The sequence below is a fragment of the Ornithorhynchus anatinus genome, chromosome 21 (genome assembly GCF_004115215.2).
Source record: "Ornithorhynchus anatinus isolate Pmale09 chromosome 21, mOrnAna1.pri.v4, whole genome shotgun sequence".
Classification (NCBI taxonomy): domain Eukaryota; kingdom Metazoa; phylum Chordata; class Mammalia; order Monotremata; family Ornithorhynchidae; genus Ornithorhynchus; species Ornithorhynchus anatinus.
Genome location: NC_041748.1, coordinates 23,267,723 through 23,377,451, shown reverse-complemented (window position 1 = coordinate 23,377,451; position 109,729 = coordinate 23,267,723). Strand labels below are relative to the sequence as shown.

General features: G+C 61.3%; 5 protein-coding genes and 1 non-coding gene across 17 annotated transcripts; 2 read left to right on the top strand and 4 right to left on the bottom strand.

Moving 5' to 3' along the window:
• Positions 1-4,676: 4,676 nt before the first annotated feature.
• Positions 4,677-12,477, bottom strand: TOP3B (DNA topoisomerase III beta). Its single transcript, XM_029049046.2, has 18 exons — positions 12,190-12,477; positions 11,081-11,306; positions 10,742-10,873; positions 10,556-10,662; positions 10,201-10,275; positions 9,837-10,033; positions 9,565-9,721; positions 9,156-9,269; positions 8,852-8,942; positions 8,556-8,710; positions 8,002-8,107; positions 7,712-7,858; positions 7,456-7,629; positions 7,143-7,271; positions 6,443-6,592; positions 6,233-6,333; positions 5,928-6,129; positions 4,677-5,252 (listed from the first exon to the last, which is right to left on the bottom strand). The coding sequence occupies exons 2-18, from the start codon at positions 11,148-11,150 to the stop codon at positions 4,774-4,776; spliced, it is 2,586 nt and encodes an 861-aa protein (XP_028904879.1). The 5' UTR covers positions 11,151-11,306; positions 12,190-12,477; the 3' UTR covers positions 4,677-4,773.
• A 4,563-nt stretch (positions 12,478-17,040) lies between these two features.
• On the bottom strand, positions 17,041-23,076 carry LOC114806078. Of its 7 annotated transcripts, none has more exons than XM_039915044.1 (8): positions 23,004-23,076; positions 21,603-21,834; positions 21,387-21,510; positions 21,004-21,158; positions 20,443-20,518; positions 19,959-20,023; positions 19,663-19,767; positions 17,041-17,244 (listed from the first exon to the last, which is right to left on the bottom strand). In XM_039915044.1, exons 2-8 carry the CDS (start codon positions 21,822-21,824, stop codon positions 17,170-17,172), a joined length of 822 nt encoding a protein of 273 aa, XP_039770978.1. In that variant the 5' UTR covers positions 21,825-21,834; positions 23,004-23,076; the 3' UTR covers positions 17,041-17,169. The 7 variants fall into 7 exon arrangements, with proteins under 7 accessions (XP_039770978.1, XP_028904902.1, XP_028904896.1 ...); XM_029049069.2 differs by having other exon boundaries at positions 20,443-20,478; XM_029049063.2 differs by lacking the exon at positions 17,041-17,244 and adding an exon at positions 19,347-19,518.
• Positions 23,077-36,443: 13,367 nt separating this feature from the next.
• MIR130C (microRNA mir-130c) lies at positions 36,444-36,532 on the top strand. The gene has a single exon (NR_034685.1). It is a non-coding gene; the product is annotated as a microRNA mir-130c (primary transcript).
• An 11,868-nt stretch (positions 36,533-48,400) lies between these two features.
• SDF2L1 (stromal cell derived factor 2 like 1) lies at positions 48,401-53,529 on the bottom strand. The gene is made up of 3 exons (XM_029049078.2): positions 53,313-53,529; positions 49,968-50,164; positions 48,401-48,988 (listed from the first exon to the last, which is right to left on the bottom strand). Exons 1-3 carry the CDS (start codon positions 53,497-53,499, stop codon positions 48,710-48,712), a joined length of 663 nt encoding a protein of 220 aa, XP_028904911.1. The 5' UTR covers positions 53,500-53,529; the 3' UTR covers positions 48,401-48,709.
• Positions 53,530-53,924: 395 nt separating this feature from the next.
• YDJC (YdjC chitooligosaccharide deacetylase homolog) lies at positions 53,925-77,380 on the top strand. 6 transcript variants are annotated; one of them, XM_029049055.2, is made up of 8 exons: positions 53,925-54,120; positions 54,838-54,960; positions 69,422-69,540; positions 70,780-70,962; positions 71,892-72,051; positions 72,153-72,252; positions 74,446-74,623; positions 76,802-77,380. In XM_029049055.2, the coding sequence occupies exons 4-8, from the start codon at positions 70,799-70,801 to the stop codon at positions 77,106-77,108; spliced, it is 909 nt and encodes a 302-aa protein (XP_028904888.1). In that variant the 5' UTR covers positions 53,925-54,120; positions 54,838-54,960; positions 69,422-69,540; positions 70,780-70,798; the 3' UTR covers positions 77,109-77,380. The 6 variants fall into 6 exon arrangements, with proteins under 6 accessions (XP_028904888.1, XP_028904889.1, XP_028904892.1 ...); XM_029049056.2 differs by lacking the exon at positions 69,422-69,540; XM_029049059.2 differs by lacking the exons at positions 54,838-54,960; positions 69,422-69,540.
• A 6,014-nt stretch (positions 77,381-83,394) lies between these two features.
• UBE2L3 (ubiquitin conjugating enzyme E2 L3) lies at positions 83,395-99,756 on the bottom strand. The gene is made up of 4 exons (XM_029049079.2): positions 99,662-99,756; positions 91,347-91,442; positions 86,423-86,609; positions 83,395-84,391 (listed from the first exon to the last, which is right to left on the bottom strand). The coding sequence occupies exons 1-4, from the start codon at positions 99,686-99,688 to the stop codon at positions 84,237-84,239; spliced, it is 465 nt and encodes a 154-aa protein (XP_028904912.1). The 5' UTR covers positions 99,689-99,756; the 3' UTR covers positions 83,395-84,236.
• Between the last annotated feature and the right edge of the window lie 9,973 nt (positions 99,757-109,729).

The following is a 109,729-nucleotide window of genomic DNA, read 5'->3' as shown; positions in this document are numbered from 1 at the left end:
TTATTTTGTTAATGAATTGTACATCGCCTCGATTCTATTTAGTTGCCATCGGTTTTTACGAGATGTTCTTCCCCTTGACGCTGTTTAGTGCCATTGTTCTTGTCTGTCCGTCTCCCCCGATTAGACTGTAAGCCCGTCAAACGGCAGGGACTGTCTCTATCTGTTGCCGACTTGTTCATCCCAAGCGCTTAGTACAGTGCTCTGCACATAGTAAGCGCTCAATAAATACTATTGAATGAATGAATTACTGTGTGCAGAGTACTGGACTAAGCGCTTGGAGTGTACTTCTTTCTCTCTCTCCTCTTTCTGTCTCTCCCCCTTTCTTTCTCTTCCTCTGTCTGTCTTTTTCTCTCCCCCCCACGTCTCTCCCTCTCTTTCTCTCTCTCCTTCTGTCTGTTCCCCTCTTTATCTCTCCTCTCCCTCTCTCTCTCTCTCCCCCTTTATCTCTCTCCCTCCTTCTTGATCTCTCCCTATCTCTCCCCCTCATCTCTCCCCCCTCCCTCTCTTGATCTCTCCCTCCCTCTCTCTCCCCCCCTCTTTATCTCTCCCTCCCTCTGGATGTCTCCCTCTCTCTCTCCCTCTCTCTGTCTCCCTCCTGCTTGATCTCTCCCTCTCCCCCTTTCTCTCCCTCTTCTTGATCTCTCCCTCTTTATCTCCCCGCTCCTTATCTTCCCCCCCTTGATGTCTCCCTCTCTCTCCCCCCTTTCTCTCTCTCACCCTCTTGATCTCTCCCTCCCTCTCTTGATCTCTCCCCCTCTTTATCTCTCCCTCTCTTTCTCCCACCTTTATCTATCTCACCCTCTTAATCTCTCCCTCTCTCTCCCCCTTTATTTCTCTCCCTCCCTCTCCATCTCTTCCTCTTTCTCTCCCTCCTTCTTGATTTCTCCCTCTCTCCCCCTTTATTTCTCTCCCTCTCTTTCTCTCTCCCCCCCCCTTCTCTCTCCCTCTGTCTTTCTTTCTCTCGCTCTCCAAGCCGAAGACATAGGCCCTGCACATGCTTCCACACCCCACACTGCAACTCCTGACTTCTGGCTTCACTACACACTTTCCCCTCCTCTGGGCCTCAGTCTCCTCATCTGTAAAATAGGGATGAAATACCCGTGCTCCCTCTTCCTTAGACCGTGAGCCCCTTGGGGGGCAGGGATGATCTGATTAACCTGGGTCTCTAACGCTTAGCAAATACCGTAATGATCATCCTAAGGCGCGTGGCCTAGTGGCAAGGGGACCTGCGTTTTAATTCCAACTCTGCCGCTCGTCTGCTGGGTGACCTTGGACGAGTGACTCTCTTCTCTGCGCCTCAGTTCCCTCATCTGTAAAATGGGGATCAGGACTGTGAGCCCCATGTGGGATCTGGGCCGTGTCCCACCCGATTACGTGGTATCTACCCCGTAGCTTAGAACGGTGCCTGGCACATAGTAAGCGCCTAACACATACCACTGAAAAAACGTCACATCATCTTCGTGGTCGGTGCCTCATTCTGGGGGGTCCCAGCCCCAACCGCTCGCTCGCGTCCTTCCCCCAGCTCCCGCTGCCTCCCCCAAGCCCACTCACACACACAAATGAGAAGCCGCGTGGCTTCATGGGAAGAGCCGGGGCTTGGGAGTCAGAGGTCGTGGGTTCTAATCCCCGCTCCGCCACTTGCCAGCCGTGTGACTGGGGGGCGAGTCGCTTAACTTCTCTGTACCTCAGTGACCTCGTCTGTAAAATGGAGATGGAGATTGTGAGCCCCACCTGGGACAACCTGATCACCTTGTATCCCCCCCCAGCGCTTAGAACAGTGCTTTGAGCATAGTTGACCCTACTTCTCCCTCCAGTCACCTTCCCCACCTCCCTCCTACCTTTCCTCTCCAAACTCCTCGAGCGAGTCGCCTTCACCCCCTCCTAAATACCCGGCCTCCGGTTTTCTCCTTGACGCCCCTCCGGTCTGGCTTCCAGCCCCTTCGTACGTAGGACCCGCCCTCTCGGGAGGTCACCGATGATCTCCTCGTTGCCAAATCCAACGGCCTCTACCCCATCCTAACCTTCCTCGGCCGCTCAGCTGCCCTCGGTGTGGTCGACCACCGCCCCACCCGCCCCGAAACACTATCCAACCTCGGCTTGGCCGTCGCCGTCCTCTCGCGGTTCCCCTCCCGTCTCTCGGGCCGCCCCTTCTCAGTCTCTTTGGAGGGCTCCTCCTCCGCCTCCCGTCCCGACCGCGGGTGTCCGCCAAGGTTCGGCTCTGGTTCCCCTTCTATTCTCCATCTACACCCGCTCCCTCGGAAAACTCATTCGCTCCCGTGGCTTCAACCGCCACCTCTTTGCGGACGATTCCCAAACCCGCATCTCGGGCCCCGATCTCGCTCCCCCTCTGCGGTCTCGCATTTCCGCCTGCCTTCCAGACATCTCTACTTGGTAGTCCCACCATCACCTCCAACTTATCCCGGTCAAAACCGAACTCCGTATCTTCCCACCCTCAGCCCGTCCTCCCTTTGATTTGCCCATTACTGTAGACGGCATCACCATCCCTCCTGCCTCACAAGCCCACGACCTTAATTAATTTGGACTCCTTTCTCTCATTCAACCCGCCTTTTCCATCGCTAAACCCGATGGGTTCGACCCTCTCGACGTCGTGAAAATCCATCCCGTCCTCTCCATGCACGTGCTACGCCAGTCGTCCAACATTTTATTCTGTCCCACCTTACCCCATCAGCCTCCTCGCTGACCTCCCAGCCTCCTGTCTCTCCCCACTCCAGTCCATATTTCCTTCTGCAGGTGGATCGTTTTTCTACAAAAAAAGGTCCAGGACACATTTCCCCACTCGAGAAATTCCAGCGGTTGCCCATCCACCTCCGCGTTACACAGGAACTCCTCACCGTCGGCTTTAAAGCACTCAATCCCTCGCCCCCACCTCACCTCGCTGCTCTCTTACTACATTCCAGCCCCCACACTGCGTTCTTCTAATGCCGACCTCCTCACCGCACCTCGTTTTCGCCCATCGGGCCACCGACCTCTCTCCCAAGTCCCGCCTCTGGCCTGGAACAAGGACGGACGACGACTCTCCCCACCTTCAGAGACTTAAGGCACATCTTTTCCGAAAGACCTTCCCTAAGGCCTCGTTTCCTCTTTCCCCGCTCCCTTCCGCATCACTCTTAGTCCCTTTATTCACCACCCACCCCAGCCCCACAAGCATTTTTGTACATCTCCGTAATTTATTTATTCACATTAATGTCTGTCGCCCCCCTCTTCCGTACCCTAGGTTTGCTGTGGGCAGGGAATGTGTCTGTTATACTGTTTGTTGTACGCTCCCAAACGCTTAGTACAGGGCCCTGCCCTCAGTGGGCACGCGATAAAATACGATCGACTCGTCAGGATAAATTAGGAGTACCTACACGGGTGCCGTGGGGCTGACGGAGGGGTGAATAAAGAGCGCGAATTCAAGTACAAGGGGGGACAGGGAAGGGAGGGAGAGAAGAGGAAATGAGGGCTCCGTCGGGGAAGGTCTCTCGGGGTGACCTGAGTAAAGTTTCGACGGTGGGGAGAGCGATCGTCTGTCAGATACGACGAGGGAGGCCGTTCCAGGACCGAGGCGGGACGCGGGGGAGAGGTCGGGAGCGAGATGAATGAGATCGAGGCACAGTGAGAAGGCTGGCATCAAGAGGAATGAGATGTGCGGGCCGGGCTGTAGCAGAAGAGTAGCGAGGTGAGGTAGGAGGGGGGCGAGGTGGTCGAGAACCTTAAAGCCGACGGTGAGGGGTTTCCGTTTGTCGCGGAGGGGGATGGACGACCGCTGGAGGTTCTCGAGGAGACGGGGACTGAACGTTTTCGTACAACGGTAAACCGGGCGGCAAAGTATGGACCGGGGCGGTGAAGAGACAGGAGGCGGGGAGGTCAGCCAGGAGGCCGATACTGTAATCAAGGCAGGGAAGGATAAACGCTTGGATTAACCTGGTAGCAGTTGGGATGGAGAGGAAAGGGTGGATGCGAAGGGCCAACGAAGATGACCCGGTGACATATTGAATACGTGGGTCGAATGAGAGAGGGGAATGAAGGCTAAAACCAGAGTTATGGGCTTGCCCACAGGGAGGGGGGGTGATGTTTCCTACAGGGATGAGAAAGTCAGGGGGAGGACAGGGCTTGGGTGGGAAAAGCAGGAGTTCAGTTTCGGACACGATAAGTCTGAGGTGACGGGAGGACGTCCACGGTGAGATAACTCGAAGGCGAGAGGAAACGCGGAGACTGCGGAGAGGAAGAGCGATCGGGGCGGGAGAGGGGGATTTGGGAATCATCTGCAGAGAGGTGGGAGTTGAAGCCGTGGGAGCGGATGAGTCCTCCAAGGGAGTGGGTGGGCGCAGACGGGGAACAGAAAGGGACCTGGAACCGAGTCTTTGAACTACTGATTACTCAGATTAGAGAGAGAGAAGGCGGGCTCTGAAAAAGTCACACGGAACCTAGGGCACAGGCCTGGGAGTCAGAAGGACCCGAGTTCTAATCCCAGCTTCACCCATCTGCCGAGCGACCCGGGGAAAAGTCACTTCACTTCTCCGGGCTTCGGTTCCCTCATTCCGTAAAGAGGGGAGAAGAGCGTGAGCCCCACGGGGGACAGAGCCTGCGACCCACCTCGTTAACCTGCATCTCCCCCAGGGCTTCGAACAGGGCTGGGCACGTGGCGAGCGTTTAAACAAGAACCACCACCGTTCTCCTTAAGAACCATCACCATTATTTAATGGCAGGCCAAGCCCGCGCTCCCGGGCGGCTCCCGGAGGGAGACGGGGGAGGGCGGGCAGCGAGCGGGCGCTACACGAAGTAGGCGGCCAGGGCGGCCATCTTATCCTTGGGCCTGCGGGGGTTGGGCCTGGGTCCGGGGCGGCGCCCCCGGCCCCGGCCCTGGCCCTGGCGCCTCCCGGGCCCGCGGTGGGCGGGGTGGCGGGCGGCGGCGTGCCGCAGCTCCACCAGGTCCTGGAAGACCGGGTCGCAGAAGACGCAGCCGCAGTGCTGGGTCCGGCCGGCCGGCAGCGGGGAGCGGGCCTTGTTGAAGTCGACGAGCACCAGGGCGGCCTCGCAGGCGTCGCAGGCCTCGGGGGCCACCCGCACGCGGTGGGCGTTCTCGAAGAAGTGGACCACCACGTTGCAGCGGTTGCAGGCCATCTTCCACTTGGGGCCCGACGTGGGCTCCAGCACCAGCACGCCGCTCTCGCACTCCACGCACTGGCCGATGCCCAGCATGCCCAGCGAGTGCTGGCACGTCGGGTGCGTGCACTCGTTGCATCCCCCGCCTGCGGAGGGAGGAGACGTGGGGGGTCGGAGGCCAGCGGGTCTGCGCCGGGTGGCCGGGGAGGTCGGGGACGGGCTGGGGGGGGGGGGGGGGGGCGGGGGAGCCGGACGGTCCGTCCCGGATCACCGGGGGGAGAGTCCGGGACGGAGTGGGGAGGGTCCGGGGTGGGGGGCCGGTTCACAGGCGGGGAGGGTCCGGGACGGAGATGGCGAACGGTCCGCGCCGCGTCACCGGGAAGAGTCCCGGGTGGGGGCCGGCCCGGGCCGGGTCGCCGGGAGAGAGTCCTCGCCCCTTCCTGCCTCGCCTCGCTGCCCTCCTACCGCAACCCAGCCCACCGCTCCTCTCGCGGCGGACTCCTCCCCGGACCTCCGCCTCTTCTATCTCACCGCCTTCCTCCCGCCCAATTCCTCCCTCTGACCGGCAACTCCCTCCATACGTGCCGGAGCATCCCTCTGCCCCCATTCCGAGCCCTATTCAAAACCCCATCTCTTCCGAGAGGCCTTCCGAGCGAAGCCGCGTTTCCTGCGAAACCCTCTCTTTTCCGCGTCGCCCTCGCACCCCTCCCTCGGCCCCGCGGCGCCTCCGTCCACATCGCTAACCGACGCTATCGTCCCCCGACCGTCAGCTCCTCGGGGGCGGGGAACGCGTCCAACCGGCTCCGTTCTACCCCCCTCACCTTTCTTCATGTCCCGGAAGGGCGGGTGGTTGTAACAGTAGGGGCAGAGGGGGTAACTCTTGCCGCGGGAGCCCGAGGTCCAGAGCACCAGCTCGAACTCGTCCAGGGGGCAGCGCAGCTCCTTGTACAGTTTGACGGGGCCGTTGGGCGGCAGCGAGTACGTGTCGTCGCAGTGGGAGCAGTGCAGGCGGCTGGGCCGGGCCTGGGGACGACCGGGGGGAGGACGGCCCGGGTCAGGACGGACCCGAGGCCCGCGGAGGTCGAGGAGCCCGGACCCCGGGGCCGGCCCGGCCCGCGGCGCCCACCTGGATGTACTTCATGAAGCGGCGACATCTCCCGCAGCGGGACAGCGGCTTGCCGGTGGCCGCCAGCGGGGAAAACGACACTTCCATCAGCTCGTCCATTCCTGGCGGGAGGGCGGGCCGGTGAGCGAGCGGCTCCCCGACGACCCCTCCCCGGGTGCCGCCGCGGGCCGCCGCGGGCCCCGGGGGGCCGGCGAGGGCCCCGGGCCTCACCCGCAATGGAGTCGACGAAGTAGTGGAACTTGCGCTTGAAGATGTCCAGCGCGTGGTCCAGCACCTGGCGGAAGTCGGCCTGGCCCCGGGCGATGAGGCCGAGCTGCTTCTCCACGGCGCTGCGGATCGTCGGCAGCACCAGCTCCGCGTCTGCGGGGACCACGCGCCGGCACCCCCGGCTGGGACCCGCCGCCTCCCCCGGGACGCCGCTCGCCCGCCCGCCGGCGTGGGGACGCCCGGCCCCGGGAGGGACACGCCGACGCCCCGCCCCCGCCCCGGGACCCCGACCCGTCCGGGACTCGCTCGGCCCAGATGCGGGAAGCGGCGGGGCCTAGTGGACGGATGCCCCCCCCGCCCGGACCCGGGATCTAATCCCGGCTCCGCCACTAGTCACCTAACTTCTCTGGGCCTCGGTTCCCTCATCTGAAAACCGGGGATTAAGAGCGTCGGCCCCGCGTGGGTCGGGGATTACGTCCAACCCCGATCGACCCCGGATCTTAGAACGGTGCTTGGCACACAGGAAGCGCTCAACGAGTACCGTCGTATTAACGGTGACGGTAACAACAACAGTAAGGGCAGGCACCCCTCCCTCCCCGAGCAGGGACACGCACAATGACCGGCAGCCCCTTCCCGTGAGGGCGTCCCCGTTCCGGGGTCCGGCTCCCGCTCCGGGAGGGGGCGCGGGCCGGGGGTCACCGACCGATCTTGTAGTAGCCGTGCACCAGGACGATGCCGAGGTTGGTGGGCTTGAGCCTACGGCCGCTCTCCACCGTGACGTAGTTCCGCTGGCAGATGTTGTTGATGTGAACGGGGATGCTGGCGTCCGTCCCTGAAACCGCACCGCCCCGGCCCGCTGAGGGGTCGGCGGCGGCCGTCCCCGAACCCCGACCCCAGCTCCCCTCCCGCCGGGATGCGGGCGCTCATCCCCGACCGACCCTGCCCGTCCCCCCGCCTCGTCCGAGAACGGCGGCGGCAGGGCCCACCCCGGCCCCGGGCAGGGAGCCGGCCCCCACCGATGCCGTGCTTCTCCATGAGGGTGATGAGCTCGGCCTCGGTCAGGTAGTCGGGGGGGCCGGTCTGCTTCTCCAGCAGCTTGACCTCGCCCACCGTGGCCACGTCCCCGCGCTCGCAGGGCGGCAGGCTGTCCTCGGGGGGCACGCTCTGCCAGGGCATGATCTCCGTGAACCCTGCGGGGAGACACGGAGTTGCCGCGGGCGCCCCGAGGCGGGGGGGGGGGGGGGGACCGGGGCCCGGGGAGCGGGGCACCACCTGCGGACAGCACGGTCTTCCCGGTGCAGGTGAAGCGCTCGGGGCCGAGGCTGAAGGAGATGGTGGTCTGCAGGAAGCGGCAGTCGGGCGCGAGGGTGGCGATGAAGTGCCGGGCGATGTACTCGTACAGACGCCACGCGTCCCCGCCTGCAACGCGTACGCACCGCCCCGCGCGCCGGTCGGCCGAGGGCGGGGGGACCGACCCCCCCCCAACCGGCCCGCCCTCCCCTCGGCCGCGACCCCCGTGTCGGGAAAGAGCGGGGGGCGGGGGGGGACCCTCGGGCACGGACCCAACTCCGCCTCCGTGGCCGCCCGCATGGGCGTGATGGGGGGGTGGTCCCCGGCGTCGTGCCCTTTCCGGGGACGATTGATGCCCTCCGCCAGGAGCGCCTTCACCTGGGGGGGGGGGGGGGGGGGGGGCGGCGGTGAGCGGGAGCCCCGCCGGACCTCGCCCGTCCACCCCCCTGCACCAGGCCGCCGTGCCACGCGCGGAGCCTTCTGCTCAGGGCCACGGGGGCCGGTCGCCGTCACCGGTCGCCCACGGGATGTGGGCATCCCGCCGCTTTTCGTCCGTCTCCGTCAGGGCACGGCCCGAGTCAGCTAACTCTACCGTACTCTCCCACGTGCTCAGTGCTCCGCACACAGTGAGCGCTCCCGGCAGTGCTCTGCACCTCCTGAGCATCCCGTGCAGCCATCCGCACCCGGTGAGCTCTGCTCCCCGCGAGCGCTCCACGGGGAGGACGGGGCCGGCGATGGGACGGCGGAGGGCTCCGTGGCCCCTCCGGGACGGGAGCGGCCTAGGAGGTCGCGGGTCGGGCCCGCCCCCGCCCCCGGCCGGACTGACCGTGTCGGCCCAGTAGGGGTGGTTGGCCTGCAGGCGCAGGGCTCCCTTGAGGTCGAAGTTTTCGGGGTAGTGGGTGGTCTCGGTGCGAGGGTAGCTGATGTACCCCTGGGTGTAGAGCCGCTCGGCGATCTGCATGGCGTGCTGAGGCCCCAGCCCTGCCGCCCGGCGGACCCCACCGCGGGGAGGGGCCGTCAGCGACCGCCACGGGGAACCCCCGCGGGGCCGGGGCCGCCGGCCTCCGCCCTCCCCCCTTCCCTCGGCCTTCCGCCCCCCGCCGCCCCGGGCCCGCGGCTCACCCAGGGAGGCACTGGCCACTCTGAGCATCTCCACCGTGTTGAGGGCCAGGGGCCTCTGCTTGGCCTTTTCCTTCCTGCTGACCGACTCCACCTGCCGCCCCGGGAGCAGAACCCCGTCGCCTCACAGCCCCGGGTCGTCCCCGGGCTCCTCTCCGCCCCCGCCGCCCCCCGGGGCTCACCTCTGCCCCCCGCCGGGGCCGGTCCGGAGCCGTGCCCTCTCCCCGGGCGCGGACGGGCGGCTCCACGGGCCACGGAGACCGCGTCCCCCGCCTCCCCACCGTGTGTCCCCCGCGGCCACGGGCACCTGGGCTTTGGTCTCCGGCTTGGTGATGTTCAGGAACATCTGGGCGATCTCGCGGTCAAATACCCGCACGCGGTCCCAGTCCAGCGTGAGGACGTAATCGCCCTTGGTGGTCACCTGCCGCGGGGGCGTGGGACGGGCCGACGGTCAACCCCGAGGCCGAGATGCCCCTCCGGCGCGCACGCGCGCGCACACACGCACACCGTCCTTCGACCCCGCTGCTGACCTCTCCTGTCCTCCGTCCTCCAGCCCCGAGCGGACCCCTCCTCCCCGCAAAGAGAACCCCCGGCCCCAAGGGGTGGGCAAGATCCCAGGGTCGGGGCAGGCTAAGCCACACGCCAACAAGCGCGGGGGGGGGAGGGGGGGGTCCAAGGTGGGCGCTGCCAGCTGCGGGGGCGGGGCCGGACCCGACCTTGGCCTGCAGCACCCAGTAGGTCTCGGGCTTGAAGGACTGGATCCTGTCGTGGCGTTCGACGCAGAAGCCCAGGGTGGGGGTCTGGCAGGGCCCGAAGGAGATGAGGGAGCTGTCCAGGTCCCCGTATTTCCCCTGGAAGTATTTGGTCTGGAACCTGGGCCGGGATCGGTAAGGAGGAGACGGGGGAGGGCCCGGAGGGTTGGCGGGGGGACGCGCGGGCTCCCCTCCCTCCGCCCCCAGGTCCCGGGCAAAGCAAGCGTCCCGCCCACCTGGTGAAGGCACAGCCGATGCGCAGGTCCAGCTCCTGGCGGGCGTCCACGGACAGGGCCTCGTTCTGGTTGGGCTCCCCGAGCCGGGCCATGGCGCCGCAGATGTCCGCGTCGGTGATGGAGCTGAACTTGGCCCGGAACACGGTGCGCTCGGGGCCCCGCGCCTTGGTCACGACGGGCAGGACGGCGTCCAGCACCTGCGCCCGACGCACCGGGACACTGAGACCCCTCCCCGGCCTCGGGGGCTGAGAATGCCCTCCCGGCAGGGGTCCCGGGGGGGGAGGTGCCGGCGGGCGGGACCTCCGGGGGGACGAGACGGGCGGCCGGCGGCCGGCTCGAAGCGGACGGAGGAAGAAAACCTCACCTCGAAGCAGATGTTCTCCCCTTCCTTGTCGCAGTCGAGCCACAGGACGACGTAGTCGCAGCCGCGGCCCTCCGCCTCGGTGACCCGACCGGAGGGGAAGAGATGGGATCCCGGCCCCGTCCTCGCCACCCCGAGCCCTCCGCGTCGGCCTGCGGGCCGGGAAACGCTTCCCGACGACCTCGCCGCACCCGGTGGGCCCCGCGGCCCTCCGCTTCCCCGGGCCCCCGCGCCTCCCCCGGGAGACCGCGAGCGCCTCGAAGCCGAGGCCCGGGTCCCGCCGCACGCGGCCCACGGCAGTCGCCCCGACCCGGTCCCCCCGGCGCGCACGTCCGCGCTCTCTCTCTCTGACGGCTACCTGCAGGAACTTGACCATATTCAGTTTGGGATTGGCTTCCTTCTTCTCCGTCTGGGCCTTGCTGAACAGCTCGGCAGGATCCACCTTGTCCCAGCTGTTGTACTTGCCTGCGGGGCGCCCGGGGCCGTCAGCCCCCGGCGAACCCGGGAGGGGAACCCGCCGCCCCCGGCTCAAGCGGGCACCCACCGATGAAATCCAGGGCCATGACGTGGCCGCAGACCGAGGTCATCTTGAAGCGGACGGGCTGCCCGGCGAAGGAGCCGTTGTACTCGTGCACCGAGCAGGCCCCGTTCAGCCCCTTGCGAGACGTCGCGCTGCCTGGCCGGGGGGGGGGAGAGGGCCGCGGTGAAGGGAGGGCGGAGCCACAGACGGTGGGTCGGCGTCGGGGCGGGGGGAGTCTTCGGCCCCCGGCCCGGACGGGCCCCCGACGGACCGGCCCCCGGTCGGACCGACCCCGGGACCCCTGGCCGCGACCGGACTCTTTCCCCCGGGCAGGCCGGCGACGGAAAGCCCGGCCGCTCTTACCCCTGGACAGGATCTTGGCTATGGACTGAGCCAGCGACGGCTTCTCGGCCACCATGAGCACGGTCTTCATCCTCGCGGCCGGGCCCCGGGCACTCCGCCGCCGGGCGATCGATCAGATGGGCGCCGCCTCGGCCTCCGCCGCCGGCAGAGAGGGGACGGGCCGAGGTGGGAAACCGAGGCAGAGCTTCTGCCCGACCTCCTGGCGGAGAGCAGGGTCACTTGGAATCTGGGGGGGACAGGAGACGGTAACGTCACGGGTACTTCTACGTCCGCAGCTCTGTAGAGAAGCAGCGTGGCTCAGTGGAAACAGCCCGGGCTTTGGAGTCCGAGGTCATGGGTTCGAATCCCCGCTCGGCCACTTGTCAGCTGGGTGACATTGGGCAAGTCACTTAACTTCTCTGTGCCTCAGTGACCCCATCTGTCAAATGGGGATGAAGACTGTGAGCCCCACGTGGGACAACCTGAACACCTTGTATCCCCCCCAGCGCTTACAACAGTGCTTGGCACATAGTAAGCGCTTAACAAATGCCATCATTCTTCTTCTTCTTCTTCTTATTATTAATACCTCCTCTGTCAAATGGGGATGAAACCTGTGAGCCCCACTTGCGACAGCCTCATTACCTTGTATCCACCCCAGCGCTTAGCACAGGGCTTGGCACATAGTAAGCACTTAACAAATGCTATTATTATTATTACCTCCTCTATAAAAAGGGGATGAAAACGGGGAGCCTTAACAAATGCTGCTATTATTATTATTATTACCTCCTCTATAAAAAGGGGATGAAAACGGGGAGCCTTAACAAATGCTGCTATTATTATTATTATTACCTCCTCTATAAAAAGGGGATGAAAACGGGGAGCCCCCCCCCCCGCAGCGGCCTCATTCCCTTGCCTCCCCCCCAGCGCTTAGCACAGGGCTTGGCACAAAGTCAGTGCTTAAAAGATACCATCGTCATCACCATTATTATTCTTCTATCTATCAAATGGGGGGGAGTGGGAGCCCCGCCCCCCGCCCCCCGCGCCAGGCTCCCTCCCCGGCCTCCGCCTCAGCGCTTAGCACAGGGTTTGGCACCGAGTCAGCGCCTCCCAAACCCCCTCATTCTTCTCACGCGGGGGCGAAGGCGGGATTGGAACTCGCGACCCCCGGCGCTAGGCCTCGCCTCCCGCTGGCTGGGGCGTCCTCGGCACAGCGCTCCGCGCACAGTGATGAGGCAAGGGGCGGGAGGCCTCGTCGTCCCGCAGAGGCCCGAGGCGGCCGGCCAGGCCTCGGGCAACCACTTCCGGGTCAGAGGTCATCCCCTCAGGACGGCGCCCCCGCTACCAGGCTCCGGCCCGGCGCCCTCACCCGGACAACGCCGTTCCGCCCGCGGGGATGGACGCCCCGACGGGACCCTCCCGCGCCCCCCGAGCCCCCCCGTGCCCGCCGCTGGGCCCCGGCCGGGCCGTGAAGGCCGCTCTGCGGGGCCCCGGGGACCCGTTTTGGGGCAGGAGGCCCCAGCGCGCATGCGCACGGGGCTGGGGGGAGGGAGGGCGGCCATCCGAGGTCACGTGGGCGCGCGGGAAGGGGTCGCCTCACTCGATGGGCGCCGACTGCGCAGGCGCGCGGCGCAGGCGCGCGGCTGCCGGCGTCGGGCGCGCTGCGCAGGCGCGCGGCTGCCGGCGACGGGCGCGCTGCGCAGGCGCGCTGCGGCACCGCCCCCCGGGCCTCGACGCCCGACCCTCCTTTAGTTCATTCGCTCCTCCTGATTTGAGCTTTTACTGCGCGCGAAACTCTCCGTTAAACGGCCGGGAGAGTACAGAATAACAATAAACGGACACATTTATTTATTTGTTTACTCATTTACCCATTATTTATTTAGTGAGCACGTGGCTCTGTGCAAGAACACTGTGCTAAGCGCTTGGGAGAGTACAGTCTGACAGACCTGTTCCCTGTCCATAACGAGCTCACGATCGAAAGTACTTATTGAGCACCTCTGTGCAAGCACACTGTACTAAGCGCTTGGGAGAATTCAGTCTGACAGACACGTTCCCTGCCCACAACGAGCTCACCATCAAAAGTATTTATTGAGCCCCTCTGTGCAAGAACACTGTGCTAAGCGCTTGGGAGAATTCAGTCTGACAGACACGTTCCCTGCCCACAAGGAGCTCACCATCAAAAGTATTTATTGAGCCCCTCTGTGCAAGAACACTGTGCTAAGCGCTTGGGAGAATTCAGTCTGACAGACACGTTCCCTGCCCACAACGAGCTCACCATCAAAAGTATTTATTGAGCCCCTCTGTGCAAGAACACTGTGCTAAGCGCTTGGGAGAATTCAGTCTGACAGACACGTTCCCTGCCCACAACGAGCTCACCATCAAAAGTATTTATTGAGCCCCTCTGTGCAAGAACACTGTGCTAAGCGCTTGGGAGAATTCAGTCTGACAGACTCATTCCCTGCCCACAACGAGCTCACCATCAAAAGTGTTTATTGAGCACGTGGCTCTGTGCGAGAACACTGTGCTAAGCGCCTGGGAGAGTACAGTCTGACAGACACGTTCCCTGCCCACAACGAGCTCACCATCAAAAGTATTTATTGAGCCCCTCTGTGCAAGAACACTGTGCTAAGCGCTTGGGAGAATTCAGTAATAATAATAATAATGTTGGTATTTGTTAAGCGCTTACTATGTGCCGAGCACTGTTCTAAGCGCTGGGGTAGACATAGGGGAATCAGGTTGTCCCACGTGGGGCTCACAGTCTTAATCCCCATTTTACAGATGAGGGAACTGAGGCACGGAGAAGTTAAGTGACTTGCCCACAGTCACACAGCCGACAAGTGGCAGAGCTGGGATTCGAACTCATGAGCCCTGACTCCAAAGCCCGTGCTCTTTCCACTGAGCCACGCTGCATTCCCTGCCCACAACGAGCTCACCATCAAAAGTGTTTATTGAGCACGTGGCTCTGTGCGAGAACACTGTGCTAAGCGCCTGGGAGAGTACAGTCTGACAGACACGTTCCCTGCCCACAACGAGCTCACCATCAAAAGTATTTATTGAGCCCCTCTGTGCAAGAACACTGTGCTAAGCGCTTGGGAGAATTCAGTAATAATAATAATAATAATGTTGGTATTTGTTAAGCGCTTACTATGTGCCGAGCACTGTTCTAAGCGCTGGGGTAGACATAGGGGAATCAGGTTGTCCCACGTGGGGCTCACAGTCTTAATCCCCATTTTACAGATGAGGGAACTGAGGCACGGAGAAGTTAAGTGACTTGCCCACAGTCACCCAGCCGACAAGTGGCAGAGCTGGGATTCGAACTCATGAGCCCTGACTCCAAAGCCCGTGCTCTTTCCACTGAGCCACGCTGCATTCCCTGCCCACAACGAGCACACCAGCAAAAGTATTTTTTGAGCCCCTCTGTGCAAGAACACTGTGCTAAGCGCTTGGGAGAATTCAGTCTGACAGACTCATCCCCTGCCCACAACGAGCTCACCATCAAAAGTGTTTATTGAGCACGTGGCTCTGTGCGAGAGCACTGTGCTAAGCGCTTGGGAGAGTACCGTCTAAAACAGACACATTCCCTGCCTACAGTGAGCCTACGTTCATTCATTCAACCGTATTTATTGAGCGCTTACTATGTGCAGAGCACTGTACTAAGTGCTTAGAATGAGGGGGAGACAGACATTAAGGGTAATCAATAAATGACAGGTATGAATATAAGTGCTGTGGGGCCGAGGCGGGGGATGACGAATAAAGGGAGCAGATGAGTGTGAGGCAGAAGGGAGTGGGAGAATGGAGGTCCAGCCAAGGGAAAGCTTAGTTCCTTTATTTGATGGTATTTGTTAAGCGCTTACTACGTGCCGGGCACTTTACTGAGCACTGCGATAGATACAAGTTCACCAGGTTGGACACAGTCCACGGCCCCCGTGGGGCTCACGGTCTTAATCCCCATTTTACGGATAAGGTAACTGAGGCGCTGAGAAATGATTTGCCCAAAGTCACCCAGCAGACACGTGGCATAGCAGGATTAGAACTCAGATCCTTCGGACTCCCAGCCCCGAGCTGTGCACCTAAGACTACCCTGCTTCTCCGGGTCCTTCCCCCGAGGTTGTCGTAGTTTATCTTCTCAGTAGCCCAGGAAAATTTTCAGACCACAGTAGCACTGATGTCAAGATCGTATACTTTATTACTCCCTCTTACCTGTGATTTACAATATATTAATAGCTGTCTCCTACTCGACTGTAAGCTCGTTCAGAGCAGGGAATGTGTCTGTTGTCACATTGGACTCTCCCAAGTGCTTAGTACAGTTCTTTGCACACAGTAAGCGCTCACTAAATACGATGGAATGAATGAATAATGACTACTGCCATTTTTTAATGGTATTTGTTAAACACTTACTCTCTGCCAGGCACAGGACTATGGGCCGGGTAGAAACAAGCCGATCGGGTTAGACGCAGCCTAGTTCCCACATGGTGCTCACACACTAAATCCCCATTTTACAGATGAGGAAACCGAGGCCAAGAGAAATGAAGTGACTTGCCCGAATTCACACAGCGGACGAGGGCATTTATTCAGCGTGATGTACTAAACGTTGAGATAGGGCCACTGTAATCGGATCAGACATAGTTTTTGCCCCGCGTGGAGCTCACAGTCTTACGCAGCGCGGCTCAGGGGAGAGAGCCTGGGCTTCGGAGTCAGAGGTCATGGGTTCGACTCCCGGCTCTGCCACTTGTCAGCCGTGTGACTGTGGGCGAGTCGCTTCACTTCTCTGTGCCTGAGTTCCCTCATCTGTAAAATGGGGCTTAACTGTGAGCCTCACGTGGGACAACCTGATTTCCCTGTATCTATCCCAGCGCTTAGGACAGTGCTCTGCACGTAGTAAGCGCTTAACCAATACCAACATTATTATTAAAGGGGAGATATTGGTTCCCTCGATCGCCGACGAGGAAACTGAGCTTCCCTTCATTACCGCCCCATTCCTGACCCAATCACGGCTCCTCCTTGCCATCGCTTTAGAGGCAGAGCCCGGATTAGAACTCGGGTTGCCCGTCGCCGTGTCCCATGCTCTTCCCACTAGGTCTTGCTGCTTCTTTATTTATTATGCAAGGTCTGTATCTCCCACTAGACTGTAAACTCACTGAAGGCAGGGATTGTAGCTATTCCATCGATCCTCTCCCGCATACTTAGCGGGAGGTGGTGATCCGGGAAGGAGAGAACAGGGTGGATTAAAGGACGGAAGACCCTAGTCAAGTCTAAAGAAAAGAAAAGGTTTTCCTCCAAGTGGTCTTCCCCGACTAGACCCTCATTTCCCCTACTCCCGCCTCCTTTCTGCATCATGCATGTACTTGGCGTGGTCTTGTGGATAGAGCATGGGCCTGAAAGTCAGCAGGACCCGGGTTCTAATCCTCACTCTGCCACTTACCTGCTTAGTGACCTTGGACCAGTCACATCGCTTCTCCGGGCCTCAGTGACCTCATCTTTAAAATGGGGATTGAGACCGTGAGCCCCATACGGGAGAGGGACTGTGTCCAACCTGATTAGCTTGTATCTCCCCCAGGGCTTAGTCCAGTGTCTGGCACATAGTAAGTGCTTAACATATGCCTTTAAAACTAAAAGCCTCCAAGTGGACCCAGCGTTCGGTAGTCGAAGGCAACCAGTAACTGTCGCGGGTGGTAAAAGTTGACGGTTTGCATTTCCAAGAAAGAGAGATCGACCAATCGACAGTATCGACTGAGCAGTCACCCTGTGCAGAGCGCCGGACTCGGGTGGGGGTGAGTGGAAGCTGTGAGAGCAGCACTGGAGGGCGAGAAGAAATCGATCCATCCATCAATCAGTAGTATCTGTCGAATGTTTGAAAAAATACAACAGATTGGTAGATGCCATTCACTCGATCGTATTTATTGAGCGCTTACCGTGTACAAAGCATAGCCCACGGTGAATTTACAGTCTACGGCAGACATTAAAATCAACTACAGAGAGGGGAATGGGAGAGCAGAAGGAGCTGGAGTCATTCGGTCGTATTTATTGAGCGCTTACCGTATGCAGAACACTGTACGAAGCGCTTGGAGAGTACAACGTCAAGTGCTGTGGGACTGGGGTGACCAGCAAATGCTTCAGGGGCAGCCAGGCAACACCAGAGTTGACACCGAAGAGGGAATGTGGAACGAGGTCGCAGTCAGGGAAGACTTCTGGGAGGAGATGCGATTTTAAGGCCGACTCTGCTTAACCCATCCGGCGGAGGGCACGGGAGGGGAGCCCCCACCTTGGGAGAGAGCTGGAGGGGACCCCGCGACCCCGGGGTCGTCTGGAGAGAGAGCGGGTCTTGGGGGCGTCGAGGAGGAGGGGTGACTGGGTCGGGAACTGGTCGAGGATGAAGGCGGGCGGGAGCGGAAGCCCCCCAGGCTGCACTGAGATGGGGAAATGGGGCGGGGGTGAGAATAAGCAGGTGAAAGGGGGGATTTAGGGTAGCTGCAAAGGATGAGACTGACGGGGTGCGGCGAAGGAGGGAGGACAAGCCCAGGCCTCAGAATCCAGTGACCACCGCTTCTAGCTCCTAGTCACATCTCCACCCTCTAATGTTAATGTTGGTATCTGTTCAGCGCTTACTATGTGCAGAGCACTGTTCTAAGCGCTGGGAGAGATGCGGGGTCATCAGGGTGCCCCACGTGAGGCTCACGGTCTTCATCCCCATTTTACAAATGAGGTCACTGAGGCACAGAGAAGTGAATAATAATAATAATGTTGGCATTTGTTAAGCGCTTACTATGTGCAGAGCACCGTTCTAAGCGCTGGGGTAGACACAGGGTCATCAGCTTTGTCCCACGCGGGGCTCACAGTCTTCAGCCCCAAGTTACAGATGAGGTAACTGAGACACCGAGAAGTGACGTGACCCGCCCACAGTCACACAGCTGACAGGTGGCGGAGCCGGGATCCGAACCCCTGACCTCTGACTCCTAGCCCGTGCTCTTTCCACTGAGCCACGCTGCTTATCCACCCACCCTCCCTTCGGCATTCACTACGCGACTTGGGTCTACTCTCTGGCATCATCCTCTCCCAAGCCCTCAGCCCAATGCTCTGCACGTGGTAAGCGCTCAATAAATACCCCTGATTGATTGGGATCGAATACTTCCTTCCTCCTTCTCCTCCCATCTCTAAATTATCCATCAGTGAGTACTTGGGCGCAGAACACGTTATTGAGAGCTCAGGTGACCCTAACACAGTAGAGTTGGTAGAAACGATCCTGGCGCTCGAGGAGTTTATCTCCCCCTAGACTGTAAGCTCGTTGTGGGCAGGGAATGTGTCTATCGTAGTGTCCTCTCCTAAGCGCTTAATACAGTGCTCTGCACAAAAGAAGTCTCAAGAAATATGATCGCACGCATGAATGATTGAATCTGTCTTCCTAGCCGGGTAAGCTTTTGGAGGGTAGGGATGGCATCCACTAACTCCATCGGCCCAAGCGCTCAGCGCAGTGTTCTGCATCCAGTTAGGAGTGCAACCAATAGCCAGGGTTGACCGGCCGAGGCACTGACCCGATGGGAGACTCGCCCGAGGGCTCAAAGGGAGGACCGCTGACCGGGCCGGGATTAGAAGTCGGGCCGCTCTCCGCGCTCCTTCCCGCTCCGGGGACGCCAGCGGACCTCCCTGGGGCTCCGGTCCGTGCCGTGGTGGGGAGGTCGGGGGGGCAGAGTGGCAGAGGGCAGTCGGGTGGCCCTCCTGTGGGACTCTGGGTGGGTGGGGGCAGTGGGGGTGTGGATGAAGTCTCCAACCAGGCCCCGGTTCCGGCCCTCACGCGCACACGGACGCCTGGGGGTCAGAAGGACCTGGGTTCTAATCCCGGCTCCGCCACCCGTCTGCCGTGTGACCTAAGGCAAGTCGCTTCCCTTCTCTGGGCCTCAGTTCCCTCATCTGTAAAAATGGGGATCGGGTATGAGCCCCGTGTGGGACAGGGAGTGGGTCCAGCCTGATCAACTTGCATCCGCCCCAGCGCGTCGAACAGTGTGGAGGCGGCAGGCGGAGGCAGGGGGGGTCGCGGGGAACTCCCGGGGGCCGCCCTGACCCCGGCAAACCCCGGCAGCGTCAGGGTGGGGCCAGAACCCCGGCTCGCAGCCCTGCTTGGCCCCCCGCGAGGCGCTGGCCGTCCCGAGCCTCGCCCAAGTCCAGCCTGGCCCCCATAGATCAGGGACAAAGGGGGAGGGGACCAAGAGAGAGACCCCCAACGCCCGGGCCCGCGGGTGCAGCCCTGGTCCCCGGCCCTGCTTCCCGCCCGCAGGCACACGCCGGAGTCCCCAGGGCCAGCATCTGAAGATTTAATGATCTCTGATCCTCAGCGCCAGGGTCCGGGCTCCCGGGGTGTCGGGGTCCGGGGGTCCGGAGGTCCGGGCCTGTTCAGTCACTGTCCGCGTCATCCTTGGGGCGGGAGCCAGCGCTGGGGCCGGGGCTGGGACATGTGGGCACACACCAGCCTGCCCGGTTTGGCAGGGCGCAAAATTCCCTGCGGGACCCCACGCTTCTCCCCTTCCAAACCCTCCGCTCGCCCCTGCCCACCCCCCAGCCCCTCTCCCACCCGCCTTGGGGTCCCGGGGGTCCGGGGGCGCGGGGGAGCCTACCGTGGGTAGGTGCAGGGCCCGCGGGGCTTGTTCGGGCCGCCGGGCAGCCGAGAGGAGCGGAAGCCTCCGGGATAGAGAACCAGCGGGGTCAGGTTCAGCAGGCCACTGTGGGGCGAGGGGGGAAATCAGGGGCTCGATGCAAGTCGGGGCTGGGGCCAGGGGACTGCGATCAGGGCCCGGAGAACCGGGGACGGGATCTAGGGGCCGGGGACAGTGGGCACTGGACCGGCCCCCGGCCCAAGCCCACCCCAGGACAGCGGGTGCCACCTCCAAGCCCCCTCCCCACCCTGCCCAACCTCTTGGGGTGAGCTGAGGAGTTGGTGCCGGCCTGTTTCGGCTCTGGGACGGAGGCCTTCTCGCCCTGCGAGGTGGGAGAGGGAGAGAGGGACGGGAGGGAGAGCGGGGCAGAGAAGAGAAGGGGGGAGACTCCGAAGGAGCGGCAGGGGCGAAGTGGTGGGCGGCGAGGAAGAGGACAGAGAGACGAGGCAAGAAGAGAGGAGGAGAAAGGGAGAGAGCGCCCAATTAATTCACTTAGTCTGTGAGCCCCAGGAGGGGCAGGGCCTGTACCCCACCCGCTATTCCTACCTCGTCCCCACGGCGCTCACTACATAGAAAATACTTAACAAATGCCCCCATTATCATTATTATTATCATTAAATCCAATAAAGCCATCTCTAGCCCTTTCTGATACCCTTCCTCGGCACGAACGGCTTTTTTTAATAGATATATATTCATCTATTCGATTGTACATTGATTTTTGAATACTCAGCGTATAAATACCTCTAGATCTGTCTTTTCCATTAGAGGATTGGCTTCCTGGGGACAGGGAAAGTGTCGCTTGCTTGTTTGGTAGTTTCTAAGCAGTCGAAGAGTTTCCCAGGGGGAATCTCAATAAATGCTATCACTCTAACTAGGAGGGAGAGGGGAGAAGGGCGCAGGGGAGAGGAGCAGAGGGAACAGGGGAGCATGGAAGAGGGCAGTGGAGGGAGGAGGGGAGGGGGGAGAGGGAGCGGGAAAGAAGGGTGGAGGGAGGAGGGGAGGGGAGAGGGTGGCACAGGCGAGTGGGGCTCTGAGGGGACGGGGGAGAGTAGGGCGGAAGAGGCAGGGAAGGGGGAGGAAGAGAGAATGGAGAAGAGGGAGCGAGGGAGAATGGGGTGGAGGGGGCCGGGGAGAGGGATGGGGGGTGAGGCAGAGGGAGCAGGGAAGAGTGGGGAGGAGGGGACCCTCCCTCAGACCCTAGAACCTTCTCCGGGCTCACGGGTCTGGGCCAGGGCCGGGTCTCCCCGGCCCCTTGCCCCCTCCGCTCCCCGAAGGCGGGATGGGGACCCCGGGGAGGCAGACCTGCGGGTGGGTGGGCGGCGGGAAGGGGCCGAACACCCTGGGCATGAAGACCGGGGCCGGGGCGCCGGAGGGGCCGGGCGGTGCCGGAGTCCGCGTGGGGGCCGCGGCCGACGCAGGTCCCTGGGGCCTCCGTCTCTTCCGGCCGTGCCCCGACTCTGCCGCGGGAAAGCGCCCCGTGAGCCGACCCCAGGGACGGGGACCAGGGTGTCGGCCCGGCTACCGACGGGCGTGGAGGACCATGATCTCGGGGCGGGGAGGGGCGGGGGGACAGGAGATGCAGTCGGGGAACCCCAAAGGATCACCCAAATCAGGCAGCGGCGTGGGGCGGTTTGGGGGCAGCGCGAGGAGGGCTGGGGCAGCGTGGACCGGCGCGGGGCGGCCACCTCGGGTGTAGACGTAGACTCTCTGCATCTCCCGCTTCAGCTGGTCCAGCCTCCAGCGCTCCTCGGCCTCGTCCATGCTGTTGCTGTAGTTGAGGTCACCCTGCAGGGCCAGGCACAGCCTGGCCTGGGGAGACGGGGCATGGGGCCAGGGCCGTCCCGGGGGTCCCCCCTCCCCGGTGGGCCCGCCCGGGCCCCGGTAGCCGGAGGCCCGTGCACCTTGACGAAGGAGGCCCAGCCGTGGCCCTCCCGCTCCCGTTGCTTGCGCCACCGCACGACCCTCTCTGCCAGCGCGGGGTCGCGGTCCAGGCTGCGGAAGAGGCGGCGCAGGGAGCGCTCCGTGTGGGTCGTCGCCTGCCGCTCGAAGGTTTCGGCGGAGATCAGCTGGCAGAACGTGGCCCGCAGCGGCACCGGGGCGTCGTATTCGTCCAGCACCTCCATGGGCCCCGCCCTGCGGGGCAGGCACGGGGTCGGGACGAGAGGGCCGGGAGGACCGTGGGCGGGAAGGCCAGGGACGGGAGGACTGGGCCTGGGAGTCGTGGGAATGGGAGGGCCGGGGACGGAAGGACCAGGGATGGGTGCACGGGGACTGGGAGGATAGGGATGAGAAGCCCGGGGGAGAGAGGGCTGGGCCCGGACAACTGGGAATGCGAGGGCTGGGAATGAGAGGGCCGGGGCCAGGGTCGGGAGGGCTGGGGCTGGGAGGGCTGGAACTGGAGGGCTGGGAATGGGAGGGTCAGGACTGGGGGGGCTTGGGCTGGGAGGGCTGGGACTGGGAGGGCTGGGCATGGAAGGGCTGGGACTGGGAGGGCTGGGAATGGGGGCCAGGACCGGGAAGGCCGGGGCTAGGAGGGCCGGGGCTGCGACGACAGGGACTGGGAGGGCTGGGACTGGGAGGGCTGGGAATGGGAGGGCTGGGACTGGGAGGACTGGGACTGGGAGGGCTGGGACTGGGAGGGCTGGGAAGGCTGGGGTTAGGAGGGCCGGGGCTGCGACGGCAGGGACTGGGAGGGCTGGGACTGGGAGGGCTGGGAATGGGAGGACTGGGACTGGGAGGGCTGGGAATGGGAGGACTGGGACTGGGAGGGCTGGGAATGGGAGGGCCAGGACTGGGAAGGCCGGGGCCGGGAGGACCGGGACCGGGAGGGCCGGGACCGGGAGGGCCGGGACCGGGAGGGCCGGGGCCGGGAGGGCCGGAACTGGAGGACTGGGAATGGGAGGGCCGGGACTGGGTGGGCAGGGGCTAGGAGGGATGGGGATGGGAGGGCTGGGGCTGGGCCAGGGCTGGGAAGGCTGGGACTGGGAAGGCTAGGGCCGGGGCTGGGGATGTGAGGAGGAGGAGGAGGAGGAGGATGAAAGGGCTGCGAATGGGAAGGCTGGGCACGGGAGGACTAGGGATGGGAGAGCCGGGGCCGGGAGGCCGGGGGCTGGGAGGGCGGGAGATGAGAGGCCGGGGGTGAGGAGGGGAGGGCGGGGAGAGATGGAGCAGCCAGAGAGGGTCGGGCTGGGGGGGATGGGAGTAAAGGGGCATGAGAAGAGGCGGAGGGGCAGGGGGAGAAGAAGTGGGGCAGGGGGAGAAGGGGCAAGCAGGGGTGGGGTAGAGAGTCGGCCCAGGGGAACCTGTTTCCCCGGGGGATGGTCGGGCAGCTGCTGCTCTTCCCGCGGGGTGGAAGCCCACCGTGCCCCGGGGGCGCCAGGGACACAATCACCCGCGGCCCGTGACGTGATAATGCCCCAGCCCCCCCCCCCCCCTTCATTCATGCATTCATTCATGCATGCATTCATTCATTCATTCATTCACCTATTCCCGGCTCCGCCACCTGTCGGCTGGGTGACTTGGGGCAAGTCGCTTCGCTTCTCGGTGCCTCAGTGACCTCGGCTGCAAAACGGGGACGAAGACATGAGACAACCAGATTAACCCGTATCTCCCCCCAGCGCTCGGCCCGGTGCTCGGCCCATAGTAAGCGCTTACCATATCCCAACATTATTATTATCGTCATTGGTTCAGTCGTACTGACTGAGCGCTTATTGGGTGCGGACCTCTGTACTAAGCGCTTGGGAGAGGACAGTACAGTCGTCTCTATCTGTTGCCTAATTGGACATTCCAAGCGCTTAGTACAGTGCTCCGCACATAGTAAGCGCTCAATAAATACTATCGAATGAAGGAATGAATGAACGATAAACAGACACGTTCCCTGCCCTTAACGAGCCGACAGTCTGGAGGACGAGAAGCAGCGGGGCTCAGGGGAAAGAGCCGGGGCTGGGGAGTCAGAGGTCACGGGTTCAAATCCCGCCTCCGCCGCTCGCCAGCTGGGTGACTTTGGGCAAATCACTTCACTTCTCTGGGCCTCAGTTCCCTCAGCTGTAAAATGGGGATGAAGACCGTGAGTCCCACGGGGGACAAACCCGATCACCTTGCATCCACCCCAGCGCTTAGCACATAGTAAGTGCTTAACAAATGGCATCATCATCATCATGAATAGAAATAAATCGATACGTAAACGATACATCTGGACGTAGGTGGTGGGGGGCTGGGGGAGGATGAGCGCTTAGTACAGGGCTCCGCGCACAGTAGGGGCTCAATAAATCGGCATGGCTCAGTGGTAAGGGCCCAGGCTTGGGAGTCAGAGGTCATGGATTCGAATCCCGGCTCTGCCACCTGTCAGCTGTGTGACTGTGGGCAAGTCACTTCACTTCTCTGGGCCTCAGTGACCTCACCTGTGAGCCTCACGTGGGACAACCCGATGCCCCTGTATCTCCCCCGGCGCTTAGAACGGTGCCCTGCACATAGTGAGCGCTTAACAAATGCCAACTTTTTAAATACGATCGAATGAATGGGGGAGGGTGAAGAAAGGGGGCGAGTCGGGGCGACGCAGAAGGGAGTGGGAGAAGGGAGTGAGAGAAGAGGAGAGGGGGGATTAGTCAGGGAAGGCCTCTTGGAGGAGGTGGGCCTCCCGTAAGGCTTTGAAGCGGGGGAGAGTCATTGTCCGTGGTGGCCGGGGGCGTCCCCCGACCCTCGGAGATCCGCTGCCCCGAAGCCGGCGCCTTCAGGCTCCAACGGCCGCTGTGTGACCCTGGCTAAGGCGCTTTAACCTCTCTGGGCCTCGATGTCCACCTCTGTGGAAGGGGAAGAATATTTTCTTTCCCCCCCCCCCCCCCCCCCACCCAACTCCCGAGTTTGAAAGCCAGTTGCCTGCTACGTGACCTTGGACTGGTCACTTCACTTCTCTGGGCCTCAGTGACCTCATCTGTCAAATGGGGATTGACGGTGGGAGTCCCACGTGGGACAGGGACTATGTAATAATAATAATAATGTTGGTATTTGTTAAGCGCTTACTATGTGCAGAGCGCTGGGGGAGATACAGGGTCATCAGGTGGTCCCACGTGAGGCTCACAGTCTTCATCCCCATTTAACAGATGAGGTAACTGAGTCACAGAGAAGTGAAGTGACCTGCCCACAGTCACACAGCTGACAAGTGGCAGAGCCGCGATTCGAACCCAAGACCTCTGACTTCCAAGCCCGGGCTGTTGTAATAATAATAAGGTAAGAGCGCCCATCACCCCTCCATAACCATAATCATAACGGTATTTGGTAAGCGCTTACTATGTGCCAAGCACCGTTCTAAGCGCTGGGTAGAAACAAAGTCAGCAGGTTGACCCACACGGGGCTCACAGTCTTAATCCCCATTCTACAGATGACGTCACTGAGGCACAGAGAAGCTGAGTGACTTCCCCAGGGTCACCCAGCTGACAAGCGGCGGAGCCGGGATTGGAACCCACGACCCCCGCCTCCCAAGCCCGGGCTCTTTCCACTGAGCCAACGCCGCTTCTCATCCAACCCGCTTTACTTGTGTCCACCCCAGCGCTTAGTACAGCGCCTGGCACATGGTAAGCGTGTAAAAAATACCACAGTTGTTATGAAAAATAATAAAGCGCTCGGGGGCCGGGGAGGGATGAAAACACTCCAAAATCGCACACAGCGGGTTACCGGTTTCTGCCCCTCGGGGCAGGATGGGGGGGGGGTCGGGGGTGAGGCCGGACCACCCGGCCCGCTCTCTGGACGGTTTCTGTCCTCGCAACGGCCCCTGCCCGGCGAAGCCCCTTCCCCCGGGTCGGGGGGAAGAGAGGGGAGGGGGTTGCGCGTGGGCACGTGTGTTGGGGGGCTGCTCTCGCACCTGGGGCGGCGGCGGGGGACGGGGCGTTGGAGCCGCCCGGGGTTCGGGCGGGCATGTGAGCGTGGAGTTCGTGGCTGCCGGTGTGGGAGCCGGCGGGGGCTCTCCGGGCCGGGGTGATCCCCGGCCCCACATTCCTGACATTCCGGTGGCGGGGCGGTGGGCCCGGCTTGGCCCGCCCGCCAGGAATCTGTCACTTTGAACTCCCCGGTGGGCTCGGCCTTCAGCGGCCTCTTGGGGGGCCGGGGCCCGGCCGGGCCCGGGAGGAAGGCCGGACCGGAGGGAGGCCGGCAAGAGGGACCCAGGAGGCCCTTTTCGTCCGCACACACAGCTCCCCACCCCCCCCCCCGCCCCCCTCACAAGCAATCGAGCAATCGATAGTGTTTATTGAGCGCCGCGCGCTGGCAACACGGATGGGCAAACACCAGGATCTGCGCACACCTCGCACGTCCGTACACCTCCGCGTCCACGGGGCCCGCACGCGCGCAGAGCGGCGGGCTGCGGCCCAGTTTGGTTCCGAGGCTGGCCTGCCCCCGGCCCCACTCCGAGGCTGTCCCCCTTCTCTGGCCCCCGGCCCCCCGGCCACCGGGCCGAGGCCCCTCGGCCCCCGGCCCCCGGAGGTCACGGTGGGCCCCCCACGTCGGGAGGGAGAGGCCCGGGCGGGACGAAGGGGGAGGTATTCCCTTTTGACCTCCAGCTCCGCGGCCCCTCGGCCGGGGCTGAGCGGTTCCGGACCCTGAGCCGTCCCGACCCGCTTTGGGATTTCTCCCCCGTCGCCCTCCCGCCCCAACCCCACCCTCCCACCGGCCGAGGCCCGGGTCCGGCCGGCTGCCCTCCCTCCCCTGCCCCCCGCGCCCGCGCTGAGGGATCCGGGATTTCGGGGCCCCCTCGTCTCGCCCGGCGGGTCACGCGCGACAAAACGCCAACCCGGGGGAGACTCCCCTTCCATCAGCCAACAGATTCCGAGGGGACAGGCCCATTCCCAGCCTGCCCACCCTGGTGAACGCAGACCTCCCCGGCAAACGGAAGGACGGACACCTCCGGGGAGCGCACCCCGGCTCTCCCCATTTAATTTCTTCGCTCCGAGCGTCGTCCTCCCTAATTTCCGCCTCCACACTTCGGGACTCACCATCACCCGCCGCGGGTGCGTATTGACCGGCCTACCCGTTCGGCTGTCTCGGAGCACTTCTTCCTCTCAACTGTAAACGATCACACGTTCGACTCCCCCCTTGGCCTCCTCCAGCTACCCTACTCTCCCGGGTGCCCCGTGCAGTGCTCGGCCCTCGGTAGGTGCTCCATAAATCCCACTGCTCGATTGACCGCAATTGCATTGGGCGCTCAGAACGGTGCTTGGCACACAGGAAGCGCTTAAATACCACGATTTAAAAAAAAAGTACTCGTATAGTGAGAAGGAAAAGGTGGTATTTATAACAACAACAACAGTAATGGGACTTAAGTACTTACTATGCGCCAAGCACTGTTCTGAGCACTGGGGTAGATACAAGTTCATCGGGTCGGACACCGTCCCTGTCCCACAGGGGCCTCGCGGTCTGAATTCCCATTTCACGGTTGAGGGGACCGAGGCCCAGGGAAGTGAAATAATAATAATAATAATGTTGGTATTTGTTATGCGCTTACTATGTGCCGAGCACTGTTCTAAGCGCTGGGGTAGACATAGGGGAATCAGGTTGTCCCACGTGGGGCTCACAGTCTTAATCCCCATTTTACAGATGAGGTAACTGAGGCACAGAGAAGTTAAGTGACTTGCCCAGAGTCACACAGCTGACAAGTGGCGGAGCTGGGATTTGAACTCATGACCTCTGACTCCAAAGCCCGTGCTCTTTCCACTGAGCCACGCTGCTTCAAGTGAAGGGACTTGCCTGAGGTAGTGGAGGTAGTGAGGTAGTGAGGTAGTGGAGAGGGCAGGATTAGAACCCTGATCCTGCTGACTCGCGGGCCTGGGCGCTGTTCCCTAAGCCACACTGCTTCTCCACGCAACTGGGAAGAAAAAAAAGGAAGCAAATAATGAGTGACTGAGTTAATTAATGAAACGACAGCCACGGGAGTTGTGAGGGCGGTGGAGGGTCCAGGGTGGCTCTGGGGGGCTCACGATCCTTGACCGGTCCTGGCCCAGGTGCCAGGAGATGTGGCGGGCCGATACAAAATGGAAAAATGTTTGAATCCGAACTGGCAGGGTTCCGTATCCAAGACAGCCAGTCGGTCGATGGGATTTACTGAGCACATGCCGGGTGCAGAGCGCCGTCCTAAGGGCTGGGGAAAAATACGATACAACCCTAAACAGACACATTCCCTGCTCACAGGGTGCTTACGATCTAGAGGGGGAGAGAGACACAAATAGATTAAAAAAAAAAAAATTCCAGCTATGGACACAAGTCCTGTTCAGGGGCTGGGGCTGGGCAAAGCCCAGGGGTTGGACTGGGCTAAGCAACGGGGGTGTGGGGCTAGGACAGACCAGGCCGGGGCTCCGGTGGGGCTGAGCCGGGGGTGGGGGCCGGATGGGACCGGGGTCCCATCTGGCTTCCCGTGAACGAGCTTCAGCCCGGGCCCCCCGGCCCCACGCAGGTCACGATCCCCTCCCCACCGGGCCGAGCCGGGTCCCGCCCGGGGGTTGCCGGAGCAGGGCCGGCCGTCGGAGACCGAGGCCCCCAGAGACCCCCAACCTCCCCCTACCCCCCGACCCCGGCCTCCGGGGCTGAAAGGGGGCTTTGTCCGGCAGCCCCCCGCCCCCCGGGGGCTCCGCCCGGAGTCTGGGCCGGGCCCGGGGAGGGGGCCGACCGGTCTCCGGGCCTCTGAGGCTGATTAATCCCAGGCCCCCACATTCCCACCGACCAGGAATCTCAGGATTGGGAGAGCAAGTCACCGTTCCCATGGCAACCCCGTGCCCCCGGCGAGCTTGACCTTTGACTGGACCCGGCGCTCGGGGAGGGAGGAGGCAAGGGCTATATCGTTCTTCTCAGGATGGCCCCGGCCTGCTCCCGGGGACCCCCCCCCCCCCCCCCACCCCTCTTACCGGGAGACAGGATCGGGGGGCCGGGGGCCGGGAGCAGGGCCGGGCCTCGGGTGGGGCTGGAGCTGAGCCGAGGGTTGGAACGGAGCTGGGGTTAGGGTCCAGCAGGGGCTAACCGGGGCCTGGGGCTTGGTTGGGATCACTCTCCCCCCCCCACTTCAAATCCTTTTTGAAGGCCCATCTCCTCCAGGACGCCTTCCCTGACTAGGCTCTCCTTTCCTCTTCTCCCGCTCCCTTCTACATCACCCTGACTTGCTCCCTTTTTCACCCCCAATCCCAGCCCCACAGCACTGATGTCTATATCTGTCATTTATTTACTGACACAGCTCCCCTCCAGCTCCTTGTCGGCAGGGGACATGTCTGCGTACTGTCCTCTTGTCCTCTCCCAGTTGCTGAGTACAGTGCTCTGCGTGCAGTAAGTGCTCAATAAATGAATAAATCCGACTGACTGACCGACGGGGACGGGGCTGGGGCGGAACTGGGGGTGGGATCGAGCTGGGGCTGGCGCTAGCCACCCAGGTCGAGGGCTAGCGCCGGGGCTGGAAACCGGAGCTTTGGGCTAGAGCTGAGCTGGGCCAGGACCAGGGTTGGACTGGGCCTGAGCTGGAGGCTGCGGGCTGGAGGCTGAGACTGGACCTGGGGTAGGTCCAGATCTGTAGTTTACATTAATCTCTCTCCCCCGTTCTAGACTGTAAGCTCAATAAACGCGACTGAACGAACGAACGAATAAATGGACTGGGAGCGAACTGGGGCGGAACCGGTCCGGAGACCGGGCCCGAAGCGGAGGACGCAAATCCAAGGGCAAGAGCGACACAGAAGGGAGTGGGAGAAGAGGAAATGAGTCGGAGAAGGCCTCGTTCTTGACTTGCGCTCCTCCCCCCTCTCTCGCTAAATAATAATGTTGGTATTTGTTAAGCGCTTACTATGTGCAGAGCACTGTTCTAAGCGCTGGGGGAGATACAGGGTCATCAGGTTGGCCCACGTGAGGCTCACGGTTAATCCCCATTTTACAGGTGAGGGAACCGAGGCACAGAGAAGTGAAGTGACGCGCCCACAGTCACACAGTTGACAAGCGGCAGAGCCGGGAGTCGAACCCATGACCTCTGACTCCGAAGCCCGGGCTCTTTCCACTGAGCCACGCTGCTTCCCCTGCTAAACACCCGGTGCTAAACACCCGGTGGCCTTCCGATCTTCCAATTCGGCAATCAGTCAATCGACAGAGAATAATAACTTGGTAGCTGTTGAGCGCTTCCTCTATGCCAAGCGCTGTTCTAAGCACTGGGATAGACTGTGAGCTCCTCGAGGGCAAGAAATGTCTCCGTTGATGGTTGTATTATTACTTTCCCAAGCGCTTAGCGCTCTGCACACGGTAAGCGCTCAATAAATACGACTGAATGAGTGAACTGAATGAATACAAGCTAAGCAGGTTGGAGCCAGTCCCTGTCCCACACGGAGCTCACACTCTCAATCCCCATTTTTCCCAGACGAGGTCACGGAGGCCCAGAAAATAATAGTAATAATGATGCTATTTGTCAAGCGCTTACTAGGTGCCAAGCACTGTCCTAAGCGCTGGGGTAGATACGAGGTAGTCAGGTTGTCCCGCGTGGGGCTCACGGTCTTAATCCCCATTTCACTGATGAGGTCGCTGAGGCCCAGAGAAGTGAAGTGACTTACCCGAGGTCACCCAGCAGACAAGCGGCGGAGTCGGGATTAGAACCCATGATCTTCTGACTCCCAGGCCCCATCCAGGACGCCACGCTGCAAACCAGTCTGCTAAACCCTTGGGCGAGTGCAACACAAGAGAGCTGGAGAGATCTAGACCGTGAGCTCTTTGTGGGCGGGGATCGTCACTCCTTATTGTCGTATCGTAATAATAATAATAATGTTGTTATTTGTTAAGCGCTTACTACGTGCGGAGCACCGTTCTAAGCGCCGGGGTAGACGTGCTTTCCAAAGCGCTCGCAACAGTGCTCCGCACACCGTAAGCGCTTAAAAAATAGGACCGAATCAACGACCGAATGAAGGTAGAGGTGACCTCTGCTCTCAAGGAGAGTGCGGTGTAGGGGGGGGAGAGACATTAAGATAAATTACATTCCAGATGGGGGAAAACGGAAAGCGCTGTGGGGCCGGGGGTTGGGGGATCAAAGCGTTCGGCGGAAAGTTGTGACTTTGGAAGGGCCTGGAAGATGGGGAGAGCCGGGGGCGGGCCAGATGTCAGGGAGGCGGGGACCCCCGAAACTTGGGCGACCTTGGGCAAGTCCCTTCACTTCTCGGTGCCTCGGTCCCCTCATCGACAAAATGGGGTTTGGGACGGTGAGCCCCAGGTGGGACGGGGACCGCGTCCAGCCTGATTAACTTCTATCTACCCCAGCTGTTAGAAGAGCGCTCTGCACATAGGAAGGGCTCAGCGAGTCCCGTAATTCTTATGATTCCGCTTCCCACCGACTGCCCGTTTCTCGGCCGTCGGCATCATGGCGGTCTAGCCCGGACGACCGACCCCCAGTTTTTCGGTGAGGCTCGAACCCCGGCCCCAGGCCCGACCCCGGCCCCAGATCAAACGTTTCTGCCGCCTCCCAGTTCTGCCCCAAGGTCGGGGCCGAGGGAAACGCCGTCTCTTCCCCAGAACAAAACCATGGTTTCCGCCCCGCTGGTCAGGAATGCGGATTTCACAGGCCGCTGCCCCCCGCCCCACGAGGGGCCCCTCCCGCCTCTCCCTCCTCCCCTCCCCCTCCACCCCAGAGCCGGGCCGGACCGGGTGAGGCCCGGGCCGGCATCTGGACCCAACTCCGGAACCGGGGGCGCGAGGGCAGGGGTCGCCCCGAGAGTCTGTGGGGGCAGCGGGGTGCACATGGAGAGGCGTAGGGTTGGGGCAGAGGGCCTGGCAAGGACAGGGAGAGGGGCAGAGGGACCGGCAAGGAGAGGGGCAGAGGGACCGGCAAGGGCAGGGAGAGGGGCAGAGGGACCGGCAAGGGCACGGAGAGGGTCAGAGGGACTGGCAAGGGCAGGGAGAGGGGCAGAGGGCCTGGAAAGGGCAGGGGGAGGGGCGGAGGGCCTGGCAAGGGCAGGGAGAGGGACTGGCAAGGGCAGGGAGAGGGCCTGGCAAGGGCAGGGAGAGGGGCAGAGGGCCTGGCAAGGGCAGAGAGAGGGGCAGAGGGCCTGGCAAGGGCAGGGAGAGGAACAGAGGGCCTGGCAAGGGCAGGGAGAGGGACAGAGGGCCTGAGAAGGGCAGGGAGAGGGGCAGAGAGGGGTGCAAAGGCAGGAGGAATAGGGAGAGCGGCAGGAGGGGAGGCAGGGACGGAGTAGAGACGGGGGCAGAGAAGTGCTTCGTACAGGGCTCCGCACGTAGTAAGCGCTCAATACATACTACTGAATGAATGAAGTGGGCAAGGGCAGGAGCAGAGAGGAGACAGAGAGGCAGGAGCAGGGAAAGGGGCAGGGAGGGGGGTGGGGGCAGGAAGAGACAGGACAGGGAGACGGGACAGGGGCGGGAGGAAGCCCGTCAGTGGGCAGGGACCGTCTCTATCTGTTGCCGATTTGTCCGTTCCCAGCGCTCAGTACAGTGCTCGGCACATAGTAAGCGCTCAATAAATACTACCGAACGAGTGAGTGAGGAAGGCCAGGGCCGGAGGTGCCTGCTGTGAAGTCGCCCGGTACTCGGGGTTGCAGAAAAATTATTCTGGCACTGAGCGACGAGGGGAGAGAGAGGGAGCGAGAGAGAGAGAGGGAGATTGTCCCAAGGGAATGTTGAAAGGCGAAGCCGCTCACACACGTAGACACATTCTCACATTCTCTCTCACACGTGCACACACAGAGTTGTCTTTCTCTCACATACACAGACTTCTCTCCCTCTCACGCACACGCACAAATGGGCAGAGAGTCACACACGGGGTTCCACACAAACCCCCAGTTTGCCCCCCACCCCGTCCCCGCCGGAAGCTCCCTTTCTGCGAGGAATGGCCGGCCTTAACCCGCTTTGTTGCTGGAGCGGCCCTCTCCCCCTCCCCTTCTTTTCCCCTCCGCCCCCCCTCGCCTCGCTGAACGCGGGATGGCCTTCGGCCTCGTCTTGGAGAGCCCCAAGAGCTGACCTCCCCCCGGCCCCCCGCGCTAGGCCCGGCCCCTGAAGCCCCCCTGCCCTTCCAGAGCCAGAGCGGGGTAGCTCTCCCCCTAACCGACACTTCGGCCAGAGAGTAGACCCCTCCCCACTCTAGGGGCGCGGGGGGAAGGGGCCCGATTTGGGGCTGGGGGGGGGGGGCCCGAGCCGCCCAGAGGGTCGGCGGCTCGCAAAACCACGGCCCACCCTCCGTCTACACCCCACGCGCCCCCCCCTCCCCAACTCCCTCCCACCCCCTCCCCCCTCAGACCCCTCCCCGCACCCCCAACCCCGGGGCCAGTGGTTGGAGAAGCCAACCCGGCTTGGTGGAAAGAGCCCGGGGTTTGGGAGGCAGAGGCGGTGGGTTCTAATCCCGCCTCCGCCACGGGTCAGCTGGGGGGGGGGACGACTTAGGGCGAGCCACTCCACCTCTCTGGGCCTCAGTGACCTCCCCTGTAGAAGGGGGATGGAGCCCGTGAGCCCCACGTTTTCTTGGGCTGCGTTTTGGACCGCGAGCCCGTCGCTGGGCAGGGACCCTCTCTCTCTGTCGCCCAACGGTCCGTTCCAAGCGCTTCGCACGGTGCTCTGCGCGCAGCAGGCGCTCAAGACGGTGAGCCCGACCCTGGGCAGGGACGGCCTCTATCTGTTGCCCAACTGTACAATCCGAGCGCTTGGCACGGTGCTCCGCCCACAGTAAGCGCTCAGCGAATACGATCGGATGAACCAATAGATACGATCGAATGAATCCGACCACTCTCTAACTACCTCGTAGTGGAAAGAGCCTGGGTCTGGGGGCCAGAGGTCGCGGGTTCTAATCCCAGCTCCGCCACTTATCACAGTCTTCATCCCCATTTCACAGATGAGGTGACTGAGGCCCAGTGAAGTGACTTGCCCAGGGTGGCGGAGCCGGGATTAGAACCCGTGACCTCTGACTCCTTAGCCCGTGATCCTGCCACTGATCCACGCTGCTTCTCTAATAATAAAAACTCCTGACTTTGGACCGGTCACTTGACTTCTCCGGGCCTCAGTTCCCTCCTCTGTAAGATGGGGGTGAAGACTGAGAGCCTCGGGTGGGACAGGCTGAGGGACCTCGGATCCCCCGCCGCAGCGCTGAGAACAGAGCTCGGCACACGGTAAGCGAGCAGCGTGGCTTAGTGGAAAGAGTCCGGGCTTGGGAGTCAGAGGTCGTGGGTTCTAATCCCGCCCCCGCCACGCGTCCGCTGTGCGACCTTGGCCAAGTCACTTCACTTCTCCGGGCCTCAGTTCCCTCCTCTGTAAAACGGGGACGAAGACCGGGGGCCTCCCGTGGGACAGTCTGATGACCCCGTATCTGCCCCAGCGCTTCGAACAGTGCTCGGCACACAGTAAGCGCTTCACAGATACCATAATGATTAGTAGTGGTAGTAAGCGCTTCACAAATACGAGGGAAGCAGCGTAGCTCTCTGGAAAGAGCCCGGACTTGGGAGTCGGGGCTCATGGGTTCGAATCCTAGCTCTGCCATTTGTCAGCCGTGGGACGGTGGGCGAGACACTTCACTTCTCTGAGCCTCACTTACCCTATCTGTCAAATGGGGATGAAGACGGTGAGCCTCCCGTGGGACAACCCGATGACCCCGCATCTCCCCCAGCGCTTAGAGCAGTCCATTCCAAGCTCTCAGTTCAGTGCTCTGCACATAGTAAGTGCTCAGTAAAGACTATTGAATGAATGAGCGAACAGTGCTCTGCACCGAGTAAGCGCTTACCAAATGCCAACATTATTATAATTATTAAAATGGGGATGAAGACTGGGGGGCCTCACGTGGGGCAACCCGATGACCCCGTATCTCCCCCAGCGCTTAGAACAGCGCTCTGCACCTAGTAAGCGCTTAACAAATACCGACATTATTATGATTAAAATGGAGATGAAGACTGGGAGCCTCACGTGGGGTAACCCGATGACCCCGCATCTCCCCCAACGCTTAGAACGGTCCATTCCAAGCGCTTAGTCCAGTGCTCTGCACCTAGTAAGCGCTCAATAAATACTATTGAATGAGCGAATAGTGCTCCGCACCCAGTAAGCGCTCAATAAATACTATCGAATGAAGGAACAGTGCTCCACACCGAGTAAGCGCTCAATAAATGCTATTGAATGAGTGAACAGTGCTCAGCACCTAGTAAGCGCTCGATAAATACTATCGAATGAACAGTGCTCCGCACCTAGTAAGCACTCAATAAATACTATCGAATGAGTGAACAGTGCTCCGCACCTAGGAAGCGCTCAATAAATACTATCGAATGAAGGAACAGTGCTCTGCACCTAGTAAGCGCTCAATAAATACTATCGAATGAAGGAACAGTGCTCTGCACCTAGTAAGCGCTCAATAAATACTATTGAATGAATAGTGCTCAGCACCTAGTAAGCGCTCAATAAATACTATCGAATGAAGGAACGGTGCTCTGCACCTAGTAAGCGCTCAATAAATACTATCGAGTGAGTGAATAGTGCTCAGCACCCAGTAAGCGCTCAATAAATACTATCGAATGAAGGAACGGTGCTCCGCACCCAGGAAGCGCTCAATAAATACTATCGAATGAAGGAACAGTGCTCCGCACCCAGTAAGCGCTCAATAAATACTATCGAGTGAGTGAATAGTGCTCAGCACCCAGTAAGCGCTCAATAAATACTATCGAATGAAGGAACAGTGCTCCGCACCCAGGAAGCGCTCAATAAATACTATCGAGTGAGTGAATAGTGCTCAGCACCCAGGAAGCGCTCAATAAATAGTATCGAATGAAGGAACGGTGCTCCGCACCCAGGAAGCGCTCAATAAATACTATCGAGTGAGTGAATAGTGCTCAGCACCCAGGAAGCGCTCAATAAATAGTATCGAATGAAGGAACGGTGCTCCGCACCCAGGAAGCGCTCAATAAATACTATCGAGTGAGTGAATAGTGCTCAGCACCCAGGAAGCGCTCAATAAATAGTATCGAATGAAGGAACGGTGCTCCGCACCCAGTAAGCGCTTACCACATACCAACATTATGAGCTCCGGGGGGGGGGGGCCGGGGGGGGTCCGGCGGTGGTCGAGGACGGAGGGAGGGGGAGGAAAAGGCGGGCGACGTGGGAGGGGGAAGGAAGGAGGGAAGGGAAAAAAACCTCCCAAATTTGTGAATGGGCAGGAGGCGCCTGCGAGATTCATTGTGAAAATCGGGGGCCCGCGTGACGTCGGGCCGGGCCGGGCCAATGGGAGGCCGGGGAGCGTTTGAATCTCCGCGGGCGGCGGCCAATGGGGAGGCGCGAGGCCGAGACTAGCGCAGGCGCCGACCAATGGGAGGCCCGCTATGCAAACGAGGGGGGCGCCGGGCCCGGGGCTGCATGTCAACGAGGCAAAGATGGAGTCCGGAGCGGGGCGGCCATGAGGTCGGGGCCGGAGGCTCCGTCCTCCATCCCGCCCCTCCCTCCTCCCGCCCCTCCCTCCTCCCGCTCCCTCCGGGGGAGGCCCGGCCGCCGGCAGGACGGGGAGCCAAGGGACGCCCGGAGGGAAGGCCCGGGACCCTCCCGGCCTCCCTCCCCCCGGCCTCCAACTTTCCCACCTCCCCGTCGCCCAGGCCGGGGCCCCGGAGGACGGGGAGGGGGGGGGGGAGGGGGTCGTCGCCGTCGCCATGGAGACGCCCCCCGTTCTCCCCTCCCCCGCGCCGGGAGGCGGGAAGGGGCGTCGCGAGAGGAGGTGTGAAGTTCTCCCGTCCCGGCCTCGGTTTCCCCCCTTCCCCCCCTTCGGGGAGGGGGCTGCCGGATGGCCGCCGGCCGGAGCCCTTTTGCCGTTGTGCTACTGAGCGTGAGGAGCAGTGCAATGGTAAAAGGGCATCGGCTGGCGGGGTCCCCGCCGGGCCGCCGCCGCCGCCCCCCCCGGGGGGGGGGGGGGGCGCAGGTGAGTGAGCGGGGTCGGGGGTCGCGGGAGGGGCCGCCCCCGCTGCCGCCGGCGGCTCTGACGATATTGCACTACTGTGCGCTCAGGGAAGCAGTGCAATAGTATTGTCAAAGCATCGGGCGCCAGCTCCGCGGGCTCCCCTTCCGGCCCCGGGGGGCGGCGGGGGCTCGGGGGGTCGCCCCCCGGGCCCGGCCCGCCTCGCCGGAGAGGCGGGACCCGCCCTCGGAATGGCAGGAATGCGGGGCGGGGGGCGGGAGGGGAGGGCAGTCTGCCTGGGGGGGGGGAGGGGGGGGGGACCGGGGTTGCATCGTTGTCCGTTCCGAGCGCTTCGTCCAGTGCTCCGCACCTAGTAGGCGCTCGGAAAAGACTAGTCAATGAAGGAGGCGGAGGTGGCGGCGGGGCTCCCCGGCCCGAGGTCAAAGGTCAGGCCGGGGGCGAGTGGGGGGACCCCCCCCCCCCCACGCCAGGACTCCCCTCCGTGGGGGAGGGCAGGCCCGCCGCCCGTCTGCACCCGCCCCCGATTCCTTCCCTGAGCGGGAGAAGCGAAACCCACCCCGCCGAGCCCCCTCCCGTCGAGACCCCCATCCCCGGCCCGCCTCCGGACCGGTGGGCCGGTCCCTCCCGGGGTCCCGGGGAGGGGGCCGTGGGGGGTCCTATTGTACTGCTGCCGGCCACGTGCCCAACGGTGCGGAGGGAGGGCGTCCGTCGGCACGGGCCCGCCCCCCACCCCCCCCCCGAGGACCCTTCCCCCCTCGCCCTCCCGTCCGTCCGGTCGGCGGCCCCCGCCGGCCCCCTTCGGTCATCCCTCCCCTCCGGCCGGGACCGGCCCGCAAGGAGCTGCCCTCGCGGCCCCCCGGACTCCGGGGATGCTCGTCTTACGGCACAGGCGTCGTGGGACGGGGCTCGGGTAGGTGAAGGGGAGGGGCCCGTCGGCCCGGCCGGGGGGCGGGACCCAGGGAAGGGTGCGGTTGGGCGCCAAAGGCTTTCGGATCCTCCCGTCCCCGTCCCCGTCCCCCCCCCCCCGAGACCCCGAGCTCCTCCGGGGCGGGGATCGCGTCCACCAACCCTTCTGTACTTTCCCCAGCGCTCGACGGACGTCGCCGACGGACCGAAGCGGCGCCGCCCCGGCTCGGCCCCCGCCCTCTGCCCCGGGACCGCCTGGACGCGGGCGAGGAACCCGGGGCCGGCTCCCGTCCCGGGCGCCGAGGAGCGTCCGGTTCACCCACGCCCCCCCCCCCGGGCCGGTTTCGGACAACGCTTCCCTGCCGGTCGGAAGCGTCCCCGGCCGGAGGGGAAGGGTCCGCGTGCCGTAAGCGCTCGGTACCTACCGCCGGATGAATTCGTTCCCCCGCCGGCTTGACCCCCCCACCCCCTCCAGGCCGGGCCGGGGTTGAACCTCCCGCCTCGGAGGCGGATCCGCTAGCCCTTGAGCTCTCCGTGCCACCCGGACGGGCGGCCGTGGGGGACATGGGCTGGCAATGGCGGGGGCGGGCGACCCTCGGGGGGGGGGGGAGCCAACACGCACCGTCCGACGCCCCTGGCTCCGTCCTCTCCGTCCCCGGTGACCCAGCACGGGACAGGCGACGCCCCCGATTCTCCCCTCCCCACCCCCCGACTCTCCGCCGTCTGCACCCGCTCCCTTGGAGCCTTGTCTTTGCCCGTCCGTCTCCCCCGATTGGACCGTGAGCCCGTCACTGGGCGGGGACGGTCTCTATCCGATGCCCAGTTGTATGTTCCGGGCTCCTAGTACGGTGCTCCGCCCAGAGTAAGCGCTCAATAAATACCGTTGAATGAACGAACTCATTCTCTCCCATGACCTCAACTTCCAGCTCTGCGGACGATTCCCCCATCTACCTCTCCTGCCCTGGCCTCGGTGTCTCGGCGGTCTCGCGTCTCCTGCCGCCTTCAGGACATCTCTACCACGATGTCCCGCAGACACCTCCAACTTCCCAGATCCCCAACGCAACTCCTCATCTTCCCCTCCAGACCCCGTCCTCCCTCTGTCTTCCCCGCCGCCGTAGACCCCACCACCTCCACCCTCCCCGTCCCACCAGCCCGTAACCTCGGCCTCATCCTTGAGCCGTCTCTCTCGTTCGACCCACGTATCCCACGTCGCCACGTCCTGTCGGTTCGGTCTTCACGGCCCGGCTAAAATCCGTCCTTTCCTCTCCGTTCCAACGGCTACGGCCTTAACCCAAGTACGTCGCCTGTCCCGCCTCGATGGCTCAAATCGGCCTCCGGGCTGATCTTCCCTGCCGCCCGTCTCTCCGCGCTCCGGTCCGCACATCCCTCTTTCGCCCCGATCGGTGTTCTAAAAAAACCCCCTCGGTGCAGGTGTCCCCGCTCCTCGAGAACTTCCGCTAGTTGCCCGTCCCGATCGAACTCCTTCCCATTGGCTTTCGTGCCCTCGATCGCCTTGCTCCCTCCTACCTCACGTCCCCGTTGTACCACAACCCAGCCTGGGCACTTCGCTCCTCTTGAGGCCGACCTACTCGCCGACCGCCGGCGATGGCCGACCGTCACTCGCCCACCTTCTCTTTCCGGCCTGGGGCCCCACCGCCGCCTTCGTATCCGACCTTCGAAGCCTTATTAAAAGCCCACCTCCTCCGCCGGGCCTTCCCCGACTGAGACCTCGTTTCCCCTCCCCTCCCTCCTGCGTTGGCTCTGCACCCTTTAAGCACCCGATGTCCGCCCCACCCGCGGCCCCCGTGAACGTACCTGTAACGTACGGTAGTGTCCGTCTCCCCGTCTGGGCCGTCAGCTCGTTGCGGGCGGGCACCGTCTCGACCGACTCCGTTGTATTGTACTTCCCTCCACAGTAAATGCTCAATAAATACCACTGCCCGACTACGCGTCTCCTTTTCGGGGGGGGGGGGGAGAAGTGTTTCCCGCCGTTCGCCTGCCCTGACGCTTTTTCTTGTCGCCTTTTTTTATGGCGTTGGTTAAGCGCTTGCTAGGCACCGTGCCAAGCAATCGCTGGGGTGGAATCAAGCCGATCAGGTTGGACGCGGGTCCCGCCGGGGGCTCGCGCTCTTAATCCCCATTTCCCAGATGAGGTAACCGAGGCCCAGAGACGTGAGACGATTCGCCCCGGATGGTCCAGCGGCGGAAGGGGGAGCGTGACGCCGCTCCTCCAGGCGCCCGGACCCGGGCCCTATCCACTAGGCCACACCGCCTCTCGTTGCAGTTTTCACACCCCTGGCGGGGTGGCGCGTGGGGGACCGCGATTCCGTGCTCCCCCTTCCCGGTTTAATAGCATCCGTGCCCTTTAGCACGACAGCCTGCTCTTTGCTGAGGACGGCGAGCCCAGAAGAGTCGGTGGATGTAATTCCTGCCCCTGAGGAGCTTCCAGTCTAGCATGGGAAGCAGACCCATTAATTAAAAATAGGAGGAGGAAGCGATAGAGGCTGGAAATAATTAAGTGCTACGGGGGCTCTAGTAAGCGTCTAGGTGGTGAGGGAAAAGACGGAGGGATGCGTGGGGGATAAGAACCGATGAAATTGAACTAAGCGTGTGGGCGAGGACGAGGCAGCAGAATCAGCCCCGCGGTGGACTGGAGGGGGGTCCCCAAGAGAGGGGAGGGCGCGAACGCCAGATTGGCGGGATGGGAGTCGAGACGGAGAGAGCTCTGCTTGGGAGGAGTGGCGAGTGTGAGCTGGAGTGGAGCGCGAGGAGAGTGGAGGGGTAGGGGTGACGGAGGGCCCATCCCTTCCTCCACTGGTATTCCCCCGTTGCGTGCGGAGCGCCACGAGACGCTCGAGAGAGTACGATGCGACGGGCGGGAGCTCCTGCCCGAAGCTCTGCCCGCAGTCAACGCTCGTCCACCCGACGGGGGAAAAGAACGGACGGCGACGGGAGGTTTTTGAGGAGGGAGGAGATGCGGGCAGAACCATGTTTTAATAATAATAAGAATAATAATAATGTTGGTATTTGTTAAGCGCTTACTAGGTGCCGAGCACTGTTCTAAGCGCTGGGGGAGACATAGGGGAATCGGGTTGTCCCCCGTGGGGCTCACGGTCTCCATCCCCATTTTCCAGACGAGGGAACTGAGGCCCAGAGAAGTTAAGTGACCCGCCCACGGTCACCCAGCTGACAAGTGGCAGAGCTGGGATTCGAACTCGTGAGCCCCGACTCCAAAGCCCGTGCTCTTTCCGCTGCGCCACTCTACTTCTCGTACTTACTTTTAGAGAAAGGATCTGGGGAGAGGAGCCAAGTGTGGGCTGGAGCCCCTCCCGGTAATAATGATGTTGGTATTTGTTAAGCGCTTACTATGTGCCGAGCACTGCTCTAAGCGCTGGGGTAGATACAGGGTCATCAGGTGGTCCCACGTGAGGCTCACGGTTAATCCCCGTTTTCCAGGTGAGGTAACCGAGGCCCAGAGAAGTGAAGTGACTCGCCCACAGTCACAGAGCTGACAAGTGGCCGAGCCGGGATTCGAACGCATGACCTCCGACTCCCAAGCCCGTGCTCTTTCCACCGAGCCACGCTGCTTCTCCGGTCACCCGGTCACCCTCCCGGGCCACGGCTGCCCCTCACGCCACCCACGCGAGGGCCTTCTGCCCCACCAGAGGAGCGTTTCCCTTGGTCGCTCGGATAAATGTACTTACTGAGCACTTACAGCGGGATTCCGCGGGTAGAGCCGGGCCCGGGTTCTCACCCCCGCTCCGCCTGGTGTCTGCTGGCTGGCCTCGGCCCAAGTCGCTTCGCTTCTCTGGGCCTCGGTCGCCCCATCTGTAAAATGGGGGCCGACACCGTGAGAGCCCCAAGCGGGACAGGGACCGAGTCCAACCTGATGAGCTCGTACCCACCCCAGCGCTCAGGACCGGGCTCGACGCACGGTAAGCACTTACCACGTACCATAATTAGGATAACGAGAATTAGAGAAGCAGCGCGGCGCAGGGGAAAGAGCGTGGGCTTTGGAGTCAGCGGTCACGAGTTCGAATCCCCGCTCTGCCCCTTGTCAGCTGGGTGACCGTGGGCGAGTCACTTCACTTCTCTGGGCCTCGGTGACCTCACCTGTCAAATGGGGATTAAGACTGTGAGCCCCTACGGGGGGCAACCCGATTCCCCTACGTCTCCCCCAGCGCTTAGAACGGTGCTCTGCACCTGGTAAGCGCTTAACAAATACCAACATTATTATGACGATGCAGAGTACCGTACTAAGCTCTTGGGAGGCCAGAGAAGCAGCGTGGCTCCGTGGAAAGAGCCCGGGCTTGGGAATGAGAGGTCGTGGGTTCGACTCCCGGCTCTGCCACTCGTCAGCCGGGCGACCGTGGGCGAGTCGCTTCACGTCCCCGGGCCTCAGTGGCCTCATCTGTAAAATGGGGATTACCCGGGAGCCTCACGGGGGACGACCCGATGACCCCGGATCTCCCCCGGCGCTTACAACGGTGCTCCGCACATAGTAAGCCCTTAACAAATACCAACATCATTATTATTTTTACAATAGACAGAGCCCCCGCCCGCCACGAGCTTCGGGTCTAGAGCCGCGGCCCGGGCCGGGTCCAGGGCAAGGCAGCGAGACGAGGCGCGGCCAGCCAGGCCCGCCGTCTCCGATCCAGCCCGGGGAAAATCCTCCTCCACGGCCTCGGCGGGCAGCCGCTGCCCCCGGGGCGCTCCCGGAGAGCCAGAACCACGACCCCGGGCCCTCCGGAAGCTTCCGTGCTGCCGTCTCTGGCTTCTGCTTCCCGACCGGACCGTAGCGTCGCCGCCCGCCCTCGCCTCCCGCTGCCCAAACAGGCCGCTCCGGGGGGCCGCCCGCCCGGCCGCGGGGACGGGAGGCAGGATCGACCCTCGGCAGCCCTCCTCCCCTCCCTCGCGTGGGCGATGAACTCTCACTCACCCGAGGGGCTGCCTTTTTTCTCTTTCGTGCTATTCGTTAAGCGCCCACTGTCTGCCGGGCACTTGTACTAAGCACTGGAGTGAAGGCAAGCTAATCGGGTTGGACCCAGTCACCGTCCCACGTGGGGCTCACAGTCTTCATCCCCATTTTACGGATGAGGGAACTGAGGCCCAGAGAAGTCGGTCATTCATTTATTTGGCGCCTACTCTGTGCACAGCCCTGTAGTAAGAGAGTACAATATGACAGACACAGTCCCTGCCCACACCGATGCTACAACCTAATAATAATGACGTTGGCATTTGTTAAGCGCTTACTACGTGCGGAGCACCGTTCTAAGCGCCGGGGGAGATCCGGGGTCATCGGGTCGTCCCACGTGAGGCTCCCGGTTAATCCCCATTTGACAGATGAGGTCACTGAGGCCCGGAGAAGTGAAGCGACTCGCCCACGGGCACACAGCCGACGCGTGGCAGAGCGGGGCTTCGAACCCATGACCTCCGACTCCCAGGCCCGGGCTCTCGCCAGTGAGCCACGCTGCTTCTCTAGGAGGGGGAGGCGGACAACGGTGATAAAGACGTTACAGGTGAGGGCCGAGGGGACGGGAAGGGAGATGAATAAAGGCAGTGAGGCAACAGATGAGGTAAATGAGGCACAGAGACGTGACCTGCCCCAAGTCACACAGCCGACCAGTGGCGGAGGCGGGACGCACCGGCCTAGGGGTCAGAAGGAGCCGGGTTCCAATCCCGGGACCGACACTCGTCTGCCGGGCGACCTCGGGGCGAGTCGCTTCGGTTCTCTGGGCCTCGGTTCCCTCATCCGTAAAATGAGGAGAGAGTGGGAGGAGAGGAGGACCTAGTCAGGGAAGGCCTCTCGGAGGAGGAGATGGGCCCCCCCCCCCGAGAAGGCCTCGAAGGGCGGGGAGAGCCACTGTCGGACGTGAAGAGGGAGGGCGGCCCGGGCCGGAGGCGGGACGTGAGCGAGGGGTCGGCAGAGAGACGGAGATGGAGGTGCAGCGAGTAGGTCGGCGGTGGAGGAGCCAAGCGTGAGCGCCGGGCCGTCGCAGGAGAGTCCTGAGGCGGGGGAGGCCGGGCCGAGGGGATTGAGGTGAAGAGACCCGCCCGGAGTCACACGGGGACGAGTGGCGGAACCGGGATCAGAACCCAGGTCCTCCTGACTGCCAAGCCCCGGCTGTAGCCGCTGGGCCCCGCCGGCCCGGGACCACCCACTCTGGGGGCCCAAAAGAGCCCCCGTCCCCGCCGAGGGACCGTCCGGAGCCCCACGGCTCCCCGCCGGCCTCGCGTTCGGGGACCGGCCAACGTCCGTCTTTGCCGAGCGGCCCCCGCCCTCGGGTCGCTGGCGACCCACGGGAGCCAAAGGTGGACGCTAGGTCCCAGATCCATCGGGGGAGCGGTAATCTAGGCTAACAAAAACTCCTCATCGTTAAGTTTAGAGCCGTCCCTCCTCTGGCCCCCTCCCACCTCACCTGCCTCCTCTCCTCCTCCATGGCAGCCGCACAGTCCGCTCCTCCGGCGCCGCTCACCTTCTCACGGGGCCTCCGTCTCGCCGCCGAGCCCCGGCCCACGTCCTCGCATCCGCCGGACATTGAGTCTCCCCCTACTTCAGAGCCTTCCCGAAGGCCCATCTCCTCCAAGAGGCCCTCCCGGACTAAACCCCCCTTTTCCTCCTCTCCCGCTCCCTTCCGTGCCTCAGTTCCCTCATCTGTAAAATGGGCGTTAACTGTGAGCCTCAAGGGGGACGACCCGACGACCCTGTCTCTCCCCCGGCGCTTAGAACGGTGCTCCGCACGTAGTAAGCGCTTAACGGATGCCGACGTTATTATTATTATTCTGCTTCGCCCTGCCCGGCTCCCCTTTCGCTTCCCCCCTCCCAGCCCCACACCGCTTATGTTGTCCGTATCTGTCATTTTATTTATTTGTATCGTCGTCTCTCGCCCCCCCCGGCCAGCGGGGAGAGCCCGGGCTTGGGAGTCGGAGGTCACGGGTTCGAATCCCGGCTCTGCCACTCGTCAGCTGGGTGACTTGGGGCAAGTCGCTTAACTTCTCTGGGCCTCAGTTCCCTCATCTGGAAAACGGGGATTTAACCGCGAGCCTCGCGTGGGACGACGCGATGACCCCGTATCTCCCCCAGCGCTTACAACGGTGCTCGGCCCATAGCGAGCGCTTACCGAATACTGACATTATCGTTATTAGACCGTGAGGTCGTCCCGGGCAGGGAATCTATTTACGGTCGCATTAGACTTTCCCAGGTGCTTATTACAGTGCTCCGCACCCAGGAGGTGCTCAATAAATATGACTAATAATAATATCGTGGTATTTGTTAGGCGCTTACTACGCGCCGGGCACCGCGCTAAGCTCCGCGGTAAATGTAAGACAATCCAGTGGCTCACAGCTTTAATCCCCATTTTACAGATGAGGGAACTGAGGCCCAGGGAAGTGACTTGCCCCCCCCGCAGATCCCCGGCAGACCAGCGGCGTCGGTACCGGGATCGGAACCCAGGTCCTTCCGACCCCTCGGCCGCTGCATCCCGTCTCCGCCACCGGTCAGCTGTGTGACTTGGGGCAAGTCACTTGACTCCTCTGGGCCTCAGTACCGCAAATCCGCAAAATGGGCCCGAAGACCGTGAGCCCCACGGGGGACAACCTGGCGACCTTGTATCTACCCCAGCGCTTAGAACAGTGCTTGGCACACAGTGAGCGCTTAACGAATACCGTCGTTATTATTATTACTATTATCGTTCTTTCCCACGCACTCAGTACGGCGTGCTGCTCGTAGTCAGAGCGCAATAAATACCACTGCATGGTTAATCCGAGACAGAGAACGTGAGGAGCCGCACGGCCTCGAAGAAAGGGCACGGGCCTGGGAATCCGAGGACCTGGGTTCTACTCCCACGTGGCACAGAGCACTGCGCTAAGCGCTGGGAGAGACCACACACACACACACACAGAGAGAGGGGAATTAGACGCATCCCTGCCCCGGGGGGGGGGGGGGACGGGCTCGCCATCTAAGGGACAGTTCCCACGTGTCCGCGTCTCCCCCACTAGACTGTAGGAAACGGGTCCGGTACGTCTGTCGTGTTGTCCTCTCCCGAGCGCTCAGTACAGTGCTCTGCACCTAGTAGGCGCTCAGTAAATACCGCCGATTGTTTCCGATCCTCACCGGACGCCTCAGAGGGAGAGAGACCGTGAGTCTCCCAGAGAGATCGGCGGGGCTCAGTGGCAAGCGCCCGCAGTGGGGAGTCAAAGATCCTGGGTTCGAATCCCGGCTCCGCCGCTCGTCAGCTGTGGGACCGTGGGCAGGTCACTTGACTTCTCTGGGCCTCGGTTCCCTCATCTGTAAAATGGCGATGAAGACCGGGAGCCCCACGTGGGACGACCCGATCACCTGGTATCCTCCCCAGCGCCTAGAACAGCGCCGGGCACATAGCCAGCGCTTCACAAATACCAACACCATCATCATCATTATCTATCCCAGGGTTTCGAACGGTGCTCGGCACACAGTGAGAGCTTACCGAATAGCATCGTCAGTTTATCATCCAAACTACCGGGGAGCCGCGTGGCCTAGCGGAACGAGCACGGGCCCGGGGGGGGGGTCAGAGGACCTCGGTTCGAATCCCAGCTCCGCCACTTCATCCGCCGCGTGACCTTGGCTAAGTCACGGCACTTCTCCGCGCCTCAGTTCCCTCGTCTGTAAAACGGGGCCGGAGACCGTGAGCCGCACGCGGGACACGGACCGCGTCCGGCCCGATTATCCGGGATCGACCCAGCAGTCGGTACGGCGCCCGGGCACACGGCAAGTCCTCCGGTAGCGTTAAAAAAAAGAAGACGCACATCGGGCTCGTCGGCGACTGGACGCGAGAGGGTGAAAATGGGGTATGAGGGCAAAGATTTGATATACGCGTCTGAAAGCCGCTGCCAGACAAGGCGGGTTACTGTCAGGAGGTAATATCCAAGCCTGTTTGGAAGTAACAGCGTCCGGCTCAGTACAGTGCTCTGCACACATTAAGTGCTCAATAAATACAGCTGCACGCACGGATGATGCGGAGACGTTTCTGGGCCCCGAGGCAAAGCCCGAGAGGCCCGTCTTCCCTTCCGGAGATGTAGACCCGATCGTCGGAAACTACGGGGAAGCGGCACAGCCCAGCGGTCCCCGGGCGTCGGAGGGACCTGGGTTCCAATCCCGGCGCCGCCACTCGTCCGCTGGGTGATCCTGGGCGGGTCACGTCTCTGGGCCTCAGTTACCTCATCGGTAAAATGGGGGGCGGGGGGGGGGGGGTAAGAACCCCACGTGGGACCCGACTGCCTTTAGAGAAGCAGCGTGGCTCAGCGGAAAGAGCCCGGGCTTTGGAGTCCGAGGTCGTGAGTTCGAATCCCGGCTCCGCCACGCGTCAGCTGTGTGACCGAGGGCGAGTCGCTTCCCTTCTCTGGGCCTCGGCGACCTCATCTGTAAAATGGGGGTGAAGACCGGGAGCCCCCCCCCGCGGGACATCCTGATTGCCCTGTGTCTCCCCCGGCGCTTAGAACAGTGCTCGGCACATAGTAAGCGCTTAACAGATACCAACATCATCATCATTATTTCTATCCACCCTCGTGCTCAGAACGGGGCCCGGAACATAGGAAGCGCTTAAGGACCATTTAAAAAAATAATGGGGAAGTGGGAGACGGGGGGTTTGGACAGGTGGATTTATCTCCTGGGCGGTGCACGAGCTGCCGGCGGGCAGGGATCTGGCCTACCAACTACCGAACCCTCCCAGGCGTCTAGTACAGTGCTCCGCACGCACCAGGCGCTCAGGCCCTACTAGCTGCCGATGGATCGATGCCAACGCCGCCCGAACGATCCCGTCCAGTCCCAGGCCCCCGCGGACGGCACCCCGCCCGCCTCCCGCCCTCGAACCCAGCCCCCCGGCGGGACCCCGGGGACCAACGCAGGTTCCCGGGAGCCCGGCGGAAAGCCGGGCCCCCCGGGCTCCGGGACAGGTTGCGGTGACCCCGGGAGCCAGGGAGGACGCAACACGCCCCCCACCCCCCGGCCTCCGCCCGAGCCCGCCGCCGTCTGGTGCCCGGGCGGGGCAGACGGGGGGGAGACGCCACAGACGACGCGAGTGGCCCGAGGGCCCGGGCGGCCGATGGGGCAGAGGCCCGGACTCCTCGCCCCAACACGGGGGCCCAGTGCAGGAGCGCGGACGAGGGGCCGGGGACCGCAACCCCGAAGAAGGGGAGAGAGGGCTACGCGGAGCCCCTCGCTACTCTCCTACTACGGCCCGGCCCGCGCGCTTCGCTTTTCTAATGCCAACCTCCCCACGGGACCTCCATCCGCTCTATCTCGCCCCCGTCCCGCCTCTGGCCCGGGACCCCTCCCTCCCGCTATCTATCCCTCAATGACTCTCCTCTCCCTCAAAGCCTCATCGAAGCCCCCCCCCCCTCCTCTTGTCCCATTCCCTGACCCCCCCTTTCCTCCTCTCCCACTCCCTTCCGCGTCGCCCCGGCTCGTTCCCTTCGTTCCCCTCCCGTCCCGGCCCCACAGCACTTGGGTAGAGAGGTGTCATTTATCTCTACGGATGTCTGTCTTCCCCTCTAGACCGTAAGGAAGGAATACGTCCGTTCCACCGTTCTACCGTCCTCTCCCAAGGACTCAGCACGGTGCTCTGTACACCGCCAGCGCTCGATAAATCCCACCGACCGACCACCCGGGTGGGGCTCGGGCCGCGGGGCACCCGCGCCGGCCCGGCCCCATCACGGCCGGCGCCCGACCGGCCGTGGCCCTCCCGCCGCCGAGCCCCGGTCAAACTCCTCTCCGCGTGCGGGACGGGGACGGCCCCCCCGGGGCCCTCCTGCACCCCAAAACCGGTCGCCGGGCCCCCCGCTTCAACCGGGCGAGGGTCTCGGTCGCCCGCGGGGGTCCCGGGCCCTCCCCTCGTCCCCCCCCGGGGGTCCGGCGGTGCCCCGACGCGCCAGAGACCGCTCCCGGAAGAGCCCGCTCGCCGGCCATTTATTGCTCTTCGGGCAGGTGGGGGACGGCCACAAGGGAAGGGGCTCGGGAGCGGGGAGCCCCCCGAGCGTCGGTGCCCGGCCCGGGGGCGAGCGGGAGCCCTCCGCCCCCCGCGGCGCACCCCCCCCCACCCCGGCGGCAGCGGCACCGGGCGGGAGCGGAGGCCTCCGGGTGCGGAACGCGCATCCGACGGGAGAGGCGGGGAGGGGCCCGCCGCCCCCGCGGTCACGTCTCCGAGGGTCGGGGTGGGGGGCGGTCGGGGTCAGAGGGGGGCCCGCGCCCGGTCAGAGCTCGTCGTGCCTGCCGGGCTCCGGGCCGGGCCGGATGAAGACGCCCTCGGCCGCCTTCCAGGCGCCGTGCGGGCCGGCGCCGGTCATGCCGTGGACCTCGCGCTGCCCGCGGATGGGGTGGCCGTACTGCTCGCCGGTGATGGACAGGAAGACGTCCGTGGCCGGGTGCTTGAAGCGCACGGCGGCCCCTCGCTCCCAGTGCGTCCCGCTGCACTGCACCGTCCACACGTCCAGCTCGTCGCCTTCCCCGTCGTCCCCGAAGGCGCTCACCTCCTGCGGGCCGGGACGCAGCCGACGGAGGGTCGCGAGGCCGCTCGCCCGGGGGAGCCCCGGCCCCGACGGCCCCCCACCCCCCGCCCCCGCCCCCCGCCCCCCCCCGGGCTCGGCCGGAGGAGCCCGGCCCTCGGAAACCTCCCGCTCGGGTAGGAGAGCCCGGCGCCGCCCGGGCTCCCGAGCCCCGGGGCCCCTCCGCCTCCCCCACCCCGACCGGGTCACCCGCCCCGGCCCCTCATCCCTCGGCGGGGTTCCTCCACGCCTCAGCCGCCCGCGGGACCCCGGGCCCGTCGCTTCACTTCCCTGGGCCTCGGTTCCCTCATCCGTCAGACGGGGACTGCGATGATAACGTGGGTGTTCGTTAAGCGCTCGTGACGGGCCGAGCGCCGTTCTACGCGCCGGGGTGGACGCGGGGGAATCGGGTCGTCCCCCGTGGGGCTCACGGTCTTCATCCCCCTTTTACGGATGAGGTGACCGAGGCCCCGAGAAGTGAGGCGACTGGCCCGGAGTCACACGGCCGACGAACGGCCGCGCGGGGATTGGAACCCCCGCCCTCCGACTCCCAAAGCCCGTGCTCTTTCCACTGAGCCACGCCGCTCCTCTGCACTGAGACCGTGAGCCCCACGGGGGGACGGCCCGATCACCCCCATCTCCCCCCGGGGCTTAGAACAGTGCCTGGCACAGAGTAAGCGCTGAACCAATACCGTCGGCGGCATCATCGTCCCTCCCGGATCCGGGAAATCGGAGTCGACGTGGTCCGGGGCCGGCCCGGCGGGGAGGGGGCGGGAGAAGGGCCCGACGCTCCGATGCCCGACACGCCGCCGCCCGCCGGGCAACGGGGGCGGAGGCCCGGAGTTTCCCCTGGGGGCTCCAACGGCCCCGCGGCCGCTCTCTGTTGCCCGCAGCCCGTCCCGGGGCCCCGTCCGTCCCTCCCCCCGTCCCTCCAGCCGCGGGCCGGACGCGCGGGTCGGCCCCTCACCTGGTTGTTGGACAGCGGCGAGGGGAAGTGGTGGGTGTGCAGGTTCTTGCCCGTGTTGACGTGGGTGAGGCGCAGGGCCTGGCCGCAGCGCACCGGGGTGCCCCGCTGGCAGGCGCCGTCCGTCCTCCCGCGGATCCGCCAGTAGCTGTTGGCGTCGTCCGACACCTCCACGCCCGTCACCGACTGCTGCCCGCTACCTGATGACGTTGGCATCCGTTAAGCGCCTCCCGTGTGCCGGGCACCGTACTAAGCGCCGGGGTGGGCGCGGGGGAATCGGGTTGCCCCCCCCCCCCCGGGGGGGCTCACCGTCTTCATCCCCATTTTCCAGAGGAGGTGACCGAGGCACCGGGAAGTGACCTGCCCAAAGTCGCCCAGCTGACGGGCGGCGGCGGCGTTCGAACCCACGACCGCCGACTCCAAAGCCGGCGCTCTTTCCGCAAGCCGCCCCGCCCACCTTCCAAGCCCCCCTGAGATCGCGCCTTCCCCGACCAACCCCTCATCCCATCTTCCCTCCCTTCTCCCTCGCCTACGCACCTAGGGCTCAACCCCCGGGGCGCTCTGACACTCACCCCGCCCCCACTATGTACTTATGAACGTATCCTGGGAGCCGGAGGGCATGGGTTCGAATCCCGGCTCCGCCGCCCGTCGGCTGCGGGACCGTGGGCGGGTCGCTTCGCTTCCCTGGGCCCCGGTGGCCTCAATCTGGAAAATGGGGATGACGACCGTGAGCCCCACGCGGGGCCGACCCGATGACCCCGGATCTCCCCCGGCGCTGAGAACGGTGCTCGGCACCGAGTAGGCGCTTCACAGATACCAACGTTATTAATATTATCTGTCTGCAGTGTGGCCTTGAGCAAGTCCCTTCACCGTGCCTCGGTTCCCTCATCTCCAAAATGGGGTTTCAACCCCCGCTCCCCCTCCTACTCAGCCAGTGCGTCCCACGGGCGCCTGCCGTATCTCGCGTCTACCCCCAGCGTTTAGAGCGGTGCTCGGCGCGTAGTAGGCACTTCATCTTCGACTGCTGCCTCCCCTGCGTGCCATTTGAGTGTCGGTCTCCCCTGCGAGGCGGCAAGCTTCTTGGGGCCTACTTTACAGAGAAGCAGCGTGGCTCAGTGGAAAGAGCTCGGGCTCTGGGGTCAGAGCTCATGGGTTCGAATCCCGGCTCCGCCCCTCGTCAGCTGTGTGACCGTGGGCGAGTCGCTTCACTTCTCTGGGCCTCGGTTCCCTCATCCGTAGAAGGCGGATGAAGACCGTGAGCCCCACGTGGGACGACCTGATTCCCTTGTGTCTCCCCCAGCGCTTACCACAGTGCTCTGCACACAGTAAGCGCTTAACAAATACCAACGTCATTATTATTTACTGTCATAATACTAATAATGATAGCGTCGATATTTGGTAAGCGCCGACTGGGCGACAAACACTGCCCTAAGCTCCTGGGGTTGATAGATCCTATTCAGGATGGACGCGGCCCCCGTCCCACAGGGGCCTCCCGGTCTTAATCAGCGAGAAGCAGCGTGGTTCAGTGGAAAGGGCCCCGGCTTGGGAGTCAGAGGTCACGGGTTCGAATTCCGGCTCCGCCACTTGTCGGCTGGGTGACTGTGGGCGAGTCACCTCGCTTCTCTGGGCCTCAGTGACCTCCTCTGGAAAACGGGGATTAACCGTGAGCCTCACGGGGGACACCCGATGACCCCGTATCTCCCCCGGCGCTTAGAACGGTGCTCGGCACATAGTAAGCGCTTAACAGATACCAACATCATCATTATTATTATTATTAATCCCCATTTCCCAGAGGAGGGAACTGAGGCCCAGAGAAATGAAATGACGGGCCCACAATGGACCAGTGGCAGGGCCGGGATCAGAACCCGAGCCCTTGTGACTCCCAGGCCCCGGGCTCTACCCACTAGAGAAACAGCGTGGCTCAGTGGCGACAGCCCGGGTTTGGGGGGTCAGAGGTGGTGGGTTCTAATCCCGGCTCCGCCACCTGTCAGCTGGGTGACTGTGAGCCGGTCCCTTCACTTCTCTGGGCCTCGGTTCCCTCACCTGTCAAATGGGGATGAAGACTGGGAGCCCCATGGGGGACAAGCTGATCACCTTGTATCCCCCCAGCGCTTACAACAGTGCTTGGCACATAGTAAGCGCTTAACAAATACCACCATTGTTGTTATTCTCGGTGCCTCGGTTCCCTCCTGGAAGCCCGACGTGGGGCAGGGCCGGTCTCGCTCTGTTGCCAAATTGTCCATTCCAAGCGCTTAGTCCAGTGCTCTGCACGTAGTAAGCGCTCCATAAATACTACTGAATGAATGAAATGCGGATGAAGACCGTGGAGGACAACCTCATCACCCTGTATCCAGGGAAGCAGCGGGGCTCGGTGGAAAGAGCCCGGGCTTGGGAGTCGGAGGTCATGGGTTCGAATCCCCACTCCGCCACTCGTCAGCTGGGTGACTGGGGGCGAGTCGCTTCCCTTCTCTGAGCCTCAGTTCCCTCATCTGTAAAATGGGGGTGAAGTGGGACAACCCGATGACCCCCGGATCTCCCCCGGCGCTTAGAACAGTGCTCTGCGCAGAGTGAGCGCTTAACAGATACCGGCATTATTATTATTATGAGCCACCCCAGCGCTCAGAAGGGTGTTCGGCACACAGTGGGCGCTCAACCAATCCCCACGCCCTGCCGTCGCGTGCTCTCCGGAGTGTTGAGCACAGTGCTCTGCGCGCAATAATAACAACAATAAGGTCGGTATCCGTTAAGCGCTTACTCTGTGCAGGGCACTGTTCTAAGCGCTGGGGGCGACGCCGGGCAATCAGCTCGTCCCCCGTGGGGCTCCCGGCCTTCATCCCCATTTTACAGCTGAGGGAACTGAGGCCCAGAGAAGTGAAGTGACTTGGCCCGCGGTCACCCAGCTGACGAGTGGCGGAGCCGGGATTCGAACCCGTGACCTCTGACTCTTTCCACCGAGCCACGCTGCTTCTCAGGTCGCCCCCCGCGGGGCTCCCCGTCTCCCCCCCCCCCCATTTTACCGAGGAGGAAACTGAGGCCCAGAGAAGCGAAGTGACTTGCCCACCGTCACACAGCCCGAGGCTGGGGAAATAACGATCATGTTGGTATTTGCTAAGCGCTTACTCGGTGCAGAGCACCGTTCTAAGCGCCGGGGGAGATCCCGGCTCATCGGGTGGCCCCACGGGAGGCTCGCAGTTCATCCCCATTTCACAGATGAGGTCACCGAGGCCCGGAGGAGTCAAGTCCACGCTAGGCTGGGTATCAGTGAAGCGCCTTCTCCGCGCCGAGCCCTGCGCTAAGCGCTCCCGGTCCAACCCCCGGGAATTCCCGACCCGAGTCGCCCGGCCCCACCGGATCCGTATTTGACGTCATGCGAGTGCAGGCGGACGCCGTGGCGCGTGTTGAGCAGCTTGAGCACCGAGCCGCAGGTCACCGCCTGGGCGTCGGCGCGGACCAGGTCCGCGGCGCTTAGCAGGAGCAGGAGCAGCAGCGGCGGAGGGGCAGGCGACGACGGCGGCGGCGGCCTGGAGCGTCGCATCCTTGCCCGCTTCCCTCCCGCCGCCGCACTTCCGCCCTCAACCCGCAGCCAATCGGAAGCCGACCGCCGCTTCGGCGGCAGCCAATGGGGAGCGAGCGGCCGCCCTTCCGGCCCTCCCATTGGACCGCTTTGATTCTAAGCCGTTCCCCCCCCCTCGGCCCCGCGGGAGGGGGCGGGGCCAGGGAAGCCGGCGACACGACGGAGACGCCGATTGGCTCCCGCGCGGCGGCGCTGACCAATGAGGAGCCGGCAGAAAAAAAAAAAACCAGCGCATCGCTCCGCGCCTGCGCAGCCACCGCGACGCTCCGCGCCTGCGCAGCCACCGCGTCGCTCCGCGCCTGCGCAGCCACCGCGACGCTCCGCGCCTGCGCAGCCACCGCGCCTGGACCCTCTTTTTTTTTTTTAAAGGGGCCCTCCTTTTTTTTTTTTTAAGAGGGGTATTTCTTTAAGCGCTTACTAAGTGCCGGGGAACGTACTGAGCGCTGGGACGCAGGCGAGCCAATCGGGTTGCAGCGGCCTCGCCTCCCATTTTCCAGAGGAGGGCACCGAGGCCCGGAGAAGGGAAGGGACTGGGACGAGGTCACCCGGCAGACAAGCGGCCGAGCTGGAATTAGAACCCAGGTAATAAATAATAAGGGGGGGGGAGGGGGCTCTGAAGCGTTTAGTTGGGTGCCAGACGCTGTCCTAAGCGCTGAGGCAGTTAGGAGATCATCAGTTGGGCCAGGGGCCCTGTCCCATAGGGAGCTCACCCTCTTAATCCCCATTTGACAGATGTGGTAACGCACAGAGAAGTTAAATAATAATAATGTTGGTATTTGTTAAGCGCTTACTACGTGCTGAGCGCTGGGGGAGACACAGGGGAATCAGGTTGTCCCACCTGGGGCTCCCAGGCTTCATCCCCATTTGACAGATGAGGGAACTGAGGCCCAGAGAGGTGAAGTGACTTGCCCACAGCCCCACAGCGGACAAGTAATAACGTTGGTGTTTGCTGAGCGCTTACTCTGTGCAGAGCGCTGTTCTAAGCGCTGGGGGAGACACGGGGGAATCAGGTGGTCCCCCGTGGGGCTCCCAGTCTTCATCCCCATTTGACAGATGAGGGAACTGAGGCCCAGAGAAGTGAAGTGACTCGCCCACAGTCCCACAGCTAAGTGGCAGAGCTGGGATTCGAACTCCTGACCGCCGACCTCCAAAGCCCGTGCTCAACGATAACAATAATGTTAAGCGCTTACCCTGTGCAGACGGCAAATGACTTGCCCAAGGTCACACAGCAGAGAGGTGGCGGAGGGGAGACTGGAACCCAGGACCCTTTGACTCCCAGGCCCTTGTGGTATCCATTAGGCCACACAGGTTACCTGGGACCCCGCTCCAGCCGGGCGAGCCGCTGGAAGGAAACCCACACGACGGTCCCGTCCCCGCCGCCCCCATCCCGGATAACCTCCTTGGCTCCCGCCGTCATCGCAGGTAGGACGGGGGCTTTGTCGGATTAAGCTCTCCCTAGCGTTCAGCACAGTACTCTGCTTGTGAGCACCCGATAAACGTCCCCCACACCGGCCCTGCTTCGTGCAAGCCGGGAGACTGGTGATTCGCGCGGTTGGGTGGGGCGGATTGGACGTGTCTGTGATCCCCAGGATCCGTTCGGTCGTCCTTGGTAAGCGCTTCGTGTCGGCAATGCACTGTACTGAGCGCTTGGGAGAGCACCATACTAAACGCCCGACATTCCCTGCCCACGGCAAGCTCGACCGTCCCGAGATGTGGGTGGGGCGAGAGGGGCTACAAGTCTCTCCTGCTGTAGTGTCCCAAGCATTCAGTATAGTGTTCTGCGCATAGTAAGCGCTCAATAATAAATATAATCGATTGATTGGTGGGTCTCTATCTGGGCAGCAAGGTGGAGTCCCTGGAGGAGGGGGCTTCTCTCCAGCCCGCGCCTGACGGCCACCATAGACCGTCCGGGGTCCTGACACCGTCCCTTTTCTCATCCCGTGTCCCACCCGATGAACTCGCATTTATCCCAGCGCTTAGCACGGTGCGGCTGTCGTACCCTCCCCAGCGCTCAGTACGGTGCTCTGCACGGAAAGGGCTCAATAAATACGATCGAATGCATGAAGTAATGGCTGAAAAGATCCCACCGTAATACTCACGGGACACCCCTACTGACAACCAGGGTATCTGTTAAGCGTTGACTACGTGCCAGGCGCTGTTCTAAGCGCTGGGGTGGATACAAGGTCATCGGGTTGTCCCTCGAGCGGCTCGGCCTTTAGCCCTGTTTTACATTTGGGGAGACTGAGGCGCAGATTAGCGGCTTGCCCCGGGTCCCCCGGCAGGGCGGCGGCCGAGCCGGGATTAGAACCCACATCCTGGATCCCAAGGCCGGGCTCTTGCAGCGTGGCTCGGTGGAAAGAGCCCGGCCTTAGGAGTCGGAGGTGGTGGGTTCTAATCCCCGCTCCGTCAGCTGGGCCACTCTGGGCCGGTCACTTCGCTTCTCGGTGCCTCAGTTCCCTCATCTGTCAAATGGGGATGAAGACTGTGAGCCTCCGGTGGGGCAGCCTCATTATCCTGCATCTACCCCTGCGTTTAGAACAGCGTTTAGCCCAAAGGAGTAGGCACTTAATAATAATAATAATAATAATAATAATGTTGGTATTTGTTAAGCGCTTACTATGTGCTGAGCACTGTTCTAAGCGCTGGGGGAGATACAGGGGAATCAGGGTGTCCCACGTGAGGCTCACAGTTAAATCCCCATTTTCCAGATGAGGTAACTGAGGCCCAGTGAAGTGACTCGCCCACAGTCCCACAGCTGACAAGTGGCAGAGCCGGGATTCAAACCCATGACCCTCTGACTCCCAAGCTCAGGCTCTTGCCACTGAGCCACGCTGCTTCTCTATAATAATGGTGGCATTTGTTAAGCGCTTACTATGTGCCGAGCACTGTTCTGAGCGCTGGGGGGGGGATACAAGGTGATCAGGATGTCCCACGTGGGGCTCCCAGTTTTCAGCTCCGTTTTCCAGATGAGGTCACTGAGGCCCAGAGAAGTGACCTGCCCACAGTCACGCAGCTGACAAGCGTCAGCTGGAAAAAGCCCGGGTTTGGGAGTCAGAGGTCATGGGTTCCAATCCCCACTCGGCCACTTTTCATTCAATAGCATTTATTGAGCGCTATGTGCACAGCACTGTACTAAGCGCTTGGAGTGTACAAATCGTCAACAGAGAGAGACAATCTCTGCCTTTGACAGGCTTACAGTCTAATCGGGGGGAGACAGACAAAAACTATAACAATAAATAGAATCAAGGGGTTGGACATCTCATTAAAACAGTGTGACCGTGGGCAAGTCACTGCACCTCTCTGCGCCTCAGTTCCCTCATCTGTTAAACGGGGATGAAGACTGGGAGCCTCGCGGGGGCCAACCTGACCCCGTATCTGGGGTCATGGGTTCGAATTCCCCCACCGCCGCTTGTCAGCTGGGTGACTGTGGGCAAGTCACTTCACTTCTCTGGGCCTCAGTTACCTCCTCTGGGGATGAAGACTGGGAGCCTCACATGGGCCAACCTGATGACCCTGAATCTCCCCCAGCGCTTACAACAGTGCTCTGCACATAGTAAGCGCTTAACAAATCCTAACATTATTATTATTATTATTAAAATGGGGTTTAACAGTGAGCCTCCCGTGGGCCGACCTGATGACCCCCTGTATCTCCCCCAGCGCTTAGAACAGTGCTCTGCACATAGGAAGCGCTTCACCAATCCCAACATGATTATTAAAATGGGGATTAAGTGCCAGCCTCCCGTGGGACAACCCGATAACGCTGTTATCTCCCCCAGTGCTTAGAACAGTGCTCTGCACATAGTAAGCGCTTAACAAATCCTAACATTATTATAATTAGTATTAAAATGGGGATTAACCGTGAGCCTCCCGTGGGACAACCCGATGACCCCGTGTCTCCCCCAGCGCTTAGATCAGTGCTCTGCACATAGTAAGCGCTTAACCAATCCCAACATGATTATTAAAATGGGGATTAAGTGCCAGCCTCCGGTGGGCCAACCCGATGACCCCGTGTCTCCCCCAGCGTTTAGACCAGTGCTCTGCACGTAATAAGCGCTTAACCGATACCAACATTATTACCATCAGAAGCCACGACGTCTAACGCCCAAGCCTGGGCTCTTTCCACCGAGATTATTGCCATCGCCCTCGCCCGTCCGTCTCCCCCGATTAGACCGTAAGCCCGTCAAACGGCAGGGACCGTCTCTGTTGCCGACTTGTTCACTCCAAGCGCTTAGTACAGTGCTCTGCAAGCGCTCAATAAATACTATTGAATGGAGGGAGGCCGTCCAGCCCTCGCCCGGGCCCAGCGTTTTGCAGAGGACGGCTGCAGGCCAACGAGGGTGGCTTTATTAGGGGGAGGGGGGCGGCTGGCTCTCGGGGGACCCGGGCCCCTCCGACGGGGCTTCGAGGACCGGCTGGTCCTGCACGTGCTCCTGCTCGTGCTCCTGCACGTGCTCCTGCTCCTGCACGTGCTCCTGCTCGTGCTCCTGCTCGTGCTCCTGCTCCTGCTCGTGCAGCAGGTCCTGGTCGGTGCAGACGGGAGCCGGCGGCTCCCGCTCCTTCTCCTCCAGCGTCCGCAGGAGCGAGGCCCAGTCGACGCGGGACGAGAGGCGGATGCGGGAGCCCCGCAGGCGCTTGAAGCCGAGGAGCAGGTCGAGCAGCAGCTCGGTGACGGGGAAGGAGAGGAAGCCCAGCCGCCGCGCCAGCGCCCGCTCGTACCGGTACTTGGAGGCCAGCAGGGAGGCGGCGCGCTCCGCCAACAGGCCCAGCCGGCCCGCCCTCTGCGCCTGCGCCGCCGGGCCCAGCCGGCCCGCCCACTGCGCCTGCGCCTGCCAGGCCGCCGGGGGCTGGCAGGGCGGCGTCGCCGGCGGCCCCTGCGCCTGCGCCGGCGGCCCCTGCGCCTGCGCCGTCGGCCCCTGCGCCGTCGGCCCCGCCCACTGCGCCTGCGCCGCGGTCTGCGGCGTGATGGACGGGAGCCGCCGGAAGGGCGAGGCCTGCGGGCCCGGTGAGGGCGGGGACAAGAAGGACAAGCACGTGCGCAGGTGTTAAGCGCCGAAACGGCACTGTGCTGAGCGCCGGGGGGGGGGGGGGGCGGGCGGGCGATGCGGGCTCATCAGGTCGTCGTCCCTGAGCCTCACAGGCTGAGGGCAAGCAACCGTGGCTCGGGGGAGAGAGCCCGCGCTTGGGAGTCCCAGGTCACGGGTTCGAATCCCCACCCTGCCCCCTTGGCCGCTGGGTGACTGTGGGCAAGTCCCTTCGCTGCCCTGGGCCTCAGGTCCCTCAGCTGCAAAATGGGGATTGAAACTGGGAGCCCCACGGGGGCCCACCCGATAACGCCCGTACCTCCCCCAGCGCGGCGCAGTGGAAAGAGCCCGGGCTTTGGGGTCAGGGCTCATGAGTTCGAATCCCGGCTCTGCCGCTTGTCGGCTGGGTGACTGTGGGCGAGTCACTTAGCTTCTCTGTGCCTCAGTTCCCTCATCTGTAAAATGGGGATTAAGACTGTGAGCCCCGCGTGGGACAACCTGATTCCCCTGGGTTTACCCCAGCGCTTAGAACAGCGCTCTGCACCAGAGTAAGCGCTTAACAAATACCAACATTATTAATAGTGCTCTGCACATAGTAGGCGCTTAAATACCAACATCCTTCAAGTCCCCATTTTACAGACGAGGGAACTGAGGCCCAGGGAAGCCAAGTGACTTGCCCACAGTCCCACTGCTGACAAGTGGCGGAGCCGGGATTCAAATCCGTGACCTCCGACCGACTCCCAAGCCCGGGCTCTTTCCACTGAGCCGCGCTGCTTCTCTGTAATGTTGGTATCTGTTAAGCGCTTACTAGGTGCAGAGCACTGTTCTAAGCGCTGGGGGAGATACGGGGTCATCAGGTTGTCCCACGTGAGGCTCACAGTCTGAATCCCCATTTGACAGATGAGGTCACTGGGGCACAGAGAAGTGAAGTGACTCGCCCACAGCCACACAGCTGACAAGTGGCAGAGCGGAGATTCGAATCCACGACCTCTGACTCTCAAGTCCGGGCTCTTTCCACTGAGCCATGCCGATGGACATAATACTAAGAATAAAAAGCAGGACAATAATAATCATTATGGCATTTGTTAATAATAATAATAATGATGGCATCTGTGAAGCGCTGACTGATGTACCAAGCACTGTTCTGAGCGCTGGGGAGGATCCAAGTAATAATAATAATAATGGTGGTATTTGGTAAGCGCATACTATGCGCAGAGCACTGTTCTAAGCACTCGGGAGGATCCAAGTAGTAATAATAATAATAATGGTGATGTTTGTTAAGCGCTTACTATGTGCCAAGCACTGTTCTAAACACTGGGGGGATACAAGGTCATCAGGTTGTCCCACGTGAGGCTCACAGTTTTTATCCCCATTTTAATAATAATAATAATAATAATAATAATGATGGCATTTGTTAAGCGCTATGTGCCAAGCACTGTTCTAAGCACTGGGCGGGGGGGGGGGGATACAAAGTGATCAGGTGGTCCCATGTGGGGCTCACAGTTTTAATCCCATTTTACAGATGAGGGAACTGAGGCCCTGAGAAGTGAAGTGACTTGCCCCAAGTCACCCAGCTGGCGAGCGGTGGAGCCGGGATTAGAACCCAAGACCTCTGACTCGCAAGCCCGGGCTCTTTCCACTGAGCCACGCTGCTTCTCTAAGGTCATCCAAGGTCATCAGGTTGCCCCCCCCACATGGGGCTCCCAGTCTTCATCCCCATTTTACGGATGAGGGAACAGAGGCCCAGAGAAGTGAAGTGGCCTGCCCCAAGTCACACGGCCGACAAGCGGCGGAGGCGGGCTTCGAACCCATGACCTCTGACGGCCCCAGCCCGGGCTCCTTCCACTGAGCCACGCTGTTGAGCGCTTCCTAGGTGCCGGGCACCGTTCTCAGCGCCGGGGTAGATACGCGGTCACGGGGTCCGACACGGTCCCCGTCCCCGCCGAGGGGCTGACCGTCTTTATCCCCATTTTCCAGATGAGGGAACTGAGGCCCAGAGAAGGGAAGCGACTTGCCCGAGGTCACAGGGCGGCCAAGGGGCGGGTCTGGGATCAGAACCCCCGACTTCAGGAGAAGCGGCACGGCCTCGTCCTGGGCTCGTCGCTTGTCCGCCGTGCGACCTCGGGCAAGTCACTTTGGAGTGACTTTGGGCTTTGGAGTCAGAGGTCATGAGTTCGAATCCCAGCTCCGCCACTTGTCAGCTGTGTGACTGTGGGCGAGTCACTTAACTTCTCTGTGCCTCGGTTACCTCGTCTGTAAAATGGGGATTAGGACCGTGAGCCCCACGTGGGACAACCTGATTCCCCTGGGTCTACCCCAGCGCTTAGAACGGTGCTCTGCACATAGTAAGCGCTTAACAAACACCAACATTATTATTAAGTCACTTCCCGTCTCTGGGCCTCAGTTCCCTCATCTGGAAAATGGGGATTGAGACTGTGAGCCCCACATGGGACAACCTGATGACCTTCTATCTCCCCCAGCGCTTACAACAGTGCTCGGCGCCTAGTGAAGGGCTTAAAAATAGCATTATTATGCTTCTTCTTATGACTTTCCAACTCCCAGGCCTGTGCTCTACCCCCTAGGCCGTGCTGCTCCTCGTAGGAATTGTGGTGTTTGTTCATTCGTTCATTCAGTCGTATTTACTGAGCGCTTACCACGTGCAGAGCACCGTACTGAGCGCTTGGAATGGACGATTGGGCAACCGAGAGAGACCATCCCCGCCCAGTGACGGGCTGACAGTCTGTGTTAAGCCCTTGCTAAGTGTCAGACTCTGTTCCAAGCGCAGGGGTAGACAGGAGATAAAAGGGCTGGACTCAGTCCCTGCCCCGCCTCGGGTTCGCATTCTTAAGCCCCATTTCACAGATGAGGGAACTGAGGCCCGGAGAAGCGAAGTGACCTGCCCAAGGTCACACGGCAGGCCGGTGACGGAGTCAGGATCCTGACTGCTTCCGTTCTGCCGCCTGTCTCCCCCTTTTAGACCGTGAGCCCGTTGTCGGGCGGGGATCGCCTCTATCCGATGCCGAGTTGCACGTTCCAAGCGGTCGCTACGGTGCTCGGCACACAGCTAGCGCTCAATAAATCCGACCGGATGAACGAACCAACCAACTCCGGTCCTTCCGACTCCCAGGCCCGAGCTCTGTCCGTTAGGCCACGCTGCTTCTCTGGTCAGGGCCGGGGAGAGTAAGTGCGTCGTGGGCAGGGAACGGGTCCGCGGACGGTTGGACCGTTCTCTCCCAAGCGCTGGGAAGAGCGCTCAGCACACGGCGAGGGCTCCGTCGATACGACCGAATGAACCAAGGAGTCCCGGGCGCCTCCGCTCCCCTGTGGCCCGGGCCCGGGTCAGGGCACCCGCCCCACCCACCCCGAGTACCCCGAGGACCGGGAACGAGGGCCGGAGCCCGGAAGGGGCCGCGCGGGGGCACCGCGGCCCGAGGGTTTCCCGCCCCCCGAGACCGGTACCTGTCTCCAGGACTCTCTCCTGACTGCGGGCCTCGGTCTGGGCGGCTCGCTGTGGACGGTGCCTTCGGGCACAGGGGCGGCGGGCTCCCCCGGCGCTTTCGGGTCCCGAGGCTTTCCCGGCGGCCTTGCCCTGGGGGGCGGGTACCCCCAGGGGTTGCCGCAGCGCTTGGCCCTGGCGCCCAAGGCCTTGGCCTTCCGACCCGGCCAGGCGGACCGGTCGGGGGCCGGGGGTCGCTGCGGAGACGGGGCTTCCTCCGGGGCCGGGGGCGCCCGCGGGGCGGGCGGCGGGGACTCGGTGGCCGCCGGGGCCCCAGCCGGGTGCCCGTCCCTCCGGGCGGCCTCGAGCAGGTCCAGGGCGGCCCGGCTGGCCACGCTCCGCAGAGCGGGAAACAGCTGCTTCTCGGCCAGGAAGTCCAGGGCGCGGAACACCTTCTGGGAGGAGCAGGGGGGGGACCTCAGGGGTCCCGCCGCTTCTGCCTCTGCCTCCGCCTCGGCCTCCGCCTCCTCCTCCTCCTCCTCCTCCTCCTCCAGCTGCTTCGAGAAGGCGGACAGCAACGCCGCCAGGAAGGGGTGGCCGTCCGGGGACGGCGCCTCCAGGTTATCGCTCTCGGCGCCTCCGGGATCCTCCTCTGCGGGGTCCGGGCCTTCCTGCGGGGCACGGGAGACGGGGGTGGGACTCCAGCACCCAAAACCTCGTCCCGCTTTGAGAAGCGGGACCTCCCCTCCCTCCTCTCCTATTCCAGCCGGGCCCGCGCCCTTCTCTCCTCTCGTGCCAACCTAGTCGCTGTCCCTCGTTCTCGTCTGTCTCGCCGCCGACTGCCCGCCCTCGTCCCTCCCCACGTCCGACAGACGATGACTCTCCCCCTCTTCAAAGCCTTATTGAAGGCCCACCTCCTCCAAGAGGCCTTCCCTGACCGAGCCCTCCTTTCCTCTTCTCCCACTCCCTTCTGTGCCTCCCTGACCTGCTCCCCTTATTCATCCCGCCGCCTCCCCGCCCCAGCTCTTGTGTATCTATCTCGAATTTATTCATTTATAGCCACCTCTGCCTCTCCCTCTAGACTGAAAGCTCGTCGTGGGCAGGGGTTGGGTCTGTTACATTGTTACGATCCCCAGCGCTTAGTACAGTGCCCTGCACACAGTAAGCGCTCCTCAAGACGGGAAGCAGCATGGCCGAGTGGATAGAGCCCGGGCCCGGGAGTCAGGAGGTACTGGGTTCTAATCCCGGCTCCGCCACTTGTCTGCTGTGTGACTTTGGGCAAATCACTTCACCTCTCCGGGCCTCAGGTGACCTGTGGGCCTCGAGGAGCCTCCACATGGGACAACCCGATCGCCTTGTATAATAATAATAATAATAATAATAATGATGGTGTTTGTTAAGTGCTCACTATGTGCCGAGCACTGTTCTAAGCGCTGGGGTAGATACAGGGTAATCAGGTTGACGAGAGGCTCACCGTCTTCATCCCCATTTTACAGCTGAGGGAACTGAGGCACCGAGAAACAAAGTGACTTGCCCAAAGTCACCCTGCTGACAGGTGGCGGGGCCGGGATTAGAACCCGCGACCCCTGACTCCCACACCCACGCGCTTTCCACTGAGCCCCGCTGCTTCCCTAATCTCCCCCAGAGCTGAGAACAGTGCTGGGCCCGTAGTAAGTGCTTACCAAGTACCATCATCGTCATCATTATTATTATTAACATCATTATTACTATTAATAAGAGTAGTCATGAAGAAGATGGCCTTTCCTGCACTTAGAACAGTACTTGGCCCATAGTAAGTGCTTACCAAGTACCGTCATTATTAACAAATATCATCATTATTACTAGTAATAATAGTAGTCATGAAGAAGACGGTCTCCCCCAGCGCTTAGAACAGTGCTTGGCCCCTAGTAAGCGCTTACCAAATACCGTCATCATCATTATTATTAACAAACACCATGATGATGATGATGATGATTAATAGTAGTCATGAAGAAGACGGTCTCCCCGCGCTGAGAACTGTGCTTGGCCCCGAGTAAGCGCTTACCAAGTACCATTATCATTATTATTAACAAATAACATCATTATTCCTATTAATAAGAGTAGTCATGAAGAAGATGGTCTTCCCCTGCGCTTAGAACAGTACTTGGCCCAAAGTAAGTGCTTACCAAGTACCATCGTCATTACTATTATTAACAAATATCATTATTTCTGTTAATAATAGTAGTCATGAATAAGATGGTCTCCCCCAGCGCTTAGAACAGTGCTTGGCCCCTAGTAAGCGCTTACCAAATACCATCATAATTATTATTATTAACACCATGATGATGATGATTAATAGTAGTCATGAAGAAGACGGTCTCCCCCCGCGCTGAGAACGGTGGTTGGCCCCGAGTAAGCGCTTACCAAATACCATCGTCATTATTATTATTATGATTATTAACAAATATCATCATTATTTCTATTAATAATAGTAGTCATGAATAAGATGGTCTCCCCCAGTGCTTAGAACAGTGCTTGGCCCCTAGTAAGCACTTACCAAATACCATCATCATCATTATTATTAACAAACACCACGATGACGATGATTAATAGTAGTCATGAGGAAGACGAGACGGTCTCCCCCCGCGCTCAGAACGGTGCTTGGCCCCGAGTAAGCGCTTACCAAGTACCATCATCATTATTAATATTAACAAATACCATCATCATCATCATGACGTTGATTAATAGCAGTCATGAGGAAGACGGTCTCCCCCTCCCCGCCGCGCTGAGATGGGTGCGTGGCCCCGAGTAAGCGCTTACCAAGTACCATCATCGTCACGATGAGGATGATGACCGCCAGTCACGACGGTCTCCCCTTATGCTTAGAACAGCGCTCGGCCCCTAGTAAGCGCTTACCAAGCACCACCATCGTAACAATAATGTGGGTATTTGTTAAGCGCTTACTACGTGCAGGGCACCGTTCTAAGCGCCGGGGGAGACACAGGGTCATCGGGTCGTCCCACGTGAGGCTCGCGGTTAATCCCCATTTTACGGATGAGGTAACGGAGGCCCGGAGAAGCGAAGCGACTCGCCCACGGTCCCGCAGCCGACGCGCGGCAGCGCCGGGCGTCGAACCCACGACCTCTGAGTCCAAAGCCCAGGCTCCTTCCACTGAGCCACGCCGCTTCCCTCATCATCAGCACGATGCTTACGATTAGGAACCGATACCATCCTTATCGTCACTAGGACGACGCCAGAGAGCGGCCACGAAGGAGAAGGCGGTGGGGACGGACCTGGCGGAGGAGGTGGGCGTCGAGGGTCCGTGCGGAGGGCCGCTCTCTCAGCGGCGGGAGGGGCGGGGGGCGGCCCGGGCCGCACGGGGCGGCCGTCCTCCGCCGGCCGGGCCGCCGTCCCGGGTGACCGACCGGCGGAGGGCCCGCCGGGGTCCTCCCCGTCCCCATCCCCGCCGCCAGCCTCCCCGCCGCCCGGTCCAGGACGGCCTGCAGCCGGTCCAGCAGGTCCCGCTCCGCCAGGAAGTCGAGGAAGTCGGAGAAGGGCTCGACCCTCGGCCCGCGCCGCCCGCTCCTGCCGTCGGGTCCGCCGTCGGGCCCGCCGTCGGTCCGCTCCGGCCCGGCCAACGGGGGCTCCGCTGACCGCTCCGGTCCCGCCGCTCGCCCTACCTGAAACTGAGCCGGACCCGCCGGGGGTCGGGGGAGACACAGGGGATGGGGTCAAAGGGCAGGGGTCACCCCAGAATTGGGGCCCGGGAGGGGCGAGGGGCAGGGAGGATGTCCGAATCGGGGGGTCGAAGGGCAGGGGTCACCCCAGAATTAGGCGGGAGAGGTCGGGGGGCGGGGACGACGCCCGAATCGGGGGGTCGAGGGGCAGGGGTCACCCCAGAATTGAGGCCCGGGGAGGGCAAGGGGCGGGGACGATGCCCGAACTGGGGAGTCGAGGGGCGGGGGTCACCCGAGAATCAGGTGGGAGAGGTCAAGGCAAGGATGACCCCCGAATCGGGGGACTGAGGGGCGAGGATGACCCCTGTCAAGGGGCAGGGTTGAACCTAAATTGGGCGGGGGGCGGCGGGGTGTCGAAGGGCAGGGATGATGCCCAAAATCCGGGATGGAGGGGCGGGGAAGACCCCCTGTCGAGGGGCAGGGTTGAAGCCCAAATTGGGCGGGGGGACATCGAAAGGTAGGGATGACGTCCGAATTAGGGGGTGGAGGGGCGAGAATGACGCCCTGGCAAGGGGCAGGGTTGAAGCCTCAATAGGGCGGGGGGGTCGAAGGTCAGGGATGACGCCCGAATTGGGGGGCGGGGAGCAGAGATGACGCCCGGCTCGGGGGGCGGGGACCAGAGATGACGCCCCAACTGGGGGGCGGGGACCAGGGATGACGCCCCAACTGGGGAGGGGGGGGGGGGTCGAGGGGCAGGGATCACGTCCAAATCTGGGGGGCGGGAAGGTGCTAAGGCTGCTCCGGTGGCGGGGTGGGGGGAAAAGGGCGTGAGCTGGGGGCAGGTTGAGCCTTTTCGGGGGGCCCGAAGGCCTCCCCCACGACCCCCCACCCCAACCTGATGTGCCCATATAATAGTGATGTTGGTATTAAGCGCTTACTACGTGCCGAGCACTGTCCTAAGCGCTGGGGTATAATCAGGTGGTCCCCCACGAGGCTCCCAGTCTTCATCCCCATTTTCCAGATGAGGGAACCGGGGCCCAGAGAAGCGACTCGCCCCCCGGTCACCCAGCTGCCAAGTGGCAGAGCCGGGATTCGAACCCGTGACCTCTGACTCCCAAGCCCGGGCTCGTTCCACTGAGCTTCTCCATCCCCCCGCCCACCCACCCCCCCCAGCGCTCAGTACAGTGATCGGCACCCAGCCAAGCGCTTAATAAACCCCACTGTTATTATTATTACCCCGGAGAGCCGGCCGGCCTCATCGTCCGCCAGGTAGCCGGAGTGGCGACGGCGGCCCATCGCCATGGTGGGGGCCGAAGGGCCGGGGGGCCGCCGCCCCCTCCCCAATTTCTCCAATTCCCTCCTTCCCCCTCGACCCCCCGGGCCCTCCCCGGGCGCGTCACAATTCCCGTTCCCCGCGGTGGGAATTCACATCCTTATCATCGACGTCCTCCTGATCCCATTGGTCCCGGGGGTCCCTGGGGGGGGGGTCCCGGGGGGGGTCCGGCGTCTCCTGGGTGACCATTGTGGGTCGGTCCCAGGGGGGCGTCCAGCATTCCAGCCTTTTGGAATCCCGTCCTGCCTCCGTGGGGTTGGGATCCATCGGTCCTTCATCCGGTAGCACTTATTGAGCGCTCACTGTGTGCAGAGCACGGGGCTAAGCGCTTGGAATGGACGATTCGGCAACAGATCGAGGCCATCCCTGCCCAACGACGGGCTCGCCGTCCAAACGGGGAAGACGGACAGCAGAGCGAAACGGAATAAAACGAGACACCGTCATCGGGATGAATGGGATAATGGAACTACGCACCTCATTAACAAAATTAATAGGGGGATCGATAATATGGGCAAAAAAGCACGGTGCTGAGGGGAAGGGGGAAGAGCAGAGGGCAGAAGGGGGGGATGGGAGGAGGAGCAGAGGGAAAGGGGGGCTCAGTCTGGGAAGGCCTCCTGGAGGAGGTGGACCCCTGGCCCACATCCCGCCTCTTCACCTCCACCAAACTGTCTTCCCCCCCTTCCAAGCCCTCCTGAGAGCTCACCTCCTCCAGGAGGCCTTCCCAGACTGAGCCCCCCCCTTCCCTCTGCTCCTCCTCCTTCCCTCCCTCCGCTCTTTCCCCCTCCCCTCCCCACAGCACTTGCGCCTATTCGTATCTATTATTGATTGCTCTAATCATTTTGTTAATGATGTGTATCGATCTAGGATTCTATTTATCGTGACGACATTGCCGCCGGTCTACCGGTTTTGTTCCGCTGCCCGTCCTCCCCCGTTTAGACCGCGAGCCCGTTGTCGGGCGGGGATTGTCTCTGGTGCCCAAGTGTACATTCCAAGCGCTTGGTACAGTGCTCTGCACGTAGTAAGCGCTCAATAAATACGACCGAACGCACGAATCCACCGAACGTAGTTATTGAGCGCTTACTACGTGCAGAGCGCTGTACTAAGCGCTTGGGAGAGGAGGGCCGGTGCGGCAGAATTAGCAGACATATTCTAGGCCCGTGACCAGCTCCCGGTTTACGGGGGGAGGCAGACTTTAAAATATTGGTTAAGTTGGTTACTATGGGCCAAGCGCCGTCATAGACCCCAGATCATCGGGTCCCTTGGGGGGTTCAGGGTTCGGCCTTCAAGACGTGGCTAAAGTCCACCGGCTCTTTCCTCTCCGTCCAAACTGTTACCGCGTTAATCTAATCGCTGACCCTCTCCCGCCTTGATTACCCTATCGGCCTTCTCGCCGACCTCCCTGCCTCCTGTCCCACTGCGGGCCGTACTTCGCTCTGTTGCCCGGATGATTTTTCTACAAAGAAAAGTTCAGCCCACCTTTCCCCGCTCCAAGAACCTCCAGAGGTGCCCACCCACCCCCGCATCAAAGAAACCTCCTCGCCCTCGGCTCTAAAGTGCTCAATCCCCTCGCCCCCTCCTAGCTCACCTCCCTACTCTCTTAATACCACCCTGCCCTCACACTTTGCTCCTCCACTGTCAACCATCTCGCTGTACCTCCATCTCTTCTATCTCGCCGCCGACCCCTGGCCTCTGGCCTGGAACGCCCTCCCTCCTCCAATCCCACAGACAATCATTCTCTCCCCTTGGGAGTCTTATCGAAGCAATCTCCTCCAAGAAGCCTTCCGCGACTAAGCCCTCTTTTCTTTTTCGTCAGCTCCCTTCTGCGTCACCCAGACTCGCCCCCTTTGTTCACCGCCCGTCCCCCAGCCCCGCGACACTCCTGTCCACATCTGTCATTTATTTCTATGAATGTCGGTCTCCCCCTCTAATAATAATAATACTAATGATGGCATTTGTTAAGCGCTCACTATGTGCCGAGCACTGTTTCTAAGCGCTGGAGTAGACACAGGGTAATCAGGTTGTCTCACGTGAGGCTAACAGTTAATCCCCATTTTCCAGATGAGGTAACTGAGGCCCAGAGAAGTGAAGTGACTCGCCCACGGTCACCCGGCTGACGAGTGGCAGAGCTGGGATTCGAACCCATGACCTCTGACTCCCAAGCCCGGGCTCTTTCCACTGGGGGGGGGGGGGGGGGGACAACTGTCTGTTAGATAGGAGGAGGGAGGGCGTTCCGGGCCAGAGGCGGGACGTCCCGACGAGACAGACGAGATGGAGGGACAGCGAGAAGGAGGAGCGAAGTGTGCGGGCTGGGTTGGACGACGGAGGCAGCAGGGTGAGGTCGGAGCGGGCAAGGTGACGGAGGGCTCTAAAGCCAAGAGGGCCGAGTTCCTGTTTGACGTGGAGGTGGATGGGCAACCGCTGGAGTTTTTTTGAGGAGTGGGGAAACACGGACTGAAGACTCCACGATCCGGGCAGCAGAGCGAAGTACGGCCTGGAGCCGGGAGAGCCAGGAGGCAGTGAAGTCGGCGAGGCGGCCGATGCTGTAATCAAAGCCGGGTAGGAGAAGCGACCGGATCGACGTAGGGGCAGCTCGGGCGGAGGGGAAAGAGCGGATTTCAGCGCCGCCGCCAAGATCGAACCGACGGGATCCGGCGATAAGGGAATATGGGAGTTGAATGAGAGAGATCGACGAGGATGGCGGCAGGAAGGAGGGTGGTGCCGGCGGCGGCGATGGGAAAGGCGGGGGGGAGGCCAGGGTTCGGGTGGGAAGGTGAGGAGCTCTCTTTTGGGCATGTTAAGAGGGAGATGATGGGAGGTCATCCAAGCGGAGATGCACTGACAGCAGGAGATGTGACACCGTAGAGACGGGGAGAGGTCAGGGCTGGGGACGGAGATTGGGGAATCATCCGTCCAGAGGTGGGAGTTGAAGCCGGGGGGGCGAGTGGGTTCTCCAAGGGAGCGGGTGGAGATGGAGAAGAGACGGGGACCCAGAACCGAGCCTTGAGGGACCCCCTACTATTAGGGGCTGGGAGGCAGAGGAGGAGCCCGCCCAAGAGCGTCGGTGAAGCCGAGGTTGGATAACCTTGTCACTTCACCGGGCCTCAGTGACCTCATCTGGAAAATGGGGACTAACCGTGAGCCTCACGTGGGACAACCTGACGACCCTGCAGCTACCCCGGCGCTTAGAAGAGTGCCCTGCACGTGGGAAGCGCTCAGCAGCGTGGCTCAGTGGCAAGAGCCCGGGCTTGGGAGTCAGAGGTCGTGGGTTCTAATCCCCACTCCGCCGCTTGTCTGCTGAGTGACCTTGGGCAAGTCACTTCACTGCTCTGGGCCTCAGTGACCTCATCTGTAAAAAGGGGGATTTAAAAAAAAAAAATGTGAGCCCCAGGTGGGACAATCTGATGACCCTGTTTCTCCACCAGTGCTTAGAACAGTGCTCTGCACATAGTAAGAGCTTAACAAATACCATAATTATTAAGATTAGCAAATACCAACAGTATTATTATTATTTCCGGGAGCGGGGGTGGCCCACAGCGTCCGAGGCAGCTGAGAGGACGAGGGGGATTTAGGATGTTGGATGTGGCAAGAAGGGGATCCCCGGTGACCGTTGAGAGGGCGGTTTTGGGGGAGAGAAGGGAGTGGAAGCCAGGTGGGAAGGGGTTGAATTAGAAGGGGGAGTGGCTCTTTCCTGGGCAAGACGTGGCCCGGGCTAGGGGCAGGGCCGGGGGCGGGTCCCCGGGCACCCCGAGTGACCTCCCTCCCGGCCGGCCACCCCGACCCGGCCTGTCCCCGCAGGACGGCGGTCGGCGTGGGGATGGAGGAGCCCCGCGTCAAGCTGGTGGTCACGGCCGACGACTTCGGCTACTGCCCGCGGCGGAACGGCGGCATCGTGGAGGCCTTCCTGGACGGGGCCGTCACCTCCGCCTCCCTGCTCGTCAACGGCAGCGCCGCCGTCGACGCCGCCCGCCTGGCCCAAAGGTGGAGACGACCCCGGTGACCTCTGACCCCCGGACGGGAGGCGCCGCTCACGGCCCCCCGGACCACCCCAGCCTGGGGGGGGGAGCGGGGCGCCGGGGGAAGGGGTGGGATGAGATGGGGGCAGTGGGAAGAGGGTGAGGTGAGGAGGGGGAAGTGGGAAGAGGGTGAGGTGAGGAGGGGGCAGTGGGAAGGGGCGGGATGAGGAAAGGGGGCAGTGGGAGGGGGTGGGATGAGATGAGGGGGCAGTGGGAAGAGGTGGGATGAGGAAGGAGGTCATTGGGAGGGGGCGGGATGAGGAAAGGGGCAGCGGAAGGGGGTGAGTTGAGATGAGGAGGGGGGCCGTGGGAGAGGGCGGGATGAGGAAAGGGGCAGCGGAAGGGGGTGAGTTGAGATGGAGGGGGCCGTGGGAGGGGGCGGGGTGAGGAAAGGGGAAGTGGGAGGGGGCGAGATGAGGAAAGGGGCCGTGGAAGGGGGTGAGTTGAGATGAGGGGGGGCAGTGGGAGGGGGTGAGTTGAGATGAGGAGGGGGCAGTGGGAGGGGGCGGGGTGAGGAAAGGGGCAGTCGAAGGGGGCGAGATGAGGAAAGGGGCAGTGGAAGGGGGCGAGTTGAGATGAGGAGGGGGCAGTGGGAGGGGGCGGGGTGAGGAAAGGGGCAGTGGAAGGGGGAGAGTTGAGGTACGGCGGGGGCAGTGGAAGGGGGGCGAGTTGAGATGAAGAGGGGGCGGTGGGAAGAGGCGGGATGAGGAAAGGGGCGGTGGAGGGGGGACGGGATGAGGACGGGGGAGGGATGAGGAGACGGGGGCAGTGGGAGGGAGCGGGATAGGAAAGGAGGAGGGGGAGGGGGCGGGAGGAAGAAGAGGAGGAGGGGTCCGGCCCCCCGGCGTGACGGGGGCCCCCCCTCCCCTCCCCTCCCGCCCCTCCTCCGGCCAGACACGGCATCCCGACGGGCCTCCACCTGAACCTGACGGAGGGGTCGTCGGTGAGCGGGGCGGTGGGGCCGGGGTCGTCGCTGCGGGCGGCCGGGGGCTTCCTGCCGGGAAAGCTGGGCCTCCGCCAGGCGCTGCAACGAGGACACCTGGACCTGGCCGAGGTAGGTGGGTGGGGGGAGGGGCCTTGGGAAGTGGGGGGGGAGGGGGGCGTCCATCACAGCCCCCCACCCACCCCCCACCCGGCGTCCGTCCCCCCCATCAGGTGAAGCTGGAGCTGGAGGCGCAGCTGGCCTTGTTCCGGGACCTGCTGGGCCGCGACCCGCTCCACGTGGACGGACACCAGCACGTCCACGTCCTGCCAGGTGGGCCACGGCCGCCCCCTCCCCCTGATCATGCTGGGATCCGTTAAGCGCTTACTACGTGCCGAGCGCCGTTCTGAGCGCTGGGGGAGATCCGGGGGGGGTCATCGGGTCGTCCCACGTGAGGGCTCCCGGTCTTCGTCCCAGAGAAGGGAAGGGACTTTAATAATAATGTTGGTATTTGTGAAGCGCTTACTATGTGCCGAGCGCTGGGGTAGACACGGGGGGATCTGGTTGTCCCACCTGGGGCTCCCGGGCTTCATCCCCATTTTACAGATGAGGGAACCGAGGCACCGAGGAGTGAAGTGACTTGCCCACGGTCACACGGCTGACGACTGGCAGAGCCGGGATTCGAACCCTAATCCCCCCTGCAGCTGGGCAGGTCTCGGCACCGGCCTCCTCCTTCCCCCAATAATAGGCGTTAACTGCTTAATGAGAATAATGATAACGATGATGGCCTTTGTGAAGCGCTGACTATAAAATACAAAATAAACGGTGGCGTTTGTTAAGGGCTTAAAATGATAATAATAATGCTGGTATCTGTTAAGCGCATACTATGTGCCGAGCACCGTTCTAAGCACCGGGGGAGACACAGGGGAATCAGGTCGTCCCACGTGGGGCTCACGGTCTTCATCCCCAATTTCCAGATGAGGGGACTGAGGCCCAGAGAAGTGAAGTGACTCGCCCAAAGTCACGCAGCTGACAGGTGGCCGAGCCGGGTTTCGAACCCATGAACTCTGACTCCAGAGCCCGTGCTCGTTCCACTGAGCCACGCTGCTTCTCTGTGCTTACTATGTGCCGAGCGCTGTTCTGAGCGCTGGGGGATACAAGGTGAGCGCTTCGTCCCACGTGGGGCTCACAGTTTTCATCCCCATTTTAATAATAATAATGACAGCATTTGTTAAGCGCTTACTATGTGCCGAGCGCTGTTCTAAGCGCTGGGGGAGATACAGGGTCATCAGGTTGTCCCACACGGGCTTCACAGTCTCAATCCCCATTTTAATAATAATAACCATGGCATTCGTTAAGCGCTTACTATGGGCCGAGCGCTGGGGGAATACAAGGTGAGCGCGTCGTCCCGCGTGGGGCTCACAGTTTTCATCAACAATTTAATAATAATAATAATGATGGCATTTGTTAAGCACTTACTATGGGCCGAGCGCTGTTCTGAGCGCTGGGGGATACAAGGTGAGCGCATCATCCCACGTGGGGCTCACGGTTTTCACCCCCATTTTCCAGATGAGGTAACTGAGGCCCAGAGAAGTGAAGGGACTTGCCCAAAGTCACACAGCTGGCAAGCGGCGGAGCCGGGATAAGAATCCACAGCCTCTGGCTCCAGAGCCCGGGCGCTTTCCACTGAGCCACGCTGCTTCTAGGTGCCGAGCGCTGTTCTAAGCGCTGGGGGGGACACGAGGTCATCAGGGGATCCCACGTGGGGCTCCCAGTCTTCATCCCCATTTGACAGATGAGGGAACTGAGGCTCAGAGAAGTGAAGTGACTCGCCCACAGTCACCCAGCTGACGAGGGGCGGAGCGGGGATTCGAACTCATGACCTCTGACTCCAAAGCCCGGGCTCTTTCCACTGAGCCACGCTGCTTCTCTAAATCTGTTAAGCGCCTACCGTATGCCAAGCCCTCTTCTAAGGCCCGGGGTAGGTACAGGCAAATGAAGAGAAGCAGCGTGGCTCAGTGGAAAGAGCACGGGCTTTGGAGTCAGGGGTCATGAGTTCGAATCCCAGCTCTGCCACTTGTCAGCTGTGTGACTGTGGGCAAGCCACTTCACTTCTCGCTGCCTCAGTTCCCTCATCTGTAAAATGGGGATTAAGACTGTGAGCCCCACGTGGGACAACTTGATTCCCCTATGTCTACCCCAGCGCTTAGAACGGTGCTCTGCACTTAGTAAGCGCTTAACAGATACCAACATTATTATTATTATTATTATTATTATTAAGTTGGACAAGGTCCCTGTCCCACGCGGGGCTCCCAATCGCCATCCCCGTTATACGGAGGAGGCGAACGAGGCCCGGGGAAGGGAAGCGACCGGCCCAAGGTCACCGGGCGGACGAGCGGCGGAACGGGGATCCGAACCCACGACCTCCGACTCCCAGGCCCGGGCTCTTGCCCCCAAGCCCCGGGTTCCATCCGTGAGGCCGCGCCGCTTCTCACGCCCTTCCCTCTGTCTCCTCCACGGCCCCAGGCGTGCGCCGGGTGTTCGCCCAGGTCCTGGAGAGCCACGGGATCCAGTTCACGCGGGTGCCCGCGGAGCCGGGCCTGGCGCGGTGCGACTGGCTGGAGCCGCCGCTGCTGGACTTCTACGAGGGCGTCGGGGCCGACGGCCGGGCCGCCGCGGGCGAGTTCGCCCAGCACGGAATCAGGTGAGCCGCCCGGCCTGGGCCCCCGCGGCTCCGACCCTGTTCCCCGGTTGGATTCCCGGATTTAGCTCCCGACCAGCTTGGCGCCGCGGGACCGGCTCGGGTAACAATAAACGTCGGTGTTTGTTAAGCGCTTACTATGTGCCGGGCACTGTTCTAAGCGCCGGGCTCATCAGGTTGTTCATTCGATAGTATTTATTGAGCGCTTACTCTGTGCAGAGCACTGTACTAAGCGCTTGGAATGGACAGGTCGGTAACAGAGACCCACGCGAGGCTCAGTCTTCACCCCCGTTTTCCCGAGGAGGTCACCGAGGCCCAGAGAAATGAAGTGACTCGCCCACAGTCACCCGGCTGACACGTGGCAGAGCCGGGATTCGAACCCATGACCTCTGACTCCCGAGCCCGGGCTCTTTCCACTGAGCCGCGCGGCTTCTCACCGCTCCCTACCATCCCTTCATTCGATAGTATTTATTGAGCGTTCACTGTGTGCAGAGGACTGTACCGAGCGCTCGGGAAGTACAATTCGGCAACAGATAGAGACAATAATAATAATAATAATAATATTGGTATTTAAGCGCTTACTACGTGCAGAGCACCGTTCCAAGCGCCGGGGGAGATACAGGGTCATCGGGTTGTCCCACGTGAGGCTCACCGTCTTCATCCCCATTTTCCAGATGAGGTCACTGAGGCCCAGAGGAGTGAACTGACTCGCCCACAGTCACACAGCACCCAAGTGGCAGAGCCGGGATGAGAACCCAGGTCCTCCTGGCTCCCGGGTCCGTGCTTTATCCGCCAGGCCACGCGGCCTCTCGCTTTTTTGGGATTTGTGAAGCACGTACGAAGGGTCAAACGCTGTTCTAAGCGCTGGGTTGGGGACGAGTCAAGTAGGTCGGGACGCAGTCCCTGTCCCACGTGGGGCTCCCAATCTCAATCCCCATTTTACGGAGGCGGCGACTGAGGCCCCGAGAAGTGAAGTGACCTACCCGAGGTCACGCAGCAGGCAGGTGGCGGAGCCGGGATTAGAATCCGGGACCTCTGACTCCCGGGTCCGGGTCCTTCCTGAGACGGTGGACTGGCCCCTGCCCGCTCCCCCAAGGTGGGGCCCGAGTGCGAGATCCCTCCCGTCCAAGCGCCGGCCTGCCGGGGCCCCCTTGGACTGCTTAACTGCCCCCCATCCCCACTTGAATTTTTTTTAATGCTATGTTTTAAGCGCTTACTATGTGTCAAGCCCAGTTCTCGATGCTGACCGGTAAGAAGCCTTCGCACCAGTTCGACTTCTCACTTAGGAGAGAAGCATCGTGGCCCAGCGGACAGGGCACGAGGAAGCGGTGGGTTCGAATCTCTGCTCTGCCCCTTGTCTGCTGGGTGACCTTGGCCGGGTCACCTCCCTTCTCCGGGCCTCAGTTTCCTCAACAGTAAAATGGGGGATTACGACTGCGCGCCCCGCCTGGGACGGGGACCGCGTCCGAACCCATCGGTTGCTATCCACCTCGGAGTTTAGTACAGTGCCTGGCAAGTGGGAAGGGCTTAACAAATCAGAGAAGCAGCGTGGCTCGGTGGAAAGAGCCCGGGCTTGGGAGGCAGAGGTCATGGGTTCGAATCCCCACTCCGCCACTTGTCCGCTGTGTGACATTGGGCCAGTCGGTTCACTTCTCTGGGCCTCAGTGACCTCATCTGTAAAATGGGGATTGAGACGGTGAGCCCCACGTGGGACAGGGACTGTCCCCCACCCAATGGGCCCTGTGCCCGCCCCAGCGCTTAGTACAGTGACTGGCATAGAGCTGGGAAGCAGCGTGGCTCAGTGGAAAGAGCCCGGGCTTGGGAGTCAGAGGTCATGCGTTCGAATCCGGCTGTGTGACTGTAGGCAAGTCACTTAACTAGTCTGTGCCTCAGTGACCTCATCTGTAAAATGGGGATGAGGACTGTGAGCCTCCCGTGGGACAACCTGAGGACCCTGTATCTCCCCCCGCGCTTAGAACAGTGCTTTGCATGTAGTAGCGCTTAACAAATGCCAACGTTATTATTATTATAGTTAAGCGCTTACCAAATACCATCATCGTCATCAACCAATACCAGAATTATCATCATCAGTAAGCGCTCAGTAAATACGACCAAGAAGTTAGGGGGGCGGGATGGGGGGTGGCGGGGTGCCCACGTCCTCCCTCCCCCGTGTCCCCGCAGGTGGCCGGACGCTTTCTTCGGGCTCAGCACCATGGGCAAACACATGTCCGTCGGCCGGCTGGGGGCCGCCCTGGAGCGGGCCGTGGGCAGCGTGCCGGACCGGGGGTCGTCGGGGGCCGTCACGGTGGAGCTGATGACGCACCCGGGCCATCCCAGCGTGCCGCCCGCCGGGGGCTGCGGCCAGGGGCCCGACCGGTTCTCCCAGTCCTGGGAGCGACTGCACGAGCTGCGGACCCTGCTGGCCCCGGAGCTGCGGGACCACTTCCGGGACACCGGCGTCCGGCTGTGCGCCTTTTCGGACCTCTGAGCTCCGGCCCCCCGGGGTCCCCCCCGCCCCCCGCCATCTCTTGCCCCAGGGACGAGGGCTTCTCCGGCGCCCACCCGTGCCACCCCGCGGCCCCGCTCCGGGGATGGCGAACCGTGCCGGACGCAGCCGGGAGGCACGCTCGAGTCCGGGGGGACGCCCGGCCCCGCTGCCCTCAGGGAAGGGGGAGGGAAGAGGCCGCCTGGGGCTCCCTTCGCGGCCCCCCCCCCCCGGAAATAAAGCCACTCTCACTCCCTCCAGAGGGTTTCTATCGAGAGCCGAGTCTGAATCCGCCGAGGGGCGAGCGGCCCCGTACTCTTTATAATAATGTTGGTACCGGTTAAGCGCCCGCTATATGCAGAACACCGTTCTAAGCGCTGGGGGAGATACGGGGTCATCGGGTTGTCCCACGTGAGACTCCCGGTCTTCATCCCCACCGTCCCACAGCTGACAAGCGGCAGAGCCGGGATTCGAAACCACGACCTCCGACTCCCCAGCCCGGGCTCTTTCCACTGAGCCACGCTGCTTCCCTACTACTCCGGGGCCTCCGCGTCTTCCGTCGTACGACCAGTTGGGAGTATATCGGCGAGGAGTTCGAGGTTGGCACCCGGCTTAGAGTAGGCCCTCCTCACGGACGGGGGATGTGTCATTTAATTCTGGACCAAGGGAGCGCTTACCTCAGTGGACCGTCCCAAGCAGGTGCCCAATAAATACCAATTCTGGGAGAGGCAGTGGGGGGCGGAAGGAGGGTAGGGGCGGGGAGCCGTGTAGAGGGAGGCTCAGGTGGATCCGTTGGCTGGTGTGACCTCAGCTCCCTCTACCCCGACCCGACGGGGGACTGCCCGGCCCCTACCCCGACGTTTATCACAAGTCTTTGCTTTTCTGTTGTTTTTTAACGGTATTTCTTAAGCACTTACCGGGCACCGTTCCAAGCGCTGGGGTAGACAAACTAGTCAGGTTGGACGCAGGCCCCGACCCGCATGGGGCTCACGGGCTTAATCCCGGTTTATGGATGAGGTAGCTGAGGCCCACAGAAGTGAAGTGACTTGCCCGAGGTCACGCAGCAGACAAGCGGTGGAGTCGGGATGAGAATCGGATTCACTTGATTATTTTCTCACTTTCCTCCTTTCCCCATCCTTACATCACCCTCGGGGAGTGTTCAACATCCACGTGAACATTCCCGCCGCCCTCTTCCTCTCACTCCTCAATTCCGTCCACCCCAACGGCTCACCGATTCAGACGCTCGCTCCCTCTCATCATCTCATTCATTCATTCATTCAATAGTATTTATTGAGCGCTTACTATGTGCAGAGCACTGTACTGAGCGCTTGGGACGAACAAGTCGGCGACAGATAGAGACGGTCCCTGCCGTTTGACGGGCTTACGGTCCGATCGGGGGAGACGGACGGACGAGGACGATGGCGATAAACAGAGTCGAGGGGAAGAACGTCTCGTAAAAACGATGGCGACTGAATAGAATCGAGGCGATGTACGATTCGTTAACAAAATAAATAGGGTGACGAAAATATATACGGTCGAGCGGACGAGTACGGTGCCGTGGGGATGGGAAGGGAGAGGTGGAGGAGCGGAGGGAAAAGGGGAAAATGAGGCTTTAGCTGCGGAGAGGTAAAGGGGGGACGGCGGAGGGAGTAGAGGGGGAAGAGGAGCTCGGTCTGGGAACGCCTCTCGGAGGAGGTGAGTTTTAAGTAGGGTTTTGAAGAGGGAAAGAGAATCGGTTTGGCGGAGGCGAGGAGGGAGGGCGTTCCGGGACCGCGGGAGGACGCGACCCGGGGGTCGACGGCGGGACGGGCGAGACCGGGGGACGGCGAGGAGGCGGGCGGCGGAGGAGCGGAGCGTGCGGGGCGGGCGGTGGAAAGAGAGAAGGGAGGAGAGGTAGGGAGGGGCGAGGTGACGGAGAGCCTCGAAGCCTAGAGTGAGGAGTTTCTGTTCGGAGCGGAGGTCGACGGGCGACCGCCGGAGTCGTTTAAGAAGGGGAGTGACATGCCCGGATCGTCTCTGCGGGAAGATGTGCCGGGCGGCGGAGTGAAGAATAGACCGGAGCGGGGCGAGAGAGGAGGAAGGGAGGTCGGAGAGAAGGCCGACACGGTAGTCTAGCCGGGATATAACGAGAGCCCGTAACGGTAAGGTAGCCGTTTGGGTGGAGAGGAAAGGGCGGATCTTGGCGATATTCACCTGTCCACCCTCACCAGCTCTGAAACCCCTCTCTCCGACCACAGCCTCCTCACCCGCCTTCTCTCCCACCCCCGTCCCCCACAGAGTCCTCCGACCTTCTGCCCACATCCCATTTTCTCGAGTCGTCGGGTCCCGTCTGGTCTCCACACCCCACCTACCTGCTCCCGACGCACAAATCGACACCCTCAACAGCGCCTTCTCCTCCGACTCGACTCCCACCCCCCGTTCTTCCGCCCACCTCGTACCGCCGACTCGCGGCCCCGAATCACCTCCGCGGTGGTTTCCTCCGCTACGGCGCCCGAGCTGCAGAGCGTTCCTGGGGGAACTCCAAACACCAGGCCGACCTCCTCCCGCTCATTCATCCTCGCCTGCTTTAACTGCCCGATTCCCCACCCGCCGAGATTTCTCCATCTTCAATGCCCACGCTCACTGCCTGTTATAGTTGTTTCAGACTTATAACTCTCCCACCAAACTCCCTGTCCTAATAGCCTGGCCAGGTGCTGTTTCCTTCCCTGACCGCCATCTTCAACCGCTCACTTCCCAAATGCTCCTTCCTGGCTCCCTTCAAGCACGCCCATGTAAACCCATCCTACAAAAAATCCTTCCCTTGACCCCATCTCCCTCCTACCTTTCCTTTCCAAACTCCTCGAGCGAGTGGTCTTTACCTGCTCCCTCTCCGTCCCCTGCTCGACCCCCTGCAATTTGGCCTCCGCCCCCCGACTCCATAGAAGCGGCCACTACTCCATCCTAATCTTCCTCCCCCTCTCAGCCTCCTTCGATACTGTTATCCGCCCCCAACGCACACACCATTTTTAAATATTATTTGTTAAACGCACCAAGCACTGTTCTAAATGCTGGGGTTGAAGTAAGCTACTTAGGTTGGACACGCAGTCTTAATCCCCATTTTACAGAGGAGGTAACTGAGGTACAGAGACATTAAAGGACTCACCCAAGGCCACACAGCAGACAAGTGGCAGAGCTGGGAATAGAATTCAAGCAGGTCCTTCTGACTTCCAGGTCTGTCCTCTTTCCATTAGGCCGCGCGGCTTCCCTGGAAACGTTCTCCTGCTCCTGGAAACATTATCTAATCTTGACTTCGCCGACACTGTCCTCTCCCGGGTCTCCTCCTATCTCTCCGGCGGCTCATTCTCAGTCTCTTTGGCGGGCTCCTCCTCTGTTGGAGAAGCGGCGTGGCTCACTGGAGAGAGCCCGGGCCGGGGAGTCGGCGGTCATGGGTTCGAATCCCCGCTCTGCCACTTGGCAGCTGTGTGACTGTGGGTGAGTCGCTTCGCTTCTCTGGGCCTCAGTGACCTCATCTGGAAAATGGGGGTGAAGACTGGGAACCTCACGTGGGACAACCTGATTACCTGTATCTACACCAGTGCTTAGAACAGTGCTCGGCACACAGTAAGCGCTTAACAAATACCAACAATAGGGGAAGCGGCGTGGCTCGGTGGAAAGAGCCCGGGCTTGGGAGTCAGAGGTCATGGGTTCCAATTCCAGCTCCGCCACTTGTCAGCTGTGTGACTGTGGGCAAGTCACTTAACTTCTCCGGGCCCAAGTTCCCTCATCTGTAAAATGGGGATTAACTGTGAGCCTCACGTGGGACAACTTGATTACCCTGTATCTACCTCAGCGCTTAGAACAGTGCTCTGCACAAAGTAAGCGCTTAACAAATACCAGCATTATTATTATTTCCCACCCCCAAAATGGGGGGGGGGGGGGGCGTCCCTCAAGGCTCAGGTCTGGGTCCACGTCTGTTCTCCATCTGTACCCACGGCTTCTATCACCACCTCTAGATACCCACATCTCCCTCTCCAGCCCTGATCTCCCTCTTCCTCTGGAGACTCACATTTCCTCCTGCCTTCAGGTCACCTCCAACCTGCCACGTCCAGAACAGTGCTCCCCATCTCCCCACCCGAACCCCGTCCTCCCCGTGACTTTCCTGCAGACGGCGCTACCGTCCTCCGCCTCACAAGCCCGTAAACCTCGGCTTTGTCCTCGACTCACACTCGATCGCACTCACGCTCAATCCGCCACCAGACCGGGTCGGCGCCAACCGTCCCGACGTCGCTAAAATCCAGCCTTTCCATCCGAACCGCGGCTCCTCTGCTCCAAGCGATCATTTCCCCCCTTGACTACTGCGTCCCGTCCCCCTTGCCCTTCCTGTCCCTCTCCAGTCCGCTTTTCACCCTGCAGCCCACGTGTCCCCCATCGTTTTTATTTTCCTGTCACAATCTTCGGTCTCCCCAGTCCTCCACAACCTCCGACGGTGGCCATCCACCTCTTCGTTAAACCGAAACTCTTCCCCATCAGCTCTCCCCCTCCTAGGTCACCCCCCTGCTCCCCAACTACAACCCAGCCCTCACACTCCGCTCCTCATTCAATCACATTAGGCGCTTACCGCGTGCAGACCACTGTACCAAACGCTTGGGAAAGTACAATACGAAAGTGAGTCTCGAGAAGCAGCGTGCCTCAGTGGAAAGAGCTTAATACCAACATTATTAAATACCAACATTATTAATACAGCAATAAAGAGCGACAATCCCTGCCCACAAGAAGATCTAACACCAACCTACTCACCGCACCTTCCGTCTTCTCTATCCCGCCGTCGACCCCCTTTGCCCCCGTTCTCCACCAGGCCTCGAACTCCCTCCCCTTTGCTAGCATTAATGGCATCCGTTGAAAACTTACTACGTGCCGGGCACCGAACTAAGTCCTGAGAGGGATTACAAGCCAATCGGGTTGGACGCAGCCTCCGTCCCAGATCGGGCTCGCGGTCTCGATCCCCATTTTACAGAGGCAAGTGAAGTGACTTGTCCAAGGTCACACGGCACGTATGGAGCACTCACTCTGTGGTGCGCACCATACCGAGCGCTTGAGAGGACAAGAGAATCAGTTCCCTGCTCACAATGAGCATCCCCCACCTGCAAAACCTTATTAAAAAAAAATCACAGCCCCCGCAAGAGGCCTTCCCAGACCGAGTCCTTCATTTTCCCGCCCGCCCTCCCCTCTCGTTTATTAACGTGGCCGCGTATCCCCTAAACCCTCGATAGCCACCCCCCGCCACACAACATATTTCTGTTAAATGTTCTTACACTCCATTTCCCCTCTCCCTAATCGATTTGAATTCCCTGAGTGCTTCCTGGGTGCCGAGCACCGTATTAAGCGTCCGGGAGAGTACGACAATCAGCAGTCGCGTTCCCTGCCCGCAACGAGCTTAGAGTCTAATCGGTTTTCACGTTTCATTTTAACGTAGACCGTGAGCTACCTCCCTACTCCGATATTGCCGTTTCCCAAGGGCTTAGTACGGTGCTCCGCGCACAGTAAGCGGCCGATCGATACGACCGATCGATTGATATTATAATCCCCGTGGGCAAATCCGTTCCAAGGTTCCGCCCGGGTTATCCTGGGTGAAAACCGAGGGGGCTCAAGCACCCGCCGCCCCACCTCTAGACCGTAAGCTCGTGGTGGGCAGGGAACGGGTCTGTGATGTGGTACTCTCCCAAGCGCTCAGTGCAGCGCTCTGCACGCGGTAGGCGCTCAATAAATACGACCGCCCAGCGATAGATTCGGCAGCCCCCCCGGCCACTCCCTCCCCGCCCGCACGGGCCCAAAAGGGGCTGGGAAGGCCCCCCGAGGCGCCCGTACGCCCCCCCGGGCTCTGACCACTGCCCTCCCAAGGCTACGGCCTGCCTCTTGGCCAAACCGTGCACACGTCCATCCCGTGGAGGCCGATCCGGGACGGCTTTCCCGATCCGGAGAAGACAGAGGGTCAGCGCCTCGGGCCAGGAACGGCTCCAAGAGGCTGGCGTAAGTCCGGCGCCCACCCCTGCTCCCGGAGAGAGGAAAGGACATTGTTCTTGTCTGCCCGTCTCCCCCCCCGATTAGACCGTAAGCCCGTCAAAGGGCAGGGACCGTCTCTCTCTGTTGCCCATTTGTCCATTCCAAGCGCTTAGTCCAGTGCTCTGCACATAGTAAACGCTCAATAAATACCACTGAATGAATGAATGAAAGGACGACCCAGCTCGGCCCGCCCGGCCCCGGCCCCCCTGACCCGCTGCCCCTCTCTCAATTAAAGCACACACACAGAGGCTTGGGGATTGCCCATTTAATGAACATAACGGTGGTAACAACAGCCAGACTGCACCGAGGCCCGGCCCGCCGCCCAACAGCCCCGGACCCCCCCACCGCCCCCCGCTTGCGTCTCGAGCGGGGGTGGGGGGGGGGGACGGGACACGCTTTATTCGGTTCCAAAGCGAGTGGGGGAAGAAGTCAGGATTCGGCAGCCCGGGGCAGAGATGGGGAAGGGGGGGAGAGAGAACGAGACAGAGGGAGGGGAGGGGGGGAGACAGAGAGAGAACGAGAAAGAGACAGAGGATGAGAGACAGAGAGAGCAGAGAGAAAAGGGGGTGCGGGTGGAAGGAGAGAGAAAGGAGGGACGGAACTACAGAACAGCTGCAGCTCCCTGCTGGGCCGGGAGCCTGAACCCAGGGCGCGGGGAGAATAAAATGAAAATAAAAACCCAGGGGGAACCGTCCACGGACACGAGGACGGCCGCGATCGTTTCCATCGGCTCGGCTCGCGGCCTTAAGGGCAGAATGGAAGTTGGCGATTTTTGATAAATTCTGACAAGAAAAGAAACAACGTATCCTTAAAGTAGATTGAAGCAGTGATTTTTTTTTCTTTTTTTTTTTTAAAACAAGGAAAGCAGAACTAGAACATCTTAAGTATTTAATCCTTTCTTTACAGGTTACCTAGACCACATCTGATTAAGAAAACGGTAGAAAGTTAGTAACAGCCACAAGTTACCAGCAGGCGGTGGCCCTTGCCAATTTCCCATAGAGTCCTGCTCGGCGGGGGGCCCGGGGGGCCCGGGCGCCCGCCGCCCGCCCGCCGCCCGCCCGGCACGCCCGCACACCTCCGTGGCCGCGGCGTTCAGTCCACGGGCCGCTTTTCGCCGTATTTCTTTGTGAACTCCTCGGCGTTCTTACAGAATTTTTTACGGTCCTTAGAATACTCCTCCGCCAGGTCGGCGCGCAGAGGGTGTTCGGGCTGCGGGTCGTTCACCAACGCTATGAGGGACTGGATGACTGTCGGGGAAAGGACACAAGGGCCGTCAGTGCCCGCAGGGCGCTCCGCCCCGGCCCGCCGTCCAGTTCCCCGAGGCCGTGAGCGGAGAGACCCCGGGCCCGGCGGGAGGAAGGGGAGACCGGTCGGCGCCCGGCCCTCGCGGCTCGGGGCGGCGGGAACGTGGCTGACGTTCGCCGGGCGCTCTCCGCGGGGCGGATACGGGGCCGCCCCGCCCGACCCCCCTCTGGACCGGGAGCTCCTTGTGGGCGGGGAGCGGGCCCACCGTCCCCGTTATTCCCTACTCTCCCAAGCGGTCGGTACAGTGCTCCGCACACGGTAAGCGCTCGGGACGACAGACTGACGCCGTCCCGGCCCCACGTGGAGCCTTTAGTTGGTGTTGCGGGCGGAATCGGGATCTCGGCTTCGTAATACAGAGGAGGAAAACTGAGGCTTAGAAAGATTTCGGGGCTCGCCCGAGATCTCTCAGCCTGGCGGCTGGACGGGCCCCCGGGTCTCTCGAGCCCCGACTTCTGGCTCTCCCCGCTAAGTCGTACCGCCTCCCTGCCCAGCCCGCGCTCCCGTGGCTTTCCGACGGACCCGGTCTGCGCTAGGCCCTCCTGCCCCGCCGGAGCCCAGCTGGCACCCTGCCCGACCCTGAGCCCGACCCCTCACCGGAAAGCCGGTCGTTTGCCGTCTTCTGACAAGGTCCCGGAGGACGGGACGGAGGCCGCGGGCGGGCCTCGGTCCGCCCGCTCTGGCCAACGTCCGCTCGGGGGACTCGTCTCGGGTCACGCCCCCAGGACGGGGGTCCGGTGGAGGCGACCGGCCGCCCAGAGTTAAGTGGGCCGGCGGCCCGGCCGGCCAGCCCGTTGCCCGCCAACCCCACCCCGAGGCCTCGCCGACTGCCCTCGGGGCTGCTGCTGGGGTTTGGGGACTGTGGCGGGGAGGGGCTGAGGCTCGGCAGCACCCCCGCCCCCATCGCCCTGAGGCCGGGGAGGGTCGGCAGACGCGGGTCAGGGGGCAGAAGCGGCAGCCGGCAGGGCAGCCGAGAGGGCCGAGCTCCCCCGCCCCGGGAGGCGGGGCACCGGGCGACGGGCATTCGTGTGCCCCCGGTGCCAGCTTCCTCCCTCTGCAGAACGGGCAGGAGAGAGAGGCCCGGGGGCTTCCGGCACTCCCACCTGCCCGTCTTTCACCTGCTCATTTCTGTCCGCCCATCTGACCATCGGACGGCGAGGACGCTGTGCCCCGGGCCTCGAGGGAGGGCCAGCCTGCTGGGAACTCACCGGTGTCGGGGGACCGGCCCTCAGCCGCCTGGTACAGGTGCCCCCTGAGCTGCCGGGGGACACGACTGAGGCGGGACGGTGGGCTAGAACCAGATCCCTGCCCGGAGCGGGCAGGGCAGAGGGACGTGCCACCCCGAGCCCCGCCCGTCTCCCCCAGGTCACCTCCCCCCTCCACAGGACTGGTGCCGCTTCCCTCGGAGGCTGAGGGGGCGGCTGTGGGCCCCACCTGGTGACCCCCGGGCTGAGCCACCGTGGCTCGACCGAGTCCACCGTGCCCAGATGGGTCATCCCGAGCACCCCAGAGCCAGGCTCGGGCCCGCGGGGAGGCTGAGAGGGAGCCGCTGGGAAATTCCCGCCTCCTCCGGGCACGTGGCTTCCCAACTGGAACATCCGAGCACTGCCGGGGGGGATCCCCGGCCACGCGGGCCCCGGCCGGCCGGTCCCGCCAACCCCGCGGGGCGGCCCCATCCCGCCCCCCCAACCCTCGGGAAGGTCTCTCCTCACCAAGGAGCCCTCGGGGTTTGGTTTTCCGCCCCAACCTCAGACGCCCCCCGCCGCCCCAAGACCCCCAGGCCCACTTCGGAGGGAGAACCGGGGCCAGCGGCGACGCCGGCGGTTCGGCCGAGATGTCCGCTCGCCGCCCGCCCGTCGGCCCCCCACGGGGGACGGGGCCGTCCTCCCGGTACCGGGGCCGGCCGGGTCCCCGCCCCCCGACCGGCGGGCCGACAAGAGGGCGGGCGGGCGGGCGGGCGGACGGACGGCTCTCACCTTGATCGGTCTTGGTGGCCGGCTTCCAGTTCTCAGCGCTGATGACGGGAAGGCAAACCTGCCCCTTCTCGTCGATGTTCGGGTGGTAGATCTTGGTTTTGAACGTGATCTTTGGGGGCTTGAAGGGGTACTCCGCGGGAAAGTTGATCTCAATCCGGAAGGCTCCCTTATCGTACGGAGGGTTGTCCTGCAAACGGGGGGAGGAGGTGGCGGCTCAGACACCGGGGGCCGGGTGGCCGCGAGGTAGAGCCTTACCCTCCCCGGGCTGGGGGGAGGGTGGGGGGCGGCGTAGGGAGACGGGCCCCGGCTCCCCACGCCGCCAGACCCGGGGGGATGCCAGGAGGGTCTGCCCAGCGCCACCCCGACGATCCGAGGTCCAGCCGGCTCGACGCCTGGCCGGAGCCCACCCCCCCCTCACTCCAAGTCGTCCCCGGTTTAAAACAAAAACTCTCCCGTGAGCCCGGGATCGCCCGGGCTCGGCCTCTGACCTTCACCCCGAGGTCCCCGCCGCCCTCTCCCCGCCACGGGTCGCCGCCAGCTCCCACCCCAGGGCCCGAGCCCCCACGATCCCCGCCCTCCCCTCAAGCGTCCGCTGCTCCCCTGCCCTCCTCGGGATACGGGGCGGTGGACGGGGCATAAGCCCGCGAGTCAGAAGGTCAGGGGTTCTAATCCCGGCTTTGCCGTGTGACCTGGGGCAGGTCGCCTGGCTTCTCTGTGCCTCAGTTACCTCATCTGTAAAGTGGGGATTGAGACCGTGAGCCCCGTGTGGGACAATTCGCTTGTATCCGCCCCAGCGTTGAGTACGATGCCCGGCACGTAGTAAGTGCTTAACAAATATCATTATCATTATTATCGGCGGCTCTGAGGTCGCCCCGACGACCCTCCGCCCCTCTGGGGGGGGGCTGCACCGGGGCCTGCCGTAACGCGCCCTCCCGGGGCGAGCACGTTCCGGAGTCGCGTGGCAGTGACCGCCCCCACACGTGGCGAAGACCGGGCCGGCCCACGCAACCTCGGGACGGGTCTCCACCGGAACCGCGGCCCCGTTCGGAGGCGGACCGGACCCGGATAACCGAGGAGGAGGGAAAGGCGCGGGGAAAACCCAGCGGGGACCGAGGGCGGGGGGCAGCCGGCCCACGGCTCGGCTCTGTGGAAGCCCGAGGGCGGTCCGTCGAGCTTCTAGGTCGAGCTCTTCCGTTATCCGCACCCGACCGACTCCAGGTTTATCCCGTTCCCCGGGTTCGAGGGCTCCGGTTCGGCCCGTCGCTCCCAAGACCCCCGTCTCCGGACCTCGATAAGAGCCGGGGTATCTGCTGAGCGCTTCCTAGGTGCCGGGCGCTGTACTAAGTGCTGGGGTGGGTTGCAGCACACAGTCCCTGTCCCCGCACAGGGCTCTCAGTCTTAATGCCCATTTTACAGATGAGGTCGCTGAGGCAAGGGAAGCTGGCCCGAGGTCCCGCAGCCGACGAGTGGCGGAGGCGGCACCCGAACCCCAGACCTTCCGACCCCCGGACCCGTGCTCCGGCCCAGGCCAGAAGAGAGGTCGCGGACTGCTGCCGGAGGGTAAAGGTTGCCACGGAGTCCCGGCTCACGGTCCGGTAGCCCAAACTCACGGCGGAGTGAGGTATCCCGGGAGTTCGGAAGCGGAGTCCCCATGTCTGCTGGTGGGTGGGGGCCCCGGGTGCTTTTTTGTTTTTTAAATGGCATTTGTTAAGCACTTCCTATGTGCCCGGCACTGTTCTAAGCGCTGGGGTAGGTACAGGATCATCAGGTCAGACCCAGTCCCCATCCCCATGTGTCTTAGTGGCCATTTTCCAGACGCGGGAACTGAGGCACGGAGAGGTGAAGTGACTCGCCCGGTTGCGTACACAGTTGTGTACACTGAGGAGAACAGGATGACCGTTCCCGGCCCGCGCTGACCTCGCGATCTAACGAGGGAGAGTTGGCTGCACATTATCCATGCTCCGTGGAAGCTGGGGAAGAACACGAAGACCAACCAGCAAAACCTCGGCAGGAGAGAAGCGGCACGACCCGGTGGACAGCGCGCGGGCCTGGGAGTCGGCAGGACCTGGGTTCAAATCCCGGTCCTGCCACTAATCTGCTGTGTGACCTCGGGCGAGTCACGACGTCTCCGTGCCTGAGTTGACTCGTCTGAAAAATGAGGATGAGGGCTGGGAGCCCCATTTGGGACCCGGCCTGTATCCAAACCGACGAGCCTTCCCGGGGTTTCAAATGGCGCCTGGCAAATTAGAGAGCGCTTCGGCAAATAAAGAAAATACACGAAGAAAAACAGAGTGGGACTCCCCGGACGGATAACCCAACAGGTGAACGAATATGCCCACGAGGGACCCGGTGGGGGGCGAGGGTCACCCGAGGAGGGGCGCGGAGGGGCAAGCTGGGGCCCAGTGGGAGAAGAGAGCGGACGGGCGAGAGGAGGCGGCAGGAACCGCCCCGAGCCCACAGGAGTTTCTGCGAGACGGGAGTTTCCGTCAGATGCGGCGAGAGCCGGGGACGACCGGGGGGGGGGGGGGGGGGGGTGTCTCTGAGGAGAGGGTCGCGTCCCGAAGGCGTGGAAAGAAGCCCACCCGGGCAGCAGGAGGTAGGACGCGCGGCAGAGGGAGAGGCCGGGAGCGGGGATGCCCGTTACGGCAGCTCCGGCCGGAGAGCGACGCGGGCGGGGTGCGGAGGCAAGGCGGCCTCCCGGAAACATCGAGGAAGACAGGGCGGCCTGGCTCAGAGCCCCAGAGCGGACGCGGGAGGTGGTGCCGTCGGCTGGGACGGCCAAGACTGATGATGATGATGGCATTTGTTAAGCGCTTACTATGTGCAAAGCACTGTCCTAAGCGCTGGGGGGATACGAAGTGAGCAGGTGGTCCCACGTGGGGCTCACAGTCTTCATCCCCATTTTACAGATGAGGTCACTGCGGCACAGAGAAGTTAAGCGACTTGCCCCAAGTCACACAGCTCACGTGCGGCAGAGGCGGGATTTGAACCCGTGACCTCTGACTTCCTAGCCCGCGCTCTTTCCACTGAGCCACGCTGCTTCGAAGGAGAGGGTTCTGGCTCCGCCGCTTGCCTCCTGTGGGACTCTGGGCGAGACGCTTAACTTCTCTGTGACTCAGGTCCCTCATCTGTAAACCGGGGATAATGATGATGGCATTTGTTAAGCGCTTACTAAATAATAATAATAATAATAATTTCGGTATTTGTTAAGCACTTACTATGTGCAGAGGACTGTTCTAAGCGCTGGGGGAGATAAAGGGTCATCGGGTGGTCCCACGTGAGGCTCACAGTCTTCCTCCCCATTTTACAGATGAGGGAACTGAGGCGCAGAGAAGTGAAGTGACTCGCCCACAGTCACACAGCGGACAAGTGGCAGAGCCGGGATTCGAACCCATGAACTCTGACTCCAAAGCCCGGGCTCTTTCCACTGAGCCACGCTGCTAATCCCATAAATAAAGCACTGTTCTAAGTGCTGGGGGGATACAAGGTGATCGGGTTGTCCCACGTGGGGCTCACAGCCTTCACCCCCATTTTACAGACGGAGGTAACTGGGGCACAGAGAAGTGAAAGGACTTGCCCAAAGTCACAGAGTTGACAAGCATCGGAGCCGGGATTCGAACCCATGAACTCTGACTCCCCAGCCGGGCTCCTTCCACTGAGCCATGCGGCTTCTTACTATGTGCCAAGCCCTGTTCTAAGCGCTGGGGAGGATTCAAGGTGATCAGGTTGTCCCATGTGGCCTCAAGGTCTTCATCCCCATTTTCCAGATGGGGTAACCGAGGCACAGAGACGTGAACCGACTTGCCCAAAGTCACCCAGCTGGCAAGCGGCGGAGCCGGGACTCGAACCCATGACCCCTGACTCCCCAGCCCGGGCTCTTTCCGCTGAGCCACGCTGCTTCTCGAGGAGCGGGGGTAGGTGGAGGGGGGGGGTGGATCCAGAGCCGAGGGTCGAGGGACCCCAGAGTCCCGGCGAGCGAACCCGGAGAGAAGAGTCGCCACTTTGGGGCGAGGGGCTTCACGTTTCTGCCTGCGCCCCAGCGGGTCACCGCCAGCGGCCCCGGGGCCGAGCACAAACCCCCAACCAGCGGCCGGGCCGTTGGCAGGGCCGGCCGGCCTCGGCCCCCGCCCCGGCCCGCTGGGAAGGACGAGAGGCCCGGGCCCCGTCTCAGGGCCGGGCGACCCCGCCGCCGCCGGGGACCTCGGAGCAACGCCCAAGCCGGGATGCCGACCGTCGGGGCCGCGCCCTCTGCCCGAGCTCCTCCCGGGCCGTCAGGAACCCAGCCACGGTGGTGGAGGCGGAAATATCAGAGCGGGGAGGGGCTGAGCTTCGCCGGGCACCGCCTTCCCCAGCCGGCAGCAGCGGCGGGGTCCCGGGGAGACGGCAGGTGGCCGGTGCCACACCTGGACCACGCGGGGATGGGGCCGAGCAGCCGGAGCCCCGACCCAGGGGGTGAGGGGACGACCCTCCCGGTGCCGGGGATTAGCAGAACCAGCTGAGTGACCGCCCGAGGTGGGAGTTCTCCGAGGAGCCCAATTCAGGGGCGGGAGGCCTCGGGGACCTCCGACCGGCCCCGGGGGGCCGTGGCGTGGTCGTGGCCCCACGGCAAACGCTCCGCCCTCACCCACGGGTCCACCTCGACCGGCTTCTCCCGCTCGGCCGGAGCCGTACGGGCCGCGCTCCGGGAGAACCCCCCGGCGTGCGCGAGACACGTGCCGCATCCCAGGGTGTGCGCCCCGGACGGCGGATCCCGCCCCCGGCCTCCTCCTCCTGCAACACCTCTGGGGCCCGCCGAGACCCGCCACTCCGTGACCTCCGTCCCGGGACGGGGATCCGGGCCGTTCAGAAACCCTCGGGCTGGACCGGCGCCCCTCCGTCCCCGCCACCCCCCCCGGGGGGGGGGGGGGGGGGGGTCCATACTCACGGGAACGATCAGCCCTTGCCAGGTCAATAAATTAGCTTCATCCACTTGAATGTTCCGGAAGTTTTTCATGCCACATTTGCGGATTTCTTCAAGCTCCTGGGGAGAGGCGAAAGCGAGGGGGTCACGGGATCGCTCGGGCGGGGCCCGGGTGCCCGGGAGAGGGGGGGAGCGCCCGCTGCCAATCAGTCCGGGAGACGCACCCGCCGACGGACACGCACACCGACACAGACGCGGTGCGCCCCAGGCACCACGGAGGCCAGCTCGTCCGCTGGAGGGAAGGGGAGAAGGGTGATGGTCCAACCTATTTCCGGGGACAGATCCCGGGGGGACTCGATCCCCAATCCCAAACGGGACCGGGCGGCCCAGAACTGACACCCCTGGGCCCTCGTTCCAAGGGGGCGGGTGGAAATAATAATGTCGGTATTTGTTAAGCGCTTACTATGTGCAGAGCACCGTTCTAAGCGCTGGGGGAGACACAGGGGAATCAGGTCGTTCCACGTGAGGCTCACAGTTAATCCCCATTTTACAGATGAGGTCACTGAGGCACACAGAGAAGTGAGGTGACTCGCCCGCAGTCACACGGCTGACAGGCGGCAGAGCCGGGAGTCGAACCCATGACCTCTGACTCCGAAGCCCAGGCTCTTTCCACTGAGCCACGCTGCTTCCCAATGTCCCCATGGGTGGTGGGGGACACGTGAGGGGGCGTCTAGACAGCTCCGCCACGGAGGGACGAGCTATATACAGGCTCGAGCAGATGCTTACAGAAGCGGGGGGACCCAGGGGCGACAGCCCGGGCCTGGGAGTCAGGAGACCCGGGTTCCAATTTCTGGCTCCGCCATTCATCTGCTGGGTGACCCTGGACGAGTCACTTCCCTTCCTGGGGGCTTCTGTTTCGTCGCTTGTCAAAATGGGGTCCGATACTCGCCCTCCCCGCTTGTACGGAAAGCGCTCGGGAAACACGACTGAATGAATGGTACCGTCCTGACAAGCAGCACGGCCTAACGGGTAGAGCCCGCGCCTGAGAAGGACCCGGGTTCTAATCCTGGCTCTGCCGCTTTCATTCCCTCGTATTTACCGGGCGCTTCCTCTGTGCAGAGCACTGTACTAAGCGCTTGGCGCCGTACTGAGTCCGCCGCGTGACCTTGGCCGAGTGACGTCCGTTCTCAGTGTCCCGGTTTCTTCCCGGGGATTAAGACCGGGAGCCCTCTACGTGACGAGGACAGTCGTCCAAACCGATCATCTTCTACCTATCCCAGGGTTTAGAACAGTGCTCAGCACATAGTAAGCGCTTCAGAAACACCGCTATCATCATTAATACCGTGTCTAACCCAGCGCTCAGTAGCGAGCGCTCGGCCAACACCGCACCCGTGATTACTAGCTTGAAGCGTGAGGGTGGGAGGACCGCTGGCTGCTGCCCGGGGCTTCCTCCGCTCTCACGGGCGGCGGGCGCTACGCAAGTCTCCCGGGGGGTTTCCATCTCGTGTGCCAGGAAACCCCCCCCCCCCCCGGGGACCCCGCCCCCGGACGTATCCCCCGCTAACCACGCTCCCGCCCGCCGGATCGGCCACGGCGGGTCGCGTGTCACCTCCTCGGCCCCGGAGGCCGGACGGGGGATCCGGGGGGGAGTCGACGGTCCCCCGCAAAGGGCACCTCCTCACGGAGGCCTCCCTGACCCGTCCCCGCTCACGCCCCCCCGCCCCGCATCAATTCCCCGAGCGTCTGCCCGGGTCCCCCCCGTGGGCCCCCGCCGGGAAAATGGGACCCCGAGAGCCAGGAGGCCCGCGAGGGCCCGGTGCCGCGGGCGGAGGTGGGGGCCGAGGAGCCATCGGGGGCATTCCGTGAGCTGGGCGGGACCAGCGGCATCCCGACAGGCCACCCGCCGCCGTGGGCGGCGACCGAGGTGCCCGCCCGCCGGGTCGACCCGCCTTGGACACGGCGTCGCTGGGTCCCAAACGAAAAAACAACACTCCCCACCCCCCAGGGGTCAATCGCCCCAAGTCTCTCGCTTCTATTTCACGCGACCGTATGTAAGGCGTTGAGTCCGTCCCCTCTGGGTCCTTGACTCTCCCCCCGGGGCACACACCGCCGACACCCTCCATCTCTGCCGATGACTCGGCAAGTACCAGACGCCCCCGTCTCTGACCGCCCGGCCCCCCAAAATCGCCCCACTGGCCCGGCCCATCCCGCACCCCGACTCTCCCCCAGTGACCCAACCCGGACCATCTTATCCCCCCGACTCCCCGCGGTGACCCAGGACGGACCATCCCACGCCCCCCCCCCGACTGTCCCTTCTCCGTCCCCGACATCCCCCCGAGAGTCCCGGCCCATCCCACCGCCTCGACCCTCCCCTCTCCGTCCCTCCGTCCCCAGGCCGGACCACCCCATCCCATCTGCTCGACTGTCCCCTCTCTGTCCCCAACTCTTCCCGTGAACCTGCCCCAACCCCTCCGCGTTCGGTGCGGTGACCTGGGCGGTTTCCTGTGGAACCGAGTCCCTTCTCTCCCCCGGCCCCTGGGGGGGGGGGGGGGAGTAGCGTTTCCTGGTCCCGGGGGGGGAGAAATTGGGAAACCGACGATCCGGGTCCGCCCCGTCCGCCTCCTCCAAGGGTGTCGACTCCGAGCGTCAGGCTCTCCGGGGGCTCTTACCTCACTCCGGCGGGAGCTGCCCGGGGACAGGGAACCTGCCCGGTGCTTCTGGGGCCCTTAGTGATGCGACTTAATAACTGTGGTATCTGTTAAGCGCTTGCTCCGTGTCGGGCGCCGTACTAAGCGCTAGGCTAGATTTGAGCAAATCGGGCCGGACACGGTTCCTGTCCCACAGAGAGCTCACGGTCTTAACCCCCATTTTGCAGAAGAGGGAACTGAGGTCCAGAGAAGTGCAGTGACTCGCCCGGGGTCTCGTCAGCTGTGTGACTGCGGGCAAGTCGCTTCACTTCTCTGCGCCTCAGTTGCCTCATCTGCAAAACGGGGGTGAGGACGGTGAGCCTCACGTGGGACACCCCGATGAGCCTGGATCTCCTCCGGCACAGAGAACAGTGCTCCGCACATAGTAAACGCTTAACAAATGCCAACGTTATTATTATTACAAGTGAAAGAGTCGCGATTAGAACCCAGGTCTTTCCGACTCCCGGGCCCGAGCGCCATCCACCAGGCCTCGCCCAGGTGGGCCGGGGTCCTCCGAGGGGCTCGTCACGCCGCCGGGATTGACCGAACACCCGCGGGCTGGCGAGCGGACGCCTCCGGGGATCCCTGCCTTCGAGGCCTGCGCTCTAAATCGCCGCCCTCCTCCCTGGGCACCCAAGGGCGACGGTGGCACCGGAATCTGTGGCCCGGCCGAGCAAGGTCTGGGCTCGGGGCGGGGGGCGTCCACGCCGGGTCGCCATGGCCGGGCACGAGCTTGACCTCGGCTCCCCGGCCTCCGGCCGCCCCTCCCGCCGCCCCCGGTCAAGGCAATTCCACAAGATCCACGCCACCCTCCCGGCTGGGTGCTCCGGAGAACCAAGCCCTCCCAAGTGAGGAGCCGCCCTGCCCGGATCGGGCAAGACCGGTGCCCACGGAGCCCCCCGGACCCACCTCCCGGCGCCAGGCCGGGGGCGCGACGGGGCGGCGGCGGGGTGAGAGCTCACAGGAAGCAGGGGAAGGCACGAACAGGAAACGGGGGCTGAGTCAGCGCCCGGGCCCCGCTCCCGCTTCCCCCACCGGAGCCGCCGCGGCTCGACCGGGACCCCAGCGGCCCCCCGGGACCGCGGGGACCACCGGGTCCGGGCCCGGGTCCTCGCGGTGCCCGCACCACCTGTGCAGACCGGCCACGGGAGGGGCAGGGGCGGCTTCACGGGAGAAGGGGAGGCGGGGCTGGGGGGCAACGGGCTACAGACCCCTCCCCCCCCAAAACACACTCTCCATCCATCCGCTTTGTGGCCCCGGGCGGGCAAAGGTGGCTTTAGACCGTAAGCTCCCCGAGGGCAGGCGGCCCAGAAACGGACCCGCCCAGGGAATCTTTCCGAAGGAGCGCGGCCTAACGCGGACAGCCCGGGCCCGGCAGTCAGAAGGACCTGAGTTCTAGTCTCGGCTCCGTCACCTGTCTGCTGTGGCACCTGGGCCAGATCACTTCGCGGCTCGACGCCTCGGTCCCCTCATCCGCCAGACGGGGACGAAGACTGTGAGCCCCACTTGGGGCCCGGCCTGCGTCCGACCCGATCAACAGCGCTACAGAACGGTGTCTGGCACGTAGTAGGCGCTTAGCAGACAGCGTATAAAAAGAAAGAACGATCAGCTCCGAATCCACGGGCCAAGTGCCCCTTCTCCCTCCCCCCGGCTCCACCTGAACCCCTCCCCGGGGATCCAAACGGGCCCCAGAGCAGGTCAAAGAACCACCGTCGGGAGCGAGGGGGTAAAACTTTCGCCTTTCCGTTAGGGCGCGGACCGGCCCCGCGAAGCCAACGCAAGGGACCTGTTTGTCCTTCTCTCCCTCTGGGCTCGGAGTCAACGGCCTTTATCAGCGGTATTTATCGAGCGCTTACTGTGTGCAGAGCACTGTTGCGAGCGCTTGGGAGAGTACAATCATCACAAGTTGGGAGCCACGCTCCCTGCCCGCAGCGGGTTTACGGTCTAGAAGGGGAGAGAGACACCAATACAGAGGAATTACCGATGTGGACAGAAGGACCCGGGGGCTGAAAGAAGGGTGGGAATCCAAATGCAGGGGCGACGCAGAAGAGAATGAGAGAAGAGCACTGTAGAAGGGGATGGCGGAGCACTGGCCGACAGAGCGGGCGCTAAGCGAGCCAAAAATTCATTTCTGGTGACATCCTGGCCCCCGACCCGGGGGAATGCCACCCTTTGGCACGCGCCCGGTATGGGCAAGAGGGTAGGTCCAGATTGGTCGACGACACCCAAGACACCAGGCACGAGGGCGAGGAGAGGCTGGCACCCAAGAGGGCGGGGACGCCAGCGCAGAACGGGGTGGCGACGTTGGCACGGGAGCCATTTAAACGCCCTGCGTCGCAGACCCACACCCAATCTGGCTGCAAAACAGGCACCTGTCCGTCCACTTCCTCCTGCGGCCGACGGGGATTCACCCGGTCGCTGGAGGAAGGGAGAGCCCGTTTCCGAGGACCCATCGGAGGCTGGGCTCAACCGTTCCCGGGGCCGACGCGCTTCACCCTCCCCCAAGCGGGCACGGCACGCTTTTTCGGACGCCCAGCGGCCCCGGCCCGTGGAAAGAGCACGGCTCGGAGAGCCGGGTTCTAATCTCGGCTCCGCCGCTTCCTCGCTGTTGAGACTGTGGGCAAGTCGCTTAACCTCTCCGGGCTTCGGTTTCCCGATCTCCCTCAACCAAGCAATCGTATCTATTGAACGCTTACTGTGTGCAGAGCACTGAGCTAAGCGATCGGGGGGGGGGGGTGCAGTCCAGTAGGGAGTCGCATTCTCTGCCCACAGGGTGGTCTGAGTCTCGTCCTCGCCCTCACAGGCGATGCAGTCTGTGCGGGGCCGGGATTTCGTCTGGTCTCATCGTCCTGAATTACAATAACCACCACCACTGTGGTATTTATTAAGCGCTTCCTATGGGTCAAGCACCGTTCTAAACACCGGGGAAGACAAAAGATAAAGAACAAATCCCCGTCCCACGCAGGGCTCCCAATCTAAGCAGGATAAACAGGTAGGATTACGATCACAGTGGCGGTTAGGCGCTTACTACATCCTCAAGCACTGGGGTAGACACGAGTTAATCAGGTTGGACACCGTACCTGTCCCCCATGGGGCTCACGGACTTCATCCCCATTTAAGAGACGAGGTCACTGAGGCCCAGAGAAGTGAAGCGACTTGACCGAGGTCTCACGGCAAACAGGGGGGCCACGTCGGGCCTAGATCCTCTGACTCCCGGGCCTCGGCTCTTTGCACGAGGCTCCTCCAAAAATAATAATAACAACGTTGGTATTGGCTAAGCGCTTACTCTGTGCGGAGCACCGTTCTAAGCGCTGGGGGAGACACAGGGGAATCCGGTTGTCCCACGTGAGGCTCGCCGTCTTCATCCCCATTTGACAGATGAGGTAACGGAGGCCCAGAGAAGTGAAGTGACTCGCCCACAGTCACCCAGCTGACAAGTGGCAGAGCCGGGATTCGAACCTCTGGTCTCCCGCGTCCGCCCCAGCGCTTAGCGTGGTGCTTGGCACAGAGTGAATCGGGTAATTAGGGGGTCGTCTCACTGTGGGAGTGCGCAGCAAACGGCAGCCGCATACGCGTCGCTAACCTCTTCCCAAAGGATTCCGGGTACAAAATAAGAGGGGAGTGAGGGGACTGAGGTTCCCCTCCAAGGCTCGGGACCCTTCCCGCCCACCTCCCCGGGCCCGGGGAGCTGCTTCGGTGGAATAATAATAATAATAATAATAACGTTGGTCTTTGTGAAGCGCTTACTATGCGCAGAGCACTGTTCTAAGCGCCGGGGGAGATCCAGGGTCAGCAGGTTGTCCCGCGTGAGGCTCCCCAGTTAACCCCCATTTTACAGACGAGGCAAGTGAGGCCCGGAGAAGTGGAGGGAGGGACTTGGCCACGGTCACCCAGCTGACCAGCGGCAGAGCCGGGATCCGAACCTCTAGTGTCCCGCATCCACCCCAGCGCTTAGCGTGGTGTTTGGCACGGGGCGAATCGGGTAATTAGGTGCTCTTCGCACGGTTGGAGTGTGCAGAAAATGGCAGCCGCCAAGGCATCGGGGTGCTAACCTCTTCCAAATGGATTCCGGGTACCAAATAAAAGGAGAGTGAGGGCGATAAGGTTCCCCTCCACCTCTGGGGACCCTTCCCGCCCACCCCAATGGGCCCAGGGAGCTGCTTCGGTGGAATAATAATAATAATAATGTTAGTATTTGCGAAGCGCTTACTATGCGCAGAGCACTGTTCTAAGGGCTGGGGGAGATAGAGAAGCAGCGTGGCTCGGTGGCAAGAGCCCGGGCTTGTGAGTCAGAGGTCACGGGTTCGAGTCCCCGCTCTGCCACTTGCCAGCAGACTGTGGGCAAGTCACTTTGCCTCTCTGTGCCTCAGCTACCTCATCTGTAAAATGGGGATTAACCGCGAGCCTCACGTGGGACAACCTGATGACCCTGTAATGTTGGTATCTGTTAAGCGCTTACTACGTGCAGAGCACTGTTCTAAGCGCCGGGGGAGATACAGGTTAATCGGGTTGTCCCACGTGGGGCTCACAGTCTTAATCCCCATTTTACAGCTGAGGTAACTGAGGCACCGAGAAGTTAAGTGACTTGCCCACAGTCACACGACTGACAGGTGACCGAGCCAGGATTCGAACCCATCTCCCCCCGCGCTTCGAACAGTGCTCTGCACATAGTAAGCGCTGAACAAATACCAACATTATTATTATCCTCCAGGGTCATCAGCCTGTCCCACGTGAGCCTCCCCGTCTCCATCCCCGTTCTGCAGACGGGGAAACCGAGGCCCGGAGACGTGACCCGCCCACGGTCGCCCAGCTGACAAGGGGCGGGATCGGAACCCACGACCTCGGCCTCCCCGGCCCGGGCTCTCTCCGCCGAAGCCCGGCTGCTCCTCTGGGAAGTTGTCAGCTCGGATTTCCCCCCGGTTTCGCTTTTGCTTCTGGTGGCTTCTCGGCTCCAGTCAACCCGAGAGAAGCCACTTCCTTGGGAAAACGAAGAGCGCTGCGTCTGCATGACCCCATCTCGAGCGGCAACGTCGACGGGGCCGAGCCCCCTCCCCTTCCAAACCTTCCCCTCGACGGGGGAGGAAAAGAAAAAGACGGAAATAAAAAAAATCCCCGGTCCCGCGGGGAGACCCATCCTCCACTGGGGGGGGGGGGGAATGGCGCCAAGGCCTCGAAGGAAGCCCCCGAAATCCGGGCAGGGCGGGAGATTTCTAAATCACGGGCGGGGCCCCGCTTTGGGGAGGGGGGGGGGACGTTTTTTCCGGGTGGTTTGGTGCCCCCGAAAGAGAGGAAACGCTGTGCGAAGCGTTGGGGGAGGGGGGGAGGGGTTGGCCGGTCCTGGGGGTTGGCCGGAGCCCGGAGGCTTCTGGGAGTGGGCCGCCTTCAAGGGGGACCGGCCCCTAAGGCCGGCCGGGGCAGGACCGGCTCCGTCTGTCCGGTCCGCGGGGATTAAGGACCGACCGACCGACCGGGCCCCTCCCCCCCTCCCCCACCGGGCCTCAACCGAACCGAACCGGCTGGGGGGGGGGGGGGCGGGGACGACGGGAGGGCCCGGGGATCCCGCAACCGGGGAGACCCCCCCCCCGGCTCCCCCGCCGTCCCCCCGGCGGGTCGGGGCGGGCGGGGCCCGGCGGCCCGGAGGGAAGGTTTTACCTTCATCAGCCTCCTGCTGGCCGCCATCTTGGGTCTGTGCTGCTGCCGGCCCACAATGCATCGCGGCCGGCAGGGCGGCTAAAGCCCCTGCACTTCCTGCGGCGGGGGGCGGGGCCCGGGGCGGGGGGGGGGGCGGGGCCGAAGAGGGGGCCGCGCCCATTGGTGGGCGGGACCGAGGCGCGGGGCGGGGCCCGGGAGGGGGCGTCCCCATTGGTGGGCGGGGTCGGGGGGCGGGGCCCGGCGCGCGCCGAGGGGAGGGGCGGGCTCGGGGCGAGGGCGCGCTTTCCAGTCACGCTTTTCCTTCCTTCGTTCGTTCGTTCAGCCATTCTTCATTCAATCATCCATTCTTCATTCATTCGTTCGTTCCTTCGTTGGTTGATCCATTCTTCGTTCAGTCCGCCATCCACTCTTCATTCCTCCTCCGTTCGTTCGTTCTTCATTCAGCCATGCCTCCGTTCGTTCTTCATCCATTTATCCACTCTTCATTCATTCGTTCGTTCCTTCCTGCGTTGGTTCATCCATTCTTCATTCAATCGTCCATCCACTCTTCATTCATCCATCCGTTCGTTCGTTCTTCATTCAGTCATGCCTCCGTTCGTTCTTCATCCATTTATCCATTCTTCATTCATTCACTGATTCGTTTCTTTGTTGGTTTATCCATTCTTCATTCAGTCATCCATCCACTCTTCATTCAGTCATTCATCCACTCTTCATTCAATCATGCATCCGTTCGTTCTTCATTTATCCTTTCTTCATTCGTTCTTCATTCAGTCATTCACCCATTCTTCATTCATTCACTCGTTCCTTCATCCATTCTTCATTCGATCATTCCACCATCCGCCCATTCATTCAATCATTCACCCTTTCTTCATTCGTTTGTTCTTCATTCAATCGTTCGTCCATTCTTCATTCGTTCGTTCGTTCTTCATTCAATCATTTGTCCATTCTTAGTTCGTTCTTCATTTAAAAATTCGTCCATTATTCATTCATTTGTTCGTTCTTCATTTGATCATTCGTCCATTATTCATTCATTCGTTCTTCATTCACTCATTCGTCCATTCTTCATTCAATAGTTTGTTCTTCATTCAATCATTCGTCCATTCTTCATTCATTCGTTCTTCGTTCGATCATTCGTCCATTCTTCATTCATTCGTTCTTCATTCGATCATTCGTCCATTCTTCACTTGTTTGTTCTTCGTTCAATAATTCGTCCATTCTTCATTCGTTCGTTCTTCATTCAAGCATTCATCCATTCTTCATTCATTCATTCGTTCCTTCATCCATTCTTCATTCAATCATCCATTCGATCATTCATCCATTCTTTTATTCATTCATTCAATAGTATTTATTGAGCGCTTACTAGGTGCAGAGCACTGGACCAAGTGCTTGTAATGGACAATTCGGAACCAGAGAGACCATCCCTGCCCAATGACGGGCTCACAGTCTAATCAGGGGAGACAGACGGACAAAAATAAGACAACATAATCATGATAAATAGAATCATTCTTCATTCAATCATTCAGTCATTCATAATAATAATGTTGGTATTTGTTAAGCATTTATTATGTGCTGAGCACCTTTCTAAGCACTGGGGTAGATACAGGGCAATCAGATTGTCCCACGTGAGGCTCCCCGTCTTCATCCCCATTTTACAGATGAGGCAACTGAGGCCCGGAGAAGTGAACTGACTTGCCCAAAGTCATACAGCTGCCAAGTGGCGGAGCCGGGATTCGAACCCACGACCTCCGACTCCTAACTCTTTCCACTGAGCCACACTACTTCTCTTCATTCATTCAATCAATCATTTTTCATTCAATCAATCACTCATTCAATCATATTTATTGAGCGCTTACTTACTTAGTAGCACAAAACTAAGCCCTTGGAATGTACAGTACAGCAATAAAGAGAGACAATCCCTGGGGCTCACAGTCTTCGCCCCCCTTTTACAGATGAGGGAACTGAGGCACAGAGAAGTGAACTGACTTGCCCAAGCTCATGCAACAGACGTGTGGCGGAGCCAGGGTTAATAGTAATAATAATGTCGGTATCTGTTTAGTGCTTACTATGTGCCAAGCACTGTTCTAAGCACTGGGGGAGATAGCGTGGCTCAGAGGAAAGAGCACGGGCTTGGGAGTCAGAGGTCATGGGTTCAAATCCAAGCTCTGCCACTTGCCAGCTGTGTGACTGTGGGCAAGTCACTTCACCTCTCTGTGCCTCAGTTACTTCATCTGTAAAATGGGGATGAAGACTGTGAGCCTCACGTGGGACAACCTGCTTCCCCTGTGTCTACTCCAGCGCTTAGAACAGTGCTCTGCACATAGTAAGCGCTTAACAAATACCAACATTATTATTATCGTTATTATTAAGCGCCGGGGCGGACACAAGCAAATCGAGTTGGACACAGTGTCCCACGTGGGGCTCCCGGTCTCGACCCTCGGTTTACAGACTGGTCCAGTCCACCCCTACTTCTGTGCGAGCCACTCGTATCGTCGTGACCCGTCGTGATATCGGGGGCCGGGCTCCTCGATCCTGGGGGACCTCGACACCTGGTGTGTGTTGTGTTTCTGGGTTGTAAGGACCGTGGGGTGTTCGGATGGGAATTTGGAGGAGCTGTCGGTTAACCCAAGGCCCTGAACTCTAAGCAACGTGGCCTCGTGGTTAGAGTCCGGGCCCGGGTTCTAATCTTCGCTCTACCCCTTGTCTGCCGGGTGACCTTGGACAAGTCACTTCACGTCTCTGGACCTCAGTGACCTCACCCGTAAAATGGGGATTAAGACTGTGAGCCCTACGAGGGACAGAGATTGTGTCCAGCCCGATGTGCTTGTATTTACCCCAGCGCTTAGTACAGGGCCCGGCACATAGCGCTTAGCCAATACCACAATTATGATTAGTAGTCGCACGGCGCTTTGCACACAGGAGGTGTCCAGTACAACAGTCTTCACCCAGAAGGTGGCTGGTATAGCAATTTGCGTGCGGTAGATACGCAGTAAATGCCGTGGATGATGAAAATGATGAAGAACACGGTCTAGTGGAAAGAGCCCGGGCCTGGGAGTCAGAGGAGGCGGGTTCTAATCCTGCCTCGGCCACATGTCTGCTGGGTGACCTTGGGCAAGTCACTTGGCTTCTCTGGGCCTCAGTTACCTCAGCTGGAAAAGGGGGATAGAGACTGTGAGCCCCACGTGGGACAGGGACTGTGTCCAACCTGATTACCCGTATCTCCCCCAGCGCTTAGAACGGTCCTTGGCACATAGTAAGCGCTTAACAGATACATAATTATTATTATTATCATCATTACCTGGTCCTATGGCTGTTGGGGGAGTGAGTCGTTTTGGGGTCGTGTTTAAAAAGAACCAGTGTTTTCATCGAGGCTAACCTACCCTCAACCCACAGCAAATTTGTACATATCTATAAACTGTATATTAAAAATGACTTATTTATAGTACTGTCGGTCTCCGCCTCTGGACCGTAAGCTCATCGTGGGCAGGGAACGTGTCTGCCGACTCGGTGTCGTCCTCTCCCGAGCACTTCCCGATTAGACTGTGAGCCCGTCAACGGGCAGGGATTGTCTCTATCTGTTGCCGAATTGTCCATTCCAAGCGGTTAGTACGGTGCTCTGCACATAGTAAGCGCTCAATAAATACTACTGGATGAATGAACTTACTACAGCGCTCTGCCCCCGGTAAGCGCTCAATAAATGGCATTGATGATGACGATGAAGGACGAAAGGTTAAGAACCCGGTTGCTTGTCAGCCATTCTAATAATAATAACAATAATGTTGGTATTTGTTAAGCGCTTAACTACGTGCAGAGCACTGTTCTGAGCGCTGGGGGAGATACGGGGGAATGAGGTTGTCCCACGTGAGGCTCACGGTCTTCATCCCCATTTTACAGATGAGGGAACGGAGGCCCAGAGAAGTGAAGTGACTTGCCCACAGTCACACAGCTGACAAGGGGCAGAGTGGGGAATTCCAGTGGATCGGACAGCAGGCAGGCAGCAGTAATAATAAAAAAAGATGGTATTAGTTAAACGCTTGCATTGTGTCAAACACTGTACTAAACGCCGGGGGTAGATTGAAGAGAATCAGGTCCCACCCGGGGCTCTCTGAGTCTAAATGGGAGAGGAACAGGCATTGAACCTCCGCCCCGAAGATGAGGCGAGAGGAGGAGCTCAGAGCAGCATCTGGCAGTAATAATGAAGATGGCAGTTGTTAAGCGCTTACTACGCGCCAGGCACCCTATTAAGCGCCGGGGCGGATACAAGCAAATCGAGTTGGACGCAGTCCAACAGTAAGTCAGTCATTTAATCGTATTTATCGAGCACCCGCTGTGTTCAGATCACGGTACTGAGCGCGTGGAGCAGCACGGCGTAGAGAATGGAGTTCAGGCCCGGCAGTCAGAAGGTCGTGGGTTCTAATCTCGGCTCCACCACGTCTCTGCTGGGTGACCTTGGGAAAGTCACTTCACTTCTCTGGACCTCAGGTACCTCACCTGTAAAATGGGGATTGAGACTGCGAGCCTCTTGTGGGTCAGGGACTGCGTCTAGCCCGATGTACATGAATCCACTCCAGCGCCTAGTACAGTGTCTGGCACGTAATAATAATAATAATGATGGTGTTTGTTAAGCGCTTACCATGTGCCAAGCGCTGTTCTAAGCGCTGGGGTAGATACGAGGCAATCAGGTTGTCCCACGTGAGGCTCACAGTCTTCATCCCCATTTTACAGGTGAGGTCCCTGAGGCACAGAAAAGTGATGTGACTGGCCCAAGGTCACACAGCAGACAACTGGTGACGCCGGGATTAGAACCCGCGACCCTCTGACTGCCAGTCTCGTGCTCTAGCGTTTAACGATTATCATCATCATTATTATTACTGTTCTAATATTACAGAGACACATTCCCTGGCAACAAGAGCTTACAGTTGAGGGGGGGACATCATACGATGTCATCATCACGTTTCACCCTGGAACGGGGTTACGTGACACATGGCGGGAGGTGTGAAATCAGACCTCCCGGGAGAATTAATCCGGCCCCGCCTGCTCCTCAAGGAATCTGAATCCGACGGGCGGTTCGGGCAGTCCCTGATTTCAAACATACATTAGGTTCTAATCCCGGCTCCGCCACTTGCCTGCCGTGTGATCTCGGGCAAGTCACTGACCTTCTCGGTGTCTCAGCTTCCTCACCTGTAAAATGGGAATTCAATCCCTGTCCTCCCTCCGACTTGAATCCCATGCGGGTTACAGTGCTCTGCACATAGTAAGCGCTCAATAAATACTATTGAATTGAATGAATAGGGTCTGTGTCTGATCCGGTGAAACGGGGATTAAGACTGTGAGCCCCAACTGGGACAACCCGATTACTTCGTACGTACCCCGGCGCTTAGAACAGTGCCTAGCACCTAGTAAGCGCTTCACAAATACCATCATCATCATTAACTTGGATCCACCCCAGAGCTTGAAACACAGTATGGGCTTGGCAAATACCACAGTTATTTAATTTCCCCACTTTCCCCTTGAATTCTTCCACAGAGACTAAAATTGAAGCGCGCACAGCACCTTTATATACTCCTATATTCTCTCCTAACCGGAATATTCTTTATAAGCCTCCCCGAGTACACTGAAAGCTTCTTGAGGGCAGTCAACCAACCAAATGAATTTATTGAACACTTACTTTGCACAGAGACTGTACCGAGCGCTTAGGAGAGTACAATACACGGAAGGATTTTTTTGTGGCGGGGGGTTTCTATGGAATTTTTTAAGCGCTTACTATGTGTCAAGCACTATTTGGAGTGCTGGGGTAGAAACGAGTTGATTAGGGTGGACGCAACCCCTGTCCCACACGGGGCTCAATCTAAGAAGAGCTGACAATCAATCGATGGTATTTATTGAGCGTTTACCATGTGCCGAGGACTCTATTAAGTGCTTGGGGGAGTACGGTATAACAGAGTTGGTAGACACATTCCCTGCTCACAAGAAGCTTGCGTCTAGAGGGGCAGACAGACATTAATATAAGTAAATGTAATATAATAGAAGTAAATACGTAATAAGTATATGGCTATGTAATAAGTGCCGTGGGGCTGAGGAGCTAAGATTTTGCCTTGGAGTTTAAAGCCTAGAAGGGGTGTGTCCACTAATAATAATAATGTTGGTATTTGTTGAGCGCTTACTATGTGCAGAGCACTGTTCTAAGTGCTGGGGGAGATACAGGGTCATCAGGTTGACCCACGTGAGGCTCACAGTCTTCATCCCCATGTTATAGATGAGGGAACTGAGGCACAGAGAAGTGAAGTGACTTGCCCACGGTCACACAGCCGACAAGTGGCAGAGCTGGGATTCGAACTCATGACCTCTGACTCCCAAGCCCGGGCTCTTTTCCACTGAGGCACCCTGCTTCCTAAGTCTATTGTCCTCTCCCAAGTGCTTAGAACAGTTATTGGCAATCAATAAGAGGACAATAAATATTAGATTCCTCGATCAGAAGACTCCCAAACGGCAGTCATCACGTAGGTGGTGCTCAGTAGAGTTTTCGGCAGGCCCATCGCCTCCAGGAGGCCTTCCCTGACTAAGCCCCCCCTTTCTTCTTCTCCCATTCCCTTCTGCATCACCCTGACTTCCTCCCTCTCTACTTACCCCCTCCCAGCCCCACAGCACTTATGTACATATCTGTAATTTATTTTATATTAATGTCTGTGTCCCCCCACTCTAGACTGTGAGCTTGTTGTGGGGCAGGGGATCCCCTGAAAAATGGGGACCGAGACAGGGGATGAGCCCCATGTGGGACAGGGACTGTGTCCTACCTGAGTTGCTTGTACCCAGCGCTTAATACAGTGCCTGGCACGTAGTAAGGGCCTAAAGAATACCGTCATTATTAAATGGCGGAGCCGGGATTAGCACCCATCACCTTCTGACTCCCAAGCCCTGCTTCATCCACTACGGCACGCTGCTTCCCTAAATCTGTCTGAATGAATCTGTCTAAATCTGAGTTTGCCAAGCTTGGAGCGTTTCCTTGGGGACCCCTCAGCTCCATCGCTGCTGTGCCCCCCGACATCCTAGACCCCTCAGCTGCCTTCAACACCGTCGACCACCCCATCCTCCTTGAAACTTTATCCAACCTCGGGTTCGCTCTGTCCTCTCCGGGTTCTCCTCCTAGCTCTCCGGCCGCTCATTCTCGGTCTCTTCCCCTGCCTCCCACCCCCTAACTGTGGGGGTCCCTCAAGGCTCATTTCTGGGCCCCCTTCTATGCTCCATCTACACTCCCTCCCTTGGAGAACGAATCCACTCCCGCGGCTTTAACCACCATCGCTGTGCGGATGATTCCCAAATCTACATCTCCAACCCTGACCGCCCTCCTTCTCTGCAGTCCCACGTCTCCTCCTGCCTTCAGGACATCTCTATCTGATTTAAAACTCACCTCCTCCAAGAGGCCTTCCCAGACTGAGCTCCTCTTCTCCCTCTACTCCCTCTGCCACCCCCCCTTTACCTCTCCGCAGCTAAACCCTCTTTTTCCCCTTTTCCCTCTGCTCCTCCACCTCTCCCTTCCCATCCCCACAGCACCGTACTCGTCCGCTCAACCGTATATATTTCCATTACCCTATTTATTTTGTTAATGAATTGTACATCGCCTCGATTCTATTTAGTCGCCATCGGTTTTTACGAGATGTTCTTCCCCTCGACTCTGTTTATCGCCATCGTTCTTGTCTGTCCATCTCCCCCGATTAGACTGTAAGCCCGTCAAACGGCAGGGACTGTCTCTATCTGTCGCCGACTTATTCATCCCAAGCGCTTAGTACAGTGCTCTGCACATAGTAAGCGCTCAATAAATACTATTGAATGAATGAATGAATTGTCCTACTGACACCTCCAACTAAACATGTCCCAAAACGAACTCTTTATCTTCTCCCCCAAATTCCGTCCTCCCCTTGACTTTCCCATCACTGTAGACAGCACCACTATCCCTCCCCCGCCGTTTCACGAGCCCTTAACCTTGGCGGTATCCTCGGCTCATCCTTCTCATTCAATCCGCATTTCAATCTATCGCTAAATCCTGTCGGTTGGACCTTCCCGACATCACTAAAATCCGCCCTTTCCTCTCCATCCAAACTCCCGCCACGTTAATCCAAGCACTTATCCTCTCCCCCCTCGACTACGGCATCTGCCTCCTCGCTGACCTCCCTGCCTCCTGTCTCTCCCCACTCCGGCCCATATTTCACCTTGTTACGTGGATCCTTTTTCTATAAAAAGGACCGTTTCCTCGTCTCCGCTCTCCTCAGAAACCTCCAGGGGTTGCCCATCCACCTCTGCATCAAAGAGAAACACCTTAGCGTGGGCTTTCGAGCGCTCCCACACCTTCTTTGTCACCTCACTGATCTACTCCAGTCCAGGCCGCACACTCCGCTCCTCTAGCACCAGCTCACTCACTGTGCCCCCATCTCACCTGCCGGGCTGCCAGCGCCTTTCCCGCATCCACCCTCTGGCCTGGAACTTCCCCTTCGATATACTCCAGACCACCTCCTCCCCACCTTCAAGGCATTTTTCAGGGCACGGCTCCTCCAAGAAGCCTTCCCTGATGAAGCCCTCTCTTCCCCAGCTCCCTCTCCCTCTGCACCATCTATGCACTTGTGACCTTTGGGCATTTGATATTCACCCCGCCCTCAACCCTACAGCCCTTAAGTACATATCTTTAAATTATATGTCATAAACTATTTATTTGTATTATCTGTCTCGCTCTCCAGACTGCAAGCTTGTTGTGGCTAGGGGATGTATCTGCTCACCCTGTTGTACTGAACTCTCCCAAGCACTCAGTAAAGTGCTTTGAACACAGTAAGCGCTCGATACCGTCGATGGATTGACTGGGGAGCCCAGACTTGGCGGCTGGAGCCGAGGCGGAAGGAGCCAGAGTAAAAATGTTGCACCCGATTAGTCAGTCAATCCATCAGTGGTATTGGTCGAACGTGGTTTGCAGAACACTGTACTAAGCACTTGGGAAAGCACAACAGATTTTGTATGATTTTCTTAACACTTCCTCTGCGTCACTCATTCACTCAGTCGTATTTCCGAGTGCTTACTGAGTGCAGAGCCCTGTGCTGAGCTCTTAGGAGGGTACAGTATCACAATAAACGGATACATTCCCTGCCCACAACGAGCCTACGGTCTAGAGGGGGAGGCAGACATTAACAGAAATAAATAAATGGCAGATAAGGACATAGGTGCTGTTGGGCTGGGGGGACGGGATAAATAAAGGGAGCAAGCCAGGGTGACGCAGAAGGGAGTGGGAGAAGGGGAAAGGAAGGCTTCCTGGAGGAGATGGGCCTTCAGAAAGGCTTTGATGGAGGGGAGAGTCATTGTTTGTCTGAAATGAAGAGGGAGGGGGTTCCAGACCAAAAGGAGGATGTGGGGCGAGGGGTCGGTGGTGAGATAGACGGGCTCGTGGCCCAGCGAGAAGGTCGGCATTAGAGGAGTGAAGTGTGCGGGCTGGGTTGGAGTAGGAGAGCAGTGAGGCGAGGAAGGAGGGGGCGAGGGGATTGAGCGCCTTAAAGCCGATGGTGAGGAGTTTCTGTTTGATGAGGAGGTGGATGGGCAACCACTGGAATTTCTTGATGGGGGGAGAAACACGTCCTGGACTTTTTCTGTAGAAAAATGATCCGCCTGCAGTGGGAAATATGGACTGGAGTGGGGAGAAACAGGAGGCAGGGAGGTCAGCGAGGAGGCTGATGCGGTAATCAAGGCGGGAGAGGACGAGGGAAGGTATTACGTGTTAGCAATTTGGATGGAGTGAAAAGGGCCGATTTTAGCGACGGTGTTAAGGTGGAACCTACAGGATTTAGTGACGGATTGAATATGTAGGTCGAATGAAAGAGAGGAGACAAGGAAAACGCCACGGTCCCGGGCTCGGGAGGCAGGAAGGATGGTGGTGCCGTCTACTGTGATGAGAAATCGGGGGGAGGACAGGGTTTGGGAGGGAAGATAAGGAGCTCTGTTTTGGACATTTTAAGCACCATTCTAAGTGCTGGGATAAACAAGTTAATTGGGACAGACACGGTCCCTGTCCTGCATAATAATGTTGGTATTTATTAA

Bases quoted from the DNA above. Each gene is read 5' to 3' on its own strand.
- TOP3B (XM_029049046.2), bottom strand. From the start codon at position 11,150: ATGAAGACCGTGCTCATGGTGGCCGAGAAGCCGTCGCTGGCTCAGTCC. The intron at 8,108-8,555 runs GTCAGTCCGGCC...CCCCCCCCCCAG, and splicing joins ACCCCTACTGGGCCGACACG to GTGAAGGCGCTCCTGGCGGA. The intron at 7,630-7,711 runs GTGGTGCCCCGC...GTCTCCCCGCAG, and splicing joins GAAGACCGTGCTGTCCGCAG to GGTTCACGGAGATCATGCCC.
- LOC114806078 (XM_029049063.2), bottom strand. From the start codon at position 21,824: ATGGAGGTGCTGGACGAATACGACGCCCCGGTGCCGCTGCGGGCCACG. The intron at 21,159-21,386 runs GTGGCCGCCCCG...TTCCCGCGGCAG, and splicing joins AGTCTACGTCTACACCCGAG to AGTCGGGGCACGGCCGGAAG. The intron at 20,519-21,003 runs GTCTGCCTCCCC...TCGACTGCTTAG, and splicing joins CGCCGCCCACCCACCCGCAG to AAACTACCAAACAAGCAAGC.
- SDF2L1 (XM_029049078.2), bottom strand. From the start codon at position 53,499: ATGCGACGCTCCAGGCCGCCGCCGCCGTCGTCGCCTGCCCCTCCGCCG. The intron at 50,165-53,312 runs GTGGGGCCGGGC...CAACGTCATCAG, and splicing joins TGACGTCAAATACGGATCCG to GTAGCGGGCAGCAGTCGGTG. The intron at 48,989-49,967 runs GTGAGGGGCCGA...CCCGGCCCGCAG, and splicing joins CGCCGCTGTCCAACAACCAG to GAGGTGAGCGCCTTCGGGGA.
- YDJC (XM_039915041.1), top strand. From the start codon at position 58,150: ATGCGGGAGCCCCGCAGGCGCTTGAAGCCGAGGAGCAGGTCGAGCAGC. The intron at 58,257-70,779 runs GTACTTGGAGGC...CTGTCCCCGCAG, and splicing joins GCCAGCGCCCGCTCGTACCG to GACGGCGGTCGGCGTGGGGA. The intron at 72,253-74,445 runs GTGGGCCACGGC...CCACGGCCCCAG, and splicing joins GCACGTCCACGTCCTGCCAG to GCGTGCGCCGGGTGTTCGCC.
- UBE2L3 (XM_029049079.2), bottom strand. From the start codon at position 99,688: ATGGCGGCCAGCAGGAGGCTGATGAAG. The intron at 91,443-99,661 runs GTAAAACCTTCC...GCCTCTCCCCAG, and splicing joins CCAGCAGGAGGCTGATGAAG to GAGCTTGAAGAAATCCGCAA. The intron at 86,610-91,346 runs GTGAGTATGGAC...CCCCGTTTGCAG, and splicing joins GGCAAGGGCTGATCGTTCCC to GACAACCCTCCGTACGATAA.